Source organism: Mustela nivalis, assembly GCF_964662115.1.
Source record: "Mustela nivalis genome assembly, chromosome: 8".
Classification (NCBI taxonomy): domain Eukaryota; kingdom Metazoa; phylum Chordata; class Mammalia; order Carnivora; family Mustelidae; genus Mustela; species Mustela nivalis.
The window spans coordinates 71,935,749-72,047,121 of record NC_139027.1 but is presented as its reverse complement, the minus strand read 5'-3'; the positions used below and the strand labels follow the sequence as shown (position 1 = coordinate 72,047,121).

General features: G+C 40.4%; 1 protein-coding gene and 1 pseudogene across 2 annotated transcripts; both read left to right on the top strand.

Annotated features, from left to right (window-relative positions):
* The first annotated feature begins 20,953 nt into the window (after window positions 1–20,953).
* On the top strand, window positions 20,954–33,909 carry LOC309872569 (homeobox protein NANOG-like; annotated as a pseudogene). The gene is made up of 3 exons (XR_014316520.1): window positions 20,954–22,048; window positions 25,490–25,645; window positions 32,666–33,909. The product of XR_014316520.1 is annotated as a homeobox protein NANOG-like (transcript).
* An 8,985-nt stretch (window positions 33,910–42,894) lies between these two features.
* On the top strand, window positions 42,895–106,545 carry PPP1R21 (protein phosphatase 1 regulatory subunit 21). Its single transcript, XM_082746846.1, has 22 exons — window positions 42,895–43,143; window positions 52,332–52,400; window positions 55,753–55,899; window positions 59,396–59,497; window positions 61,063–61,227; window positions 61,392–61,450; window positions 62,397–62,491; window positions 66,140–66,192; window positions 66,683–66,832; window positions 70,122–70,223; window positions 70,311–70,399; window positions 73,180–73,316; window positions 77,899–77,991; window positions 81,655–81,782; window positions 84,467–84,619; window positions 89,543–89,635; window positions 92,569–92,811; window positions 98,361–98,393; window positions 99,627–99,743; window positions 102,336–102,434; window positions 103,467–103,595; window positions 105,891–106,545. The coding sequence occupies exons 1-22, from the start codon at window positions 43,087–43,089 to the stop codon at window positions 105,918–105,920; spliced, it is 2,343 nt and encodes a 780-aa protein (XP_082602972.1). The 5' UTR covers window positions 42,895–43,086; the 3' UTR covers window positions 105,921–106,545.
* The last annotated feature ends 4,828 nt before the right edge of the window (window positions 106,546–111,373 follow it).

Below are 111,373 nucleotides of genomic sequence, written 5' to 3'. Positions count from 1 at the left end.
CCACGGATTCATGACCTGAGCCCAAGGCAGACCCTTACCCAAATGAACCACACAGGGGTCCCCAAAATGCATTTTTCTGTGGCTCAGTAGGTAAAACGTCTGCCTTTGGCTCAGTTCATGGTCTCAGGGTCCTGGGATGGAGCCCCATATTGGGCTCTCTGCTCAGCAGGAAACTGCTTCCCCCTCTCTCTGCCTGCCTCTCTGCTACTTGTGATCTCTCTCTCTCTGTCAAATAAATAAATAAATACTCTTTTTCTTTTTTGTTTAAAATGCACTTTTTTTTTTTGACAGAGATCACAAGTAGGCAGAGAGAGTAGAGGAAACAGGCTCCCTGCTGAGCAGAGAGCCTGATGCGGGGCTTGATCCCAGGACCCCAAGATCATGACCTGAGCTAAAGGCAGAGGCTTAACCCACTGAGCCAACGAGGTGCCCCTAAAAATGCACTTTCTAAGACAGACCTCAAGAGTAGTCTGAAAGTATGGGACAGGATGACTTCCTTAGTGATACTCTAAGCATTTCCCCAGCAAAGACTAAATTGCATCTCATCTGTAATAATCTATTTCTGTGAGTCTGGCCTTTAAAACATATTACAGCATCAAGGAAAATTACTTGCATGTTGAACATCCTCAGTTTTTCCTGAATTTCTGAAATGAATAACTCCTGCATCAGCATCTTGCCCATTAACCAATGGCAGGGTGCAGATCCCCTCCCCTTGCCAGGTGGTAAATGTAACCCCAGTGCTGGCTGTCTGGATGTCCTTCAGTCACTCAGTTTTTCTGAGATCATCTTATTTTGGTGAAGTTGTTAGTGCTGAAGTAGAATTGGGCTCACTTCTACGGAAATACCTGATGGGAAATCAACATCCTTGTAAAGACTTCCAGAGATGCCGAATCCACCGTATGTTGTAAAGGAATGCTCTCGTTGCTAGAAATACCCATCTCCAAATTTCTACTGACCTTTCTTAATCTCCACTTTGCATTTTACCTCCCACAGCCGTCCCCTATTTTATATACCATGGGACCGAGCTAGATATTTTCTTTCCAACCCCTTCATTCTCCCAAATATTATCATGACTCAAGGCAATGGCCAGAGCAGTCTTTTTTAATAGTTTGGAGCAAAGGAGGGGTTGCACAGACAACCACTTAATGCTGAATATTAGAATTCCTGATCTTTAAATGCATATTGGCCCGTTTTCAAGACGGTGGAACATCTCCTCACTTTTGCTTGTCCTTCTGTGATTCAGGGTTTCCTCTCTTCTTCCTTGATCCTCTTTATTTTTTAAAGCTTTATTTATTTAAGAGAGTGCACTGGTGGGGATGGGCTCCACACCCTGCTCAGAGCCCGACATGGGGCTCGATCTCACAACCCTGAGGTTATGACCTGAGCCCAAATCAAGAGTTGGATGCTTACCCGATTGAGCCACCCAGGCGCTTCTCTTTTTCCTCTTTAATTCAAAAGCTCCCAAGCCCCAAACCTACTGCCCAGTTTTCCTGGAGAGTGGTTTTCCTATGTCTCTGCCCCTGTGGGGCCATGCAGCTACCCTAGAAGAGCCTTGTCTTTTTAACCATACTGTGCCAGGAAGGGGCATGCCAGGATAAGACCGATCTCTCTGGCTGAGAGGAACTCTTTTGTCAGCTTGCTGCAACACTTGTTTTCTCTCCCGTCCAAGTAATTTACAACTTTCTCATTTAAAATAAATGTCAATTTAGCCAACTATAAAATCCATCTGAATGTTTGAAGTAAAACAGTAAACTCAAATATCTTTATTGTATTGGAGGTCCTTTGCACCATATCCTCCACATTCTCCTGGGGCACGAGTACTGTTGCTTTCCTTTGCGTTCTGAGGTACACACGTGGAAGTTTAAGAAGCACTGGTCTTCTACTTCACTTTTTTCATAATAAAAATTTTCAAGCAAACACAAAAGTAAGGCACAAAAAAAGAGGATAATGAATTTTCATATATTTATAACCCAGCTTCAATAATTATCAACATATGGCAAATCTTTTTTTTAAAAGATTTTATTTATTAGAGCACAAGCAAGGGGAGGAACAGGAAGAAGCAGACTCGCCACTGAGCAAGGAGCTTCATGTGGGGCTCAGTCCCTGAACCCTGAGATCATGATGTGAGCCAAGTCAGACATTTAACTGGTGCCCCTCATCATATGCTAATCTGGTCTCCGATATATCCCCATCATTCTCAGCTATACCACCCCCTCCCACACTGGATTATTTTTGAATGAATTGCATACATCCTATTCTATCCATAAATAATGTCATTATGTGTATCTAAAAGATAAGGACAATTATCAAGACAGTGTTCAAATGTCCCCAGGTGCCTCACAGAAGCCTTTTTACAGTTGAGAAGCGCTGGGTCCAAACCTTGTCCCTGTTACAATCCACAAATGCATGTACCTCTCAAGTGCTTGCATGAGAGTACTTGCCACTTGGTAAGGAAAAGGACATATTGTTTCTGGGCACCTGGGTGGCTCAGTGGTTAAGCGTCTGCCTTCCACTCAAGTTGTGATCTGGGTCCAATGGTTGAGCTCTCTGCTCACCGGGGAGTCTACTTCTGTCTCCCTCTCCCTCTGGCCCTCCCCAGTGCTTGTTCTCTCTCTCTCTCAAATAAATAAAATCTTTAAAAAAAAAAAAAAAAAAAAAAAGAGGGACGCCTGGGTGGTTTGGTCGGTTAGGTGACTGCCTTCGGCTCAGATCATAATCCCAGAGTCCTGAATTGGGCTCCTTGCTCAGCAGGAAGCCTGATTCTGTCTGCTCTGCCTGCTGCTCCCCCTGCTTGTGCTCTCTCTGACAAATAAATAAATAAAATATTAAAAAAAAAAAAAAAAGAAAGAAAGATTGTTTCAAGACTAGTCCAGCTTTGGTTTTCTTTTTGTTTTTAGGTTTTTTCTTATTTCTGAAGTAAGACATCTCTAGAATGGTGTTCTGTTCTCCAGGCTAGTTGAATGGCATTTTTGGTTTGCTCCATAAGCAGGCTCATCCTTACAAGCAACTAACCAATGAACAACTTAATCATATACAAGACCTTCTGGCCTGGGCCATCTGTCACTCAACAGCAGGGAAAGAACTTTGAACTCTTAGAAAATCTGTGTCTTTAGGAGGCAAAAAGCTGTGCAAAGATGGCCAATGGAACCAGCTGTCTTCAGAGAAGGCTGGCCACCAGGTTGAGGCTACTTTATCTCCTACAAAACTGGCCAGATGCAGCACATGGGAAGTCGAAGCAGCCCGGCTGAGTGGAACACACCCACTGTTTGCTGGGAGCTCCTGGCAGGCAGATACTGTCACGTTAACGCTGTGTCTGTCATGACTAGCCCAACAATAGCACACAGCAGACTCTTGAGAAGGTGGAGAGGCTCCAAAGGCAGACCAATGCCCTCCTGCAATGGGGCAGGGATCCCGTGCACTGGAGGAATTGGGGGCTGGGGTGGAGGTGTGAGAGGTGGTAACAAGGGTGGGCAACTTGAATTGGGCAGGACTGGGGATCCGGGCATGGGGGTGCTCTGGGCTCCAGCTCTTTGGGGCGAGGCCCTTAGAGGTAAGATAGAGATGCTAACAGGATGACCAAAAAGATCCAATGACAAAGTCTGCTTATTTTTAAAATGTACCCTGCTTTGGCTGAGCCTGCAACCAGATCCCCGTGGTCAGAATCCTGGAACATAAAGCCGCACAACCCGTACTTGCGTTATGTACTTTAACCTGTGGTGAAATGGGCTCTTGTGGGAAGCCCCCGGACCTGTCAGGATCAGGATTAGGGGTTTGGGAAGGTGGGTCAGATTAGGCAAGGTGAAGACTGGGATTCTAAGACAGACACACACAGGTAGTTAGTGGAGAGATGAACAGATGTATGGTAGTGTGTCTGCCAATTCACCCAAATGAGATTGGTAATTAGTTAACTTACAGGCAGAATTAATAAGCTACAAGGATCATCCAAATTGTCCTCTGAGGACTAACTTTGTTCAAGGCTGTGCTCCCCCTTTACTCATCCTCACAAAGAGGTGCAGGTCCAGATGAGGACTGAGAGTCTACCCTCACTGAATCAGGAGCAGTAGTTGGTTGGTAGGGGATCAACAGGCAAGCAATCTGCCCCTAAATATATCAGGAGGAAAACACCAAGGTGAATCAGAAGCTTGATTTACAAGGGATTATGGCTGTGGCTGAAGAGCTGTGCCTTCATCAGACAAGGACTAGGTCACAAGAAAACATGGAGTACAAAATGAAAGAAGAGAAAGCTTCCAGGCCTGTTCCACACTGAATCAGTCAGCCTCAGACCAGGGCTTCTGGTTGTCATGCTTTGGCCTTTGATGCTTGGATGTGGAGCATAGAGTGGAGATGGTGGGAATGAACCCGTAGGCAGGAGTTCCAGAGGTTATAGGATGAAGGTAGAAGTCCTGCAAGGTCAGGAATTTCAGTGCATCAAATGATGTGAGTTCTCAAATGGCCTGTATGTTTCTTTCTTTTTTTTAAAAACATATAATGTATTATTTTCCCCAGGGGTACAGGTCTGTGAATCATCTACACATTTCACAGCACACACCATAGCACATACCCTCCCCAATGTCCATACCCCAACCACCCTATCCCTACCCCCTCCCAGCAACCATCAATTTGTTTAATGAGATTAAGAGTCTCTTATGGTTTATCTCCCTCCTGATCCCATCTTGTTTCATTTTTTTTCCCTCCCTACTCCCCATGACCCCCTGCACTGCCTCTCAAATTCCTTAGAGAGATTATATGATAATTGTCTTTCTCTGATTGACTTATTTCGCTCAGCATAATACCCTCTAGTTCCATCCATGTTGTTGCAAATGGCAAGATTTCATTTCTTTCTTTCTTGTTTTTTTTTTTTTTTTAAGATTTTATTTATTTGACAGACAGATCACCAGTAGGCAGAGAGAGGAAGGGAAACAGGCTCCCTGTTGAGCAGAAAGCCCCATGCGGGGCTCGATCCCAGGACCCTGGGATCATGACCTGAGCTGAAGGCAGAGGGTTTAACCCACTGAACCACCCAGGCACCCCAAGATTTCATTTCTTTTGATGGCTACATAGTATTCCATTGCATATATATACACAACATCTTCTTTATCCATTCATATGTTGATAGATGGTTCTTTCCATAGTTGGCTATTCTGTACATTGCTGCTATAAACATTCAGGTGCATGTGCCCCTTCAGATCACTACATTTGTATCTTTAGGGTAAATACCCAGTAGTGTGATTGCTGGGTCGTAGGGTAGCTCTATTTTCAATTTTTTGAGAAACCTCCATACTGCTTTCCAGAATGGCTGCATCAGCTTGCATTCCAACCAACAGTATAGGAGGGTCCCCCTCTCTCCGCATCCTCGCCAACATCTGTCATTTCCTGACTGGTTAATTTTAGTTATTCTGACTGGTGTGAGGTGGTATCTTAATGTGGTTTTGATTTGTATTTCCCTGATGCCCAGTGATGTTGAGCACTTTTTTCATGTGTCTGTTGGCCATTTGGATATCTCCTTTGCAGAAACGTCTGTTCCTATCTTCTGCCCATTTCTTGATTGGATTATTTGTCCTTTCGGTGTTGAGTTTGCTAAGCTCTTTATATATTTTGGATACTATTCCTTTATCTGATGTTATTTGTGAATACCTTCTCCCATTATGTCAGTTGTCTTTTGGTTTTTTTTTTGACTGTTTACTTTGCTGTGCAAAAGCTCTTGATGAAGTCCCAATTGTTCATTTTTGCCCTTGCTTCCCTCACTTTTGGTGATATTTCTAGGAAAAAGTTGCTGCGGCTGAGGTCAAATAGGTTGCTGCTTGTGTTCTCAAGGATTTTGATGAATTCCTGTCTCACATTGAGATCTGTTATCCATTTTGGGTCTATTTGTGTGTATGGTGTAAGGAAATGGTCCTTCATTCTTCTGCATGTGGCTGTCCAATTTTCCCAACACCATTTGTTGAAGAGACTGTCTTTTTTCCACTGGACAGTCTTTCCTACTTTGTTGAAAATTAGTTGACCACAGAGTTGAGGGTCCATTCCTGTGTTCTATTCTGTTCCATTGATCTATGTGTCTGTTTTTGTGCCAGTACCATACTGTCTTGATGATGACAGCTTTGTGATAGAGCTTAAAGTCTAGAGTTGTGATGCTGCCAACTTTGGTTTTCTTTTTCAACATTCTTCTGGCTATTTGGGGTCTTTTCTGGTTCCATGTAAATTTTGGGATTATTTGTTCCATTTCTCTGAAAACAACTGATGGTATTTTGATAGGGATTGCATTAAATGTGTACATTGCTTTAGGTAGCATAGACATTTTCACAATATTTGTTCTTCCAATCCATGAGCATGGGACATTTTTCCATTTCTTAGTGTCTTCCTCAATTTCTTTCATGGGTACCTTATAGTTTTCTGAGTATAAATTCTTTGCCTCTCTGGTTAGGTTTATTCCTAGGTATCTTCTGGTTTTTGGGTGCAATTGTAAATGGGATCAACTCCTTAATTTCTCTTTCTTCTGTCTTGTTGCTGGTGTATAGATATGCAACTGATTTCTGTGCATTGATTTTATATCCTGACACTTTACTGAATTCCTGTCTGAGTTCTAGCAGTTTTGGAGTGGAGTCTTTTGGGATTTCCACATAAAGTATCATATCATCTGCAAAGAGAGAGAGTTTGACTTCTTTGCTGATTCAGATGCCTTTTATTTCTTTTTGTTGTCTGATTGCTGAGACTAGGACTTCTAGTATTATGTTGAAAAGCATTGGTGATAGTGAACATCCCCGCCATTTCCTGACCTTAGGGGGAAAGCTCTGTTTTTTCCCATTGAGAATAATATTTGCTGTGGGGTTTGATGGCTTTGATATTGAGGTATGTATCCTCAATTCCTACACTTTGAAGAGTTTTGGTCAAGGAAGGATGCTGTATTTTGTCAAATGCTTTTTCAACATCTATTGAGAATATCATATGGTTCTTGTTCTTTCTTTTATTAATGTATTTTATCACATTGATTGATTTGCAGATGTTGAACCAACCTTGCAGCCCAGGGATAAATGCCACTTGGTCGTGGTGAATAATCCTTTTCATGGACTGTTGGATATTATTGGCTAGCATTTTGGCGAGAATCTTTGTATCCATGTTCATCGTAATTCTCCTTTTTGATGGGGTCTTTGTCTGGTTTTGGGGTTCAGGTAATGCGGGCCTCATGAAATGAGTTTGGGGGGCGCCTGGGTGGCTCAGTGGGTAAGCCGCTGCCTTTGGCTCAGGTCATGATCTCAGGGTCCTGGGATTGAGTCCCGCATCCGGCTCTCTGCTCAGCAGGGAGCCTACTTCGCTCTCTCTCTCTGCCTGCCTCTCCATCTACTTGTGATTTCCCTCTGTCAAATAAATACATAAAATCTTTAAAATGCAAACTACTTAAAAAAAAAAAAAAAGAAATGAGTTTGGAAGTTACCTTTCCATTTCTAATTTTTCGAATGGTTTCAGGAGAATAGGTATTAATTCTTTAACTGTTTGGTAGATTTTCCCTGGGAAGCCATTTGGCCCTGGGCTCTTATTTGTTGGGAGATTTTTTTTTTTTTTTTTTTTTTTGGTGACTGTATATTTATTTATTTATTTTTAAATTTTTTAAAATTTATTTTCAGTGTAACAGTATTCATTGTTTTTGCACCACACCCAGTGCCGACTGCTTCAATCTCCTTACTGGTTATTGGTCTGTTCAGGTTTTCTATTTTGTCCTGGTTCAGTTTTGGTAGTTTATATATCTCTAGAATGCATCCATTTCTTCAGGATTGTCAAATTTGCTAGTGTATGGTTGCTCATAATATGCTATTATCATTGTTTGTATTTCTTTGGTGGTGTTGTTTGTGATCTCTCCTCTTTGATTCATGATTTTTATTAATTTGGTTCTTTTCTCTTTTCTTTTTGATAAGTCTTTATTAATTCTTTCTAAGAACCAGCTCCTAGTTTCATTGGTTTTTTTCTACTGTTCTTTTGGTTTCTATTTCATTGATTTCTGCTCTCATATTAATTATTTCTCTTCTCCTGCTAGGTTTAGGCTTTTTTTGCTGTTCTTTTTCCAGCTCCTTTAGGTGTAGGGTTAGGTTGTGTACTTGAGACCTGTCTTGTTTCTTTTGAAAGTCTTGTATTGCTATATGCTTTTCTCTCAGGACTGTCTTTGCTGTGTCCCAAAGATTTTGAACAGTTGTGCTTTCATTTGCATTTGTTTCCATGAATTTTTTTAGTTCTTTAATTTCCTGGCTGACCCATCCATTCTTTAACAGGATGTTCTTTAGTCTCCATGTATTTAAGTTCTTTCCAACTTTCCTCTTGTGATTGAGTTCTAACTTCAGACCACTGTGGTCTGAAAATATGTACGGAATGATCCCAATCTTTGTTACCAGTTGAGATCTAATTTGTGAATGAGGATGTAATCTATTCTGGAAAATGTTCTATGTGCACTAGAGAAGAATGTGTATTTTGTTGCTTTGGGATGGAATGTTCTAAATATATCTGTGATGTCCATCTGGTCCAGTCATTTAAAGCCTTTATTCCCTTATTGGTTTTTTGCTTACATGATCTGTCCATTTGGGGGGGGGGGTGTGCTAAAGTCCCCTACTATTATTATATTAGTAGTTGATGTGTTTCTTTCATTTTGCTATAGATTGGTTTATATATTGGCTGCTCCCATGTTATGGGCATAGATATTTAAAATTGTTAGATCTTCTTGTTGGACAGACCCTTTAAGTATGATGTAGTGTCCTTCTTCATCTCTTACAATGGTCTTTGGCTTAAAATCCAAATTATCTGATATAAGGATTGCCATCCCAGCTTTCTTTTGATGTCCATTAGCATGGGAAATTGTTTTCCACCCCCCCATGTTAAATTTGAAGGTATCTTTGGGTCTAAAATGAGTTTCTTGCAGACAGCATATCAATGGGTCTTGTTTTTGTTTGTTTATTTTTTAAATCCATTCTGATACCGCATGTTTTCTGATTGGGGCTTTTTAGCCCATTTACATTCAGGGTAACTATTGAAAGATATGAATTTGCTGCCATTTTATTGCCTGTAAGGTGACCATTACCATATATTGTCTCTGTTCCTTTCAGGTCTGTTACTTTGAGGCTCTCTCTTTGCTTAGAGGACCACTTCCGACATTTCCTGTAGGGCTGGTTTGGTGTTTGGAAATTCTTTTAATTTTTGTTTGTCCTGGAAGGTTTTTATCCCTCCTTCTATTTTCAATGACAGCCTAGCTGGATATAGTATTCTTGGCTGCATATTTTTCTCATTTGGTGCTTTGAATATATCATGCCAGTCTATGGCCAGCCAGGTCTCTGTGGATAGAAGTATATGTTACAGACCTCTTGTATGTTATAAACCTCTTGTTCCAAGCTGCTTTCAGGATTTTCTCTGAGTCACTGAGACTTTTAAGTTTTATTATTAGATGATGGGGTGTGGACCTATTTTTACTGATTTTTGAGGAGGATTCTCTGTGCCTCCTGGACTTTGATGCTTGTTCCCTTTGCCAAATTAAGGATATTCTCTGCTATAAATTGCTCCAATATATCTTCTGCCCCCTCTCTCTTTCTTCTTCTTCTGGGATCCCAATTATTGTAATATTGTTTCATCTTATGGTATCACTTATCTCTTGAATTCTCCCCTCATGGTCCAGTAGTTGTCTCTCTTTTTCTCAGCTTCTTTATTCTCCATCATTTGGTCTTCTATATCATTAATTCTCTCTTCTGCCTCACTTATCCTAATATAAGAGCCTCCATTTTTTAATTGAACCTCATTAATAGCTTATTTAAAAAATTTCAACGAGGGACACCTGGGTGGCTCAGTTGGTTAAACAGCTGCTTTCGGCTCAGGTCATGATCCCAGTGTCCTGGGATCGAGTCCCACATCGGGCTCTTAGCTTGGCAGGAAGCCTGCTTCTCCCTCTGCCTCTGCCTCCTGCTCTGTCTGCCTGTGCTTGCTTGTGCTGTCTCTCTCTCTCTCTCTGACAAGAAAATAAATAAAATCCTAAAATAAATAAATAAATAAATAGAAAATAAAAATTTCAACGAGGTTAGATTTTAGTTCTTTTAGTTCCCCAGAAAAGGATTTTATTTCTCCAGAAAGGGATTCTCTAATATCTTCCATGCTTTTTTCAAGCCCAACTAGAACCTTGATAATCGTCATTCTGAATTTGTTTTTTTTTTTTTTAAGATTTCATTTATTTATTTGACAGAGATCACAAGTAGGCAGAGAGGCAGGCAGAGAGAAAGGAAGGGAAGCAGGCTCCCCGCTGAGCAGAGAGCCCAATGCAGGGCTCGATCCCAGGACCCTGGGATCATGACCCAAGCTGAAAGCAGAGGCTTTAACCCTCTGAGCCACCTAGGCGCCCCGATATTTGTCATTCTGAACTCTAGTTCTGGCATATTACTAATGTCCATATTGATTAGGACTGCCTCTTGTTCTTTTTTTTTCCTTTCTTCTTCTTCTTCTTTTTTTTTTTTTTTGTGATGAGTTTTTCTACCTTGTCATTTTATCCAGATAAAAGTAGATGAATGAGAGAACAAAATACTAAAAGGGTAGCAATGATCCCAGAAAAATATCCACTACCCAACCCAGAAGAGACCCAAAACCAGGGGGAGAAGATAGGGGACAAAAAAGGAAAGAAAAAAAAATCTATTAGATTGGTGACTAGAACAGAGCCACACACTTGATTTTGGATGTATTTTTGTCTGTTAGAAGGAACTACCTCCCAAAATTTTAAAGAAAGAGAAACTTACATATATAAAAAAATAAGGGTAAACATGATGAAGGGATGAAGTATGACTGTAAAGATAAAACTTAAAAAGATACTTAAAAAGGAATTGATAAGACGTTGGTTGAAAAAAAAAAAAAAGAGAGGAAAGAATGTGATCAGGCTGGAGACTAGAACAAAGCCATGTGCTAGATTTAGGGTATATTTTGATATATTAGAAGAAATTGTATCCCAAAATTTTTAAAAAATAGTTTTATTTTGTATTTATTTATTTATTTTTTAAAAGATTTTATTTATTTATTTGACAGAAAGAGACACAGTGAGAGAGGGAGCACAAGCAGTGGGAGTGGGAGTGGGAGAAGGAGCAGACTTCCCGTGGAGCAGGAATCTGATGCGGGGTTCAATCCGCCTACCCAACCTGTGATCGAGAATTTCTATCCCTGCTGCATGGTCCGTTTGGAGTCTCCAAGCCCAGCAGATTCCTACCACATACTCCTACACCATTCCTCCCCAAGGAGTAAGGTGAGTCTCCCCAGATCTGCTACTTGTGGGGATCCTGCTCAAAGTGCAGTGTCCTGACTGTGCCTTATATCACAGTTTAAGGTAACCCTGAGCTGAGAGCCCACTGCTCTGCTCTGTCTCTGCAGGTGGCTTCCCTCTTTCAATACCTGGGAGCTCTGTCACACTCAACAACCCTGGTCTTTCTGGGACCCCATGGGTTCTGAGGGCCCACTGTCACCATGAGGGCTCCACTCCCTACCCCCAGCCTCTGGAGTGACATCCCTCAGTCATAGGAAGGAGACCTCCCCCGTGATCTCTCTTCCCATATATAGCTTCAGATTCACTACTTTGCATGTCCTACCTTCTAGAAACTGGTTGATTTTTCTGTTCCTAGAATTGCTGTTCTTCTTCTCTTCTGTCTCCTTTTGAGCTTGTAAGTGTTCAGAATGGTTTGATAACTATCTAGCTGAACTCCTGGGACCAGATGATATTTAGATCTACTCCTCTGCCATCCTGCTCCTCCTCAAATGGCCTGTATATTTCTTAGACAAGTCCAGTTGCTGAACGGAGCTTTGTTCTCTGGATGATGCTTTTTGTGGCACATGGAAGGGTGCTGCACAGCTCTGGCCTCTTCCAGGGGCTGACTTCCAAGTAACATTCAGATCTCAGGAGATTTTATTTCCTCTCTGACCCCAGAACTCTACCTACATGTCCCTGGCATGTGCTTCCTTAGCCTGTGGATATGGCATTATCAAAGTGTGATGTAGTGGCCCATTTCCTGGTCCGCGTGCTCCCCTGGTTGCATTTAACTGTTGTGAATTGGTGTACCCAATGGGTCTGAATGTGATGTTCTTTGTATAGCTGTATAGTGTTGAGATTACTTATAAAATACCTAATGAAACTTTTCACCCTTGGATAGCCAAAGAAAGTATTTGGAAAACAACTGACAAATTGTCTAACTTGGTTTGGTGTGAAGCAACACTCAATGTTCAAACCAATCCCAAGGGGAACCTGGACAACCCAAACACCATGACAGGATAGGACTGCCAAAGGGGAGATTTATTTATTTATTTATTTTAAAGATTATATTTATTTGACAGAGAGAGAGAGAGAGAGATCACAACTAGGCAGAGAGGCAGACAAAGAGAGGGCATGAAGCAGGCTTCCTGCTGAGCAGAGCCCTATGTGAGACTCGATCCCAGGACCCTGAGATCATGACCTGAGCTGAAGGCAGAGGCTAAATCTTTACACTGAGCCACCCAGGTGCCCAAAGCTACGTTTTTTTTTTTTTTTTAAGGTTTTATTTATTTTGTGGATATAGAGAGACACAGTGAGAGAGGGAACAGAAGCAGGGGGAGTGGGAGAGGGAGAAGCAGGCTTCCCACTGATCAGGGAGTCCCATGCAGGGCTTGATCCCTGGACCCTGGGATCATGACCTGAGGCAAAGACAGACACTTCACAACTGAGCCACCCAGGCACCCCCAAAGGGGAAATTTATAGCTAAATGCCTATATTAGTTAAGAAGGAAGATCTCAAATCAATTACCTAAACTTTCACTTTAAGAAAGTAAGAGAGGAAAAAGGAACTAAGCCCAACAGAAGCAGAAGATAAAATCATAAAGATATGAGTGGAAATAAAGTAGAAATCCAATAGAAAAATGTAACAAATGAAACACTGCTTTTTTTTGAAAAGATCAAGAAAATAGACAGACTTATAGCTTGACTGGCCAAGACTGGGAAAAAAAAAGAGAAAAGACACAAATTATTGAAATCAGGAATAAAATAGGAACATTACCAACTTTACAGAAATGAAAAGAATTATAAGGAAATACTTGAACAACAGTATGCCAATAAATTAGTTAACCCAGATGAAATGGAAACTTCCCTAGAGAGACATGAATTACTGAAACTCACTCAAGAAGAAAACAGAAAGGGGTCCCTGGGTGGCTCAGATGGTTAAGCATCTGCTTTTGGCTCAGGTCATGATCCCAGTGTCCTGGGATCAAGCCCCACATCAAGCTCCCTGCTCAGCCAGAAGTCTAATTTTTCCTCTCCCTCTTCCTCCTACTCTATTTGTATGTTCTCTCTCTCTCCCTCTGGCAAATGAATAAATACAATCTTTTTTAAAAAAGAGAAGAATATAGAAAATAAATGTGTGTACATTAACATTTTTTTTCTGGAAGAATATTTTTTAGAGCAGTTTTAGGTTAACAGCAAAATAGAGAGGAAGGACCAGAGACTTCCCACATACCCTCTGTCCCTACACCTGCTTCCCCTATCATCGACATTCCCCCAGAGTGGGACATTTGTGAGAACTGATGAGCTTACACTAACATGTCCTAATCACCCAAAATATGTAGTTTATGTTATCAGTCTTGGAGTTGTACATTCTCTAGGGTTGGACAAATTTATAGCGATATGTATTCATCATGATACTATCATGCAGAGTATCTTCACTGTCCCCAAATCCTCTGTGGTCTGCTTAATAATCTCTTTATTCCACACTGACCTTCAGTAACATTGATTTTTTTTTTTTTTTTACAATTTATTTATTTGAGAGAGAGAGAGAGAGCTGGAGGAGAAGCAGAGAGAGAGAGGGAGAGAATCCTCAAGCAGACTCCCTTTTGAGTGTAGAACCCAATGGGGTTCCATCCCAGGACCCTGGGATCATGACCCGAACTGAAGGCAGAGGCTTTACCCCATTAAACCACCAGGCGTCCCCTTGATTAGATTTTTAGAGCTACCCACAGACTTTAAGGGTAGGGCAAGGGGAAGAAAAACGTAGATTCTTTCTCAGTAGCCTCTTTACTTGTATTTCTCACGTTCTCACTACCCAAGTGTAGACATCCAGGGCTTGCCCCTGTCCTGCCTCTTCTGGGTCAAGTCATACGAGCTCGGGAATTTATGTATCCCCAGCGTATTGGCAGTGGCTCTCCACTCAAACAAAGTTCCAGGGGTTTGGTTATTCTGTTTTTATTTCTCCTGATCTTTTTGCAGCTTCTCTAGAGTCTCATGGTTCATGGCCCTCGCCAGGCAGGCCAACAAGCTTGATGAGGAAACATTGTTATCTCTGAGTTCACCATCCCCACCCATCTCTACTGTAAAACTGCCAGTCTTCCTTCACGGGAGCCATGCAGTGACCAATGGCACCTTGGCCTCCCTACCATGGGCTGCCCCACACCCTTGCAGGTGATGAACTTGAAAGGTACTGGTACTCTCTATCAGGCAAACATGTTCTCGTTGTCCAGAGAGCATTGGACTGTCAGGTGCAGCCTTTGGAGGTAGAGGTAACCTGTGGAGGTAACCACCACCCAGTGCCAAGATGGCAAAACTGCTTTCTGTGAACTCAGGAGCTTTAGTAGAAGGTCGCCAATGGCACTCAAGTATTGAGGTTCTCGTCTTCCTTTTGGCACGGTGGTGTCCTTTCAACAAATCTAAGCATGGGCTTTTGAGGAATGGAAGCATCCTCAAAAGGTCACAGGAGCAGCAGCATTAGGCCAGTGCTGCTGGGCAGGGCTGCCCCCAGATCAGACAGCGGTGTTCACAGGAATGGTGCCCTGGCATAAGCCAGCAGCCACTGCATGGCCACGTGGGTCAGAGTGGCTGCAGCCGCCTCCACCATGGAAGAGGGTGGTGCCCCTAGATCCACACTGGCATCCCCCCAAGACTGCTGGTATTACGGTGATTTAATATGCATTTTCTGGGGTGCCTGGGTGGCTCAGTCAGTTAAGCAGTTGCCTTAGGCGCAGGTCATGATCCCTGGGTCCTGGGATTGAGCCCCATGTGGGGCTCCCTGCTCTGCAGGGAACTTGCTTCTCCTCTCCCCTGCTCGTGCTCTCTCTCTCATTCTCAAATAAATAAATAAATAAAATTTTTTAAAAAATGAATTGCTATTCTCTTTAAAAAATAATAATTTGCGGGCTCTCTGCTCAGCAGGGAGCCTGCTTCTCTCTCTCTGCCTGCCTCTCTATTTGTGATCTCTCTGTCAAATAAATAAATAAATAAATCTTTAAAAAAAAAAAAAATAATAATAATAATAATTTGCATTTCCCGATGACCTATGGATGTTGAGCATCTTTTCATATGCTTCTTTGCTACCTTCTTAGATGAGGTATCACTTAAGGTCTTTGGCCCATTTTTTTAATCAGTTGTTTTCTTACTGAGTCTTAAAAATTTTCTGTGTATTTTGGATAATAGTCCTTTATCAGGGGTGTCTTTTGCCATTGTTTTCTCTCTCTCTGTGGCTGGTCTTCTCATTCTCTTGAAGTCGTCTTTTGCAGAGCAGACGGTGTTCATTTTAGTGAAGTCCAGCTTGTCAGTTATTTCTTTCACTGATCACGGCTTTGGGGTTGTATCCAAAAGTCATCACGGTCCCCAAGGCCACCCACATCCTCTCCTGTGTTTTCTTCTAGCAGCTTTACAGTTTTGTGTTTCACATTTAGACCTGTGACCCATTTTGAGTTTATTTTTTGTGAAGAAGAAAAGAAGAAAACAACCCTATGACCTGAAGATAATGGATACGGTTTTGCTGTGAAACCTTCAGACATGTGCATGTCTGCAGGAATGTCATAGGAGGTTAAAATGGGGCTCCTTGTGCACACTTCTGTCTGAAGCCCTAAAAGTCGATTACACTACAATAAGTAGCCAAGGACCCCATGTCCCAAATATCCTAATTAAGGTGTTATGACTTCTATTCAACCGACACAGGGGAAACTGAGAGATTATGAAACAGGCTCTGCCAGCTTGGAGCAATCCCCCCCTCTAGTCTCACAGTGAGGTCTGAAGAGCAGTGAGAGAAAATTCCTCCAAGAACATTGTTGATGGGCTGGATCCCATGCCACCTCCCAGTGGGAGAGGAGGGCAGTCCCTAACCCCAAGGCAAGTGAGGGACCCTTGAGGGTCAGAGAACAGTGAGAATGTGTGCCTCCTAGAGTTTGGGGACTGGTACCTGCCTTTTGCCAAGAGATGCCCATAGGTGAGAGACTGTAGCTGTGCCTCAGTCTGCCCAACAACAAGGAGAAAGAAGGACTGCCCTCCTCAGTGGAGGGCAAAGATGTATAATCTTTACCAGAGGCCATGGGACTCTGAGGAGGGAGCCGGCCTGGGTTGCTGGAAAGGGGAACCACACTACAGGACCCCTGAGTGGGAGGACAAAGGGCCCAAAGGAGAAAGTCAGCATAAGGGAGAATGCTGGAGACCACATGGGCTGAGAAAAGAATGGGATGCTTCCAGCTATGAGAGGGACAACATTGTCCACAGAAAATCTTGGGAGCAGCCTGCAAAAGCACCTGTCAGATCAAAGAGGCTGCAAAGGTCTGTGTGGCCAACCACAGGAGCCAATGATGGTCTAGGACTCTGCCTGCTATTGAAGGCTGCCCTTCCCCAATCTCACCTCAGGCTCCACCTCCCTACCCCCACCCCCACCATGGAGGGGTCAAAGGCAAAGGGAAGAGGAGCAGCTCTGAGAAGAAACCCTTCCAAGATTCTGAGCTCATAGCAGTTCAGCCTGAAGGAGAAGACTCCCCTTCGAATAGAGAGAAGTTCAGATTGGACTAGATGTTTTAATTCTCAAAGTAAGACTGCCTACCTGACTGCAAGAGACCGGAAATACTGAGAACTGCCTGAGATTTCATCCACGGTCCTCAGAAGGACAAATCCGCAGATCGGGTTTCACGGAAATGTGGGAGAAGAAAACAGTTGCTTTATTATTGCACTTGTGCCTGTGTTGGTCAACAAAATGGTAATGAATATAAAAATTATTTTTAAACAAGCATTGGGTCATATTAGGTTCTTATATCAATAAAATGACTAATGTATGTAAAGCTCCTAAGTGCCTTAGTTTGTTATCTACTAAGTGCCTTAGTGTGTTATTGACTATTATCATCATCATTATTAATGATTTTGTAACCAACCTTTTTTCATTTAATGATCTATCCTAAATGTATTTTCATGTCAATAAATACAATTAAAGTACACAGTCAGAATGGGAGATCCACACTGTCTGTTTATGCAGTAATGTATCCTCCTATTTACAACAAGGCCTGGCATATAGTAAGTAATTGATACATAATTGTTAAATGAATAATTTCAAATGGATGCCGTGTTGTTGTGTGGAATGTACTGTAGTCACTGATCTTTTATTATTGGTTAGAAAACATTGCAAACAGCCACATCTAGGTGCTTTCATGGTTATAAATCAGCCTCTAAAAATACCCTTGTTTTGTACCTTTGTGTATGTCCTTAATAATTTTCTTGGTATAGTGTAAACCTGGCGATTCACAGACCTGTACCCCTGGGGATAAAAATCCATGTTTATCTGAGGGTTGCTGGGGGGAGGGGTTTGGGAAAAGGGGGTGGGATTATGGACATTGGGGAGGGTATGTGCTTTGGTGAGTGCTGTGAAGTGTGTAAACCTGGTTATTCACAGACCTGTACCCCTGGGGATAAAAATATATGTTTATAAAAAATTAAAAAATAAAAATAAATAAATAATACATGTTTATAAAAATAAATAAATAAATAAATAAATAAATAAATAAAATAAAAATAATTTTCTTGGTATAATTTCTTAGAAGAAGAATTGCAGGGTCAAAGGGTATAAACGTTTCATCAAAACTGAAAATTCCTGCCAAATTGCCCTCTGGAGGGATTTTGAGGCTAAGGAAGAACTAGGAATTTCCAAGTACAGAGATGATGATTTTTTTTTTTATCTTTGCATATCTCTAGATATTTCCCAGTTCCAAGAGTTTTGACATGGCTTCAACGCAAGAAGGTTTTCTGCAAGGTTGAAAATAAAAAAACATATTTCAAGAACTTATTCTAGGGCATAGTTGACTGAGTGAAATGGAAGGAAAAATAGAACATTTGGTAATAGAAGTGTGGTGAGTAACTCCTGAGCCCAGTCAGCTTGGAAGAGCATGGATTCATCTCCAAGCATCACAAAGAAGATAACAGGTCAAAATGTCACTATTTATTGAGCACCTAAGTATGGCACTGCACTAACCACTTTGGAGTGTAGTGGCCTGTGGCTGCCACCCTCCCACTGCTCCCCATGTCCAGGCTGTCAGCTCTCCAGGGAAGAGCCATTGTTGGCTTCAACTTGCATCCCTGGCATGCAGCAGGAGAAAGGCTGTAGATGTAATAATACATGTTTGTAAGATGGAACAAAACTCTTCTAGGAAAATTCCAGGGGGTTTGGCACAAACTCTGGAAAACAAACACACATACATACATTCGAATGATGAATATCAAATGTGAGAAACCAAACCACTGTCATCTTGAGCTCTCACACTGGAAGCTCCGGCAGATTTGGGGTCTTGAGCCCCTTCTCAGATTGGTCCGCTGTCACCAAATTTGTTCAGCACAAGCATCTAGTCAGAACTGATCATTGTGGAGAGCCTGGGTAGCTCAATGTGTTAAAGCCTTGGCCTTCATCTCAGGTCATTGTCCCAGGGTCCTGGGATCGAGCCCCGCATTGGGCTCTCTGCTCCGAGGAGAGCCTGCTTCCTCCTTTCTCTATCTGCCTACTTGTGATCTCTGTCGAATAAATAAAAATTAAAAAAAAAAAAAAAAAGAACTGCTCATTGTAATGAGTCTTCACTGTGCTCCCTTGGGTGAAATGGCAGATGAGAATGGAAGCCATCAGAAGCTTGAGACCTTGAGCCAAAGAACTCAAAACGTTGAAAGCCTCTTGTAGGATCTGTGTATTGAATTTGCCTTTGGGGTTTTGGCAGGTTCCCTGGATCTTGTTGGTGGGTGAGAGAAACAGTATGCCAGGTGTTGTTGACTGTCTACCCAATGTCTGTTCACTCCGGCTTCTTTACTATAGAACCCAATATTATTATTAGAGACAGCAAAGCATCTAACTAAAAAATTTTATTTCCAGGCCTGCTTTGAGCATGGATAAAAAGGGAGTTGTTGGATGGGACTTCTAGAAACATTCCTAAAGGAGATTTATCCATCTTCCTGACTTCCTCTCTTCTTTCTTCTTCATACCCAGATCATAGACACAAATAGCTGGAGCTCCAGCAGCCACTTTGCAGCCATGAACTTGAGGTTGAAAATCAATACTAGGGATGTAAAGCAGAAAGAATAGGAGACTTGAACAAAGCAGCCCAACATTGCCTGCTTTCAGCTTTAGTTTACTTGAGAGAGAAACAAACCCCTATTTGTTTAACTACTGTCACTTAAGGACCCTGTTACTAGAGGCTGAAGGTAATTGCTAAGGGAATGATGACCTATGGGGTGAAGGGCCCAGTAGCACCCACAGGAGCATTTTGCAAATTTTGGCGAGGTGGGGTATATTTTTTGTTGCCACAGTATATGGCACTGCTTGTGTTTAGCTGACAGGAGTCTAAGATGTCTTGTCCCAGATATTCATGTAGATTTAAAACAACAGTGAAATGTTTATAATGACCTGTGCCTTCAGCATAATTATATTTTACGAATAAATTGAATGTATTTTTTGCATGGCTTCAGACACACTTAATTTTCCAGGAAGGTGACTGCCATGTAAAACAAAAATTTGGGGGGCTCCTGGGTTGCTCAGTTGGTTAAGCGTCTGCCTTCAGCTCATGTCATGTTCTCACTTTCCTGGGACCAAGCCCCACGTCAGGCTCCCTGCTCAGCAGGGAGTCTGCTTCTCCCTGGTCTGTGTTCTCTTTCTCTCTCAAATGGGTAGGCAAAAATCTCCAAAAAAAAATTTTTTTTTACTCTTTTTTAGAACTCTACAAAGATTTGCTCACTATTTGAAAAATTATGTCACCAATGACAACACTAGTTGTATGCAGTGCAACACACTGTACTGATTTAAGTTTATGAATAATTACAGCACCGGCTCCTTTGTTTTATCTTCTGTTGTAGTTGGGCCTGAGCAGTTCCATGTCGAAATACATATTACTTTATTACAAATCACCAGCCTTTTATTTCTTCTTTGAATCCTTCCTGTCAAGGCATTATGCTGATTTTATTTTTGAGAAAGTATGTACAGGTAGGTTATATTATATGTATATTATATATTATATTATTATATTATATGTATATTACACATCAGGATCATAAAATGTGTCCCATTAAGCAGGGAGGAGGGCATTGGTCTTGACAGTACCTGTCGTCCTAACCAATGAGACTCATATACACTCAGCCTCTATCTGCCTTGTTTGCTTTAGTGCGAAGAGGCAGAAAGAACTGGCAGTAGAGTGAGTTTTTGGGGTCTGCCCGTCAAGCAAAAAAGGTGTTTTTTGTTTTGTTCTGCTTTTTTACATTTATCTGTGGCAAGCCTGGCTTTAGGCATAAGAGCAGAAGACACATCATGAGCAATGCCGTTTGAGAGCTGATCATCTCCAGGAGAGCAGAGTGTTAATCCATGATCCACCACCGACAACTCTGTACACATTAGTTTTTCAGAGGACACAGAATTAGGACAGAACTCTGTGTTGACAGAGGGGGAGGGAGAGTAAGACACAGTTCTGGAACTCCAGGGACTGAGAAAGGAGAGAGAGGGGAGGTAAAGAAACGACAGCAGCCATCTGGGGGTAGGGGAAGGGTGCCAGGGGAAACAGCACGGCCAGGACCGCTGAGGGGACCTGTAGCCAGCATGGCCAGCCCATCGTTCGCCTCAGTCACCCCTCCAGAGCGACTGAATAAACCACATCTCACACTCCTTAATTGGAGCAGATAATTGGCGAGCTGGCTTTGTGCACAGGAAGTGTGTGCAGTTAGATTTGGCAGAGTGGAACAGGAAGAATGGGGACCACCTGATTTCGTCTTGTGCCAAGGAGGGCGACACAAAGCGGCAGTGTCTCCTATGGAGCTTGGCCCGGACAAAGCCGGGGGACAGAGAGCCCTGTGCAAACTGGTGGGTGAATAGGGTCTTCCTGGGAAGATTGCTAGAGCAGATGACAGTCAGGAGCTCTAGGACTGGTGATTAAGCTGTGATTAGGCTGCTTTGTGACCTTGGGAAAGTGACTTAACCTCTCTGTGTCTGTTTCCTCAGCTATAAAACAATTGAGGAAATGAAAATCCCCCTTAAAATCCCGTCACTCCATTCCATCTGATCCTCAGATGTGGCTTGAATGTCTTCTCTGTGGGTAGAACTGTGCCAACTATGCAGGGGGCTATGCCTGCTTCCTTGACACCCGGGCACTCCCCCCTTACCCCTCCTCATTTCCTTCCCCACACCTGCCCACAGCAGTACGGAGGGTGTGAAACAAACAAATATGAACAATCCTTGTGTGTCTGTGGGGGATTAAATCTTTACCTTCTCCCCAGATAAATCTCAACCTACTTTTACTTCAGGCTGGGAGATATCTTGGTCTAACCTCCTGACCCAGCCCTTGGTGGGCTCTTCTCTCAGATATGCCCTAATGGGCACGGACTTAAGGGGGCTGTTGCCAGGACAACAGAACCCAAACACTGGTGGATGTTTCTGAGGATGTGGTAAGTGAAGTATTCACCTGATGACCATCCCATGACTGTCAGGCTTGTTTTCTAGCTACTTTTTGGAATCTTCATTCTTAGAAAACCCTTTGTTACGAAATATGCTCAGGACTGGAAAGGAAACGAGGTTCAGTCAGCAATAACCTCAGTGTGAACTCTGGAATAGCATTTCCTTTTGAAAGATTCATCCTCATTTTGCTCCTGGCTTCGTGCTGGTGTGTGATGACTGTGTTTCCTGGGGATTTCCAACCTGAGCAGTCATCAGCCCAGGCCCAAGGACAGAGGACACCCACCCTGAGGACAGAGATGGCTGTATTGCTTGCATGACGACTTCTGTCCCACAGTGGAAGACAAAGGGAGTCAAGAGGCTGTGCTTGTGTGACCCTGGGTGAGTCTCTTTACTTCCCTGGATATCAGCGCAGCAACTGAGGCATTTAATAACTTCTATTCTTGGGGGAAAGTTGAGGGCAAGTTACTGAAGCATGCTGAATACCCGTTTGTAACAGACATTATTATTTTTATTGTTTTGCTTTTTGCTTAAATTTTATTTTTCAAGGTCTAACAATTATACAAGTGACCAAATGATTTTATAAAATCATAACATTTTGGTAAAATCATGTGGTCTTAAGTTATTCTTGAATAATATTACCATTCATTATAAGTGTTTAAATGCAGAAATGTGTCAGTATTTTTCTTATTAAGCTTGGTCATCACACGTAACTGAGTCTGAATTACAGACAGAATAATCTCATAAAAGGGATAAAGTATAGGAGTGCCTCACTGGCTCATTTGGAAGAGCATGTGATTCTTGATCTTGGGCTTGTGAGTGCCAACCCTACACTGGGTATAGAGATTAAATAAATAAAATTAAAAAAAAAAACTGGTGACGTGTAAAAAAATATGGCCTAGCTATAAAAATCACTCAACATCTACAAAGAGAAAATGAATCAGAAAGTCTCATGTCATTCCCACAACTAACCTGTAACGGATTTATTAATCAGAGAATCCAAAATAACATTTTCCTCACCGGACTGTTATGAGGATTCAATGAGAATATCAAGTTACTGGTGCCCAACAGGTATCTAATAAGTGATCGTTATTAATATGTTTCTACCCTCAAAACAGACACAGCTACACATAGGCACACGAGCGTGTATGCACGCACACATGTTCTCTCTTCTGGTTCTTTTATAGACAGTCCAATTAGTGGAGATGGATGGATATTCTCTTCAGAGTGTGAGCACAAGAGGTAGTCATTTATTTTTTGCTTTTTGGGGTGTGGGCCATTATCAGAGATGAGTAAATATTCCTTAGTGTCCCTGAGAATCCAGCCCTGGCTAGGTTAGCTCCTGAACTCACACTTCCAGGCTAACTGGGGACATGACCCTTATAAGTAGGAAAAACAATCCAAGATGGCACTTGAATAAGTAACAGCTGGATTTTGCTGCATAGGTGGCGTTCAGACTTCACGATCTGTCTAGAACAGTTCATGGTTCTGTGGCTACAAGTCCTATGCACAAAGGCTTTGTGGAAGAGGTACATGTATTCTTTGGCCTTGGGGGAGAAGAGAAGCCACTTGTGGGGTGGGAACCAATGTGAAGGGCAAAAGAAATCTGCTTTCTCTGGCTGAGGCGGACTATGAGGCCAATGACAGAGGTTTCTGGTGTTATAAAAATGGTGTCTTGGGATGGTCCTGCATCACTTTGGTAAGAGACCAATTTGGGCTTCTTGAGTCATGTGTTGTGGGCCAGTCACTAGTACCGGGTTCCTTCTGCTTCCATCACATACACTTCAAGGCGTTACTTCATTTGAAAGGTTCAGATGTTACAGATAACAACATGGATTTTCAACAGCAAAGTAGTGGGTCAAGTTTATCGGTTGTTGTGTTCTGTCTACTCCCCTTTCCTCTGTCTATCCTAGTGGAATACTATTGGCTTCTTCTCCTGCCTGGAAATGAGGGCTTGGTCTAAGGGAGGGCTCCAAGCTCTGTCATTTACATGGTAAAGTGAATCAATATGGCTCATCAATAGGTATATTCAGGCTTCCAGGGAGGTGCCCAAATGTTCATTATACAGCTTGAAGAACCTTTCTATGGGTACAGCCGTGTAAACACCCCCAGACTGAGAGTGAGAACACGTCCAGATCTTTCACAGGGGCATGAGCATTTGAACCATATTCTTATATAACGAATGTATTTGTCCTTTGGAAAAGACATTTAACTTGGGAAAAAAGTGGGGGGAGGGGAGGAGATTATAAGGATAAGACTCACATCAGTCCCCTGATTAGTTATTGAGCAAACATGGACAGAGTGTGCACTGTGTTCTGTGATCCATGTACATTCAAGGTTGGCTTTGGAACCAGTTCTATGACCCTCAGACTCCCCTCTTCTTCTCTTTAGTTTCACTGCAACTGTCCTGATGAGACTCTCTCTGTCTCTCCTAGACCAGTGATATGGCTTCTTAACTGGTCTCACTGCCTCCAGCTTCTCTAGTTGTTTTTTAATTTATGAACCTATTCATGTACTTCTCTGCTAAAACCCTATTAGTGGATCTCCACTAATGGCTCCACCAGGAGCCAGTGGGTCCTGGCTCCTCTCTGTGGTACTCCTGGTCAGGAACCTCTTTTCCAGCCCAGTTTGCTGCCTCTGCCCTCATAGCCACATGACCTTGCTTCTCTTTCCCAAATACATGGCTTTCACATGCTGTTCCCTCTGCCTGGAATGCCTTTCCTCACATTCTCCCCCAAATCTTCCACATAACCTCAGAGCCATCCTGTCTTACTTTCTTCCTCTCATACCCCCTATCCATTCTGCCATGAAATCCAGGTGGATTTCAATGGACTTCTGAATACTGCCAGAATCTGTGTAGGACTTGCTATCTCCACCACCACTAATCTCTGAGACCCGCCTTCACCATGATCAGGTGGCTAGCTCCCTGAATGTCCCCTTGGCTTCTGTCCTTGCCCTCCCACCCACCCACTGCCTCCTCTCAACACAGCAGCTAGAGTGACCTTCTTAAAATGCATGTCAGATCATGTCACACCTTTGCTTCAAACTGCCCAAAGCAAGAGTGGGTGCAATGGCGTGTCCCAGTCACCAAGAGGCATTCCTGCACATACCCTCCCTCCCTGCTCAGTTGTGTTGTGTTCGTAGCTTGGAATTGGCCACGGTGGGAGTATTTATACCACAGGAACTGGCAAATGCTTAAAGAACAGGGCTTTTTTTTTTTTTTTTTAGACCCAATCTGCCAGCACACCACTGCTCCGATGGTCACCCATTTCTCTCAGGGTTAAGAGCCATAGTTGTCATGATTGCCTGCAAAGCCTCTGTAGTCTGACCTTGCCTCCTGCTTCGCTCCAGCCTCACTGGCCTCCCTGCCCTCCCTCACACAGGCCAGCACCCTAGTGGCTGTGTATGACTTCTCTTTCTAGAAGTCCTTGCTCAAATGTCACCTCCTCAATGAGGCTTCCCTGACTTCTTCAACATGACTTTTAACCCCCACATGAGCTGTCCTATTTCCCCCACAGCATTCTAACTGTTCTAGAATTTACTTGTTCTTATGTTTACAGTCTGTACCTCCGCTGCACCCTCCCCACCAATAGAATGCCATCCCCATGAGGGCAGGGATTTTGGACTGTTTTCTTCACTGATGGGATCCCATGCCTAGCACCCAGAAGGCACTCAGAAAGAATTTCCTGGCGGACTGGCGGACTGGCTGACTGAATCTCCAAATGCTTACCTCCTCTGCAATAAACCTTCCTGAAACTTGGCACTTTCCTCCTTTCCATCCACAAAAGGTCCTGATTCTTGTCCTCTATGTTATGCTTGCAGCTCCTGAAGTTCTTCTGTGGCATCATGATGATTTTCTTATGACTGGCTCCCCCACCGGACAGCTGTCTGGGCTCTTCAAAGACACCCCCAACACCTCCACCTCGCATGACCCCCATTGCTAGCTGTTAAGTGAATGCATGAATGTACATGTGAATGGTAAGTAGAATATGATTCTCACACAGGTTAGTCTTCTCCTCTGGAGGCCCCCTCATGATGGCGCTGCTGGGAAAGCCCGAGGCAGGGAAAGATGGGGAGTGATCCTTGGTGGGGTGGGGGTGGGGAGGGAAGCAGCCCTGAGTGTGGGGGCCAGAAGGGAGTCTTCTCTATTCTGAGCTCTGAGCAAACTGGTTATTATTTCTTTCTATTACACTCCTCACACCCTCCCTCTTCTTGGCTGTTTCTTTCACCTTTCAGACCTCTGAACTTTGATCCCAGGCCAGGGTGAGCTTCAGGTACAGGGAGAGAAGACAGCTGCCTCTGTGGCGTGATCTGGGGGCTTCAGGAAGTTTCTTCACTCTGGTGCCACCTTCCTCGGGTCTTCCTTTTCTTTCCATTTTATTGAGATACACTTAAGACACAGCAGTAAGTTAAAGATGTACAGCATAATGAGTTGACTTACATATATTATGAAATGATCACCACAATTAGTTAAAATTTATTATCTCATATAGAGGCAAAAAAAAAAAAAAAAGGTTTGAATGTTTTTTCTAGTGCTGAGAACTTTTAGGATTTATACTTTCATCAACTGTCCAACATACACAACAGTGTTTGCCAAAATCATGGAGTCACACATTATATCCCTGGTACTTATTGATCTTATGACTGCAAGTTTGTGTCTTTTGACCACCTTCTCCAAAGACCACCCCCACGCCTCCTTCCTGGGTTAACCACAAATCTCATCTCTTTTTTTCCGAGTTTGGGGTTTCACTTTTGTCTCTTTTTAAAATTCCAGATGTAAGTGAATAGGCCTAGAACCTAGAACCTACTGGTGTCTCAGCAAATGGCTACACAGAACCAAGGTCCAGGAGAATCGGTTCCCAGGGTTTCTAGAGCACACGGCAGTTTCAGGCAGCTGCCAGCCTGGGGTCTTCCCCACCCAGAGTTTCTGAAGTTTGCATTTCGGTGGCCTCAGAGCTGAGAGGAAGGGAGCCAGGGACAGGGAGGGGTGGGGAGGAAGGCTTGTCTGTCCCAGTGAAGCCCCGTCCACCAAGGCCAGCTCCACTTCTGTTCTCACTGTCCAGCCTCCCAAGGACAATGAAGGGGCTGCGCTGTGGGGAGAGGGGTGACTTGTCTCCTTTCCCAGCCATCAAATGAGGAAGCAGGGTCCACACCCTAACTCTCAGCCTCAAGGGAGTACAGGATGTCCTAACACGTCCTGTAGAACGACTTAGTAATTTTCCAGTTACTAATTTGCCTTACCTGTTCTGTTCAAACAGGCTAATTGTTTCCTCAAAAAGACTCAAGTGTAGTGGGATGAGGTCACCAGAGACATGCCTAAACAATTACAAACTCTGGTCGTGGGCGCGCCAAGAGACTGGTAACCAGCTCCTCAGACAATGTTGGTCTGATGTTATCTTTTCTAAAGCAAATTCGGTGAGGATGCGCCTCCTGGTGGTAAGATGCGATTCTGCCAGGCAGGAAGACTCCTTCCCGGAAGTGATTCCTTCCCTGGATAGAACAACTGGGCGTAGGTGCTGCTTTTGGAATGTTCTCTGTAAAGAACATTACTGTTATTTCTCAGTAACTATTTATTGATTGAAATATGAAATAAATGTGATTAATATAATCCATTCATAATTGTGATCTCGGAAGGTGTGAATTTTAATCAAAGCAAAAAATCTGCCAAGGCAGAAAACAGGGAAAATTGATCTATGGTCTGATAAGGAAAGAGAATATAATTTTGAAAACTTCCATATACTTTCTGGCTTTTATATTGTGGGTATTATATTCTCTATTGACTTAGAACAATTCCATTTTTTTATTACAAAAAAATTCAAATATACCAAAAAATAGAACAGTAAATCCCCATATAGTCACTACCTAGGTTCCAGAGCTGTCATGATTTTATCATGCTCACTTTTTATGACCCATTAAATGTTTTTAGTTGCTTTTCACCCTTAGATATTATAGCCCCGACATCATGTTACATTACCATAAATATTTCAGTATGCATTTCTTTTTTTCCCCCTAAGATTTTATTTATTTGTCAGAGAGAAAGAGAAAGAGGAGAAGCAGGGGGAGTAGCAGGCTCCCCACTGAGCAGGGAGCCTGATGCAGGACTCGATCTGAGGACCTTGGGATCATGACCTGAGCTAAAGGCAGCCGTCTGACAGAGTCACCCAGGCGTCCCTCAGTATGCATTTCTTAAAACTGGGTATTTTCTTACGCGTTTCTTAAAACTGGGCACTTTCTTACATGACCACTTGCCATTTTTACATCTAAAAATTCATAATCCCTTGGAGTCATCGACATGCTCATGTAGTCCACATTCAACTTTCCATAAATATAAAACTTTTTGCAGTTGTTTGTGAATCTAAGAAGTCCACACATCACGTTTGTTGTTTGGTTCTCTCTCTCTTTGTCCCTCTCTTCTTTCTCTCTCTCAACTTCCCTCCCTCATTCCCTCCTACTTAATTTCTCCTTATGTAGAAGGAAATATACAAGTATTAAGCACATAGTTCAAAGAGTCTGGATAAATGCATACACCTGGCAGCCTACATCCTTATCATGAAAGAGAATGTTTCCCTCACCTTAGAAACTTTCCTCCTGTACCTTCACAGACAACTCTCCCTTCACCCCCAGCCACTGCTCTGACTTCTCTCACTGTGGATGGGTTTTGCCTGTTCCTTGTTGTATGCAGCTACTTGTCCTCAGCATATTTTGGGGGTTCATCCCTGCTGTTGCATGTTTTTTTTTACTGTGAGTTATATTCCATCATCCGCATGTACCACAATCTGCTTGTGCACATTCTTGTCGCTGGACATTGGGAGAGTTTCCAATCTGGGCTCCTGGGGAAAAAGCTGCTAAGAATATTTTTGTATGCGTCTTTTTGTAGACATGTGTTTTCATTTCTCTTGGGTAAATACCCCAGAGTAGAATAACTTGTCACAATGAATGTGTATGTTTAACTTTGTAAGAAAACCCTACATGTCTTCTCCTGAGCACACCCTCTTTATCACTTTCCAGTTGTCAGGTGGTCGGCATTCTGCATACGGCCAACAGCTTCCCTGAGGTGTCCCCTAACTTGTCCCTGTTACCTCTGGGTTGCCTATAAACCAGAAGTCTGATTTAAAACCCAGGTGTGATTCAGTTTAAGTATGTGGGCAAGGATGCTTCAGAAGTGATGTTGTGTACTCCGTCCCACCTCTCACCTGAAAGAGGTGAGATGTATATTTCCTTCTACATGCAGGGAGTACCTGCATGACACAGTTAGCTCTCTCTTCATTCAGACACTGAGATGGATCAGTAAATCTGGCGGTGGGGACCCCCTAAACCCCCCTGTGTATACTTACCCCCAGCAACCCTTCATCTAATAGTATCAAATGATCTTTGCCTTGAATTTTTGTCAGGAATTGCAAAATGTTGATTTTTTAAAAATTCTATCAACCTTTCACATATATCACATGGGATTCTGCAAAAAGGAAACTATCTTCCTCAACTTTCTCTCATGGTTGTAGAGGACAGGCAGGAAAAACACTTAACTACATGTCTTCAGTTTGCTTGTGAAAATTTTTAGTTTGGCTTATTGATTGTTAGAAACTTTTAAAAAGACTCCAACAAGAAAAGCTATCCCAATCAAGGATTACTCAAATGTAAGAATTCCCTCACTTTGCTTGAAGTAAAAGACACATAATATAGAGGAACACTGACACGTCAATGGACCTAGAGATATTGTGAGCTAAAGAGTAATATTTGTTAGGTCACCAGGGCTGCTCGGTGTGTTAAGCAGCCAACTCTTGGTTTCCAGTCAGGTCATGATCTCAGGCTTCTGAGATCAAGCCCTGCATTGGGCTTCCTTCTGAGCTCGGAGTCTGCCAGAAGATTCTCTGTCTCTCTCCGTTTCTCTCTCTCTATCCGCTACCACTTACATGTGTACATGCTCTCTTTCTAAAATAAGTAAATACGTCTTTTTTAAAAAAGAGTAATAATTGGGCGCCTGGGTGGCTCAGTGGTTAAGCCGCTGCCTTCGGCTCAGGTCATGATCTCAGGGTCCTGGGATCGAGTCCCGCATCGGGCTCTCTGCTCAGCAGGGAGCCTGCTTCCTCCTCTCTCTCTCTCTCTGCCTGCCTCTCTGCCTACTTGTGATTTCTCTCTGTCAAATAAATAAATAAAATCTTTTTTAAAAAAAGAGTAATAATTATAATGATAATAGTTACTAACATTTATGGAACATTTCCTACTGATTTAGTGAACTGCTAATGAAATTTAACTAATTTTCATAATAATTAGTAACAGAGAAAATAAGAGTCCTAGTCATTATGTAACCCAAAGGGCCTTATTCTGGTTATGTTTAACTTTTTTTCTTTTTTTTTTTTAAGATTGATTTATTTGTTTGAGAGAGTGCAAGCGCACATATGGGCAGAATGAGAGGGAGGGAGAATCTCAACCAGACTCCCTGCAGAATGTGGAGACTGATGTGGGGCTTGATCCTACAACCCATGAGATCATGGCCTGAGCAAAATCACAAGGTGGATGCTCAAATGTCTGAGTCACCCAGGCGCCCCGATTTGCTTTGATCAATAGTATATGACAGATGTAATATACAAATTCCAGAGTGGGGACCTTAAGGAACCTTGAGATTTTGCCATCACTCTCTTGGAACCTCTCTGTGCTGCAGAGAAGCTCACAAGCTTACTAGCTCACTAAAAGGCCACAAGGAAAAGAACTGAGGAGCCCAGTCAACAGCCAACGCCAATTGCCTGTTAAGCAAATAAGACATTTGGACCCTCTGTCCAACACTGCTCTGTCAAGATGACTGCAGCTGTAAGAGTGGTCTTAGGAGAGACCAGCAGAGAAACCTACAGAATTGTGAGAAATAATAAAGCATTACTGTTTTAAGTCACAAAGTTTGGGGGTCTTTTGTTATGCAGCAATGGATAACAATGGATAATGGAGAGGTCACAGGAACAAGATCATGTAAAGGCTTACTAACATGATAAAGAGTCTGAGTTTTGTTCTACGTGCTCTGGGGAATCATGAGGGTTTTAAGAAGAGTGGTATGTTTTAAAAGATCACTCTGGGGGTGCCTGGGTGATTCAGTTAAGACAATTAGGCGTCCAACTCCTTTTTTTTTTTTTTTTTTAAGATTTTTATTTAATTGTTTGAGAGAGAGAGAGAGAGATAGCAGGAGCACAGGGGAAAAGGAGAAGCAGGTTTCCTGCTGAGCAGGGAGCCTGACATGGGGCCCAATCCCAGGGCCCTGGGGTCATGACCTGAGCCAAAGGCAGATGCTTAACCAACTGAGCCACTCAGGCATCCCTAAGTGTCCCACTCTTGATCTTAGCTTGGGTCTTGATCTCAGGGTCAGGAGTTCAAGCCCTGCATTGAGACTACTTAAAAAAAAAATCATTCTGGTGCTGTGTGGAGAAAAGATTGTAGTTGGGTAAGAACGGAAGTAGGGAGACGAGCTGGGAGGCTTTTCTGGGCATCCAGACAAGAAACGAAAAATAAGTGGAGAAATTTGGGTCCTGCTAATGGATTGGCTTGGAAAGGAAATAGTGAATAACAATCTTCTTTCTTGAAATGCAGGGTTACATAAATATATGTACTATGTATATGGCAAGTCAGGATTTTTTTTTTTTTTTTTTCTGTCCCATTGGTGGAGAGGGGGAGTTCTTGGCAAGCAAAAGTAAAGAGACAGAGACTTGGTAGCCTGACAAGCACTGAAGTTATGTTTTGGGATGCAGTCAACGTTAGCAAATTTTTTCTTAAATAAAAGAAAAAAATAGATTGCCCTGTATGTGCTCTGCTCTGAAGAATCTGACAAGCCAAAGACTCCCCTGAGCTCATGGAATGGAGTGCTGGCCGCAGGAAGATGAACCTCTGTAATAGAACCAAGTTTGGTGTGGAGGGGAAAGTGTGGGAACCTGGGGAAGGCAGTAGAGGAAGGAGAGGAGAGGAAGACACCCAGGTGGGGGGGAGGGCAAAACTGGAAACCCATCCAAGACAAAGTCTAACTGGGAGAAATGCAATGAGAAAAGTAAAGAAATGCTCTGTGTATGCAGGAGTGTGGTGAGACTACTTTCCTTCTGGTGATGGACTGCTTCCCAAGCCCCCTCCAGGTGCTGCAAGCACATCTGGAGCTTAGCCGGATGTATGTGTATTCCCAGCCATCACTGAATGTGAACGGTTGAATGAGATATGGTTCTTGTCTTTAACTTTTGCCGTTTAGTTGAGGGCACATGTCTTAAAATATGGTGTAATAACAATATAAAGAAAATAAATGCTTACCTTTTGCTGGATTGGGCTGGTTGGCTCTTGCTATCCCATCTTTTTGATATTCTTTTTTTTTTTTTTTTTTTAAGTAGGCTCCGTGCCTAGCATGGAGCCCAAGTGGGGCGTAAACTCATGACCTTGAGATCAAGACCTGATCTGAGATCAAGAGTCAGACACTCAGGTGCCTGGATGTCTCGTTGGCTGAGTGACTGCTTTCAGCTCATATAATGATCCTGGAGTCCCATGATCCAGTCCCACAGTGGGCTTCCTGCTCTGACCTTCCCCCTCTCATGATCACTCTCTCTCATTCTCTCTGTCTCTCAAATAAATAAATAAAATCTTAAAAAAAAAAAAAAAAAGAGTCAGACACTTAACTGACTGAGCCACCCAGGCAACCCCCACCTATCTTTCTGATACTCTTATATCTGGAGATCTTCAGTGCTCAATTCAGCAGCAAATATACATCTGGAGATATTCATATTTCTCTAAGCTCTTCCACATAGATGAACCTTTCTTACAATTTTGCTCCCCACCCCCACTACAATTCAGCATCATGAGTGTGGGTCCAGCTCAGCTCCAATGCCCACCTGGTCTCAGAGCATCCAATTCTAGGGATTCTTGTCCAGTGCCTGAGATTTATGGACCTGAAGAACATTATGCATCTTTGCAAATGTCTTCTGCTAAGACACCCTACATGGAGACCATCTCTCCTCTTTCTTCTTCTATGGATCTGCTTTTCAGGACAGCCCTGATTCTTCAACCAGTCCCAGAGTAAAACTAAGATCCACTTCTGTAGAGGAGAGCACAGTGAAGAAGGAAGATACCGACCAGTGAAGAAACAGAAGATCAGAACTGCCCTCCCTCAGACCCAGCTACATGTACTCAGTGAGAGATTTCATGGACAGAAATGCCTCAGTCTCCTACAGATGCAAGAACATTCCAACATTCTGAACCTTAACTATAATCAGGTTAAGACCTGGTTCCAGAACCAGAGAATGAAGTGTAAGAACAGCAACTGGCCAGAGAATAGCAACAGTGTGACTCAGAGCAACTCAACAGCTACAGAACATCCAGGCTTCTCTTCCTGTCACCAGAGATAGCTGATGAACCCTTCTGGAAACCATCCAATATGGAGGATCAGACCTGGTATAACCCCAATTGGAACAACCGTTCCTGGAACAGTGAGACCTGGTGTCCCCACACCTGGAATAACCAAGCCTGGAACAATCAGCTCCACAGTTGTGGAGAGGAATCTGTGTAGCCCTGGATCCAGTTCCAGCAAAATCCTGTCAATGGTTTGGAGTCCATCTCAGAAACTGCTGGGGAAAGCTACAGTGTAATGCTGCAAACCACTAACTGAAGTATCCAGCAAATAATGCATTTATTCCCAAATTACTCTATGAACACACAGCATGAAGATATGTGATGATGAGTATATTATTCAATCTCAGTTTGGGGAGTGGCTGTATTAGTTCTCCTAAGCTTTGTTTTGTAGGGTCCTATATCTCTGCTTTGATATTGTTTCTCATTGTACTGATTGTGTCGAAAGAGGGGGTATTATTGGAGTCTGATAAAAGGAGTTTCAGTAGCGTTGGCTGCTGTGGGCAGCATGACAAAAGATGTTTCTGGCTATAGATAACTAGATATAATACTAATTTGGATATCTCTAGGCTCTAAAATCTAACCTCAAGAATAGGAAGTAAAAATACAAAGATGTGTGCTGAAGGATGATTTGCATTTTCTGAGATTGTAAGGCTTTACTTGTTAATAACCTCAGTTGTTACCATGAAGAGTTAAGTTATACTGTGCTTTGTCGATTTCCTCTGTCCTTTGTGTTGTTTTACTACAATTCCTAATTTGTTCAATATTCTAGTATTTGTAGGAAGATGTTTTGTATTTTAATTTATCATGATAATAGTACCAGTTTGGCCTGTTGGTTTATAGGCTTAAGTACAAATAAATAAAATGCCCACTTAAAAGATATAGAAAATAAATACCAATAGTGGTCCAGATTTTTAAAATGCTAATGGTCTTAAAAAAGATAACTGAGGAAGAGAAAAAAGAGTTCGTGTTGTGAAGTATTTGTCCAGATGGTGGGGAGCAGGGAAGCCATTTAGAGTAAGAGGAGAGGTGCACACATACATGGGAGAATGTTGAGGAGGTTGACTGAAAATCAGAAGCAGTGAAGCAGAGTGTGGGAAAGGAGGTTGGAGCCCAAGGATTCAGGTGTTTTCCTATTTCCACCTAATCTATGAAGCTAGCAATCTGTGGCAACAGAGAGGGTCACCTAGAGTCAGGGAGGACACTTGGAGGCCATTTTTAGGTAGACTAGTTGTTTTAACTGAGGCCTGCTGATTTGTAGAGCTACAGAGAAAGGCAGTCCAAACATGTCCCAATACAGCCACTTATAGAGTCAGAGAAGCTTGTGCCCTTACTCTCTATCCTTCTGTGTGACACTGGCAAGGAATAAGAGGGTGAAATTTGCTGTAGAGTATGCAAATAAACAATGGGCAAGGGTAAAGCATCTTTAAAAACGATTCCAGTAAGCACATGAAAGGATGTTCAACATCACCATCATTAGGAAAATGCAAATCAAAACCACATGACATATACTTCATACCCGTTAGGGTGGCTATTATTTTAAAAATATTTATTTATGCATGAATGGATAAGTAAGATGTGGTATATTATTCAGCCTTAAAATAGAATGAAATTCTGACACATGCTACCACATGGATGAAACATGCAGATCATATGCTAAGTAAAGTAAGCCAGACACAAAAGGACAAAGACTGTAGAATTACACTTACATGAGATACTAGAGTAGTCAAATTCATAGAAAAAGAAAATAGACTGGTGGTTGCCAGGGGCTGGGGGGAGTGGGGAATGTGCAGTTAGGGTTTAACAATACAGAGTTTCAGTTTGGAAAGATGCTGAAGTTCTGGAGCTGCATGGTGATGATGGTTGCAGAAAAATATGAGTGTACTTAATGCCACTGAATGTGCACCTGAAAAATTGTTAAAATGGTAAATTTTGCGTCATGCATGTTCTACTACTACTACTACTACTACACACACACACACACACACACACACACACACAATGAGGATGCCCATACCGCACAATTCAGGAGTGGACTTTCAAAAATGTGAAAGTTAAATCTTTACTCTCCACCTCTTCTACCTCACCTCATCCCTTGCTCAAAAGGCCAAACTTAAAAGCTAGTACATGGGATGCCTGGCTGGCTCAGTTGGTAGAGCACGTGACTTATGATTTCAGGGGCAAGAGTTCAAGCCCCATGTTGGGCATAAACTTAAAAAACAAAACAAAACAACTCAGTACATCCAGTACATCGTATCCTCCCATTTCTGGTCTTATCACCCACTGTCCCTCAGTATACATCTTTTGTTTTATAGCCATTGTATGGGTGAATGCTCCAGAGAAAGAGCAAAATCAGAATATCAAGGCAAAAGAGTGGAGTAAGAAAAGGCTCCATGTTTAAGCAAATGCAACTCAACACCAAAGACTAATAGATTATCAACATCTAGTAGATTAACAAGATGATCAAGATTAACATGTTGCTCACATTGCCCTTGATGTGATATATGATATGTTAAGAATAGCACTTTACCTCTTTGGTCTGCTTTCCAAAAATCTAATCCCAGCCTAATCGTAAGAAAACATTAGACAAATCCTAATGGAGGCACACTCAACAAAACAATTGACCAATACTCCTCAAGACTATCCAGGTCATCAAGAATAAGGAAACTCAGAGAAACTGTTACAGTCAAGAGGACCAGAAAAAGGACATCAGGAGAGGGTAGCTACAGTTGTGGAGAGCAGAGCATGATGGATAGACTTGCTGAATTACAATGTCCTACACCTGAAACTAATGTAACATTGTGTCAGCTAGACTTCAATTTTAAAAAGATACTCATTTGAGGGGTGCCTGGGTGGTTCATAGGGCTTCTGCCTTCAGCTCAGGTCATGATTCCAGAGTCTGGGGATCAAGCTCCACATTGGGCTCTCTGCTTAGTGGGGAGCCTGCTTCTCCCTCTCCAGGTCCTCTGTGCTTGTGTTCCCTCTTGCTATCTCTCTCTGTCAAATAAATAAATAAAATATTAAAAAAAATAAAAAAGGTATGTATCTGAATTTGAAAACTGTCTTGCTAAAAGAGTAAATAGAAAGTTATAATATGAGGGTCACTAGGGGGGTTAGTCTGTTAACTCTTTGCCTTCAGCTCAGGTCAAGATCTCTGGGTCCTGGAATTGAGGGATCCAGCCCGGTGTTGGGTTCCCTGCTCCTACCTCTCCTTTCGATTTCAGCTCAGTTCCTATTTCAGGGTCTTGAGATAGAGCCCTGCTTCGGGCTCTGTGCTCAGCATGGAGTCTGCCTAAGAATGTCCCTTTCCCTCTGCCCCTCTTGCTTGTGCACTCTCTCTCTCTCAAGTAAATAAATATATATTTTAAAAATAATAATATGACATATGGGATTTGTTTCAAATTAATCAAGTGGGAGAACATGGATGGGGCTGTAGGCCAGAGTGTATCATTGCCAAAGCTAGGTTATGGGTACATGGGGGTTCATTATATTATTCTCTCTTCTTTTGTATGTGTTTTAAAAATTGTCCATAATAACAAACTACAAACTTAAAAAGTATGTACTAGGTTAATTTATAGAAATCTGGTGCTGTTCATGACTATATCCTCCTATAAGATAGGGAGGCAGAGAAAACCAGTCTTAAGGGAAAAAAACAATAATGATGTCAAGATACAGGGGAGCAGAGGTAAAGTAAAGCATGAGCAGTAAAATATTTCTGTTCCTGCTTCCCCCTTGTACCTCCTTGACCCCAGACTTTGCCCTTGGATTATGTAAAAAAAAAAAAAAAAACCTGAATTCTTAGCCCAGCCCCTGCCTCTTTCCTTTACACAACTCGAGTGGTATCTATTTCATGAAGTCACAAGTCCAAACAAATACCAAGTTGTATAATGCACCCTTTGGCATCTTCACCCCTAATCTAAGACTCATTCGCCTGACTCTTTTTATTTTTTTAATTAGTTAAAAATTTTTTAATTTAAATTCAGTTGACTAATATATAATGTATTATTGGCTTCATAGGTAGAGGTCAGTGATTCATCAGTCTTTCATAATTACAGTGGTCATTACATCACCTGTCCTCTTTAATGTCTATCTTAATCTATCCTTAATGGCTACCCAGTTCATCCCATCCGCCTCACCCTCTTCCCTCCAGCAGCCCTCAGTTTGTTTTCTAAGATTAAGAACCTCTTATGGTTTGTCTCCCTCTCTGATTTTGTCTTGTTTTATTTTTTCCTCTCTTCCCCAATGATCCTCTGTTTTGTTTCTTAAATTCCACGTATGAGTGAGATTATATCATGGTCTTTCTCTAATTGGCTTATTTTTGCTTAGCATAATACCCTCTAATTCCATTCATGTTATTGCAAATGGCAAGATTTCATTTCTTTTGATTGCTGAGTAATATTCCATTGTGTGTGTGTGTGTGTGTGTGTGTATCACATCTTCTTTCATTCATTTGTTAATGGACATTTGGGTTCTTTCCATAGGTTGGCTATTGTGGACATTGCTGCTATAAACATTGGGATGCAGGTGCCTTTCGGATCACTGCATTTGTATCTTTGGGGTAAATACCCAGTAGTGCAATTGCTGGGTTGTAGGGTAGTTCTATTTTCAACTTTTTGAGGAACCTCGGTGCTGTTTTCCAGAGTGGCTGCATCAGCTTGCATTCCCACCAAGAGTGTAGGAGGGTTCCCCTTTCCACATCCTCACCAACATCTGTTGTTTCCTGACTTGTTAATTTTAGCCATTCTGAATAGTGTGAAGTGGTATCTTACTGTTCACCCTTCTGATTCTTTAAGCTATAGCAAAGGTTTTCTTATATGTGGGCACTTAGCCTGACTTACAGAAAATACAGCCTATGGTAGAGATGAAGGACTTGGGTTCTAGTTATGATTCTGCCAGTGTTTACCACATGACTTTGGACTAGCTATGTCAGGGCTCTGTGTTTATTCTGTCATTCTTCTGTCTTGTTGTGACTGAGGGAGGCAAAGCATTAGAGCACAGCCAAAGAAAGGAGTTGCAAAACTTCAAAGTCCAGAATTCCTATTTTTAGTAGAGCAAATCATCAGATTCTGCCTCACTGAGCACTCATTACAAAACCTGAACTTTGGAGCTAATTGCTCAAAAGAAAATCAAGTAGAGGAAAGTTCTTTTCTTTCTCCACCTTCCCCCACCCCTTCTTTAATTTTACTGTAGAGTGAGATGCATTTTCTCACTAGATTAAAAATATAAATAACACAAGGACAATATACCATTAACAAAAGACCTAAAGGTTGCCTTCTTTAGTCCTTTCCTTATATCCACCCACACAAATGTTCTTTGTTGTCCATTATCTCAGTAGTCAGGCATTCTTCTGACCAGCCATGGGTATTGTGAAACTAGACCAGAGAAAATCGTTACTTCGTTATCTTAATGCCTGTGTGGGGAGATGCAGGTGGGGCTAGCTGGTCTTCCAATGCCTCTGTAGGAGCTGCTACCTGCAGCAGGTTATTATGAAGTAAAATGTATGATTTCAAAAGATGGAGCTTTGAAGATTGAAAGAAGTTCTTGATTTTCAGATATACACTAAGATGGGAAACATACGACTCTATTGCACCAAGAAATAATGCACACCCAGAGACTGACAATATCTTCTAAGTAACCCCATGTCATAATTGGCCACTGTATGACCAAGGGAAGTTCCACATTGTTCTCAATCTATATACATTACATTTGATTCCCCTTATTTGGCAATAGTTATATTCTCAAATTGCCATAAACAATGAATTAGCAATTAATGGAAATACAGGGTTAGGTTTCTGCAAGCCTCTGTCACAACATTTTCATCAATGAATCAATAACTTTATTTTAGGTGTGTTTCTTTAAAGACCACTGTTTAAATATATAATTTTTTATCAGCCACATTGAACTAAGGGCCAACATCTCTGTTCTCCATTATTATCCTTTCATGATGTTTAAGGAAGTCCCAAGTCTTGTTTTAAGCCAGATCTTTTATTGTTCAGGATGGAGTTTGAATAGCACAACCCAAAACTTTTTCTTGCTTATGCTATGTGACCATAACTGACTCATGGTATGTTTAGAGGTGCAGAGAAAATGGAACCTTTCCTTTCTCTATGGCAGATCTGGTCTTCTCACAATCTCTTCTCCACTGGAAGGGTAAAGACTATTTCATCAGTAATTTCCCAGTCTCTTCAGTCAAAACGGCTGTCTTGTTTTGTTTTATTTATTTATTTATTTATTTTGGTTTACAATAGTCCCTCCGTTCAGGAAATAATCATTTATTCTAAGTTTTGGCCCCTCTCTCTCACCTCCCAAGATGGCTTCTGGGTGTGCTGAGAGCACACTATGCCATTAAGATTGGGGCAGGGGACTGTGGATCTGCATCAGGAGGTCCTCAGTGTTGCTTTCTGGCTTTTACTGGTCTGTGTAGTCCTGTGTCCCTTGATTATCCTGGTGACATCTGCCATAGAAGTCTTCATGTGGGGTAAGAGTGATCTAGTCTCTAGGTTTGGTCAGGGCCTAGGGGGTTTTCCACTTGACCTGTCTGTTTAGGTCAGAACTTATAGACCCAAAGGTGGGCATCTCACCCAAGCTGTCAGAGACCTTCCCTAGGATTTTTCAAAACTGGAGCTAAGCAGCCTAGTTTCTCTTGGAAGGCAGATTTGTGAGATGGGAGCCTCAGGACCAGTGTGCTTCGTGATTTTGCTACCTCACAGGAGTAAAGTAAGATAAGGGGAAGGAGCACATGCTGAGAGTGTGAGAGTTGCAAAAACAGATCCTGGGGGGAAAAAAAACCCAACAACAGATCCCTGGCCTAAGTTATACTTAAGGGCCTGTGCTCCTCTTTTTCCTGTTGTTCTCGGAACTATTCACATACCTTTCTAGCAAATTCCCCCCCCAGGCCTAAGTTAGTTTGAGTTCAATTTGTCATACTTGCAACTGAAAAAAAAAAAAATCTTAAAGCACTTACATTTTTAAATGATTTAATGATCATCATAACACTTGCATATTTACAGTAATTCGAAGCAACCTTCATTTACACTATTTCTCATAAGTATGTTATCTTTACAGGCTGGGAACTATTGCTGGTAAGCGTATGAGATAATTGAGTTAAAAAAGAAAAATTTGCTATTGTGAAATGGAACACTCATAGAAAAAGTTCACAAAACAAAAATGTACCTGGTAAGGGGTTAGTTATCATCAAGTTAACACAGAAACAACTCTGCCATCACCCCCAATCCCCATCTTATGTCCCCTTCTAATCAGGTTTCTCACTTTTGTAGTTATCACTTCCTTATTTTTCTTTCTAGTTACATTACCCCAGCACACATCCCGGAACCATATAATTGAATCTGCCATTTTTTGAACATTATGTAAATGAAGTAATACAATATAATTTTGGGGGGTTCTGGCTTTCATTCTGGATTATATCTTAATGTTCATCCAGTAGTTAGCTGTAGCTATAATTCAGCTTTTAAAATTGCTGTTTACTATTCTATAATATGAATGTACAACCATTTATCTAATCCGTTGACAGATTTATTTGGCTCTTATGAATAATAGTGGTATGAATATTCTTGGTGAATACATGTACACTGTCTTTTTTTTCTTTTTTTTTTGAGGGTATACCTCAGAGTAGAATTGCTAGATCATAAATATGTACGTTTTCAGGTGAGTAAATAATACCAAAATCTTTTCCTAAGTGATTTTTACAGTTTATATGTCTACCAGCATTTTCTAAGAGTTTCTCCTGTTCCATATCCTCACTAACACTTCACAGTCTCTTTAACTTTAGCTACTTGTGTGGGTGTGCATGTTATCTCACTGTGGTTTTAATTTCACTTCCTCCTAATTGCTAATGAAACTGAACACCCTTTTTCATGTTTAATGGATATTTGTACATCTTCTTTTTTGAAATGTCTGTTGAAGTCTCTTGCCTATTTTTCTTTTTGATTGCATTTCTCTGTTGATTTCTAAGAGCTCTTTATATATTTGAATAAAAGACTAAGAGAACTTGTTGGATATAAATGTTGTAAGCATCTTCTTCCACTCAATGGTGTTGCCTTTTCACTCACTTAATGGTGCTGAGGGAGAGAATCTTTAATGTATTCAGACTTATCAACCAGAATTTGGAAACAGTGCTTCTGAGAGAGTAACTAGACCAAGCAGTGCAAAGTAAATTTCTCAATTCAGTAAAATGAACTCACACAGGCTCTCTAGCCAAAGTTGCACATTCTTTCTTTGTAATATTGTTTCTGAGGTGACATTTTATTTTTAAATGGTTGAAAATTCCATTACCTTACAAACCAGAAAATGCACTTACAATATTTAATTCCGCTGCTTGGTGGTGTCATGGAAAACTAATAATAATAATTTAAAAGTATTGTTCTGAAAGTTGGCTGGACAGTAGGGCTTGGCTATTGGCAAATTAAAAAAATAAACATTTTTTAAAGTTTATAATCCTATTATACATTACAATCGCTGAAAAATGCATACAAGTTCAGCTTTTCACTATTTAAATCCCAGGCTCACTCATAGCCAAACAAGAAACAAGGATGGCACGATTTTTTTAATCATGGAAAATTTCAACTATCCTAAAATGCCAATATAACTAAGATCCCTATACCTACTAGGTAAGTAATGTTAACATCCCGTCACATTTACTTTAAAAAATTAACTCGTTTAAGGTCCTTTGTTTTGCCCTTTCTTTCCCTTTGTTTTTCGCACTAGAGGTGACCACTATCCAGAATTTGATGTTTTTCTGTCCAGTTCTGTTTTTTCTGTTTTTCCTACATGTTCACGTGTTCATGAACAATGCAAATATTGTTTCCTATTTTTAAATGTATCTTTTCATTCTATTGTGTGCTGCAATTTGCTAAGCAATTGCTCGTATGTATGTTGATACAAATATACACAGACATACAGATCTAGGTCATTTGTTTTAACTGCTATGTTATAATTCACGGTAAACATACACTCTAATTTTATTTATTCATTCCTCTATCAATGAACATTTTAATGTTATAATACAGGCAATAATACCTAGGACAACATCGAATATACAACAGAAACCCAACAAATATTTGTTGAATGGAGGCAAGCTTTTAATTCAATAAAAGCGTATAAAATGTATCAGGCTGACTGTTTTCTGCTTCAATTCTCCAGTTATTTGTTGCCATTATACACCCTATCGGCATGCATGGCAGGAGACATTTCCTGAAAATTTCTAACGGCTTTTTACTCAATCCACTGAAAAAGGCTCCGATGTGGTATGCGTATGGGGGCTGGGGTGTGTGGATAGAGTGGGTAGAGAATGGACACAAAGAAACTTCAATGTCAAAAAATAACACAGTGGTTTTTATGGTCTGGAGTAGGGGAGGGGGGCAGTAGCAAGCATTATAAATCTGGGGCAGGTCTGAGACTTTACAATGCAGGGCATGTCCGGTGCTACCGTATCCGAATAACGAGACAGAGGAATATAAAGGTCTTTCTTCCCGTGTACATTTCTGAAAGCTATAACCATCAAACGCCAGACGGTTGCCATGGGAACCAGCAGGGGGAGGGGGAGAGAATATCCGCCAGAATTCTTGATGCGCTTAGAATGTTTCTTCTTCCGGTCCTCTGCTCTTCGCAACCACCGCCTCTCTCCTCGGTTCCCGCTCCCCGCCCCATTCTGTGGGCTCTCATCATTCTCTTCCTTTCTTGATTCTCTCCCTTCCCATTCTAGGTCGCCATCTTGAGCCATGCGTCAAGATGGCGCCCCTGGTCCCAAGGAAGAGCCCTGGAGCTCCACCGAGGCTGCGCACGCACGTGCTCAGGGGCGGGAGGGTGGAGCGGTGACGTCCAGACGCTGCTCCGCCCCCGGTAGTCTCCCCGCCCCTGGTCCCACTCCGCCTTCCTCCCACCGGGCGAACCCGGAAGTGGAGGAGGAGGCGCGGCGGTGGCGGCGGCGGTGGCCGAGCGGGCAGGCGCTGGCGGAGCCCAACCCGGGAGCGTGTCTGGGGTTGGGGGCGGGGGGCGGGGCTGAGCGCCCTGGGCAGCCAGGCCCGGACTGGGCAGGGGAGGCCATGGCCTCCGCAGAGTTGCAGGGGAAGTACCAGAAGCTGGCTCAGGAGTACTCGAAGGTATCCATCGTGGGCGGGGAGTAGGGGGTCCCCGGCCCTGCGGCCTCGGGTTGCCTTGGCAGCTACTCGTCGGGATGGAGGGGAACGGCGAAGGGGGCACGCGAGCGTGCCCCTCCTTTCTGCCTTCTCTGTCCACCATTACCATGCCTCCACCTGCAGCTCCCAGGAGATGGGGCCCGGCCGTGTCTGGGTCCCTGTGCGTGTCTGCGGGAAGGAGCAGGAGTTTGATTCCTCCTTCTCACTAAACTAGCGGGCTTGGTACTGGGATGTCCGAATGCTGGCTTCTGCCTCTGGTGCTGGTCGGGAGGGGAAGGGAAGGGTAAGGACCAACCCCTCTACTGCTGCTTCCTCAATTTTCCTAGCCCAGTGATGGGAAAGATCAAGCTTGCTTTCTTCTCACAGGGACGAGGTGAGGATGAAGAGATCTGTGTGTCCCCAGTCTGTCACCTCGGGAGAAAAGCCATTCGTGTAAACTGTTTCACTGGGGATGGGTGGCTACGAATGTATTTAGTGCGTTGGCAAGATGTTGTCTGGAGATGATTTTGAAAGCTTGAGTGCTAGGACTGTGTCCTCCAGGGTGCTGGGCAAGAACACCCAGGTGCTCAATACATGTTGAATTAAGCAAATAGGGACCTGCCCCTTTGTCGTATTCATGGCATCGTCTTTTGGAACCCTTTTCTTGGAAAAGGGCGGCGCTGCTTCTAAAGTGTTGCTGCCTTAATATTCTGATGAAGTTATAAAAGAATCTCACAGCCTGGTAAATTGATTCAATAGTCAGTAAGCTTAGTTTTCAGCGATCTGGTATCATGGGAGTGCTGGGAAGACCTAGCCCCCTTTTGACCATTTGGAAAAACAATTCGGACACATTTTTTTTTTTCCTTTAACACATATTCAGCAAGATAAAATGAACTGTTGTTTGAAAAATAAAACCTTTGCCTAAGCATATACACTTACGTCTTTTCACCATCAACTGGGAGCCTTTTGAGATACTAACTATACTTATTCCCACGCTGTGACCATTGGCAAAACTTCTTCTGTTTACATTTGGAATTGTCTTAACAGCCTGTAGCACAGTGTCCATGATGGCAAGTTTTCAGCCTTTGAAGAAATATTTTGTTTGAAAGGGTCAGAATTGTTCAGAACAAATCCACATGATGAAGGAGAGTGGATGGAGAATGGCAGTACTCAAAGGTGGCTCCACTGTTTGGGGTGAAAATGTTTTATGAGTATAGAGTAAGGGGATTGATTTTCTTCTCCAGAGAACAGACAGTCTCAGAAGGCAATTCCAAATGGCAAAAGAAAGTTTTAAAAATGTTTTAAGTATGACTGCAGTGCTGGAATAATTGTATAGCCTTCCAAAAGTATTAAAAGCTTTGAAAGATTTTATTTATTTCTTTTTTGGGTATATGTGCTTTTTCGTTCAATAGACATTTATTATGTGCCTCCTGTGAATAGTCGGCCAGGGTCTGTTGAGTGAGGCAGAGTTCCAGGTTAAGGAGAATCCTTTCATAGAATGTTCAGATATTGTGCGTAAATATGATACAGTACGACAAGTGTTAGTTCAGTGGGAACATGAAAGAGATGGATGTTAAGAGTAAAAGTTACTCAGGTTGGGAAATAGGGAAGAGAGAGGGTTGGTAGCATTCCAGGCAAGGGGAGCAGGCCCTGTTTCCAGTCATGAAAGCATAATAAGGTACACGGCGAGAGAGGTGAAGTATGATTGGAGAGTTCATTTCAACCTGATCATCATAAAGGGTTGTGGATGTCAAATAAGTTTGAACTTTATCTTTTGAATAATAGATGTCAGAAGTTTTATTTTGTTTTTTAAAGATTTTATTTATTTGACAGAGATCACAACTAGGCAGAGAGGCAGGCAGAGAGAGGGGGGAAAGCAGGCTCCCTGCTGAGCAGAGAGCCCAATGCTGGGCTCGGTCCCAGGACCCTGAGATCATGACCTGAGCCGAAGGCAGAGGCTTAGCCTACTGAGCCATCCAGGTGCCCTGATGTCAGAAGTTTTTAATCAGGATAATGACATTACTTGTAGGAGGGGAACTGCTAACTACTTGCAGGATGGATTGAAATAGGGAAAGATGGGTGAAAAGACCAGACCATAGGCTGTTGGAATAGTTTTGGGGAGTGTAATACAGGACTAAGTAAAATTAGTGACTGTTAAGATGGAGAGGGGGCCTAGATATATTACCTAGGGTAAAAGTACCATTTTAGTTACCTCTTTTTTAAAAAAATTCATTTGTAAAGAATTTATTTATTTTTGAGAGCTAGAGTGTGGAGAATTGGGAGGGGCCCAGAGGATGGGAGAAAGAATCTGAAGCTGAATCCAGGGCCCCAGGCAGTTTGATCCCATGACCACGAGATGACGACCTGGGCAGAAACCAAGAGTTGGTTGCTCAGCCAACAGGGCCACCAAGGTACCCCTAATTACCTCTGTTTTGAGTGCCTGCTTTGTACATAGCACTAAACTTAAGAAGAATATAGTGTATGAGGGTCTCATCCTTGTGTCTTATTCATTCTCTGGGATGTGGTGAGTGAAGGGAGACGGAAGGGTTGACCCTGCGGTTCTGAGATGAAGGAACAGGACTGCCACTGACAGGAATGCGAGCCAGTGTAGAGCAAAGGGATGTATTAAAGGTTAGTTGCAATTACAGAATTAAATAATTTTAAGTATTACAAGGCACATTAAAATTACCTTGTTCACATAGTAGCCTGAGGTGGTGTTGGGGTAACTGCTGAACATTTCTAGTGAAGATGAACTGGCTAAAAGTCAGGCCAAAGGCCAGAGCTTTTGGAATACTAACTGTGACAACAAGTAGTTGAACTACAGGAGTTAATCAGAGTGGAACCCTTTAGGTAGACTCTTTGGGGAACACCTATGGAAAGGTGTGAAGGAAGGAGGAGATGCTAAGGAGACTGTAGGAGGTCTGCCAGGCTTGAAGTTACTTATCTGTCAGATTGGGCTAGATCATTTTTCATCCTTTTAATTGCAATGGGATGGAAATTTCAGAACATAAGAGAACAGAGATTGGTCAAAAATTTCATGTGCTGCTTATTCTCTGTCAGTTCTAGTGCTGAGCAATTTCTAGTTAAAATCTGTGCTACCTTCAGCCCTGAGCCTGTGGAAGGGACACGCTAGCTTTGCATTACCTTCCCTGGTGCAGAAATTGTGGGGTAATATTGAAATTTTCCTTATTTAAGATACAAAGACAGAAGAGTTCCTCCTAAACAGTAAAAGGAGGCTACATATCTAGACGGTAGCAAGCGTGATCCCTAAACAAAGGACATTTGCAGACTTCCGTTGTTCTGATTTAATGCAGATCTCAGTCTGTTTTCCAGGAAGGAGCTCATATCTTGCTTAAGAACTATGGTCATAGGGGCGCCTGGGTGGCTCAGTGGGTTAAGCCCCTCTGCCTTCGGCTCAGGTCATGGTCTCAGGGTCCTGGGATTGAGCCCCGCATCGGGCTCTCTGCTCAGCAGGAAGCCTGCTTCCCTTCCTCTCTCTCTCTCTGTCTGCCTCTCTTGCCTACTTGTAATCTCTGTCTGTCAAATAAATAAATAAAATCTTAAAAAAAAAAAAAAAAAAACTGTGGTTATAATATTCTTTCCTCCCCAGAAGGAAAAAAATGGCCTGAGGAGCTCCCATTTAAGAGACTGAAAGTTTAGTTAGATAAAAGATGAGTCATGGGAGTCCAGAGCAGATGAGAATTTCTGAGGTATACATACTGGTAAAATGTAAAGCGTTATGGAAAAGCCAGTAAAACAGAGATTAAGACCCTAGTAGTTTGGGCAATTTGGAGGTCATTGGAGGCTTTTGAAACTTCAGGTTTAATAAAGCTAATAAAGGTGTATGTAGTTGGTTTTCAGAGGTTTATGAAGATAATTGGTAAGCAATGCAAGCTGCTTCTTTGTGATGCGAAGGCAAGCTAATCAAGACCTTAGTTACTACACTGTAGATTAAGAATCAAAGATTGCTTCTTACATGCTGTCTGTTTCATGGTCTGGTCCGCTTCTGATGCTCTCATATATTTCATAGGGTGGAGAGGCTAAGAGCTCTGAGTCCTGGCTCTATTTGATTTCAGCCTGCTTTCTTTGCAGTAGCTCCTGCACCCCTGCCTGGCATCATGTTATGTGTGTAAGCAGGTTTCAGGTTCTTTTTTCTTAGTGTTTGTGTTACTCTGGGCCACTGGTTCTCAAAGTGTGGCCCCTGGATCAGCATCATCAGTATCTGGGAACTAGTTAGAAGTATACATTCTCAGGCCAACCTGGGAATCACTAAATCTGAAGCTGGTGGTCAAACCCAGCAGTCTGTGTGTCACAAACCTCTGCAGTGATTTGGATGCACACCAGAGTTTGAGAACTGTTGCTGAAGGCATGGTATCAGTACATTAGCTTTTGTTCAGTTAATCTTTTCAAAGCTCTTTCGGAGGCAGTAAAAACAAGTGGGAAAGTCATACATCCAGTGTTTCTCTAAACAGTTTACTTTGCAATTGATTCTTCTTTTGGTGATGATGGAGATTGACTTTGGGAGCTTTTTGGATCTACACTCTTAGGAAATAGCTATTCATATTGGTGAAGGGTTGGTTTTGACTTGGTGTGTTTGCTTTCTAGATAGTGGATCTTGGTGGAACCTGGTTAATTGTCCCTTCCTGTAAGAGAAATTGACTCAGGAGCTGGATTAAAAAAGAGTATCATTTGGATTAAAATCTAGTATCAGCCTCCCCCCCCCACCCATAATTTGTAGAGTTTAACTACTAAAGTTTGATTGGAAAACAGTATTGTGTTCAATGTTATTCAGTGGAATTTCCCATGAGAATGAAAATGTTCTGTATCAACAAACCACTGGCTGTGCAGTACTTTTGAGCATTTCCAAAGTGGCTAGTGCAACTAGTGGATAGAATGTTAGATTTTATTTAAATTTAAATTTAAATAGGCACATGTGGCTTTTGGCTCCTGGTTAGAAAGTGCTAGCTTAGCCCCTAGATCAGTGCATCACAGACACAAAGTGTCTCTGTGACTCGCCTGAAGACCTTGTTGAACGGCAGACTCTGGTTCAGTAGGTCTGGGGTGGGGCCTGAGAGTCTGCTCCCAGGTGATGCTGTTGCAGCTGTCTGCAGACCACACTTTGAATAGTCAGGCCTTAGAAAAGCTAGGGTGTTCTTCCTACTCTTCTCTTAAGTCATCCAGATACTGGTGAGGCACATAGACTGTAGGGGTTGGGGTGGGGTGTTGTCCTAATGAATTGCCCTGCATGGGAGCAGGAACAGGAGAAAGGGTTCCATTTGAGGGCAGGTCTGAGAGAAGAAGGTTTGCTTCCTGCCTCCCTGATGGAATAACTCCAGCCACAACTGAGAGCCTACAGGTATTTCTCCAAATGATTGGAACCATGTGGTCCTACTGGACACCAAGAATCCTCAAAAAACCTGAGCCTAAATCGCTGAAGACCACTCTATAGACTACTCTACATAAGTGTGGTTCCAGAACAGTCAGGCTTATCACAAAGCTATTGCTCTAGGGACAGAGAGTGGGGGAGTCACCTAGGATCTCTCCTGCCGCGTTGACAATCTGTGATGGGATAACGGGTCCAAGATTAGAGATTTATTACCTTCAGTCACAGACTGTTGGAAGAGTTTGTAGGGAAAGAGATGAATCACATATACATATTTTCTCATCTAATCCCCAACAGTCTTCTGTGTTAGAACCAGTTTTACATGACTGTTTCCTACAATGGACATTTTGACATTTTATAGGTTTTACAACTCTATAAAACAAACTATTAAACATAGAAGCTTTTCTTCATTACAAAGTAATTTGTGCATTACACATCCCTAAGCCCATCCTAAACCTCACCCAAAGCCCAATTCGAAGCTTCAAAATAGTGAAATCATCTACAGATCTCCGTTTCAGAGTCTCTGACATGAAACGCCTTCCGGTTCTACCATTTTCAGTATTCCAAAGTGCTGGGAATACTGCTTGGCCTTTCTACCTACTTGCTTGTACCTCCCCCCGGACGGGGGAAAACGACCTATAAGCTCTGCAGTACCAGGGATTAGTGGCTGGAGTTACCCTGTCACTGATGCAGGAAACAAACTTTGGGGAACGGTCAGAGAGGCACTGTTAGAGTAATGAAGCTTTATAGTTGTGTGATGCATTACCTTCACAAGCCCGTTATATACAGTATTTAATTTGATTAGTTAATGAAGCATTTATCGAGTATCTTCTCTGTCTGTGGCTTTGATCTTTATCTGTGGGCAGGAAATACAGGGAAGTGGGCTGTAGTCTCTATCATGAGCTCCAGTTTTATTGGTAGATGGGAAATGAGCACCGAAGGCAAACATAAATTAGTAAATGTAAAATTTACTTTTTTTCTGAACCTGTAGAACAGAGGTGCTCCAACCTTTTCTGTAAAGAGACTGTTAGTAAATACTCAATGCTTAGCCGTACATTTTCTGTTGCAATTCCTTGTCTCTGTCATTGTAGCTTAAAAGCAGCCATAGACAATATGGAAATGAGTGTGGTTTTGTTCCAGTAAAACTTTATTTTTTTTTTAAAGATTTTATTCATTTATTTGACAGAGAGAGATCACAGTAGGAGAGAGGAAGGGAAGAGATCACAGAGAGAGGAAGGGAAGCAGGCCCCCCGCCGAGCAGAGAGCCCGATGTGGGACTCGATCCCAGGACCCTGAGATCATGACCTGAGCTGAAGGCAGCGGCATTAACCCACTGAGCCACCCAGGCGCCCCCCAGTAAAACTTTAAATTAGGTAGGGGTGCCTGGATGGCACAGTCAGGCGACTGACTCTTGGTTTTTGCTCAGGTCAAGTTATGATCTCAGGGTTGCGAGATGAAACCCTGCGCCAGGCTCCATGCCCAGCCCAGAGTCCCTCTCTCCCTGCCACACCCCCGCACCGCCCTGACCCCTGCGCGCTTCCTCTCAAATAAAGAAATCTTTAAAAAAATTTTTTTTAAATTAGGTAGCAGGCCAGTATGGGCCATGGGCCCGCAGGGAATTTAAATAGTAGTAAGTACTGCTAGTTATCTTGTATTGTCCCTTTTAAATTTAATCTCTTGGCAAACCACTTCTTTCACTTCTTTCTCTCCTCCATATCCTTTAGTACAATGCCTTACCCCAGGCAAGTTATAATGTTATCTGTTATCCCTTTGATTCTAGTCTAGTAACAAAAGTTGTTTCCATTCCTGGGGCACTTTAAGATTTAGAAAGTGCTTGGACATAGCTTTCTTATCTGGTTCTCACAACAATGTCAGAAGAAGGAAGATAGGATAGATGTATTCACCCGTGTTATAGACCATATAACTGAGGCTCAGAATGGTTAGTGAATTTTTCAAGTTTAAATTGTCTACTAAATGGCAGAGCAAGATTTGGGTCTTCTTTCTTCTGTGGTAGTGAACTGTATCTTTAACTTTCTAAAAATAGGAGAAGCTCACTTTTTTAATCTGTCTTTCGCTCAAGCTGTTGAATATTCTGCAGTATTTCTCCTTTTATTAGATTCTTAGCTAAATTTTCTGTTGAGAGTTACACATACTCAGTTTAAGGTTTAGTATTTAAGTATTCCTATTCTTTTGGCACAGAGGAGGGTCATTTCTGTTCTCAGGAGACAGATCTGAGTTAGAATTAGTAGCAGATTTTTTTTTTTTTAAGCTCACAGATAAAGTCATTCCCTTTGTTCAGTTTCTAAGAGCAGAAACTGGTTGGTCTTTCTTTTTTTCTTTCTTTCTTTCTTTCTTTCTTTCTTTCTTTCTCTTTCTTTCTTTTTTAAGATTTTATTTATTTGTATGACAGAAAGACAGAGACATCACAAGTAGGCAGAGCAGCAGACAGAGAGAGCAGGGGAGGCAGGCTCCCTGTTGAGCAGAGAGCCCCATGCGGGGCTCCCTCCCAGGACCCTGAGACCATGAACTGAGCCGAAGGCAGAGGCTTAACCCATTGAGCCACCCAGGCACTCCCCAGAACCTGGTCTTTCATGGCCTCTATCTTGAACCTTCAGAATATAAGTCTGTAGTATTGCTTTGGCTACGTAGGACTTGGATATTTCTACTTGCATGCTCAGTGTTATCCTTGCAGAGAACTTTCCTCTTCCTACAGAAGTGGATGTTATCTTTTGAAATCCTGCAAGTGGTAGTTGGATACATATATACATACATACATTTCATTTAGCTGTAAAATTCTTGATTTAAAATAAATCAAGAATTTGTTTTATTTATTTGCTTTATTTAAAATAAAGTTATACCTTAATTTAAAAAAAAAAAAAGCCCACATCCTACCTCTTCAAAGACTTTTCTAACCTCTCCAGCCTATTTCTTTTCTCATTTATACATAGCTTTAGAAAATAGTAACCAATATTGTCTAATGGCATTATGACTTTGGAGTCAAATCTGCTGGGGTCTGAATCTCAGCATTGCCACTTAACTTCTCTGTACCTCAGTTTGTTCTTCTGTAACGTGGACACAATTACAGTACCTACTTCCTAGCATTGTGAAAATTAATGACATAATACATGGAAAGCACTTAGGACAGTATCTGGTATATGATGAGCTTTCAAATGTTAACTGCTGTTACCAACTTCTGGATTCATACATACACTGCCTTCGCTGATGCTTCGTTACAAGTCTACCATTTCTGAGGCTATTGTGGGGGAGGATACTTACATGACTAATATTAGGTGCAGTGTCCTGCTGGGTATGTTTAATTTTATAGAGTTCTTATTTTATAATTAGTCTGATTGTATGTATTTTACAAATAAATGTGTGCCAGAGTTTCAAGGAAAATGGCACACATGGTACCATATTATTTATTATATTAGTTTTATTAGTTTATTGTATTTATACTCAGTATTAGTTTTTTGTACTAGTTTTTATTTAAGGAGGAGACTTGGTTTTACAGAAAGAACCATATTCTTGTTGGAAGTCAAGAGATCTGTATTTCAGTATTGATTTGGCCACTGATTATTATGTCATTGGGCAGCTCAGCCTCTGTGCTAATCTGAAAAATGGTGGAATGATGATATCTACTATCCTCTTCCCTGCTAATATTTTTATTCTCATACATATGTGAGAACATAGTTACTCAGTGTAATCATTCCTGTGAAGTAACGATAAGTGTTTTCCTTGCTACAGGTGATTGCTTTATATTAAAATTAACTATTGCTTCTTCTTTTTTCAGCTTCGGGCTCAGAATCAGGTCCTGAAAAAAGGTGTTGTGGATGAACAAGCGAATTCAGCTGCTTTAAAGGTATGAAGCAGGATATTTGTATTGTGAGGGTTAAGTTAGTGTTTGGTGATACTCAAAGCAAGGAAGTCAGCTAGTTTTCTGTGTTATAAAGTCCCAACCATGACACTGATTCACTAGGGTTAGGAGAAGGTAATAAAGTTTTTTGTGTTTAACTTTTTTACTTCCTTAGGTATGAATGTGGTACACTTTGATTTCCTTAGCTAAATATCACAAAAAAGAATTATATGACTTTATCTCCTGTGTTTCCTCACAGCCTTTCTTTAGCTAAATTCATGGGGATTAATGGAGTTTCTTATCTGTCTTCATCACTAGACAGCACTCTGAGGGGGCCCATGTCATATTCATATTTATATGCTCAGCATTCAGCAGATGGTTGTCCCCTAATGAGTGAATTTGAAAGTGGGAATCATTTAGTGCATTAATCTTGCTTTTGGATTGAGCTATTTAATAGTAATAACCTGTGTAAATCAGGTTACTCTGTTTGAGTGATACATTTTATCATCAACATTTACTAACTGAGAGGAGAAATAGGATGGGAATTGAAGAAATTTGTTTCTACCTTATACGGTAGGCATGTCATAAATACTGCTTGTGGTATTTTAAAATTAACTCTAGGATATACATTTCGTCTTGGCCTGTTTCCATTAAATATACTGTTTATGTCATTCTTCACCCTCTGCCTTGCTCCCTGTTGAGACAAAAGGGATTAGGATTCCCTTTAATCATATCTCTTTCTGGAATAGCCCCTAACCAGTGACCTATCCAGGGTGATCCCACTCAGGTAACCCAGAAATATGTCCTTTTATTTAGTCAGTGTTGCACCCCCACCCCCAGAGAACTGTGTCTTGAAAGTGCTCCCAACTCCGGTGCTGTTGCCCAGACTTGGGGCTGAGGCAGCTCAGAACACCGTGCCCATACTTCCAAACCTCCTAGTGCCCAAACCAAGATTATTAAAAATAAGCTTATTTAGAGTCAGGATTTGTTTATTATTTAGCCTAAATCATTGAAGAAATAATCATTATCTCTTAACGATGTTTAAAACCTATGACTGGGAAAAGTATTTCCTACTGTGTCTTAGTAGCCCACTCTGGACATGTTATTACCATTTGCTGGTTGTGTTTTATTAACTCTGCGATGGTGGCAATGGTGGTAACATTGGTGACGGCAGGTTCTATTTATTGAGCTCTCACTTTGTCAGGTATTGTGCCAAGCACAATTATATCCACTCTTGTCAGTTGGTCTTCACATTCAGTCATTCTGCCTTCACAGCCAGTCTGTGAGGGCAGATAACATTATCATTGTCCCTACTGCAGAAACTAGGTTTTACAGAGAGGTTGAGATAGCTGTCTTCTGAAAATGGTGATTGGTTAATGGACTTGGAGCATTAGTCAGCTGGGATGAATTAAAAGGATGTAAAGAAATTACTCTTTGTTTTATTATTAGTTGAAGTGGTCATTACAGTTCTAGTAAGAGTGGCAATTAGCTGGTTTGGTCATTCAGAAGGTTGGGATATCTTCTGTTAAAACAGGCTTTTGAGGGCGCCTGGGTGGCTCAGTGGTTAAGCCGCTGCCTTCGGCTCAGGTCATGATCTCAGGGTCCTGGGATCGAGTCCCTCATCGGGCTCTCTGCTCAGCAGGGAGCCTGCTTCCTCCTCTCTCTCTCTCTGCCTGCCTCTCTGCCTACTTGTGATTTCTCTCTGTCAAATAAATAAATAAAATCTTTAAAAAAAAAAAACAGGCTTTTGATAGATTGGGTGTGTCTCTTCAGTGAGTTGTTGGACATAGTAAGCATTCATTGATTTGGATTTCTTTAATTTGAAATACATGATGATTTGGATATAGGCTGGGTTTATATTTACTGTTCAGCTCCAAGCAAAAATTAAGGGCTTCTAAAAAACAATAGAAAAGAAAACTTTCTCTACTTAATGGAAACATTTTTCTATCCTGGCTGCTCTCAACGTGTGGATAATGTCAGTGGTTTGCTGACAACAGTCTTTGCCTTTTTTTTTTTTTTAAAGATTTTATTTATTTATTTGACAGAGAGAGATCACAGTAGGCAGAGAGGCAGGCAGAGAGAGAGGAAGGGAAGCAGGCCCCCTGCTGAGCAGAGAGCCCGATGTGGGACTCGATCCCAGGACCCTGAGATCATGACCTGAGCCGAAGGCAGCAGCTTAACCCACTGAGCCACCCAGGCGCCCCAGTCTTTGCCTTTTAGGTTGCTTTTCAATATACTTCTATCACTTTGTCATTAAAGCTTGACCTCATCTTAGCTTTGCAGTGGTTTTTCAGTGAAAGTAATATAACTACACTTCTTTAAATATACAATAGTATATAGTCATCTGGTTTGATTATCAGTGAACACAAAGTTCTCACAATATCGTAAGTAAAATATAGTAAGAATAATATATTTTTTTAAAAAAGAGCAAAACTAAGTTTTGCTACTAGTTTTCCACTTTCTTACTTCATTATAGTGTAAACGGTACAAAATGGGCAATAGAAGATATATTGTTTAGATTTTAGATCTTGTTTCTATTTTTACTTAAAACTTTTAGGTGAATTGATGTAACATCTAAAAATATTTGTTAGGATAATACTGATTTTTATCTTTGATAAATCAGAATAGTTTAAAGTAAAATTAAGTGTGGTGCAAGGATTTCATTTGACTGACTTAAATCAAGGGAGGATTTATTGAAAAAAATGAATGCAAATAAATTGTTTCCCATTCTTAGTGAAGGGCATCATCAATAAATAGGAGTTTCTCTTTCATAATTGAAGTTTATAAAATTATCGCCTCAGGCATTGTGCCTCCTCACTGCCAGACATTTATATAACAACATTATGGGACAACACAGAGTTGTAGATATTTTACTTTAAGTTGGTGACTGTCTGTTGCTTCAATGTATATGGTTTTTATTTAGTTATTTATTTATTTTTAAAAGATTTAATTTATTTATTTGACAGAGATCACAAGTAGGCAGAGAGGCAGGTGGGGTGGGAGGTGGGGAGCAGGCTCCCCACTGAGCCGAGAGCCCCATGTGGGGCTCGATCCCAGGACCCTGGGATCATGACCTGAGCCAAAGGCAGAAGCTTTAACCCACTGAGCCACCCAGGCACCCCTGTATATGGTTTTTAAATTTTATTTTTAAATTTACTTGGTTTGGCCAAAAAAAAAAAAAATGCTTTTGTCACAAAACAGAGCTAAAAACATGGGAACTGGCATGATAAACATACAATGTGAATTCCCTAAAGCAAGAGGTTTTATCATATTTTAGTGAAACAAAAATAATTTCTTTTTATTTTTTGAAACCTTAAGGCTAAATTATAAGGAGTGGTCTGTTTTCACTTTGATGTAGGAACAACTGAAAATGAAAGATCAATCATTGAGAAAACTGCAGCAGGAAATGGACAGTTTGACATTTCGAAACCTGCAGCTTGCCAAGAGGGTAGAACTACTTCAAGATGAATTGGCTCTAAGTGAACCCCGAGGCAAGAAAAACAAGGTAGGTCAAATAAAGGCAAGTTAGGGAGGCCTTGTCTGCTAGGAGCAGACATCTACAAGCCATCTGGGTTTTAACAGAACACTTCCCCTGAACATTTCCTACTGTTCCATAACTATGCCTGGATATTGGGTTAAGGAAGAAGATACTATTATCATATGTAGTAATATTAGGGCATTTTTATATGTGAGTGACTTTTGAATAATTTCTTTAGGAGCAAACATGCAAGTATTAGATTTAGTGTCTGAGAAAAGTGGAAGGACTATCTCAAACTGGTCAAAATTACTGGTATCATTCAGTTATACTGAGTTGCCCTTCAGTTGCCCTTAACTCAAGGTAGGGCAAATAAAATGAGAAACAGTTTTGAAGTGTAATAGCTCATGTGAAAATCGCAATTGAAATACTCATTCCTTAGGCTTTGTAAGTTTGCTGCAAATATTTCTTAGTATTTATTTCTATGAGGCTGATTTAGGTCATGTAAAAATAACTTTTCCCATTATGGTTGATAGAGAGAGACATGATTCTCACTCCATAAGACGGATGGTTTGGTACTTTAGAACATTCTGTGATTAAGAAGTTGTGTTTTTTTTTAAGTGTGGGGGTAGTGATTGAATCTTTAAGTCTCGTGTGTTGGGGCGCCAGGGTGGCTCAGTGGGTTAAGCCGCTGCCTTCGGCTCGGGTCATGATCTCAGGGTCCTGGGATCGAGTCCCGCATCGGGCTCTCTGCTCAGCGGGGAGCCTGCTTCCCCCTCTCTCTCTCTGCCTGCCTCTCCATCTACTTGTGATCTCTCTCTGTCAAATAAATAAATAAAATCTTAAAAAAAAAAAAAGATTTATTAAGTCTCGTGTGTATATAGAGCAGCACCTGGCAAATGTGTGGATTGAAGCAGTAAAAGTAGAAGGTAGGAGGGAAGAAGAAAGCACGTAGTAACTCTGAAGTAGCACAGTATGGAGGGAAGAGCACAGGCCTTCCTGTGCTCTTCCAGGGGGGTTTAAGCCCAGGCTTGAGTTCTTTGTCTGCCATTTTAGCCTGCAACCTCAGGTTCTTCATCAGCAACATGGGGATGATACTCTGTTGAGTATTAAATGGGATCCTGTAAAGGTGGCTAGGACAGTATTTGCCATATAATAGGCAATCAGTGTTATTCTGTGTTAGCACCTTTTCATATACATGTCCCCTATATGAAAGAGTTCTTTCTAGAGTGCTAATTTTCAAAGAAGTGGGGAACAGAGAGGGCAAAAACAGGTATGTATTAGAATCAGTTGGGGAATTTTGTCAAAATACATGTGCTCTGGAAATTCCGAGAACCTGAGGAATGAATAGGCATACGTACTTCAAACATGCTCCCCAGGTTAGTGAGATCCTCCCCCACTGCTGTTTTCACAGAGGCTTGGGTATATCACTTCTGAATTAATGCTAATTAAGGTTTTCCAAATTTGGGAGCTCTAATGACCCAAAATGCCCAGAATATGCTGTTCAGCTGTCTTCCTTGTGCAGCTCTCTTGTCCCAAACATGTTGGAGATTTAATGTTTTTATTTGTTTATTTACTTAATTACTTATCTATTATGTATTTATTTACTTATTTAAAATATTTATTTATTTGATAGATCACAAGTAGGCAGAGCAGCAGGCAGGGTGGGGAGGAAGTAGGCTCCCTGCTGAGCAGAGAGCCCTATGTGGGGCTCGCTCCCAGTACCCTGAGACCATGACCTGAGCCGAAGGCAGAGGCCCTACCCACTGAGTCACCAGGTGCCCCTATTTTTTTTTTAAAGATTTATTTGAGAGAGAAAACACTCATACAACCCGGGGAAGGGGGAAGGGGTAAAGGGAGAGGGTGAGAGAGAATCTTAAGCAGACTCTGTGCTGAGCATAGTACCCGAAGTCGGCTTTGATCTCATGACCTGATATCATGGCCTGAACTGAAGTCAAGAGTTGGCTGCTTAACTGATTGAGCCACCCAGGCACCCCTGTTTTGTTTCATTTTTAATATAGCTACTCCATTTTCAGAGGGTTTTCTAATCATTGTTTCATACTGTATCAGTAAGTAACTTCATTTTAAGTGAGGAGTGAGGGCACAAGAAAGGCAGAGAAGGGTGGTGACTGATGTCTGAACACAGTTTCATTGTTAGTCCATCCTTGGAATAGTCTCAGCTCTTGTATTCTATGAAAACAAATGTTCATTATTTTCTCTCTTAAATAGTGCTATTCTTCTGTCTAGAAAAAAATTAATATTGGTAAAAAAGTAAAAGGAAGTTTCTTTTTATTATTTTTGAGCTTTTTCCTTCTGTTTATAGTATCTTTTTTTTTTTTTTTTAAAGATTTTATTTATTTATTTGAAAGACGGAGATCACAAGTAGGCAGACAGGCAGGCAGAGAGAGAGAGAGAGGGAAGCAGGCTTCCTGCGGAGCAGGGAGCCCGATGCGGGGCTCGATCCCAGGACCCTGAGATCATGACCTGAGCCAAAGGCAGCAGCCCAAACCACTGAGCCACCCAGGTGCCCCATATAGTATCTTTTTTTAATATGGTTACTTTTTTTAAAAAATTAGAAATTTATGTCAACTTTTGTATGAATTTATCATTGTGAATTCTAATTAATTTGTTACAATTTCTTAAAGGAGTTTAACAACTCAGACTCATGGAATTGCTAAAACTGATTTCCCAAACCAAAAGATCAACTTGAAACAGTATATTTTTTTTATTTTTCTAAATTTAAATTCAATTGATTACATATAATGTATTTTTATTTTTTTAAATTAAATTAAAATTTTTTTCAGTGTTCCAAAATTCATTGTTTATGCACCACACCCAGTGTTCCATGCAATCCATGCCCTTCTTATTACACACCACCAGGCTCACCCAACCCCCTACACCCCTCACCTCTAAAACCCTCAGTTTGTTTCTCAGAGTCCACAGTCTCTCATGGTTTGTCTCCCCATCTGATTTTCCCCAACTCACTTCTCCTCTCCATCTCCCAATGTAACATATAATGTATTATTAGTTTCAGAGGTAGAGGTCAGTAATTTATCAGTATTATTTAATACCCAGTGCTCATTATATCACATGTCCTTCTTAATTTCCATCTCCCAGCCCCCTCCTCTTCAGCAACCCTCAGTTTGTTCCCTATGATTAAGAGTGTCTTATGGTTTGTCTCCCTCTCTGATTGAAATGATATTTTTTAGCATATTTTTATGGCTAGCTTTCTGAGCCTGCTGTGTCTTCCAATAGAACTACTCCTGAATTCATCTGCAAAGATTAATGAGCCTTATCAGTTTATTCTCTTTCTTTTTTAAGCTTTTCTGCCCATTCCAATATTTGTAGTTCTTACTTGTTTCAAATAGGAGAAGTTAAATGATGGATTGTATACCTTTTGCAGGATTGTTTGAGAATGTGCACACGTAGAAGAGACAAGCTACTAAGGTGATAGAGAATCTGTGTACCTTAAGATGTTTCTCTAAAGGATGAAAGTTATGTGGACATAACTTATTCTTTCCATCAGAAAAGTGGAGAATCTTCTTCTCAGTTGAGTCAAGAGCAGAAGAGTGTCTTTGATGAAGATCTGCAAAAGAAGATAGAAGAGAATGAGCGGTTGCATATACAAGTGAGAACATCTTTCTGTTTTCCCCCATGAATTAAAAATGTGTTGTATGATCTAGAATGTGGAAAAACCAATGCAGGATAGAATGTTTTGTGTATGTGTTGCAGTGTCTCCTGCGGTTGTTAGGTATATATGTCACTGTTGTTATTGATTCATTTCTTAAATCTCATTCCTATCTGAATCTGGATGTGTATTTTGAAGTATGCATTTGTTTAGAGGACTATAGAATAACTCAGCTAACAGTATAGAAATATAGTAGGCACTGTTCATTTTATCTAGAAAATGATTAGTTGGATCATTTAGATAGGGGCTTATCAATAAGTAGTGTTTGTTTTTAAAATTCTTACTGTTTAGTTGGTTTATATTTGTTCACATGTGTGTTTGGGTGCACACCGTGTTGGTTTGTATGCCTTCCCCCAGGACAGGTTCTTACTCATGGCGGGAGCTCAAATATTTATGAAATGTTGAATAATCAGTGTTTGCCTTCCAACATCTAGCATATTTAAGAGTCATAGTGTAATATCTTGGACTGTGCCTCCTAAATTTTTTGTGAAATGGTGAGCATAGTCAACTGGTAGAATATAAATACACATTAATTCTCAGTTTAACGTTTTACAAATGGTAAAAAAATGAAAAAAAGAAACCCTTTGAACTGCATTTTCTGTTAAGTATTCATAATTCTTTTTTTTTTTTTTTTTAGATTTTATTTACTTATTTGACAGAGACAGAGATCACAGGGAGGCAGAGAGGCGGGGGGTGGGGTGGGGTGGGGAACAGACTCCCTGCTGAGCAGAGAGCCCAATACAGGGCTTGATCCCAGGATCCTGGGATCATGACCTGTGCTGAAGGCAGAGACTTAACCCACTGAGCCACCCAGGTGCCCCAAGCATTCATAATTCTTAATTAGCACTGGATTCTTATTTATTTATTTTTTTAAAAATATTTTATTTATTTATTTGACAGACAGAGATCACAAGTAGGCAGAGAGGCAGGCAGAGAGAGAGGAATGGAAGCAGGTTCCCCGCTGAGCAGAGAGCCAGAAGACGTGAGCTTGATCCCAGGACCCTGAGATCATGACCTGAGCTAAAGGCAGAGGCTTTAACCCACTGAGCCACCCAGGTGCCCCAGCACTGGATTCTTATTAAGGAAAAGAGTTTTACCTGTTTTAGGGAAAACATCTATTTGAATTTTGATTATTTAAGTTAGCATATCAGAAGAGTTATGCCCTGGTCAGTTGAATTCTCTGTGTGCCAGAAGTTGTTTGAAAGAAATCCTTGAGCCTGAGAGGAAGGAAGTGTAGGCTTCGGCATTGATCTCCTGTGTTCATATCTCATTTCTACAATAGGCAGGTTAAAGCTTTGGTTTCCCATGTGGAAAGGAGGATAACAATAACACCGCCTCTGACATTCTGTGAGGATTCTGTGAGATCATGCCTGTGCAGTCGGTGTTGCGTAGTGAACATATGGAACCATGTCAAAATTGCTCAATGAGCAGTTACTGCTGTTGTTTTTCTCTACATTTTGTATATTTGGATATTGTGAGCAGAGGAGATGATATTTTCTTTTCAGTTTTTTGAAGCTGACGAGCAGCACAAGCATGTGGAAGCAGAACTGAGGAGTCGGCTGGCCACCCTGGAGATGGAGGCGGCCCAGCACCAAGCTGTGGTCGATGGCCTGACGCGGAAGTACATGGAAACTATCGAGAAACTGCAGAATGACAAGGCCAAACTAGAAGTAAGCCCCACTACTGGGGAGAGCACATTAGGAGATAGGGTTTTTGTGAATCTTCTGTGTATTTTATGGAATGCACAGGGGGAGGCTGTTGCCTGTGGTGTCTTCTAAGTGTGCCCTTATCTATCGCCTGAGCCATCTGCTTTTCTTTTTCTTCTAAAATTCAGGTAAAATCTCAGACTCTAGAAAAGGAGGCCAAGGAATGTCGGCTTCGAACAGAAGAATGGTATGTGGAAACATGAATTCCAAGGGGCCCCAAAGTAAGAATCGGAAGACCTGAGTTTTGGTCTGGCGGCTTCTCCCTCTGAATTGCACACTTGAAGTGAGCAAGGAGCATGTTATCTCCAGGGTCCTCCTCAGTTCTGTTATCTCTAAGGCCTGACACACTCTTGGTCAGATGGCTTGTGTGTGAGTTTTCAGCCTGCAGATGGTGTCCTAGGGCTCCCATACAGAGGACTGGGTGCTTTCTGTTTCAGGCTACCCTGAAGAGAGCTTTCTGAGAGTTCCAGGCAGGAAAACTGACTCCTTTTCACTGTGCCAGACTTTTAGTGGTATATTTTGAATAAAATGGAGGCTATGGGATCTAAATCTTAAAATTCGAATATGATGAATTGATGGGTGGTAAAAGCATACTCCAGCATTTAGTTGATAAATGACATAATATTTTAGGTTTCAGTAGAATCAGTCACGTGAATTTCTTCAGTTTAGTAGAATTGGTAGAATTACATGGCATGGTTTAAATGTATACCCATGCTCATAATTGAATTAAAACAAAAACTACCAGATTTCATCTCATATAATACTTAAAAAAGAACTTTGCTATGATACTTGAGCAAACACTTATGTCAGGCACATAAGAAAGATAAAATCTGTGATTTTGAAATGGCTTTAAGATTACTTTGTACTTGGGGAAATAAACTGACAGGATTGTATTAGATACTGGGACTCTGATAAATTCTGAAAGTCTTAACAGAAGTCTCAGGGACTTCAGAATTGAGGATTACTATTTTCCTTATCTTCATCTTTTAATAACTATCCACCACCAAGAGTATCCCGGTGTCAGGCATGAGGCTCTGGAAGCTTAATACCAGCCGTTGTGGTAACAAGGAAGTGAGGATCCCCTGTCTGACTGGTGATCATGTGGTTTGTGTTTTGTGTTTTTTTTCTTTCAGTCAATTACAGTTAAAGAATCTTCATGACGATTTGTCAGGTAGATTAGAGGAATCCTTATCAATCATCACGGAAAAAGTACCTTTTAATGATACAAGTAGGTATTCCATTATTTGCAACTTTGAACCTCTCTCTGTGGTAATGAACTAATTAAAGAAGTTTTTAATCTATTTGGCAAAAAACTTCATTGGCTCAACAGAAGGTTGCTTTCTTTTTGTTTTTTTTTGATTGGCTATGGCCCTCCTATATCATAGGGAAGCTGAATCCAAAGTCAGCCTTCTTAGAAAAAGCTCAAATCCACATTTTTTTTTTTTATTACACATATTGAGCATATCCCTAGGTTAAAAACCAACCTGCACGTATAGTACCTGAAAGTTTGTATAAGAAAATCTGCTCATGGTGGGGAGAGTGGGAAAAGGGTGGTGGGAGATGGATCTTCTCAGCTTGGTATCTCCCGCATGGTTGGTGGTCCCGACTGATAGTTAGGGAGCTGACTTGGGTAAGTCCGGCTTCCTATTCATCCTGAGAACAGTCTGGTAATCTCTGTACCCAAGAGCAAGAAAAAGAACTTAAAAAAAAAAAATCAACTTACATGTGTAATAGATGCCAGTTTTGTAAATTTAGAGAAAAATAAATCTTGAACGTTAAAAACAAAGAATATGTTTTATTTTATTGGTTGGAATTTTGAAGCTTATATTCAGATAAGTACAGATTTCCTTTTTTACATTCAGATGATTAAAGTTTTTTACTTCCTCTAAATTTTTCTTCCTGAAGACCTAAGAAAAGAGGAAAGAAAAGACACCAAAGAGAAACAGTTTGATCTAACACTGAAATCAGCATATGTCATTGTTATATCAAAGCTTAAGTTCCTCTGAAAAATAACACCTAGATTAATGTAATTAAGTTTCTAGATTAATGTAAATAGAGCTACCATACTTTGATTCACTAGACTTGAAATCTTGGCATTTCATTTTCCCTTTAATCCTTTTATCAATTAATCATCAGGTTCTAATAATTTCCTTCTGGATCTCTTTTGGAGTTATCTTTCCTTTTCCAGTACTAGTTGTCACCCTGCCTTAGATCCTTATCATATCAGCGTGGGTTACTTTTAGTTCTGCAAAATTTAAAGATCATGTGCTGAGTGCCTAGATGGATAGGGAGCACAAGGGATATAGAAATTTCTAAGACAAAAAGCTCTACCCTAAAGGAATTTCTAGTCCAGGAGTGAAGAGATAATGTATAGACATGTCTAAAATGTCAGCTAACCTGTTCAATAAAGAGACTGTTTAGGTTTCAGAGGAAGGACAGTTTACTGCTGGAGGGGTTGTCTGGGGCAGTCTTTTGGAAGTGTGCTTTGAGCAGGGCCTGTATGTGTGAGTAGGTTTTATTGGGTAGAGATTCAGGAAAACAAACCAGGGAATTAAGTGGAGTGCGGTACATGGAACACAAGGTACTTTTGTGGTCTGAAGAGCAGTAATTAGCTAAGTGTTACAGGAGGCTAGAATGGGTGGAGGTAGGCAAGTTCTCAAAGGGTGAGTGGGGCTAGACCCTAGAGTTGTGGGCCAAGGAGTTGGGACTCAGTTCACAAGATGGTGGAGGGATTGAAGCCTTTGATCCAGGGAATGTCATGATGAGATCTGTGCACTCACAGAATTAGCCTGACAAGAGTGTAGACTGTGCTAGAATGGGGAAAGGAGACCAAGACTGTTGTGATGCTAGTCCTGGTGTGCTGTTACGAAAGCTGGAGACTGAGCTGTCAAGGAGATGGATGTAAGCAGGCAAGGGAGCCGAGGAGGCAGTGTTGGTGGGGGAAGATGTGGTGCCATTGACAGAAATCAGAGAGGCAGACGAGGGGCAGGTTTATGGGAAAGATGATGAGGTTAACTTTGTTGTTTAATATTCTGACAGATACGTCAGTGTACATCTGTCTTTCTATTGGGGTACACATTTCTAAGTAAAAGCCTAGACCGCGGAAAGAGATTGGAGTTGACCCCGCTGGGATGGATGGGCGTTGAGAGTGGTGGAAATGAGGTACAAATTGCAGAGAGGCCCGCACAGCGTCCTTGGGGAGTTCTCCCTCACAGGCGTCAGGAAGGAGAGGGACTGAGGTGGTGGGGATGGTGAGGAGCTGGGGAAGTGAGGTGACGTGGAAGCTGGGGAAGGGAGTGTTCAGCCTGGGTGGGACTGGGCAGTTCTAGCAGTGCTGTGGGCAGCTCAGAGAGGGTGAGGTGGCAGTAAAGGCAGCTGCTTTGGTGACTCCGTGCATTGTAGAGGTGGATGGCAGATGGATAGCATGAGGGTTAGAGATGGATGGGTGCTGAGAAATAGGCAGAGACATGCTGGTCTTTGAGCAGGTGGGAAAGGATGGGAGCCCAGTGGAGGATTCAGTATGAAGAGGAGAAGAAGTTACTGTGAACATAGAATTTTAAAAGCTGTAACAAATGCTTTTTTTGAAGTTAATTTTGAAGGTCTAGGGAGAAGGAGGGGTGGTTGATGGATTAGGGCCTGAGAGACCAGAAGGAGCTATTGCTGGGAACCCAAGGGGAAGGTTAGCTGAGGACAGGATATGGGAAACCATGGACTCTGAGGTGGAGGGTAGGAAATTTGAGAAGCCCTTGTACTTTGACTCTGGTCTTCCTGGCATTGTAGGATGATGCCGCCCTAACCGTGGGGCAGGGGAGGAGAGGAAGAATGGTATCAGGGGCTTCAAATGGAGAAGGTTTGGAGCTGATGCCTTGGGAAGGGGCACAGCAATGAAGTCATGGATTGTGGAGTAGCCTTGAAGCCCCCTTAAGTTTGGTAAATTAGGATGTCATGCACCTTGCTCTCCTTTTATGTTAGCAAGAGCATTCTTGGAAAATATGGACCGGTCTGGGAACGATAACAAGTAAAGCCCAGAGAAGACTGATAGGCAAGTAGACTGACTGTGAATGGGAGGCCAAACCCTTGGTAGAAATGGGGCCGTAAGAGAGAACTAGCTGAGAGCAGCATAGGGACTTTCAGAGTTGGATTTTGGCACCAGTTTCTTTCTGACTTAGGACCAGGCAGAGGAGGGGAGGTTTGAGGAGTTGAAGTGGTGTGTAGACATTGGTAGAGATGGAGGAGGGGACTGAAGTTTGAGGCCAGGTGTTGGGAAGCTATCAGAGGTTGGGGGCAGAGGCAGGTAGAGAGGAGGACTGTGATAAAACAAGGAAGCCAACCCAGAAGAGTTAGAATTGAGTCATTGGGATCAGCAGTAGCAAGCCGTGGTAGACTGTTGAATATGGTAATGTCATGAAAACCGTGGTATTTTTCGACGATTGTTATGGCAGCTGTGTGCAGGGATATTTTAGAAGGGAGCATGACTGAACATGGTAAGAACGTCATGGGCCTTTCCAAGTAATCCTGATAGGCCTCAAGTTTTCAAAATGATTTCTTAGAAACTCAGGGTTTGTTTGTTTATCCTAAAAATTTGGGGGCCCCTGGCTAGCTCAGTGTGTAGAGCATGTGATTTGCTCTCTGCGTCGTGAGCTCAAGCCCCACGCTGGGCATGGAGCCTACTGAAAAAAAATTGTAGGTATTACTTTATCTGAGAAACAACTGATTCTATATAAATTCCATTATTCTCTCATACTATGATTGTGGCTTTAATCATTTCAAATTCTTATGTAAAGCTGATTTTGCTTCAGGGCATTCATAATTTTTCAGTTACGCTATTTTCCTGTAAACGTAAATGACTTAATGTGGATCCAATTTTGTTTTGTAGAATATAGTCAGTATAACGCTCTGAATGTTCCACTCCACAATAGGAGACATCAGGTAATGATGATGTTTTTATTTTCAGCGATGTGTATGTCAGATTTCTCAGATACAAGAATTTATTGTTTGGGCTTGTGTTTAGTGCACTAAACCATTGTGTTTAACTTTGGCTTTACTTTCTTATACATTTTTTAAAAAATTATGTAACTTGCTATTTATTGAATTCATAAGTAATACAGTTTTTTGCTTTCATCTGATACCATTAGAACTGAATTACAGGATACACTTACTTTGTGAGCCATATCTTTCTTATAGGTTGGTGGGCCTTGCACTTAACATGGTCTAGGTTAAGTGGAGGAAGTCTGCTTGCCCAAACTGATGGTTTTCTGATTTCCTTAGATGGGAATATTAAAATCCAAGTGGGAGCAAATGAATTTAAATTCAGGATTAATTATACTAGAATTTAAATGTTTTCTCTAAAACCAGACTTATGAAAGTTGCTTGAGAAGAGTAATTGGATAGTTGACTTGATATACTTTTCACTTTAAAGCTGAAGATGCGGGACATTGCTGGGCAGGCCCTGGCTTTTGTTCAAGATCTGGTGATGGCTCTTCTGAACTTTCACACCTATACAGAACAGAGGATTCAGATTTTTCCTATTGATTCTGCCATTGAGCCTATATCTCCTTTGAATCAGAAGGTAAATTTAACTCCGTATACCTGTTATCTGCCCTGAACAAGTAGGAAGACATGTTCTTTCTTTTCAGACCACTGCTGTGCATCAGCCAAGTTTTTTGGGGGACATGGAAGAAAACCAGAATTCACGAGTCTTTGACCTTAAGATAAAATGTGGCAAACATGGAAATTTTTAAGAAATTAAATACTGGGGAAATGTGGTTGGTAAGGCCAGTAGGGATATAAAGTTGTCAAGGAGGGGAGATTGCTGTTGGTGGTAGTGTCTGGCAAAAAGTCTTTGGGGATTTGAATGGGCTTTGACAAATGAGCAAGATTTGAAGAGGAGAGAAATAGGATAGGTGTTTTTTTCCTTCAGAAGAGGGCAAGACATGAGCAAAGTCACAGAGTAGGAAGGTGTAACAAAGTGGGTTGGGGTGGGGAGGGAGTGGAAAGCAAACTGTTCTGGCAAGAGTGTGAAGTCTTTGAAGTGCAGCGAGAGGTCAAGTTGCAAAGGAAAAAACATGGCTGCAGACTCTGGAAGCCCCCTAAGGTAGGTCCAAGGCACAGACTCGCTTTGTATGTAGGATGGGGGACTATTACAGTTTTTTGACCAGGGTGTGACGTAATGGGAAGTGCCATTTTATTGTTGGAAAACCTAATTTGCTGGCATTTTCTCCCTCCCTGTTTGTACTCACTATATAACTTTTGTCACTGGGTATGTTTAAAAGCAAAAAAATATATATATATAGATATAGATATAGATATAGATATATGGATATATGGTATAGTTGACCTTTCCTGCTGGGGTATGGAGTGGGAGTGAAACTGCTTCTCTGGTTGAACTTCGGGGGCATTTTCAGGGTGTGTGAAGTTTAAATAAGGAGTAAGAAGAGGGTTGACTGTCATTCCCTTTAGTCCATGTGCTTTTTTGGGGCCTGGCAAATTTTGCTCCTTTCTTTCCTTTTTTCTCTCCAGCTAGTTCTACAAAAGGATTTCAAGTACCTTGCAAGACCACGTTTAACTGAAAAGGCAAAAATAAATAGCGTATTAGTTCTGTATTGCTGTGTAATAGATTACACTAAAACTTAGTCATTTAAAACAACAGAAATTTATTATCGCACATAGTTTCTGTGGATCAAGAATTAAGGAGGAAAGTATCTGCATAACTGGGGGACTTCTGGCTCATTCATAAGCTTTCAGTCAACCTGACTGAGGCTGTTGTATTCATCTCAAGACTTGACTAGGGTGGGGCATTTGCTTCCCAGGTGGCTCACTTACACAGCTGGTGAGTTAGTATTGGTTGTTGGCTGGGAGCCTTGGTTTCTCATTGAGTACACTTCTCCATAGGACTGCTGGAGTGTCTCAAGGCAGAGGTTAATTTCCCCTAGAATAAGTGATCTAAGAGAGTAAAGCCACAATGCCTGTTATGACTTAGTACTGAATACTATCCCTGCTACCATGTTGTCTTGGTCACAGAGACCAGCCCTGAAAGAGTGTGCAAGGGTACTACACAAAGTCAGGAACAGCCAAGGCAGGGATCACTGGGGCCATCTTGAAGGCTGGGTCCCACAGGGAAGAAATTGAGGGATCTTGCCATCGATTTATGCTCTAAGTGTCCCATAATGTGGCATTCTGAAATGAATATGCCACTTTTCCTACTTAGCTGATCGCTCGTTTTTGCATTATTATGCAGTGTTTTCAAGGTTTGAATAGTGTTTATGTCCATGTATCCAGTAAGTACCTAGTAGTAGAGCAAAAGCTATGCTCTGGAGTCAGACGACTGGGGTCCAGCCACTTTCTGTGTCCGCTTGGGCAATTTATTTAACCTTTCTGTGCTTCAGTTTCCTGATATTTAGAATGGAGGATAGAGTACATACCTCACAGGTATGTGTATTTGAGGATTAAGTAGATAATACATGTGAAGTACTAAGATTAGTGCCTGGCACATAGTAAGCACTCAATAAAGGTTAGTTCTTATTATCATTATACCTTACCCATAGGAAGCCTTCAAGAAGTGCTTGGTTTTCATCAGTTTTGATTGGACTCTCTGCCTCTATTGAAATTCATAAACAAACTTTGGGCCTTTGAAATGCTTTTTAATTTCACTGTGGGGAAAAGTTTTCAGCTGACTTGGGTAGGGAAAAAAATACTGCAGTGTTTTAATATAAAAGTTATATTTTCTTTTATACTTCCTATAATATCAAAAAATATATTTTACCCAATACTGGTTCTTTATCCCTTTCTGGAGTTTTATTTTAGTTTGTTGCCACATTATGCCCACACAGTGAGCATCAAATATGTTAATTTTGCCTGAAACTTCATCACTTTGAAAAATTCATGTATTTCTCAATACTTTACCTTTGGCCTATGAAAGGTTCTGTGTGGTTTTTCTAATAAGTCTTATTATTGAATAGGTCTCAATTATTCCGAAATTCAGAAACCACTTGTTAAAAGATGACCAGAGCGTTTAGACTTGTTCATAGAATCACAAAGTAGACATCTATGATTGAAGGCCAGAGAGATCAAGTGAGTTGCGTAGGGCCAGATACCTATAGTTTGTAGTATGGCCAGTGGAATCACATTTCTGCATAATGAGATCTTATATTTCTATACTGAGAAATCAAAATTTGAGCCATTATACAGTATTTTGATATTTGAGATATTTGAGATATTTCACAAGTGGAAAATAACTTTTTGCTTTTAAATTGTCTAAATCCCTATAGGATTTTTTTTTTCTGAATTTATTCTTCATACTGAATTAGTTCTTTATAAATACTAAGGTATTGGTGATAGTTATAAAAGTTTTTTACATCCTCATGTTGGTGGTAATTATATTCCTAGAATTTGTTAACCTTGAACATTGTACACAGTAAAAATAAGAAGCTGTCCTCAATAGATTTGTTGTGTTTTTTTTTAAATGAGGCACATAACATAAAAATCTTTCATACAGTTTTGACTTTTCTTTTCTTTTCTTTTCTTTTCTGAGACCTCTCTAGAGGAGCAGGTGTTTGGGGAAAGGCCTGTTGGTGTGGGTTGTAATGCAGTGTTTCCTTGGTGTGTCCTCCCATATTTGGTTGTTAATGATGTCATCCCTCTTCAAGTTACTTCTTTTGGAATGAGATGGGGACTTGGGGAATTGTATTTGGGACTGTTAGAGGTGAGCATCTCTATTTTGTAAAGGCCAAACCTTTTCCTAGAAAAACTTTTTAAGAAAAAGTTTCCAAGAGAATTTATGTTTATAACTCCATTTATAAATCTGTGGATACTTGTTGTTTTTTAGTGATGTAACTCACAGTTCTTTCCCTTCTGTGTAGTTCTCACAATACCTTCATGAAAATGCGTCCTATGTCCGCCCTCTTGAGGAAGGAATGCTTCATTTATTTGAAAGTATTACTGAGGATACTGTGACTGTCCTGGTAATTTTCTTCTGTTTTACTTCTGGAAGTGGAAGCTCCTCTTTGTCAGATAACACTATTAACCATGAAATTATTTTTCTTTTCCAGGAGACAACTGTGAAATTGAAAACTTTTTCAGAGCATCTAACCTCTTATATATGTTTTCTTAAGAAGATTCTTCCTTATCAGTTGAAAAGGTACTTACCCTTGAGGCCAGAAAGCTCGGGGAGTTGTGGGGTGTCCCCTGACCTGTACTGGCGTTAAAAGCGACGTGTGCCCCTTGTGAGCTGCCTGATCGTTCTGTACCCCAGCCAATTTGGACTTCTGTGAGAAAGGGTCATTTAATGGCTTGAGCAGCATAAACTTAAATTTAAGAAAATGGAATTGTAGTGCACCAGTTAGGATTTTTTGAGTAGTTCTATAACGTGGTTACTGCTCTAACCATATAATGCTGTGAATCAGTATTTTCAGTGATTGTCAATAACACATTTACTGAAAGAAATCTTTCAATTTTATCCTTTTTGCCGTAAACACCTAGATGGGGGTTATAGTAATTAGCTTCTACAATTGAATCAATAATCATTAGGTTTCTTTGAAGTGATATTTTCTTGTCTTTATTATTGGTGATTTATTTAAATAAGTTATAAGCTAAAAACTTTATCTGCGCCAGCCCTCATAGAAGATATCATTTGATAACCTTAAATATTCTTTGTTAAGCATTTCTGGAAGGAAAAGAGAAAATAATCCATGTAACTGGAAATTTGATAATATTGCTTGTATGTTCTGATACTTTTGGTCTAAAATTATCAAGACCCTTAATTCATCTGAATCTTTTCATCCTAAGATTTAGCCTTTAAAAAAAATTTAAAAATAATACAACTGGAATGTAAGAGAAGTAAGAACATATGTGTATTATAATATATTGTAAGATAAGATTTAGAAAATATATAGATGAGTAACATAGATATTGAAAATGTGCAAGCAGGGATGCCTGGGTGGCTCAGTTGGTTGGACGACTGCCCTCGGCTCAGGTCATGATCCCGGGAAGTCCCGCATCGGGCTCCCAGCTCCACGGGGACTCAGCTTCTCTCTCTGACCTTCTCCTCGCTCATGTTCTCTCTCACTCTCTCTCAAATAAAAAATACAATCTTTAAAAAAAAAAAAAAAAGAAAAGAAAATGTGCAAGTAATTATGGTTCATAAATCTTGATAAAGCTAAAGTGATAGGTTTTACCTTTTCAAAAATGTAAACTTTCATTATTTAAAAAATTTATTATGTGTTAAAAGCCATTTTATTTCCTAATTCTAACCTGACAAGGTATTTTGCTAACGAAATTTTATGATTTGTGGATATGACAGAATTTTAGGAATCAGAGAATTAGGACTTAAACTAATAATTATGAATTACAATTTCATTCAGATTAATAGAGTTTATAGTTCAATGTAAAGTTTTTGAAAATTCACTTTAGAAGTTTAACCACTAAATTGAATATATCTTATTGATTTGGCTTATGTTTAAGAAGAATCTATTTGAGAACCATTGCAAAGGTAGTTTTTGCTACTTGAAACAGTTATGCATTTTTATTTTACCTTAATTTATTTTTTTCACTGTTACATTTTTAGAAACATTGGATAAGTCCTTTCTTAATTTTATATTCCTATTCTTGGGATGTTTTGTCTTCTGCCTCATCACGTATTTATGTTTTTAGACAACTTTTCATCATTGGTTTAAAAACCACTTTAATTGACAAGGTGACAAGGTGACATGTCCTTTTTAGTAGTAAGTGGGCTTAGTATTGAATGAATAGCTGTCTGCTCTAAAGTAGAGAAAGAGAAGGAAGAGGATATGATTACCATTCCTGTGCTAATAACGTTCCTAGCTTTTTGCTTGATTTCCGGCATATTTTTAATAAACACTGTTAAGAGTCCATGTGTTTTTTTGACCTTATAATTATTTCCCCAAGTAACCCTTTAAAATAGAAAATGAAATAATGTATTATATTATATGACTATTAGCCATTGATTTTTTTTTTTTAAGATTTTATTTATTTATTTGACAGGTGGAGATCACAAGTAGGCAGAGAAGCAGGCAGAGAGAGAGGAGGAAGCAGGCTCCCCACTGAGCAGAGAGCCCAATGTGGGGCTCTATCCCAGGACTGTGGGATCATGACCTGAATCGAAGGCAGAGGCTTTAACCCACTGAGCCACCCTAGCGTCCCTAACCATTGATTTTTAGATTTGAGTGTATAGATTGGTTTTTTTCCATCTGTTTGGCTTTTACAAATATATATACTAATAAGGTTTCTTTAGGAATTCAATGTATGAAATATTTTTCTTGGTAAGTTTTTTCTTCTTTCTTTCTTTTTTAAAGATTTTATTTATTTATTTGAGAGAGAGAGAGCACAAGTAGGCAGAGAGGCAGGCAGAGGGAGAAGGGGAAGCAGACTCCCCACTGAGCAGAGAGCCCGATGTGGGGCTCGATCCCAGGACCCTGAGATCATGACCTGAGCTGAAGGCAGAGGCCTAACCCACTGAGCCACCCAGGTGTCCCTTTTTCTTTCTTTCTTTTTTAATAAAGTAAGTTCTGTGTCTAGTGTGGGGTTTGAGCTCATGATCCTGAGATCAAGCATCCCATGCTCTATTTACTGAGCCACCTAAGCACTGTTACTCAAAAAAAAATTTATTTCCCTCAAAGTATTTTTAAGGGAAATAGTTTTGTGCTGCTCTAAGGATGGAAAGACAATGGCCATCTGCCTTTGTTTGTTTGCTTTTTTTCTGTTTGGATCTCTGTTAGTCATTTGCAGCAAACAGGTGTATGTATTGTGGTCTAGAAAATGGAATCTTATAAATGAGATCAGTTTTATTTTTTTCTTGGAAAGTTTCTCTTTGGATATAGTTGTTTGAGAATTCAGGTGATTTAGTACAGCTGTTTGAAAATCATTCGGATGCTCACTTTTGAAAAATCTGTTCATTCCTAGTTTAGAAGAAGAATGTGAATCTTCTCTTTGCACATCTGCATTGAGAGCCAGGAACCTAGAGCTGTCTCAGGACATGAAAAAGATGACAGCTGTGTTTGAGAAGCTGGAGACTTATATCCATCTTCTTGCCTTGCCAAGTAAGTTTTTGGTTGTTCATGGTTCAACTTGAAGAGCTTAGAGTAGAAGAAGATGGAGAAGGGAGTTGTTTAGTTTCTTTGAATAGAAGAGTATAGGATCTGGAGTCAGAAAAACTTGAATTCAAATCTTCCAGCCCCTTTCACATTTATGATCTTCAGCAAATCACTTTACTTCTTTGTCCCTGTTTTCCCCCATTTTTAAAATGGAGGTAAAATAATTATTAAGTTAAATTAAGAATATACAATATTAGGCATTGAAGACATGCATTAAATATTAATTCCCTTCCTCTCCATCTTTTTTTTTTTAAATGGAGAGGGGCAAAGCATAAGAATTGTAGCAACTTTCCAACAAGTAGCATAGGGTAAGGAGGTTTGGAAGTAAAAATGTCTTTTGTTTTGTTTTGCTGTAACTTGGAAAGAGTATTTTCAGGTAATAGAATGGATCTTGATTTTAAGAATGCTGTGATTTTTCTGGTACTGTCATTTGTTTTCCTGTAACAGATTTAATGTGGTATAATTTATATACCATTTAATCTACATTTAAAGTATAATGTTCAATGGTTTTTAGTATATTCACAGATATGTGCACCATCACACATCAGTGTTAATTTTAAAATATTTTCATCACTTTAAGAAGAAATCCTATATAGTTTAGCTATTACCTCATTCCCCTATTCTGTCTCTCCCTGGCACGAAGCAACTTCTGATGTACTTTCTGTCTATAGATTTGCCTAATCTGAACATTTTGTATAAATGGAATCATATAATATGTGGTCTTTTATGACTGCTTTTTTTCACTCAGCCCAATGTTCTCAAGATTCATCCATTTCTTTTTATTGTAGAATAATACTCCATTATATATCCCACCACATTTTATTTACCCCTCAGTTGATGGATAGTTTGTGTAGTTTCAGCCTTTTGGCTGTTATGAATAATGATGCTATAGATAATTGTGAACAAGTGTTTGAGTGAGCATAGCTTTCATTTCTCATAGGAGTGGAATTGCTGGATTATATGAAAACTATGTTTAACTATTGGTAGAACTGCCATACTGTTTTCCAAGGTGGCTTCCCACTAGCAAAGTATGAGTGTTCTGATTCTCCACATCCTCACCAGCATTTATTATTATCTCACTTTTTGGTTTTACACATCCTAGTGTTACCTGACTTTCTGAAGTGGTTTCTCATTACAGTTTTGATTTGTATTTCCCTGATGTCTAATGATGTCAAGCATCTTTTCATGTCTTTATTGGCTTTTTGTATATCTTCTTTGGAAATAGGTTTATTCAGATCCTTTCTCTATTTCTCAGTTGGGTTATCTCTTTATTATTGAGTTTTATACATTCTAGATCAAATCCCTTTTTGGGTACATGATTGACAGTATTTTCTTCCATTTTGTGGATTATCTTTTCACTTTTTTGATGGTGTCCATTCCATAATGAAAGTTTGTTATTTTGGTGAAGTCCAATTTGTCTTTATTTTATTGCTCATGCTTTTGGTATCATATTTAGGAATATGTTGTCAAATGTGGGGTCATAAAAACTATCCCCTATGTTTTCTTCTAAGAGTGTATAGTTTTAACCCTATGTTTAGGCCTTTGATCCATTCTGAGTTAATTTTTGTATCTGGTGTGAGGTGTCTTTTGCATGTGTTTATCCAGTTTTCTCAACACCATTTATTGAAAAGACTACTCTTTCCCTATTGAATTGCCTTGGCACACTTGTTAAGAATCAGTTGATCATAGATGTATGGATTTATTTCTAGACACTCAGATTTATTCCAGTGATCTATGCATCCTCTGCCAATACTATACTGTCTTGATGACTTTTGCTCTGTAGTTAGTTTTGAGATCAAGAAGTGAAAGTTCTTCTACTTTGTTCTTCATTTTCAAGATTATTTGGCTGTTACTGTTCTCTTAACAATTCCATATGAATTTTAGAATCAGCTGGTTAGTTTCTATGAAAAAATCAGCTGGGATTCTGATACTTTATTGAATCTGCAGATCAGTTTGGGGAGTTTCTGTGTCTCCCTAAAAGATACATGAAATTCCACCTCAGTATCTCTATTTGTAACTTTATTTGGAAGTAGGATCTCTGCAGATGAAATCAAAATAAGGTGGGGTTCTACTAGTTTAGGGAGAGCCTTATTAGTCCAGTGACTACTATCCTTCCATCATTGTAAGGAGAGATTTGGAGACATACGGAGTCACAGGAGAGACTCGGGGAGGCCATATGAAGATAGAGGCAAGAATTGGAATAATTCTGCCACAAGCCAGGGAATGTGTGGGGCCCAACGGAACCTGGGAGAGGCAAGAAATTCTCCTTCTTATTATTTTCCTTATTAATTATTATTATTATTATTGTTACTCCTTATTAATTATTATTCTCCTCTGGAGTCTTTGGAGGAAGTGTGGCCCTGTCAGCACTTTGATTTCAGACTTTTGGCTTCCAGAACTGTAAGAAAAGTATCTTCTGTTGTTTTAAACCACCACCTTTGTGGTCTTACGTTGTAGCAGCCCTGGCAATGTGGGAGCATTGCCATCTTAACGATGTTAAATTTCTAGTTCATGAACATGGTATATTTTTCCACCTAGGTAGACCTTCTTTGATTTTATTTTGTAGTTTTTCAGATTAAGCACACTGATGTTGTTTCTCAGGGCTGTTCAGCATTCAGCATGCACGTAGTCGCCCTGGGGTGGCAGTGGTTTTGCCAGGGACCTTTCCCTGTTTTGTTTCTTGATCTCACCAGGGATAAGCTCCACTGATTGCTGGCTGACTCATGTCTTGTTTTTAACAATGCCTTGGGGGCATAAATTGCTCCACTGTTGATCCAGTTGAATTTGGGCTTCTTTATGGCTATGTTTTTTGAGATCAGTGTTTGAGGTTTGTTATGACCTCAGGAGGGCTCTTCTTAGCTGTTTTCTTCCCCTCTGGTAAACCAGCCAGCCTGTAGTTTTAACTCACATCTTTAATGTATCTACTAGTTTCCTGTTAACTGCTTTCCCACAAGCTCCGATTTTTTGAGAACACGTTTAGACTTGAACTTCTCCATACTCTATTGAGAGTGAAATCAATTCCTTTGGGAACAGATTCAGAATTTTCTGTTTTAAGGCCTGTGCCTCCCTTGGGCTAAATCTCTGAGCCATGGTTGTGGTGCTGGAGATGGGGACAATGCTGTACTTCTGAGTAATACTCTTGATTTAGTGGCTGAGCGCTGGTGGAGCTGAGGTAGGGCCACAGCCTCCAGTCTCCCTGGCTTGCCCTTTCTGTGCGGATAAAATGAGCTAGGCAAGGGTATGGAGAACCCCAGTTTCTCAGCAGTGCTGGGCTCATGGTAGAGCCTCCATCCCACAAGTTGGGGCTGCGTGGAAGAACTACCACCTCTCTCTGTCATACTCAGCCTGAACTTAGCTTTAACAGGTAGGTGGGGGCAAGAGGAGAAATGCAGTCCTCCAGTTATAGGAGAGTTATATTCTTGGCCTCACCATTCTGGAGTGGGATTTCCAGCTCACTGAGCTGATGAGGGGATGGGGGAATGGGTCTTTGTTCAAATACCACAGATTCTGGCTGTTCTTAGAGTTGTTAAAGATTTTTTCTTTTTTTTCCTTTGTTTTTAAAAGATTCTCTTGATAAATGTTTCTTCATTTACTGTATCTACTTAGGGTTATTTCCAGAGTATTAAATAGTTGTTTTTAGAATAATTTTCAGGGGTGCCTGGTGGCCCAGTCAGTTAAGCATCTGCCTTCTACTCAGGTCATGATCTCAGGCTGGGATCGGGTTCTCTGCTCAGCAGGGAGTCTTCTTCTCCCTACCCACCTCCCCCACTCCTCCACCCCTCTCATGCTCTCTTTCTCGATCTCAAATAAATAAATAAATAAATAAATAAAATCTTTTAAAATAAAATAATACAATTTTCACCAGTTTTGGGGGGAGCATTGGTCTGTGGAGCTGCTCATGCGGTCATATCAGAAGTAGAAGTCTGAATAATGATGTTTTTAGTGAGGTTCAACAAATAACATGTAGGGAAAGAAGAGATTGAGAAATGTGCTCTGTAGTAATAAGGTTGAAATTCACTAACCTTTTTTTTTTTTTAAGATTATTTATTTATTTATTTGACAGAGAGAGAGAGAGAGATCACAAATAGGCAGAGAGGCAGGCAGAGAGAGAGGGGGAAGCAGGCTCCCTGCTGAGCAGAGAGCCTGATGTGGGGCTCAATCCCAGGACCCTGAGATCATGACCTGAGCCAAAGGCAGAGGCTTAACCCACTGAGCCACCCAGGCACCTCACAAACTTTTATTTCAAAAAGGATCATAAAATATGTAATCCTACTTAACAATTTAATCTTGATTTTTAACTATTAAAAATATTTGTGGGTGTGGATAATGCAAATCAGTCAGTTGTGGCTGTATTTATCACCATTATATCTGACTGTGTCTGCAAGGATTTCAGGACCCATTATTTCCAGCACATCACAGGCAGTCTTTATTCTCTCTGTTCCCAAAAGTGGAAGAGGGTGGGCTGTCAGTTTTGCAGGCGAGGAAGTCTTCTAGGGAAATGCTTAGGCTTGTGATTTTGGTTTCCTAGGTACAGAGCCAGACGGACTCCTTCGGACAAACTACGGTTCTGTCTTAACAAACGTTGGTGCTGCTCTGCATGGATTTCATGATGTCGTGAAAGGTGAGGCTTGAAAAGTACATCAGTGAGCTAAAAACCTGCATCTTATTTTCTCAGCTCTGACCAAGTGAGATTTAAACAAATACTGCCAAGGCTAATAGACCCCAGAAAAAGGCTTAGTAGCATTTGGCTTCTGTTGAAGTGCACAGCTCACTGCCGTCTGCTTTTTCCATCTGCTTCATTTCTGAAGGTAAACAAAGCGCTGAAGAGAAACCCTTGTGCACAGTGCTTTAGCCAAAAATGCATTGCACTGATTGCAGGCAGGTGTATGAATTTTATCAAGCCAGACATGCTTATTGAGGGGCATTTAGCAAAATACTTTGCATGTGTTAGAGCCCAAGCATGAAGGAATTGAGGAAATCGGGGTTTAAAGTTCCAAGAAAGAATGTACTAACTTTTCACCATCCTTTGCATTTTTATGTTTAACATGCCCATTTTAAGCCCTGTTTTGCTCAGGGGAACCTTGAGAAGTGAAGGTTTGCTTTTAAGCTTTGGCTGGTGTTTAATTGCTGTAGACTAAGAATAAGTTGGTTGAAGGACATTTCATATGCTTCTTTCTTTTTTTTAAAAAATATTTTATTTATTTATTTGATAGAGAGACAGTGAGAGCTTCTCCCCATGGAGCTGGGAGCCCGATGCGGGACTCGATCCCGGGACTCCAGGATCATGACCTGAGCCGACGGCAGTTGTCCAACCAACTGAGCCACCCAGGCGCCCACATTTCATATGCTTCTTAGCTAACTGATTCTGAGTTGACTTTTTAATCTATAGGTCTGCGTGGCTTCTCGGTTTTTTCTTTCTTTTCCTTTTGAAGACAGTTGGTGCAGGGGAAGGAGGAAAGGACAGAAGCAGTTATCAGAAATAGCCCAGATTAATAATAGCCTCGATTATTCATTGTGGTGTGGAGGTAACGATTGTGGGCCTGTTACTAGTTTCACAGAAAATAATTTTAAAAACTTAGGAATGTTGGAAAGCATGTACAAGTTGGGTATATTCAGGTCCTTCTGTAGATTGGCATGTAACCTCTGGCACTGGGAACCATTCATTCTTAGTGCCAACAGTCTCACCTAGCACCACCTTACCATTCAGTAAGGTGAATTTCACCACCCCCTTAGTGCCTCTGCTTGTTTCTGTCCTTGCAGACATAATGTAAAGAGAGAATACTGGGCAATAGGAAGGGTGGTTGGCAAGATTATGGGGTCCAGTTGCTAGGTTTACAGTTCAAATTTGTCTTCTTACCTAGCTTGGAAGACAGCTGTGTATCTCTCAGGGAGACTCAGAGTGAACATCAACTGGCATTAACAGAAGAAGCTTTGTGATTTCAAGAACTCTCAAACCTCTTCCCTTCCTGCTTTGCCCTGAATAATTGCTTGATCTGAGGTAGGATGCAGGCAGGCAAGTGTCAGTGTAAAAAGAGAGCTAGAGATTTATAAACATGCCTATCCTACATGGATTTAAAATAGGTATGAATTAATCTTTTAACAAGGGAATTCTAAGTGAGAACTGTTGATTTTTAGTCTCAGGTCTAAAGCAGGTAGACTCATAGGAATCATAAAAAGAAACCCCAGGGTGCCTGTGTGGCTCAATTGGTTAAGTGTCAGCCTTCAACTCGGGTCATGATGGGATGGAGTCCCACATCAGGCTTCTTGCTCAATGGGGAGCCTGCTTCTCCCTCTGCCTGCTGCTCCCCTTGCTTTTGCTCTCTCTGTCAAATGAATAAATAATCTTAAATCTTAAAAAAAAGGGAAAAAAATCTGGCCTAGGACACATGGTTTCTTTGTTCTTTTGGATTTAAAAATTAATGCTAAGGAACACCCTAAATAATTGAAATATTTGGACTCAGTAAAGAATTGGTTCAGGAGAATTATTGCTGTCAAACTACAGTGGCCCTGTTCCAGTGGAAACCACATCAGTGTTCATAGTACTATATGACTTTTATAAGTATCTCAGTCATCTACCAATCACCTAAAAGTACCTGCTAGCCGAGTCGTATTAAGCTTTGTGTACTAAGTAAAATAGTGACTACAACTTTCTGTAGTGTGTAGCAAGAGAATGTCTGTGTTAGAGGCTAGTAAATTCAGTATATAAAAATGTTCAGTGGGGTGCCTGGGTGTCTCGGTTAAGCAGATGACTCTTGATTTCGACTCAGGACATGATCTCAGGGTCCTGGGATCAAGCCCTTTGTTGGGCTCTGTGCTCAGTGGGGAGTCTGTTTGAGTAGTCTCTCTGTCCCTCTTCTGTGCACTCCCGCTCTCTCTCTAAAGTAAATAATTCAAAAGTTGTGTTCCACTTGAATTTTTATTCACTTTTTTATATTTTTATATAGAATTTTTATATAGAGGATAATCATTTATTTTTTAAAAATATAAACATAATAGTAATGTGCCAATATTGGTTTCTGTGCTGTGAGAACTGTACCATAGTAATGTAAGGTGTTAATAGTAGGGAAAACTGGCTAAAGGGTATACAGAAAGTCTCTGTAACCTTTCTGTGAATCTGAAACTATCTTAAATTACAGTTTACATATATATGTATATATCTATATTAAATAAAACAATTCTCCAGTTTTAAAATTTTAGTAAAAATATTTTTATTCATAAGATAGTGATTTTGTGTTAAAATATTATGATCATATCAGGTTAAATCTGAAATGCCATTTCTTTCTAACTAGTCTTATTTCTTTTTAGTTACCCATATCTAAAATCAACTAGATTCCTTGATTCTGAATAAGTACAATTCTCTGCATACACACCTGTTATAAAAATTAATTTTCGTATTTTGTGATTTATTTTTGGCTTTGTTGGTAATGATAGTTCATGATGTTGTACCTGAAGTATTCTAAAAAAGGCGGAGGAGAATGAATTGTGAACACTTTATTATTTAAAAATATCATTACCTTTCCTCATAAATCAGTGTTGTCTTAAGAATTCTCCCATTATCCCTTATTTCCGGGACAAAATCATTTTTTTCTCAGAGACCCAGAAAACCCCAAGCTTAGTAGTTTGGCCAGTTTCACCTACTGCAATTTCTTTTAACTTTTTTTTATATCTAAGTCTTTCTCCTGTGCTTTCCTGACTACAGGCTTTGTTGTAATATTCTGGGACTGGGAGCAGTGGCCTGTGAAGTCAGACATGGGAGTGTTCAATCCTGGTTTGGCTGTGTAGACCCTTGTCCGTGTCAGTTAGGGTATGTACTAACAAACTAGCTACGGTCCAGTAAGGATTGTGGGACATCGTGCCTCTGTTGGTCATTCTGTTCCAACCTCATGGTTAGCCTATAGGAGTGCGAGATAAATTCTCATCTGTGCCTGCCTAGACTATCAAAACAGCATTTTTAACTGGTAAGTACTGGTTAGGGTCATTTACCGAGCACTAGAAGAAGGGCAAACTCTCCAATGAGGAGGGATCATCAGCCACAAGCTGGTGGTGGGAATAGAGACCCCAGGATGGTATTAAGAGACTCTCAATTGTCTCTATTCTTTCCACGTGATTTTGTGACCTAAGTAATATTCAGGACAATCCTGATAGAGTTGGGACTATTTTTTTGTTGTTGTTATTATTCAGATTTACTGCATAAGTCTCTAAGAGTAGATATGAAAAGTTAACGGGCTGGTTGTGTGCAACTTGTTTATGGATAGTAAGAGTTTTCATTTGATTGCTTTTATAGATATTTCTAAACATTACAGTCAGAAAGCTACAATAGAGCATGAACTTCCAACAGCAACACAGAAGCTTATTACAACTAATGACTGTATTCTGTCATCATTAGTAGCATTAACAAATGGAGCAGGAAAGGTAAGTTTATAATTTATAGCTTATCTGGTTTATAGTGTCATTAAATTTAATTTAAATTTTGTGTAAGCTCTTTTTTTTTCCTTGAATAACATAGGAAAATTAATCTGTATAAAAGGATTTTGGAATATCAGACTTTTTTGTAAAATAAAGTTGTCTTCCTTTTCCTTCTCCCTACCCAATATTTAAAACAATATGGGAGAGACTGTTCAGCCCTTGTGATGAGTAAGTAGATCACTCACAGTTTTTTTTTTTTAGGGAGATATTGATCAGTATACATCTTTGTGTATATCAAATGTCTCCTTTATAGAAATTGGGAGCATATATAAAAAGAAAAAAGAACCAGTAAAACTTTTGTTAAGACTTTTTCGCTCCTAGTTTTTTGTCACATTGCTACTTCTGTGGATTTTTTTTTTTTTTAAGATTTTATTTATTTATTTGACAGATAGAGATCACATGTAGGCAGAGAGGCAGGCAGAGAGACAGAGAGGAGGAAGCAGGCTCCCTCCTGAGCAGAGAGCCTGATGTGGGGCTCGATCCCAGGATCCTGGGATCATGACCTGAGCCAAAGGCAGAGACTTTAACCCACTGAGCCACCCAGGTACTCCTGTGATTTGATTTCTTAACAAGTACTTTTAAGGTGACTTTAACATGTGTCTTTTTATAGAACCATTAATATTAGATAATGATTATTTGGATAATTAAACACTTAATTATTATCATAAACTGACCAAAATGCATTTTTTAAAAAAATTCTATCTTGGATGTTCTGATTTCAGCAGTTGTTATATTCTCAATACTGCTTTACTGATTCAGATTTCCTTGAGAACTACCCATATATGTATAACTGGAAGGACTGTATTCAGACCTATCTTAGCCCATTTATTTCAGTGGATGCATCCTAAATTCTCAAGGAAATTTCTCCGTGTTTATATGGCAATATTTTTCTGACTAGTTGTGGGTTTTTTTTAATTTTTTTTTTTTTTAATTCACATATAATGTATTATTAGCCCCAGGGGTACAGGTCTGTGCATTGTCAGGCTTACATACTTCTGACTGGTTGAGTTTTATAGAAACATTTTTTTTTTTTAGGTAATTAAGTGAATCAGAATGATCACAGATCAGATTATATATTCAGTGTCATCTTTTCCAGACTCAGACTGGTCTTTGTGACACTTTGTTAGAGCTTGGGGCCATCATTAAAAGGTTTAAAACATTTAGGTTCTGTCATTAAAACATTTAGGTTCTGTCAGCTCACGGATCTGTGCCTACAGAGTTCCTCAGCCAGAAGACCATCCCTGCGGCCACTTCTTGAACACTTGAATCTACAGGCATGCCATAGCTTCTGAAGATAATTCTAGCTTTGATTTAAGTATGGAAGATTTTGGAAAAAAAAACTTTGGCATTTTAGAGGAGTCTCCACATTTTTCAACTTTTATGAAAACTCTGAAATATTTAATACCTGGGTCCTTCACAGCTAATATTAGATTGGCTTTACCTGAAACATTAAAATGTCTCAAGGACAGGTCTACAATCTTCATTCTGAGATTTTGTGAATGGTTCTTAACTGAAATAAGTATCTGAACTAATGTTAGTTGGTGAGAGCTTAATACTTAGCTAATGTGATTCGATTAAACTAAAATTTATAGTTTATAATTTTTAAAAGCCCAGTAAGAAAATGTAATGATATATGCATATTGAAGAACATTTAGAAAGTGTAGAAGTATTAGAAAGAGGAAAGAAAATAAACGTCACCGTATACTGCAATGACCTAAAATGCAAACCCTGGGTATGTGATTTTCCATGTCCTTTACAGGTGATATAAGTCTTAAGACCTTTAGAATCCTTTATTTTCTTGAATACGACCTAGAATAGAATTTCATTTGATACAGTAAAATGATGAAAAATAAAACCTTTCAGACCATTAGTGATTCACTGCTTACTTTTTGGTCAGTTTATGCCGAGGCTTAGGATGTTTTGTTCTATAAGTCACTTCTTATTTATCAAAATAGGATATGCTTTAATGTAACCAACACTTTAATTTTTCTGGCTAATAACCTTCTCAGACATTTTTATTTATATCACCATTTCATACAGCACTGTAGATTCAAAGTCATGGCTCAGTCATGGATCTTCATGGCTGCTTACACAGATTTAATACAAGTTAAATCTATTAATAACAGAGTCTACTAAATTGCTAGTCTTTATTATATGTGTAAATCACAAATTGAGATTTACAGAATTAAGTTTAAGTAAAGTGAATATATTCCAAGATGCTGTGTCATGTCTCTTGTTGGAATTTGAAAAATTCAAAGTTAAAATATGAATAAAATGTATAAATCCAAACATGGATATTTTGAGAATAGTAGCAGAAATTAATGAGTTAAATAGCTCATAGACATGTACAGAGTAAACCAGACTTAGTCTTGGTTTTCAGGAAGAATAGAAGTTGTTTACATTAAGACCTGTCAGTAGTCTGGTCTCAATCTTTTTACCGATATTGTCTTTTTATTACAAGTCATCGCCCTAGGTATTCTCCTCAAATAAATAAATGTGGGCCTTGGGGCAGGTGTTGAAATTTCATTTCCATTCTCAACACCTTTAACTCTGCTCTAAACACTATGAGATATATATGTTAGATATATTATTGGAAAACAAAATCTGTCTTCTCGTCACTCTTGATTTAGATCGCATCTTTCTTCAGCAACAACGTGGACTGCTTCAATGCATCTCTGAGCTACGGGCCCAAGGCAGCGAGTGGCTTCATTAGTCCTCTTTCAGCTGAATGCATGCTGCAGTACAAGAGAAAAGCTGCAGCCTACATGAAGGCTCTGAGAAAGGTTTGTGAGCTGCTGTTGAATTTGCATCAGAGGAAAAATCAGGAATCATTCTAGAGAATGGCAAGAGTCTGCACAGTTTATGTTGTTTAAATTTTACACAAGTGGGGGCACAGGTGGTTGGTGGGTACTGGGGGAGGTCTTTGGGAAGGAGAAGGTGACAGAGACCCAAACTTCAGTTAACATGTGATCTCTGCATAGCCCATGTTGGACTCATGTCTCCAGGTGCCCGCTAGGAGTATCTAGAATGAGGCAGCCAGGCAGCTAGTAAGTATCCAACCTCAGAAATCTCAAAACTTATAGAAACATAAAAAAATGGAAGCATATTTATAATTGTTTCCTGAATATAAAAATACAGGGTCACTGCAAAAAAGAAATCAGAAGACACCTGATGTGATGAACACTGCATGTTATATGGAGCTGATAAATTATTGAACACTACACCTGAAACTAATGATATACTATGTGTTGGCTAATTGAATTTAAATAACTTAAGAACATTGAGGAGGGGATGTGCTATGGTGAGTGCTGTGAAGTGTGTAAGCCTGACTATTCACAGACCTGTACCCCTGGGGCAAATAATACGTTATATGTTAATTTAAAAAAAATTTAAAAAAAATAAATAACTTAAGAAAAAAAAGAAATCAGATGATACAGTAGTATACATGAAGAAGAAAATTATAGTTGCATCAAATCCCACCACCCAGATGTAGCTACCATTAACTTTGTTAGAGTATCTCCATATCCAAAAAAATTTTAGTGCATGTGTGCATACACACAGGAAACACACATGTATATGCTATAGAAAGCAAAGTGTATCTGAGTATATACAGTTTTATTTATTTATTTATTTGAGTGGGAAGAGAGAGTGCATGAGCATGGGGGAGAGCCAAAGGGGGATAGGGAAGGGGAGAAGCAGACTCCCTGCTGGGCAGGGAGCCCAACCCCAGGCTCAATCTCAGGACCCTGAAATCATGATCTGAGCCAGAGCCACACACTTAACCTACTAAGCCACATGGGTTCCCCATATACACTGTTTTAGAATCTTTTTTTCCTCATAGTGAATTGGATTTTTATATACTGTGATTTTATAAATTGTGATTTTTATATATTAAATAATATATGTCTATAACTATAAATTGTTATAGTATTTCATTCTGTAAATGTGTCATAATTTAATTAGCCAATGCATTGCTTGTGGATATTTAGGTTGTTTTCTATTTTTCACCATTACATGTGGAGTTACAGTAGATATTCTTGCTCCTGCAACTTTGTGCATTTGGTTTTTACCTTTTTCCCTTGTTTTTTATTTTAGTTAACACATAATGCATAATAAACACATTCTTATATTATATTAGAACATTACAGATTAAGTACAGTCCCTAATTTTACTTTCTCTCCAGAGGTGACTGTAGTATTTAGTTTGGTGTATAACCTTCCAAAATCTTGGAGCATTTACATACATCTATATAAACTTAAAGACACTATACAATAAATAGAGTTTTCTTTCTTTTTTTAAACCTAAATGCATGTTTCATTGTTCAATTGTGCAACTTGATTTTTTCATTTAAAATATTTTAGGGGTGCTTGGCTGGCTCAGCTGGAAGAGCATTCAATTCTGAATCACAGGGTCATGGGTTTGAGCATGGGTTTGAGTGTAGAGATTACTAAAAAAATAAACTTAAAAAAAATTAAGGGACACCTTGGTGACTCAGTGGGTTAAACCTCTGTCTTCGGCCCAGGTCATGACCTCAGAGTTGTGGGATGGAGCCCCGCCTGGGGCTCTCTGCTCAGCAGGGAGCCTGCTACCCTGCCCCTCTTCTGCCTGCCTCTCTGCCTACTTGTGATCTCTCTGTCGAATAAATAAATAAAATCTTTTTAAAAAATTAAAATGTTTTAGATATATAGAATTGGTAGATCACTATGTTGTACACCTGGAACTAATGTAAGATTGTTCATCAGTTATACTTTAAAAGAAATGAAAAAAAAGGAAAAAAAAAGTATGTTTTAGAGATGTATATCATTACATATGGTGACTGCTATATTCCTTTTAAATACAGCAGAGAAGTCTATAATATGGTGGTTCTGTGGCTGATTTAGGTATTCCCTATTGGTGGGCATTTAGGTTCATTCCAGTTTTTTACTGTTATGATAATACTGCAGTGGGTAACTTTGTAAATGCTTCGGGCATATGTATGGAATATTGAGTAGTAGAATGTTCTAGATCATGTGGTTTGCACATTTTGGATTTTAATATTTATTGCAAATTTCCGTTGAGAGTAGCTGTACTGTTTTATATTTCTAGCAATGTATAAGGCTACCTATCTCCCTATATTTGTCTACTTACTTATATCTTTAAGATTAATTTTCCAGGGGCGCCTGGGTGGCTCAGTGGGTTAAGCCGCTGCCTTTGGCTCAGGTCATGATCTCAGGGTCTTGGGATCGAGTCCCGCATCGGGCTCTCTGCTCAGCAGGGAGCCTGCTTCCCCTCTCTCTCTCTCTGCCTGCCTCTCTGTCTACTGTGATCTCTGTCAAATAAATAAATAAAATCTTTAAAAAAATAAAAATTAAAAAAAAGATTAATTTTACAAAATGGAATTGCTTAGTCAAAGTCTGTGAATCTTTCAAATTTTGGCACATTTCTTCCAGACTATACTTAAGAAGGTTACCTATTTATAGTTTACCCATGAATTTAATATTTATCCATCTCAGAGACAAGAGCTTTTTTACTGTTATTTTAATTTGCATTTCTTTGCTTATTGAAGTGGAACGTCCTTTCATAAAGTTATTGTTTGTATTCATTCTGCCAGTTCTCTGTTCATTGTTGACCTATTTTTAGATAGGTGTTCCTAATTAGGGTTGAAAGAGTTCTCTATTATAGTAAGAATTTTATTTTATTTTTTATAGTAAAATTATTAATCCTTTGTCTTTGTTGGAAATATTTTCCTCCCAGTTTGCTGTTGTATTTTTTTTTTTTTTTAATTTGGCAGACAGAGATCACAAGTAGGCAGAGAGGCAGGCAGAGAGAGAAGCTGGGGAAGCAGGCTCCCTGCTGAGCAGACAGCCTGACTCGGGACTCGATCCCAAGACCCTGAGATCATGACCTGAGCCGAAGGCAGCGGCTTAACCCACTGAGCCACCCAGGCGCCCCTGTTGTATTTTTTTTTAATAGAAGTTTTAATTTTTATATCAGTGAACCAGTCTTTTTCTTTATGGTGGTGATTCTCAGCTAGGGGCACTTTTCTTTCTTTCTTTTTTTTTTTTTAAAGATTTTATTTATTTATTTATTTGACAGAGAGAGACAGGGAGAGAGGGAACACAAGCAAGTGGAGTGGGAGAGGGAGAAGCAGGCTTCCCGCTGAGCAGGAAGCTCAATGCTATGAGGGGCTCCATTCCATGACCCTGGGATCCCGACCTGAGTCACCCACCTGGGTGGCTCAGTTGGTTAAGCATCTGCCTTTGGCTCAGGTCATGATCCGGGAGTCTCAGGATCGAGTCCCACATCAGCTCCCTGCTCAGCGGGAAGCCTGCTTCTCCCTCTCCCTCTGCCCCTCCCCTGCTCAGGCTCATGCATGTGCTTTCTCTCCAACAAATAAAACTAATCTTAAAAAAAAAAAAAAACAAGAGAAAAACAACTGAGTCGCTCAGGCGCCCCTAGGGGTACTTTTCAGGATTACGGAAATGTTCACTTATATTTTCTTCCATTATTTTCATGGCCTAAATTTTTAAATTCAAATCTTTAATCTATCTTGGATTCATTCTGATATAAGTGTAAAACGGGGAATCTAAGTAGTTATTTTTCTAATTTATTGACTGGTTGTCCTTAAAGCATTTATCCAGTCTGTCCTTTCTCCACTGACTTAGAAAAAATGCACCATTTATCACATAATATATTTTTGTCTATGCTTTTGTCTGTTTCTAGATTTTTTATCATCTTTCTTTATCTGTATGTTTTGTTTGTTTTCCAAAGTTTTATTGGGGATTTAATTGGCATACAAAAACTGTATATTTGAAATATATAGTTTGATAGGTTTTGGCATATGTCTCCACCCTTGAAATCATGGTCAAGACAATGCCCCTTAGTAATCTTTACTACTGCCTCTCTGCCCCATCTCCTGACAGTCTGCTTTCCAAAAAAAAAAAAAAAATTGAGATGTAAGTGACAATACAATGTTATATAGTTTCAGGTGTACAACATAGTTATTCAACATTTATATACATTACAATGTGATCACCAAAATATGTCAGGCTACTGTTTGTCACCATACAATGTTGTTACTTACTATTTATATTCCTTACTGTGTGTTTGTATCCCTGTATCTTATTTATTTTATAACTGAAAGTTTGTACCTTTTAATCTCCTTTCCCTATTTTGCCCATCCTCCCCCACTGCCCTTCTACCTGGCAACCATCTGATTTTTCTCTGTATCTCAGTCTGTTTCTGTTTTTTGTTTTTGTTTTTTAATTTGTTTTGTTGTTTGGATTTCACATATGAGTGAAATCATATGGTATTCAGTACAAGTGCTTACGATGTTAGTGTAGATTATAACTGGAATGACAGGCCCCTCTTCTTTATTTTTCTTAAAAAAGTTCCTTGTCGGGGCGCCTGGGTGGCTTAGTGGGTTAAAGCCTCTGCCTTTGGCTCAGGTCATGATCCTGAGGTCCTGGAATCGAGCCCTGCATCCGGCTCTCTGCTCAGTGGGGAGCCTGCTTCCCTTCCTCTCTCTCTGCCTACTTGTGATCTCTGTCAAATAAATAAAATCTTTAAAAAAAAAAAAAAAGTTCCTTGTCATATTAGTAAAGGAAATTATGTTGGCATATATCTGAATGGCATATATACTGAACCCCATTTAGCATTCTCATTTGTGTAGGTAGGATCAGGGAATAATATGATCTTTTGCTTGAATTCTTATGCTTTTTCCATAGCCTCTCTTGGAGTCTGTGCCTTATGAAGAAGCACTGGCCAACCGCCGGGTCCTACTTAGCTCTACAGAAAGTCGAGAAGGCCTTGCACAACAGGTATGGTGCCTGGCGAATCATGCTGCTTGTTGAAACAGGATAAATGTTGAATCCCCTGGAGAAGGCTTTCAGAACAATTTAAAAGGCTGTATAAGTAAACATGTAAAATTAATGGTTTAACACATGCTAAAAAGCACTATAAACATAATTCACTAGGAACGTTTCTTGATACTCTAAATAAGTCATCTTGATTCAGTTGGTGGTGTAATTGCCACTAAAGTAAGACCAACACACTTGGGATACGGTGATTTTTTTTCTCTAGGCACTAGATTTAAATGTCGGGAATAATAAGGCAAAAAAAGGGGGAGGAGCAAGAGACTCAGTGAGTTATTTTTATTTCCTACATGATCAGTAAGGAAAAATTTCCCATATTCAGTCAGTCGGTCAGTCGAATTTGGGGGCTGGGTGGCAGTGGGAGGGACTGACCTTTCCAGAAGTTGGTGCACACTGACACTGGTGTAGCTTTTGCCAGAGATTTATTCCCCTCAACAATAGGCTTGCTTTAAGTTTTGGAGGTATTTCTCTTAAAAGAGAGTGCAAATAAAGTCACCTGAGACTTTATTTTATCTGTGCTGACACGTGTCATTTGTCTTTTCGACATTAGTATGCCAAGATGTTGAAACTGGACATTTAATTTAGAGACTAATTCCTGAAAAACAAAATTCCTGGGATAAACAATAAAATGGAGAACACTTTAAAAATTGATTTTCAGTTTTCTTCTTATTTTACATAAGGAAAGTAAAGGCTCAAAGAAATTAGGCAGCTTTTACCCAGAATAGCTAGTAAGTGGGGAGAGCTGTTTATTTTCCCACTCTGCCATTGACCAGCTGCAGGCTAGTCTGATAAGCTCTCTGGGCGTCACTTCCTGCCTCTCTGCAGTGAGGATAATATCTGTCTTTCAGGGTCATGTAAGGATTAATTGAGCCAAAGGGAGGCAGTGTGATACAGTGAAAAGAAACAGAGTTATGAGCCAGACAGATGGAGTCCCAAATCCTTGCTCTGCCGTTTGCTAGCTTAGCAGGTGGTTCAGCTGCTGGGAGCTTTAGTTCTGCTCTGTGAGAAATGAGAATTGAAGGACTGTGAGGCTTCAGTAGAATAATGGCAGGAAAGTACTGTGAACAGTGTCTGCTACATGGTAATTGCTCAACCATGATAGTTGGTAAAGCATTTGGAATTCACTGTAAGCTTGCTTTTATTTTCATGCTTTTATTTGTCCTGAGAATTAGTTTTTTAAACTTCTTGTTAAATGGAGTATAACATAGTTTAAAAAAGTAAACAAATAATTAATGTATAGTTGATCCTTGAACAATGTGGGGGTTAGAGGCATTGACATCCCATGCCCATGCAGTCAAAAATCTGTGTATAACTTCTTACTCTCCAAAAACTGAACTACTAATAGCCTACTGTTGACTAGAAGCCTTACTAAGGGCATAAATAGCTGATTAACACATGTTTTGTATATTATGTATATTATATACCACATTCTTAAAGTAAGCTAGAGAAAAGGTGTTATTAAGAAAATCTTAAGGAAGGGACTTCTGGGTGGCTCAGTCAGTTGAGCGGCTGCCTTCGGCTTGGGTCACGGTCCCAAGGTCCTGTGATTGAGCCCCGAATTGGGATCCCTGTTGCGGGGGTGGGGGGGGTCTGCTTTTCCCTCTCCCTTTGCCTGCTGTCTACTTGTGCTGTCTGTCAAATAAATAAAGTCTTAAAAAAAAAATCATAAGGATGAGAATATAGATTAATAGTACTATATTATATATGTTGAAACAAATCTTTGTGTAAGTGGATCCACGTAATTCAAACCTGGGTTGTTCAAGGGTCAACTGTATAGCCCAATGAATTTTCGCTAGTTACTTATGTAATTAGCACCTACATAAAATTTTTTAAAAAGAACATTTCTTTATGTAAGGTATACCTTTAAAAAAAATTGCCAGAAGCCTTCCTCATGCCCCTTTCCAGTTATTATTCTCCTTGCTTCCAAAGAGAACCATCATCCTATGTTATAATACAGTAGATTAGTGAAAGTTTCAATAAATGGACTTTTCATTAAATGAGGTTTTATAATATATATTCTTTCAGGTCTGGCTTCTTTAGTCCAGCATATCTGTAATGCTCATCATGTTATAAATAATTGTAATCTGTCCATTTTCACTGTTGTTCAGTACTCTACTGTGTGAATAGGCATTATTCTTTTTTATAATCTAGGAGTATTTGGGTAGTTTCAGGTGTTTGACTATCCTGGTGCTGCTGTGAGCATCCTTACACGTGTCTTCTGATAAATATGCACACTGTTCTATTGCAGATATACCTGGAAGTAGATTTGCTGGGTCAGAGGATAAGATGTCAGCTTTAAAGATCCAGCCAAACAGTTTTTCAAAGTGTCTGTCCCAAATTCTAGTCCTCCCAGCATTAGATGGCAGTTCCAGCTGCTCCACAAACATGCCCACCTTTGTATTTTCTCTTTTTTTAATTGGAGTATGTGGGTGGTTTTAAATTGCTTTTTCTTGATAGTGATATTGAGTACCTTTTTTTATGTTTTTAGTCTTGTTCAATGTCCAAGTCTTTTTTTTTTTCCTGTTTTTCTACTAGGTTGCCTATCTTTTTCTTACTAATTTGTAGAAGTTCTTTATATATTCTAGATACTAATCCTCTGTTAGATACATGCTTTGCAGATGCCTTCCATCTTATGGCTTTTCTCACCCTCTTAATATCTTCTAAAGAACAGAGATTTTTAATTTTACTTTCCACTCTCTCAGTTTCTGGTTGTGCTTTTTGTGTCTTGTGCAGTATTTCCTTTTCCTTGTTTAACAATCAGGCTTTTTTGTTTTTACTTCTGGGAGGTAGTTTGGTTTGAAGTTTTGTGAAGCCTTTCTTGAGCCACTAAGTTTTATCTGCATCGTCCTCTAAGGTGCAGAACTCTATTGCTTTTCAAGGTTCAGCAGAGTTTGGAAAAGATCTCTAAACTGGAGCAGGAAAAAGAACACTGGATGTTGGAAGCACAGTTAGCCAAAATCAAGCTGGAGAAAGAAAACCAGCGGATTGCGGATAAGCTGAGGAGTACGAGCAGTGGGCAGGGGCTCGGGTTGGCCCAGGAAAATGCCACTGGGGTGAATGCGGCAGGCCGGGAAGAAGCCTCAGCCAAGGCTGTGCTGGAGCCTGCTCACAGCACCAGTCTGGTAAGTATCTTCTTCTTTTTTAATGCCAACCGGTAAGGGCTTAATGTAGTGTTTGATGTTAACCATCTAAATTATATGCCAGTGACGGGCCCCTCAGTGGTTTAGTTGGTGAAGCATCCAAATCTTGATTTTGACTCAGGCCATGATCTCAGGGTTGTGGGATCGAGCCTCACATCAGGCTCTGTACCCAGTGGGGAGCCTGCTTGAGATTCTTTCTCTCCTCTCTGTCTGTCCCTCACCACCCCCACCCCTTAAATAAATAAGTAAATGAATAAATAAATAAATAACATGTCCATATAAAACAGGTATAATCTACATGTCCTAGGAAGAGCAAGTGGTGAGCAGGTTGCCTCCTTCAAAAAGCTATTGGCTTTTGCATGAGACTTGCCCATGGTGAGGACTGTATTCCTGGAAAAGGTCTAGAACGTAAAATTTTAAGGTGATTCTGTTTTCCATAGAAATATTTGTAATATGGGGTTATGTTTCTGACCAAGGTCTTGAATGTCTTCCTTTTCATAGAAATGGCCACAAATACCATTTTAAACCAATTACATAGTTCCTAGAAAGCTTTATGATGTATATATAAAATACATAAACCCATCAGGTTATCTTACAGCCTTTTCTTTCTTTCTTTCTCTTAAGATTTTATTTTTAATTTATTTGACAGAGAGAGAGAGAGCGAGCACGCGCGCTAGCACACGAGCAGGGGGAGGAGAGGGAGAAGCAGACTCCCTGCTGAGCAAGGAGCCAATCCCAGGACCCTGGGATCATGACCTGAGCCTCGAAGGCAGACACTTAAACAACTGAGCCACCTAGGTGCCCCTCCAGTCTTATATTTCTTGCCTTATTTTTAACTGCAGTGATTTAGAAGGTGAAGAAACATCAATATTGGAGCTATTAATTACTTCAAGTAATTTCAAAGTTACTTTAAGAAAAGTTTTCTAATTGTAGTACTCTGCCTACAGTAAAAAAAAATTAGAAAATCAAGGAAAGAAGAAATCAGAGGGGAAAAACCCCTCATAATCAGAAACATGCCTTATTAGGTACATTTATACAAGTCTTTCTTGAAGATCTTGGGGTGAGCCATGGTACTTCTTGAAAGTCCTAAGGCTTTTAACATTACCACCCCCCACCCACGCCGTAGCTCACTGATGCAGTGAAAGGGCAAGTTATGGTCCTTTTCAGATTTACTTTGCATCCTATTCAGGGCACTCCTGATAATGAAACATACAAACCAGCTTTTATTTCAAGATGTATATAGACCCTATTGCATCTTAATAGTGTCAGAAACTCAGTTTATTAATAATTTTCCTGGATGTATGATTACTTAGGAGAATATCCTAATTTGGGGAGATAAATGCCAAAGTACTTAGGTCAGGTATCCTAATACATGCAATTTACTTTCCAACTATTCAGGGAAAAAATATAGATATAGATGGATAAACCAAATATAGCAAAATGTTAGTTATTAAGTATTGGTGGTAGATATATCGATGTTTCTTAAACTTTTTCCTCAACTTTCTGTATATTTGAAACTTTTCTTAATAAAATATGGGGGAGGAATTAAAATTTTTAGAAAAGCAAAAATACATAAACCAAACTTCTCAGGGTTTTGACTGGTGTAGACACTATGCTCACAGGATGATCCTTTGGTGACCTCCTGATCCCAGGTCTCAGTCCCAGACATGGGTCCTGCACGTTGCCTCTGGCGAGGGCAAGCAGACTATCTAGAGGCACATTCAACACACAGCAGGATGTTGACATCTGTTCAGGTACCATTTGGGAAAGTGCAACCCCACCACCACTCATCTTTGGATTTCCCTTCAGAGACTGTCTCATTGTTCAGGTCAGACTTTTTTCCCTCTGGTTGGATTTTTTTCTTTCTACCCCCTCTCTTTCTGCTTCCTTGCATTGGTTTCTTCCCTCAGCTTTCACTTGTACTAGCAGTAGAGTTGCTGGTGGCCAGGAGTAAGTAACTGTTGGACCTGACTAGACCTGGAAGAGTGCTCATACAACAGTGATGACTGTAGTGATTGTGGGCCATCCATGGTGCTGTGGACTTTGAGTACATTAACTTAGGCAGTCCTCACACAGATCCTGTAAGATTGTAGGTACTATCATATCTCTATTTTGTAGATGAGACTGGGGGACAGAGAGGTAAAATAACTCAACTGAAGTCACACATCTGGTAAGTAATGGAACTAGGATGGAATCCAAGGTATCTGGGGCCATATTAGCCCCCCTCACCCCCACAGCCATGGTCTTGTGTTCCTGTTGGTGTCAGAAAACATATCAGCTGATATAAACTCATTTATTTACTGGTTGCCTTTCTTGAAATGCTGGGAGTTGGCAACATTGTGTGTTTGAGTCCTTAATGTCAGTTGCTCAAAGTTGAGGACTGTATTTATTTGAACATCTTCAATGGCAAGCATGATTCTTAGGTATGTAAGTGAGAAGGATTTCCAAAGACATGGAGAACCTATAGTGTGGAGCAGTATTGGGCCATGAGTGTTGATGGCGTTATTTGTGTTTGATGAGTTTGGAAGTCACTGTTATGTTAACTAGTCTGTTCAGTTAGCATGTGTGTACATGGCTTTGATTTTTCTTCTGTTTGCATCTCTTAAGGGTCTGTTTCCTCCCACCCACCTCATAAGGTGCTATCAGAGTAATTTTCCTGGAGTATATTACTGATTATGTACTCTCTTGTTTCTAGACTTCTGGTAGCTCCCTGTTACCTATAAAATATAATCCACTCACTTGTTTGGCATTCGAGATCTGTGGATACCTTTTCCAGACTACCTTTCTTTCCCTGTCTTCTACATTTTCTTGTAGAAAATGCCAAACTGAGCTCTTCACTGATAACATTCTTTGCATTTTTGCTTCCCTGTCTTTGTTCAAGGTGTTTCTTTTGATACCTGTTCATCCAAAACCTGTATCACCTGTATACTCACATGTATTTGTCATCCAACTCCTCTTTCCTTCTCCTTGATTTTCTTGAATTCAGAATTCTACCCATGATTTCCAGTATAGTTGAGGTGCCATAGTTTCCATGAACCCCAGCTTTGGGTATTGCCTATGATGGACAGGATTAGAGAACCAAGACACAATGAGCCTCCTTTCCTTTTTCACAGTTGGTCTTTGTTGCTTTCAATCTAAGGGAGCACAGGCATGGGTAGACATCTGTGGAGTGCTGTGGAGTCACAGAGGAGGCCACTGGAGGGCTCGGGGGAGAGGGGGTGGCACAAAAGAGGTAACATGAATGGGTTTCAAAAGTCAATAGGAGTTCAAGGCAAGAGAAGAGTATTTCAGGCCAGGAGACAGGTATCACCACATAACCCTCCTTCTGTCCTGTATGAGGCAGATTCCTGCCAAAAACAGCCTGAGACCATTGAGATGAAAAAGTGATGGTGTTTTCTACCTTCTTGATATTGCTCCTTTTTAACCTTTCTTTTCGTTCTTATTTAATTTTTATTTTATGCCCTTGTTTTCACCCACCCTTAGTGGATTTCACTGAATGAAGTATGTAGCTCTCTGTGTCCCTCCTTTCTCTCATTTTCCTTTTGGGTGTCAGGAACAAGTCTGTGCCCATTTTAAAATTAACTGACTAAAGAAGCTCATCTTACAGGCCCCCAGAAAATTAGTTTGGTTCCAGCATCTTGGGACTGAAAAGTTATATCAGATAGATAAATTATTTCTAACCCTATGGCACTGCAATGGTTGAATGCATAGTATTTGTCATTAAAATATCTGATGGTATAATTTGAGCTTTCAGTCACCTGCCAGTTTATCATGATAAAATATGGCAGTAATCTCAAGAAAGGAAAAGCGCAGAATAATACAAATTTCTTGTTCTTGCTGGAATTAAAAAGCATTAGTAGAATTTGAAATATATGTTTTATGTATAAAGAGAGTACATGCATACTGTAGATAATTAAAAAACCACAGAAGGTTAAAAGAAGAGAAAAGTTGACTTGCTGCTGAATACCCAAACAACTACCGTTAACATTTTTCCTACAAAATTTCACACATGGTTGAAATTTTGGTATATAAAATTTCAAACCTTTTAGGGTAATGTGAATACACAAACATTTATGCTATTATTAGAAATCTGTATAAACTTAGTGATTGATTGTATAGTATTCTACATAAAATATACCTTAGTTTACCTATAAGTGGACATTGTTTATAATTTTTACAGTTTTAAATAGCATCTGCTTGGATGCATAAGATGCTTTCTGCATCTTAGGTGATGTCTTTGAGATGTATTCTCAGGGTTGGAACTTACTAGGTTATAAGGTTTTATAAGGTTTTTCAAACTTACAAATGTTTTAGAGTTTCTTGACCTTTTAATGCCAAATTGTTTTCTAAAAAGGCTGTATTAGTTTACATTCCCATTAACATCATATGAGAAAATGTTGAAATTATGAACATTAAGTTTTCCTTAATGAATGATCCCATTCATTAGTGGGTCCATGTGCTGTAACATATTCTCAAACCGTAACCCAGGAGTCAGGGGATAAGGCGAGGAGGCAGAATATAGATGCGTGCTCAGAGTTCCTTTTGCCAAATGTAGTCATATTTAAATATATAAAATTAAATGATTGGCATGTTACCATAAACAGTTTTTAACTAAAAGAGAAAGACTAATTGCTACTTCTGCTTCAGTGAGTAGAAAATTATGATTCTTTAAAAAAAAAAAAAGTCTTATAAATGATCCTTTTTACAGCTAGGTGGGCATGACATTCATTAGCGTGTACTCAGTTTATACACAGTTCAGTGTTCAGAGTAATACTCTTGAGGAGTTGATTTAGAATCTGTGAAAACTGTTCATCAGGTGTCCTCTATGAGTGTATCAGAATCCACTGAAACTGAGTTTCCATGGTTCCTTAAGTTACTGTGCCCAAGCACATGCCTTTCCACTTTGGACAATAACCTGAAACCATTATTCATGACTATCTGTTATTGAAATCTTAATCCACAAAAGCAATCTTTAAAAAACTTGGCAGAACCCTAACATGTCTGAAATTACATTTTCTTTTTCCTTAATTTAAATCTGAAATGAATACTTACTAATGTCAAAACATTACATCAAAAGTGTATTTCTTCTTTCTCCTTTTGAACTTTCAGCAGAGTATTATTTGTGTTTTCTCTTTGGAATGTTCAGTTGTTATGGTCACCATAAAACTGTCTTTACTCCTCCTTGGCTGCTGCTTTGGAAATAGGCATAGAAATGAGAAGATGAGTCAGAACTATTCTTCCTCTTTTCCCAGTCAGTTTGTTGGGTTTCAGTGAAAAGGACTACAGCATTTCAAAAGGAAATAGTGATCATTATCCATTACTGCCTCATGATGGAAATAGGGAACGCAGTTAGCTTTCTATAGGTACAGCCTCCTGGTAATAGAAGACCAGGCAGGACATCTTCTAGGTCTGCACTCCCAGTGCACTTAAAAACAGTGTGAACTGAGAAGAGAAAATATTACAAGTATTGGAGCTATTGTGTTGGAAGTCAAAACAGTCTGTTCTAAAGCTTTTTTCCTCTTATGTTCTAGATTGGGGTTTTAACCAGGACATCTGACAATGAGGTAATGTGTGCTTGGCTTCACGTTTGTTTGTAAATATTTGGCTGTGTGTTTGTTCACAAAATCCTGCAAAAGTCAGCTTTGTCAAATTGTGTTCTGACAGTTCTAGCAAATGAGGAGTCAGTGTTTTTCTCCTCCATCCATGGGTCCATGTTGCTTTTCTTGCTGGTTCTATTTTAACTGTCACCAACAAATTATAGCCTGTTTTTGTAATCGCCTCGTTGAATGACTTGGCTTGGCAGTTTGACAAGGTGTGGTGGGAGCCTGGCCATCAGCTTGGCTGGCATCCTGTGTGAGGCGTCAGGCCTCCCAGTGGGCAGGCTGGGGAGCAGGGCTTTTCAGGGCCTTGACCAACAGTGTGCTTGCGAGTTCTTTCCAGCCATCAAGTGAGTGAATCCAGGTCAGATTTGGCTTTTGAGTTTGGAAATATTATAAAATTTTATAATATATAATATAATATAACTTAAAATGTAACTTTATAAATATACTCTCAAGGAACACTGAAGTTCTTCAGCATTCCACTCAATGTGGCAAGCTGATAAATATAGTTCCAGTAGATTGGTAAGTTATTTGATTTCCTTATTGCCTTTTAGTTTAGGTAATCTTGAACTCTCTCTATATTTTTTTTTTAATTTTTACTTCTGTGTATATTTTTAAACTAAACTCCATAGTGCACCATTGCTAGAGTAATAAACTATAAGAAACATTGGTCTGGGACAAGGGCTGTCAACTGTTCATTATAGAAATAGTTTAATTGGTTAATGTGTTTAAGAATATTAGAGCTGTCTTAACATAATTTGGGGGAAGAAAAGAATGTTTGGCTTTTAGGGGTTCCAGTAAATGCTCCCTTTCCCCTGCCTTCTTTCACTGAGAGGAGGACATAGGTGTCAGAAGGATGGAGATTTTGAAAGCCAGCTTTATGGCTCATTACAGTGGGATGGAGGGACATGGCCACAGAGGTAGTGGGCCTCCTAGTACTTCACTGTTGCTCTGTTCTTTTGAAGCCATAGCCTTGTTCTGATATGAGCAGGATGCTGAATAAAAGAAATTTGGAATATACATTTACCTGGTTTGTCTGAAGTTTCTTTGAGGGGTAGGGAAACTGACTTCCTATCATATTTAACAAGAAAATGTACAAATGTTGCCTTTTTTTTTCTTCTAGAGTGATGGTCGTCTTTTCTAGAAGTGCTTCATTTCACTGGCATTTGTTTATTTAACTCTGTGTGTTCTGTTTAGGTTCCAGATGTGGAATCTCGTGAAGACTTAATTAAAAATCACTACATGGCCAGGATAGTGGAACTGACTTCTCAATTGCAGCTGGCTGACAGTAAGTCAGTGCACTTTTACGCTGAGGTGAGTGGAGAGTGGATTAGATTTGGTGGTTTTTCCCAATCTGGGCAGGAATTAGGGCACTGCCCAAGTCTCCTGCTGTTTACTGGAAGAAAGATGTCTGTGTCTGTGCATCCATGTGAATTTGGTTGGAATTCATATTGATTGGGCTATATCCAAACAAAAATCTTCATTTCAACAAATACAGGACTGATTTGTCCTTTCCAGGTTACTGAAAGATAGTTGAGACACTTCTAGGTCACCTTTCCTTTGGTCACATCACAGATATTTGGAGTATTACTATTAGTGATTATTTGTTTGAGAGAGTTATAGGCAGGTACACATTCACAGGTCAAGGACAATTCATGCAGAGAAATTAAAAAGCAAAATACACCTTCTTCTTTTTTAAATACTCTTTAATTTCTAAGTGGTAGAAATGAGTTCCTATGAATGATGAAATAAAAAATGTAATCTTTTAAAATCTTTGTTATGTAATTTTTTTTTAAAGATTTTATTTATTTATTTGATACAGAGAGAGAGATCACAAGGAGACAGAGAGGCAGGTGGGGGGGGGGAGCAGGCTCCCCGCTGAGCAGAGAGCCTGATTTGGGGCTCAATCCCAGGACCCTGAGACCACAACCCAAGCTGAAGGCAGAGGCCTAACCAATGAGCCACCCAGGCGCCCCAATCTTACTTTTTGTTATATTTTCTTCTTAACCAAATAATTCATTTTCTTAGGAGAATTAGAAAAACACTATGTAAGACACTCAATAAAATCATACACAGTTTGTTAATTACAAAGGAGAAAATGAAGGAGAAAGTACAGAAATCAGAGTATGAGACAAATGGTAAGACAGAATGGCTGTCGCTTAACATGTTAGAATACCCATAAGGTATCTGATTTAAAACTTTAAAAGATCAGTTACAGATGGCAGATGGAGAATTATATTGCCTTAAATTGTTAAAGAAATTGGGAAAGAAAAGGCAGTACCCTTTATTGGGACTGACTTGGTGATTTTCTCCTGCACTGCAGACACAGAGAGGTTGATAGAGCCCAGTTGCTTGGAAGTAGAGAGGGGCCTTGCTACATTTTCCCTGAAATAAATGATGTGTCTAGCTCCATGTTGCTCACAAGCTGCCATTACCTACCTGTTTGGTAACAGCTGGTTGGGCTATAGAGAATGGGCAGCACAGCAAGCTGACTGACTTACAGTGGAGCCGCCATAGTGTGGAGCTCCTGAGCCCGGGAATTGTGTTCTTGTCTGGGTCCCTAACTGCCTTCTCAATTAGTGTCTCACACTTGATTGCCACTGCAGTGAAGACCCATATCTTGCAAAACTCTCTCCCTCTTTTTCAGGTGTAGTGTTGAACACATGGTAGATGTTTGGCTAATAGATGGTGGTTGATTTGACTGGCAGAACTTTCCTTAAATTCTCTTATGAGGAATGAAATGAGTAGTTGGGGAATATCTGAGGCTCTTTTATTTCCAAGAGATTTGCTTATCTTGGTAAATGTGCTGCAAGAATTTCTACATTGTCCTAGTTTTTCCTTGTTTATAAACAGGAAGTGGTGACCCCTCCATGTGACTTTATGGGAACAGTTAGTCTGAGCATCTGAATGTCGACACAGCATTCAGATGTGTCTCAGCAGGTCCTCCTTGTCAGTCGCATGCGTGGCCTTATCAGAAGTTTAGTGAGCCTTTTAATGGCACATCGTCTTTGAACAATAGTGAGAAACAGAATTTTTCTTCTTTCTTCTTGATCAGGTCTGTCTCTGGAGAGCATAGCTTTGGTAGGACCCCAAAGAAAGCAGCTGGGATCTTTGCATTCCTGACCTCACTTTGTTCTCCCCTAGAGCCTAATCTGTAGCCTGGGGCTGTAAAGCTTTTATTGTTCTGTAACCCTGTCTCTAATAGAGGACTAAAACACAAGAAAAGTGCGTTAGGATTCATCTTGCATGGTCAGATGCCACTCACAACTTTTGAAATAACCAATTCTGTTCACATCCAATGTGAGGATAAATGAATTCTGGGTAAATGTATAAAAACTTCTTGAGGGGAGATGCCTGGGTGGCTCAGTGGGTTAAAACCTCTGCCTTTGGCTCAGGTCATGATCCCAGAGTCCTAGGATCGAGCCCCACATCGGGCTCTCTGCTCAGCAGGGAGCCTATTTCCTCTTCTCTCTCTCTGCCTGCCTCTCTGCCTACTTTTGATCTCTGTCTGTCAAATAAATAAATAAATAAAAATCTTAAAAAAAAAAACACCATAAACAAAACAAAACAAAAACTTCTTAAGGGGCGCCTGGCTGGCTCAGTCAGTAGAATGTGCGACTCTTGATCTTGGGGTTGTGAGTTCAAGCCCCACGTTGGTTGTAGAGAGTTCTTAATAATTAAATCCTTTAAAAAAAAAAACCAAACTTAAGTTTTTTGTAACCACTGGTCATCAGGCTAGAGCTAGGAGAAACCTTGATAAGCTTGAGTTAGTAGACATTTTTTCTTATTAAAGTGGTGAGAGGGGGACCATATCTTATGTGTACTCCAGTGTGTGGTACAGGCCTGAAGTGAATTTGGTTTGGGGAAATGCCCCCTGAAGTAACAGGGTGTTTTCTGATTTAATAGTGCCGAGCACTCTCAAAGAGACTGGCCTTGGCTGAAAAGTCTAAAGACGCACTGACAGAAGACATGAAAGTAGCCGGTCAGAACATCAGCAGACTTCAGGTGGGTTCAGAAGTGTTTCCTACACGGGGTTAATACCGTTTTCACTGGAAGTTCTGGGGCCGCAGAGTCAGCATTTCCTTTCCAAAGTAGTGGTGTTCACCCTCTAGACATACATTTTTCTAACTACTTTATTTCTAACTCATTTTAAAGTAATATCTTACTTATGTCAGGCAAAAAGTTATATATTGCTTATTTCTCTAACTTGATTTTATTTTAAATAGCTTTGTAGTCAGCATTTCCTAAAATGATACTTATGTACCCACCCCTGGCGTCCCTCCCACCCTTAATCCCTGTCATGGTGGGCTGTATTCTTGTTCTGTTCATGTGACTCTGTTCCTTCTCTTTACTGTTTCATAAAATGGACCAAACTCAAAGCTTGGGCTGTAAAATATTCTTCCTTACTCACTGGTTTGTTTTAAAGCCTTATTTCCAGAAAGCCTCTATTAAATATAAACATGATGTAGGCGGAGAAAAAACACATTAGCACAGTAACACCTGCTTCCTCCTAGTTTCAGATTAGTTTATCCGATTAGCTAGGGGCACAGGATTAGATTTTAAGGGGCTGCAGAGAGCAGATAGATGGGAAGACAGACACAGGTGCTTCTCCCAGGGAGGGTCCTGGCCTAAGGGCTGAGGGCGATGAGCTAGTAGGTACTGGGCTAGTGGGAATGTGCCCCAAGACAGACTTGCCCACCTTACCCAAGGCTCTGGAAAACCCGAAGGGATTTGGAAACATAATGTAGCCCTTTTGGTTTTTTTGTGATGGTTTTATACCTGATATAGAAGGACAGTCTTTTTGCACAGAGATTCAGAGCATATTTTGAAGGCTGAAAAGAAAACCTTTCCCCCCATTTGTTTTAATTTTGTGTTCGTATCAGGCCAGTGGCTTGTTCTTCATGTTAATTGATCATACAGGCCATCTTGATAGGTTGCTTTTCTCAAATTCCTTCTATAAATTAAAAAAACTTTAGAGTGATGTGACTAGTGGGCTTTTGATTTTTCTTTTTTTCTCTCTGCTCCTTTGCCTTTTAGGACGAGCTGACAACTACCAAGAGGAGTTACGAAGATCAGTTAAGTATGATGAGTGACCACCTGTGCAGCATGAACGAGACATTGTCTAAACAGAGAGAAGAGATTGACACACTGAAGATGTCCAGTAAGGTAGGGGAGGAGCGGGGGGTGGGGGAGTCTCTCTGTAATATAATATTTAATATGTAATGTATTTAATATAAGGTATTTCATTGCCGTGCATTTCAGGAGCAAAGGTGAAGAGACTCAAAGTGTTTTTAAATGGTTTTTCTTCATATCATTTGTCCTCTTATTTAAACATGAAATTCAGTTTCTTTGATTGGGTTATAAGTTGAGAGAAGGTCTGACCTCTAAGGCCTAATACTATGTCCTTTGATTTTTGGCACCTTTGGCATTTCTGCTACTGTTTTATCATCTAGGGCAACTTTTAGGAAGGTTTTGATGGGGATTCTTCTTCTTCTTCTTTTTTTTTAACATAGGAGTCTAAAATGGTGCTGTTGAAGAATCATCTTGTTTAGCAGATTTATTTTCATATACATCCATATAACCTAGGAATGTCTTGTTCTTTTCCAGAAATTTCTTTTGATTTCATTTCCCATAAAGCCACAGCTCATCCAGGCTGGGGTCAGTAGGTAATGGTAGTTACCTGTATGTTGAAGTGCGTGTCTGCATAGCCCATGTCTCTTGTTGTAGCGTAGTATGTGCTCTTTTACCAGGACATGTGGGCTTCAGGAAGCCAGGGACTAGGTTCCATGCATCATCTCAAATGCTTTGCACATTTTGTAACTCAGACAATATGTACCAGTGCCAGTGGGGATTTATTGTCTCTAACCTGTGCTCTTTGAACTCTGCTGTTGCCTTTCATTGACCTAGCAGCCACGTATTGAGTTCCTTCTAGGTGCTGGGACTGGGGCAGAAATAGAGCTAAATACACTATAGCTTGATTTTAGCATTGGCTAGTGGTGGTGAGGGCAGCATTCTGCTCAGTTGCTGTCTCCTGGAAGATCTGTCTTGCGAGTGCATTGGAATCCACATTGTGTGATACTTTTGTTCCCTATAGTTTCGTGATCTTCATTGGCCTTTCGCTACTTTGGAGAGAGCAGGAGAGTGTGATAACTTTCCTGGGGCATCTTGTGGTGATTGTAGCCAGACAGTGTGGTTTTGATGATGGTTCTCCAGTTATTTGTGCTTCAGGAAATGAGATTGGAGGTGATGAGTGGGGAAGTCAGTCCTCTTGAATCTCGACTTCTACAACTGCTGTGGCCTTTTTCTCGATGTCCCAGCGGTTCCCAGAAAGCTAGTTCACAGGTTATATTCCTCGTCATGGTAGAAATCACATTATATTAGTTTGAATATTAGGAGAAAGGCTGTTTTAGCATCTAATGTTTGGAAAGAAGGAACAGTGCTTATGGGGAAGCTTTTCAGACCCTAGAGCTGCAGAAGCCGTTTTGTTCTGAATTGAGAAAATTTTGTATCGAGTCCAGCAAAGTTCATTGTCCCAAAGGAATTTGTATTGCAGCTACTTTAGAAGTTAGGGAATTTTCAAGTCCTCTCAGAACTTTGTAATTGAGTCCTTAAAATATTTGTCATTAATTAAACACAGAGCTCGTTTATTTTATTAACTTTTTTATGATCATTCTGTGATTGCTGTATTTTGTGCTCTCCCTTGCCCAGTTTGTTAGTAATTTAGATTATTGGGGCATCATCTTATGGCAGAGTTGACCTGGTCTCCGTTGGAGGCCAAGTGTATCTTGGAAACATTTGTTGGCTATCATCTTGTTATTTAAGCTTGTGTTCTGCAAGCATTAAGCACACACATGACAAAAATGTATTTGTACCTAATAGTTAAGTATAGGAGTCGAGTTAACAGTGTTTTCTTAAAAAATGAACTTTTCCAGAAAGAAGAGAGTTATTATATAAAGCTGGAAAGTCCAACTGTCAACCTGGGTGGGGGCCTGGGAATGAGTGAAGACATCTGCCCTTAGCTCATTTTCAGCCAGGATCTGAGCTTCCTTTTTCAGATCACTGCCACTGGGTGTTAGTTGGCACGTACTCAAAATTGGTATCTATTAAGACCTATTTAGAAGGTATTTATTAAGCAGTAAAGAAACCTATTTAGGCTAAACATTTTTATTCAGAGTCTGAAATCAGTAAATTCCCTGTCTTTGGAACAAAATGAATATTTGAGGTTTGTTTTCTTCCTTTGTTGCCAATCCTCAGCCTCAGGGGGATAGGGTCCATGGAAATAGAGAGTGGGGGAGTTGAAAGTAACAGACTGCTTTTTGATTAAAAGTTAGCAATGCAGGGTTATCAGCTGTTCTTAGAAGCTAAAGTTTTCCAAAGTGAAGTATGGCCTTCCTGACCATAAATGAGGAGTTACTTTTCTAGACGTCTGTGTTCTTATTGTTGATCTTTTTCTTTGCACAGGGAAATTCTAAAAAGAACAAGAGTCGATAGTTTACACATAGATGGTTGGCGACTTCTTTCCAAAGCTGCTACTGTTGCACGGAGCTACAGGACCCAGACCCCTCGTCCAGTGTCGGGCCGCCTTCAGGAAGCTGGGGTGTTTTTGGACCTAGTAAACTAGTCAGTGTTGTAAATGGCCTTGAAACATTTAAAATATATTTGTAACCAGTAAGGCAAATACAGAATGTAATGTTGACAGTAAAATGGAGAACAATACATGTACCATGGATATTATAGGTTTCCTTACGCTGTTTTTACTGTGCACTTTTTAAAATTAGGTTTTAATTTCAGTATGTAAGAACAACAAATATTTTGTATATTTTCAAACTCAATTATATGGTAATGGATTTGGTATCTATGGAATAGATCTATGTTTCTGGATAAAATGCTTAAATTGTCCAACTGTCATTACTTCTTGCTATAATTGGGAGCAGTCTCTGGATTCTTTTTGAAGACTTATTCAGATTTTCTCTCTCTCTCAGAGGGGGTGGGTCTTGCAGACTTAACTTCAGATCTTGTAGGTTTATTATCATTGTCTTCAGCTCTTCAGTACCTTCTCTGTGTTGGAATAATAGCTTAAAGAAATTGATGTCAATAAATTCGTACTTCTATCAAACTTCCAGGCTATGAAAATTTGATAAGGGAAACTGAAACCTATTAACGTATCTTTTATAAAAGTTACAAAATCCCCATGGACTTAGATATAACCTAATACCCCAGATTGTCACAATTATCTGATCAGTCCTTTATTAAGGCTTTGAGAATTGCCTTAACAAGTACTGCAATCGTATTTCATGCTCCCCTTGGTTTAGTTTGTCGACATTGTATGATTTCAGTGTCAACCTCAGGGGCGTTTCTCCCAGCATTCCCTAAATATATCGCTCCTTTCTTCTCAGCTGCTTATACCAGCCCCCCATTCCACCCCATATTCAAGTCCCCAGATTTGCTCAGGTGTTCCTAAACCCCTTCTTCCCACCTCTCTACCTGCTGCATCTCCTTTGAGCCTCCTCGCTAGCCAGTTGCTGGTTGCGCTCCAGAATGCTTTATTCCACTCTGAGAGCTCACCAGCTTCCCTCTGTGCTCAGCACAAAGGCCAACTTTTTGGACTCTGCCCCATGACCTCTGCTGCCTGCTGAGAGAGACCCAGTCCTCATAGTAATGAGTGTTGGGATCCTGCCTTGGGGACTCTGAGTGAATCAACTCAGTCCCATTCTGCTCTGCTTTTCCAGGCTCAGCCCCTTATCCCTTTCTGTTCTTGTGGCCTGCTCATTTCCAGTCCTTTAACAGTGGAACCGGCTGTTTTCACTGCAGCTGAGCCTGGGCCCCCAAGCACTGTGAGGAAAAGATAAATGACCATCTGATTAGCTCCTTATAAACTTAGGCTTTCCAGCTCCATGCCAGGCCTTCAGTGTTCTGTGACAGTCCTTGTGGCATTTCTAGTCTGTTTCTATGCCTCCTTTGGAGGGTTTGGGCCACAGAAGTCCTTCCGGTGACTGCCTTATCCCTCTCCTTGCCACTGCAGCCCACCTCTCAAAAGGCATGTCTCTTCTCTCTAGGCCTTTTAGGGCATGGAAAGTGCAAAGTGAGAGGTGATTCTAGTCTAGGAACAGAATTAGGACTTAGATATTGCCTGAAGTCCATGTAGGAGTGAAACAAAAAAGGAAAAAAGTCTTTAATCATGCACTGCTTCATTGGGAAGATGGAGTTTTCATAACTTACTGAAATGACACATCCTACTTTTTCCTCATGATGTTATACTACTGCCTGCTCATTGTTGAAAATTTGGAAAATGAGGAAAAGTATCAAGAGTGTACATTTCAGTAGAGATTCAGCTATTAACATTTGTTTATCCCTGCTTTTTTCATGGATGTGTAAAGATGTATGTTTTTAATCAAAATTGGGATTATATGAAATTCCAAGTGAAGAAAAAAATGTTCTTTAATAGAAAGGGGATAGTGGTTGGTTAGCCCGCTGCACAACTCAAGGGGGCACTGTCCACCTAAGCAGCCCTAGCTAGGATAAGACCCTCCAGGCACAGCTTGGGAAACTGAAGCACAGCCTGTGCTTGTTCTTTCATTTTAAACACCATCCCTCATTATGTCATATTGCAAGCAATACTGTTCACCTTTCAGGCTGATAAAACTGGATTCTCCAGTGCTTTTGGTTAAGAAACTAAGTCTACCGTAAGTTAAACTAACAGATACTTTTAATAACGTGACCACTTTCCAAATTCAAAACAAAAACAGCATTAAACCTGGAAGTTGCTTCTAGCTTTTATAAGCCTTCAAACTCCTCTGTAATTTTAACATATGAAGAGAGCAACTTAGTTCGTGATGGCTAAAAAACCATCTGGCAGAGCCACCCTGACGAGAAGGTGTCTGTTCTGTGCTCAGCTAAGGGCCATGTCCTCGGACACCATGGTGATAAATGGAAAGCTTGTCAGTAGATGGTTGCCTGTGCCTTCAGTTTTTAAGCAGTTTAGTAATTAGCTCCAAATTAGGAAATTAACTGGCAATGAAAGCATTAGAGCAGGAAAACCCATTATAGCTCTCCAGATCTTTGAAAGAAAAGGCTATTGAGCTTCAGAATAACTGTTTTCCTAAGGAGAGGATTAGAAGAATTGACTCCTGATGGAAACAGGCTGGACGCTGTTGTCTTGTTTGTGGGCACAGGTGTCTCAAAGGCACCTCCCCAACTTTGAACCTTTGTTTTACCAGAAGCTTTAACCTGAACTCAACCCCACTGCTCCCTAAACACTAGTGGAATAGCTGAGTGGTGACATACGGTAGGTCCAGGAATAGAAACCAAACAGTTCAGTAAATTAACAAAGAACAAAATGTCACTCAGGGTTTGCTCAGATGCTAAGGAAGATTGACGCTCTCTTTAGCTTTCTTATATTTCTTCAGAACACCTGTTCTGTTAAACTCTCCACATACCTCATGGAGTCATCATACTGCGTGTGGTCTCCCTGAGCAGCTACAGATGCCGTGAGGCACAAGCCATGCTTTTATCTGTACTTTCCCACAGTGCCTAGCAGCATGTTTTGTAGCAGGTGGCCCATAAATACTAATTGGATACATTTCAGGAAGCAGGCTGAGGGACTGGCCAACTTTATAGCTCAAGCCACAGCTAAGAGTGTCCCATCCCCAGAATGAAGGATCCCAGCTTTGGGGCATTCATTCTGACATAAGTGATTATTCCCGTGACTATCATTGACTTTGATTGACATTCTCAGTGAAGATGTGTTTATCTCTGGAAATTTCTATTCAAAGAGTATTCGGGTTTCCTCATGGAAAAAGTTATTTAAAAATCTTGTGTTCTTCAAACATCAGGTCACAATGCATGATGTATGTAAAATGGTGATTCCCACCCCCACCATTTCATTTTCACTTTTGTTGAAGCCATCCACAGAGTAATATTTTTTTGAATACAGTTTTCCAAAAGCCCTCCCTCTCTCTTGAATGAATGTTGTAATATAAAGAGATTTGTAAAGTTTTTTAGAGAGGAATGTTTTTATCAAGCTTTTAGGGCTTAGCTTGTCCTAAATCTGAAATCCTGACTTTTCCCAACCATGCCCCTGCTGGCAATTCTGCAAACTGGTTTGAATTTATATTAATGAATCCTGACTGTTTCAGCTGATTTGAGTTTTGTGGAATTCCAAGTTAATCTACTAGGTCATATCTGCACACACTTTGGGGACCCTTGGTTAAACAGCATGGAAGTTTTCAATGATTTCTGTGAAAAGGCTGCCAGGAAAAGAAAAACTGTTGATAAAAAGGAGAATGGGGAGAGGGGGCCCCTGGGTGGCTCAGTGAGTTAAAGCCTCTGCCTTCGGCTCAGGTCATGGGGTCATGGTCCTGAGGTCCTGGGATCTAGCCCCACATCACTTTGGGCTCCCTGCTCAGTGGGGTGCCTGCTTCCTCCCCTCTCTATCTGCCTGTCTCTTTGCCTACTTGTGATCTCTCTGTCAAATAAATAAATTTTTTAAAAAATCTTTAAAAAACAAAAGGAGAATGAGTTAGTCTGAGAATTTACTTGTTACAGAGCAAGGAAAAGAACAGGAAGTAGAGTAAAATGGGCTAACAGCTGGTGATGGAGGGCTGTGGTGGCTTAGCTAGTGAGGCCAGAATGAGCTGTTTACCACCAGATTTGGATACAAAGGGGTAATGCCAGAAAGGAGTCTTTGGAAACAAGTGGTGGAGTTATGAGAAAGAAATTTACATGTGTGAAAGTGGCCCCTCTTGGGGCAACCGCTGAGTCACACAGAAAGGGGAGGGATAGTCCCTTGTGAAAAGATAAGCAGTTTCAACAAACTATTGGTCTTTAGAAAATCATGGGCTTGTAACACGTCAAAATTTCCAAAGAGATTTCTTTCGCCACGTGGGCAACCTACTAATCAAAGCCATACTACACTTACTCACAGGTGGTTGAATTAAAAAGGTGCACTCAGAACTCTAAATGCAGTGACGATTGCCATTTGTCTAGTGTATTGTTTTCTGTATGAGTCCTTTCTCAAACTGTTACCTGAGCATTTCCTGAGATGGGCTGGCCTCTGCAGAGGGCCTCTTGGCTCGCTCACAGGACAGGAGGTTCAATGTGGAGACTCAGCCAGAATGCTTAGGGTCAAGGCACCTTTTTCTTCCCTTCCTCTGCTTCCCTCTCCCTTTGTTCTTGCTCTGCACCTCTCTCAGTTCCTTACCAGAAGGCTGACTTGGGGTCATTACCTGTCTGGTTCCACAGAAGACTCTGAAAAGCTGCCCATCAGTTGACTTCCTGTTCTCTCTCTTGCCCTTCTTCAACCCTTGACCATCACTGAGACAGTAACTGGAGGAACTAGGGAAAAGAGGAGGACCCAGTCCCTTTATCTGTTCGTTTTAAGCCTAAACACAACTAGAAATTTTATCTGAGGATAAAAGAATCCCAAATAGAACCCAGTGGTGTGACTTCAGGCACCCTTGTGCCCTGTCTGAATGTGGCTTCAGGCTGGTGGTTGAATAGGACACTGACCAAGGAACTCCACCCAAGGTCAAAAACAAGCCTAAATGAGCACTTACAAGAGAATCCCATTGCTATGCAAAGGAAAGCAGGTGTCATTGGGGTTCCCTCACTCCGCGTCCCTACCACCCAGGTGTGGCACTTCAGGTTCACATGTTCACCGGGACCCCTCCGGTTCTTTCTTCCCAGATACTTCAGTCACTATGCTTCAGTTGCCATTTTGAGTTCACAGGATTTACTGCTACCCACTCTGTTCTAGGCTCTGGGAAGAAAAAAGTGAATAGGACACCACCTGAATCAAAATATTCCTTTGCTTGGGCGCCTGGGTGGCTCAGTGGGTTAAAGCCTCTGCCTTCAGTTCAGGTCATGATCCCAGGATCCTTGGATCGAGTCCCACATAGGGCTCTCGGCTCAGCGGGGAGCCTGCTTCCTCCTCTCTCTCTGCCTGA

Excerpts from the sequence above, each read along its gene's own strand:
- PPP1R21 (XM_082746846.1), top strand. The coding sequence starts at position 43,087 with ATGGCCTCCGCAGAGTTGCAGGGGAAGTACCAGAAGCTGGCTCAGGAG. Across the intron at positions 73,317-77,898 it reads CCATCTTCTTGCCTTGCCAA|GTACAGAGCCAGACGGACTC; the intron begins GTAAGTTTTTGG and ends TTGGTTTCCTAG. Across the intron at positions 77,992-81,654 it reads ATTTCATGATGTCGTGAAAG|ATATTTCTAAACATTACAGT; the intron begins GTGAGGCTTGAA and ends TTGCTTTTATAG.